The sequence below is a fragment of the Equus asinus genome, chromosome 5 (assembly GCF_041296235.1).
Source record: "Equus asinus isolate D_3611 breed Donkey chromosome 5, EquAss-T2T_v2, whole genome shotgun sequence".
NCBI lineage: Eukaryota > Metazoa > Chordata > Mammalia > Perissodactyla > Equidae > Equus > Equus asinus.
This window is the reverse complement of record NC_091794.1, coordinates 41,604,059-41,725,954: the sequence shown is the minus strand read 5'-3', so window position 1 is coordinate 41,725,954 and position 121,896 is coordinate 41,604,059. Positions and strand designations below refer to the sequence as shown.

Here is a 121,896-nt window from a genome sequence, read left to right as displayed (position 1 = left end):
TTAGCTCTTTCAAGTTTTCCATTTTTTCTTGGGCTAATTTTGGTCTTTGATTATTTCCCAGAAATTTTACACTTCGTCTAAGTTTTCAAATTTACTGACATTTATGATATTATATATCTGGAGTTATTTCTCCTTTGGTTTGTGTCTTCTCTTGTTTTTACATTTTTGAAAACAGTTGGGGGGCCGTCCCCATGGCCAAGTGGTTAAGTTCACATGCTCTGCTGCAGCAGCCCAGGGTTCGGATCCTGGGCGCGGACATGGCACTGCTCATCAGGCCACGTTGAGGCGGCATCCCATATGCCACAACTAGAAGGATCTGCAACTAAGATATACAACTATGTACCAGGGGGGATTTGGGGAGATAAAGCAGAAAAAAAAAAAAAAAAAAGATCGGCCACAGTTGTTAGCTCAGGTGCCAATCTTTAAAAAAAAAAAAACCAGTTGGTAGTGGTATGTCAAATTTATAAATTTTAGTTTTTGTTAATCTCTATTTAGTTTAGCCTTTACATTTTACTTTTTTTCTTCTTTCTTCTTTATGTTTACTCTGCTGGTTTTTGTCTATGAGTCTGTTCCATAAAAGAAAAGCTATGGATTAAATTATTTATTATATTAAAACTTTCATTTTTTTTTTTTTTTTTTGAGGAAGGTTAGCCCTGAGCTAACGTCTGCTGCCAATCCTCCTCTTTTTGCTGAGGAAGCCTGACCCTGAGCTAACATCCGTGCCCATCTTCCTCTACTTTATGTGTGGGGACACCTACCACAGCATGGCTAGCCAAGCAGTGCCATGTCCACACACATGATCCGACCCAGCACACCCCGGGCTGCCAAAGTGAAACATGGGCACTTAACCTCTGCGCCACTGGGCTGGCCCCAAAACTTCCGTTATTGTAATATAATTTATAACATGCAATGCCACTTTTACTTTAAAATACAATAATTATATTAAACATGTAATTAATTCTTATTTGCAGAGCTAATGAAGGGATACCATCATGATTTTCTTTTCTTTTCTTTTCTTTTTGAGGAAGATTAGCCCTGAGCTAACTACTGCCAATCCTCCTCTTTTTGCTGAGAAAGACTAGCCCTGAGCTAACATCCGTGCCCATCTTCCTCTACCTTATACATGGGATGCCTACCACAGCCTGGCTTTTTGCCAAGCAGTGCCACGTCCATAGCTGGCATCCGAACCGGCAAACCCCGGCCCCTGAGAAAGCAGAACATGTGAACTTAACTGCTGCGCCACTGGGCTGGCCCCTCTCTTCTTTTTTTGTGAGAAAGATTGGCCCTGAGCTAATATCTATTGCCAACCTTCCTCTTTTTGCTTGAGAAAAATTGTTGCTAAGCTAACATCTGTGCCAATATTCCCCTATTTTATGTGGGATGCTGCCATAGCATGGCTTTACGAGCAGTGCTAAGTCTGCACCCAGGATCCGAACCTGCAAATCCTGGGCCGCCAAAGTGGAGTGCGTGAACTTAACTACTATGCCACCGGGCCAGCCCTGATACCATCATGATTTTAAAAATTCAAAGAATATAAATAAAGAAAAATTCCCTTTGAGATTGCCTGTGTTCAAAACTGATTTGAGTGGTTAAGGGTTTCACATAGCTATTAAGTGGCATGGTCTAGATTTGAACCAAGGTCTTCAGATTTCAAGTTCCGTGCTTTTCCATTAAAAGATTTCTTCTTCAATATGTATTTGTTGGGCCCAGCCCCCTGGCCCAGTGGTTAAGTTTGTGTGCTCCGCTGAGGCAGCCCAGGGTTTCACTGGTTCGAATCCTGGGCATGGACATGGCACCGCCCATCAGGCCATGTTGAGGTGGTGTCCCATATGCCACAACTGGAAGGACCCACAACTAAGAATATACAGCTATATACTGGGGGGCTTTGGGGAGAAAAACGAAAAACATAAAATCTTAAAAAAAAAATATGGATTTGTTGAATGGACGTATGCGTGATCTCAAGGGTAGTAAATTCTTTCCCCCTCCACATGCTGGTCAATGGTTGAAATTCATCCTCAAAATTTCATTCCTTTTTGCTTAATGCCCTAACACCATTGTAAATTATAGTGCTTATCAGTTAGGATTGTTACTAGTCATGTATACGTTTTATTAAGAATTAAAAATATAAACTATTTATTACATTTTTCTCATTATAGAAATACATGCTTAATACAGAAAATGTGAAAATAGACATGTACAAAGGAAAAAAAATCACATGTAACATCACCATCCAGAAATAAAATATATGTATTACATATGATTTACAAAAATATCATATTTTTACATAGTGTGGCAATCTGGTGAGCATTTCTCTATGTCAAGTGTTTTTCTTTCTTTTTTTTTTTTTGAAGATTTTATTTTTTTCCTTTTTCTCCCCAAAGCCCCCGGGTACATAGTTGTATATTCTTCGTTGTGGGTCCTTCTAGCTGTGGCATGTGGGACGTTGCCTCAGCGTGGTTTGATGAGCAGTGCCATGTTCACGCCCAGGATTCGAACCAATGAAACACTGGGCTGCCTGCAGCGGAGCGCGCGAACTTAACCACTCGGCCACGGGGCAAGCCCCCAAGTGTTTTTCTAAAACACACTTTAATGACTACATCATATTCCATCCTGTACAGGTACCATAATTTATTTAACCCACCTCCTCCAGGGGAACACTAGGATTGTTTTTAATCAGTTTTTCTTAATCATAAACAGTATTTTGATTATTATACACTTATTTGTATTTTTGAATACATTTATAATATTTGATTATATATTTATAGCTAAGCGACTGTCTGCATCTTTGATTATTTTCCTAGGATCGCTGGGTCAAAAGGCCTTTACATTACAAATTTTGTATCATTTTGCCAAATAGCCTATAAAGGTGTGACAGTTCTATGTGTCAACTTGGGTAGGCTACAGTACCCAGTTATTCAATCAAACACTAATCTAAGTGTTGCTGGGAGAGTATTTGTGATTCACATCCATAATCAGTTGACTTTATGTAAAGAGGTTTCTTTGGGTAATCTGGGTAGGTTTGATCCTATCAGCTGAAAGGCTTTAAGAGCAGAACTGAGGTTTCCCTAAAAAGGAATCCTGCCTGTGGACTGCAATGTCAGTTCCTGCCATTGTGTCCTTGCTAATGGCTTGCCCTGCATATTTTGGATTTGCCTAGCTAGCCCTCACAATCACATAAGTCAATTTCTTGCAATAAATTTCTTACCTTCTGAACCCTGACTGATACCGAAACCCTACTGCTAGGCAAGTATGAGACTGCCCTTGGTCATTTGCCTCATAATGTGAAATTTTTTAGATAAATAGGTAAAGATCTATTTTTTCAATAGATCTTTATTGCAAAGCAAAGTTTGATGGGAGTACAATTCTAAGGATTCTTAGCAGAAAAGATTAGCATACCGTGTTTATGTGTGTGTGTTTGTTTACGGTGTGAGGAGAGAGGGTGGGGAGAGGAGATAAGGGATTAAAGAGCATAAGACATTGTGAAGTCAAATGGTTCCAGCTTATTTTGCAAATATGACTAGGGCTTTAGCATATTACTAATATTAAAAGCTATTTTGGGGGCTGGCCCAGTGGCACAAAGGTTAAGTTTGCACATTCTGCTTCTGCGCCCAGGCTTCACCGGTTTGGATCCCGGGTGTGGACCTATGCACTGCTTGACAAGCCATGCTGTGGCAGGCAGCCCATGTAAAACAGAGGAAGATGGGTACGAATGTTAGCTCAAGGCCAGTCTTCCTCAACAAAAAGAGGAGGGTTGGTGGCAGATGTTAGCTCAGGGCTAATCTTCCTAAAAGAAAAGCTATTTTTTTATGGAATGCCTCTAATTCCAGCAATGGACCGGGCTCTTTAATAAACATTGTGTGGAATCTCTGTACAGTCCAGTACCTGTACAGAGAAACCAAAGTGACCTTTTAAAACATAAATCAGATTATATCACTCCCCAAGCTTAAAACAGCAAGCCATTGATTGCACTTAGAATAAAAGCCACTTCCGATCTTGGCCTATATGGTTCTATACCTGCCTATCTCTCTAAAGTTATTTCCCCTATTGTCCTTTTCCCTCCCTACTTCCCAGACATACTGGCCTTTTTTCTTTTCATCCACCATACCCCTCTCCTTCCTATGGGCTGTTGGACTTCCTGTTCCCACTATTTTAGGCACTCTTCCTCCAGATATTCCAAGAATTGACTTCCTGGGAAAAGCAAGGAAATATCACCTTCTCAGAAAAGATCACCCTATGTGGCTCAGTCTTTTTCACTCTCCTTCAGATAGTCTATCCCATTGCCATTTTTTCTTCAGAGTAGTAAGCACTGTCTGAAATGATCTAATTTATTGCATTTTCTTGTTGATATTAATCTTTTCCAGTAGAAGAATATTTATTTATTTATCCAGCTCTTACTATATGCCCAGCACTATTCTAAGCACTTTACATGCTATAGACACATTTAATTTTCACAACAACCCATAAGGTAGGTATTATTAGTGCTCGAATTTTATAGATGAAGTACTTGAGAGTCAGGAAGCTTAAGTGGTTTCACTTGCAAAACTGCATCTCACTTGCCAGCTCTGGAAAGAAATCCACAGGACATTCTACCGAACCATGCAAAAACCAGCAGCAGCAGCAGCTCTCCAGCGATATTAGAAATGCACATTCTTAGGTCCAGTGAATCAATCTGCAGTTTAACAAGATTCCCAGGTGATTTCTAAGTACTAAGTTTGAGAAGCATTAGTCAAAGATACACCAATTTCCTGACTGTCACCTCTAAAGTAATTCGACAAACACTCAGAGCTGTACTGCAAGCCCAGGACGCCAATCACACAAGGACAGAGTTGCGGAGAGGTCAAAAGATTTTATTTTATTGCTCCTGGCCGGGCAAGCAGAAATCCCTCTTGCCTACAAGCCCAAACACCTCACCTCATCTCACCTCCCCCCACCTCCTTTTAGCTCTCTCTCACTAAACCAGCCAGTGGCAGCTAGCTATGCTTAGGCTGGGCAGAGCTTTAGAAACTTTGAAGAAAGATGGGAGACGAAGCAGAAGTTGGAGAATGAACAGAAAACCATTCTCCTCCTGTCATTCCCTGCCCACAACAAGCCTTGCCTTCTGCCCTTAAGAAAAATGGCGGTCGGCGTAGAGGCACTTCCGGCGACGGAGCCAAACAAACTCGGGGAGGGCAAGAGACCGGAAGTGACCGCCCTTTGCCACGCCTCCTGCCGCTTCCAGCCTCTTGGCCTCGCTTGGGAAGATGAGGCGGCCAGAGGGCTGTGGCTGACCTGCTGCTGCTGGGTGACAAGTGGGAACCGGGACAGGGTGAGTGCCCGCTGCCTTGGCCGCTGGCCAGTTCCCTTTGCTCGGTGTGACCTTCGCGCGGCCGGGGACAGGGGGCGGGGAGTCGTGCGCGGGACGTTCTGTGACGAGGCGCCGCCGCGGTCCTGCGCGAAGGAGCGAGCGAGCGAGCGAGGTTGGAGCGGGGCCGGGTCGGGCCCGCGGAGCAGGCGAGGCCGGACGGAGCCGACGGCGGGGGCGCCCTGTCCGGGGCGGCGCGCGCGGGGCGGCGGCGGGTCTGGCCCGAGCCCGGCGGGCGGGCGGGCGGGCGTGGAAGGCCTTGCCCCGAGGTAGGTGTCCACACTCTGCTGAACCGGGTCGTTGTCCTCTCCCTGCTTTTCCCACGCTGCTCCTTCGCTCGGTCATTTCCTGACCCTCTGGGCGGCTCAACCTTGATGGCCAGTCGGCTCCGTTGCACGCGCAGACACACCAGGATTCGACTGATGTGTGATCGTTTTTGTTTGCTGTCTTTTTCATGAGAAGCTGCCAGGAAAAAAAAATTTACTAATATTTTTTGAAGTTCTTCTTAGTTTGGCTGGAAACGTCAATGCTCCCTTTAAGCCTTGCCTCCTGATTTGTTGTAGAGAGCTGCTGTTTCTAAACGTCGGTATTGCGTTATGATCTTGGAATTTTATTTCCTCACCTTGCATATCCACCTCCACCCACCTAGAGCTCCAGGTTGAAAAACTTAATCACTTAGTTATTGTTTCTGAACTTGGCTGCTTCTCACTAACCCTGTTCTCTGATGTACTTAAGAGTCACGTGCGGTCACAATTTAGCCACTTAGTTTCGTCTTCACCAAAGTAGAAATTGCAACCAAGATTTTGGCCAATAGAGTTCACGGTGGTCTTAACTTGTCTGACTAAAGCGCTTGTCCCGGAAAAACAGTTATCTAAAAGTATTTTGTCAATTTGTTTAATTTATTTAATCGGGGAGTTCATCAGTGTTGCCAGAAGGTGTCATTAATTTGCATGTCTTTATCATCCTGTTTAATTTGTGCTTTTCTAACTTTTTATTTTCTGCCCCCAGTAGCATAATGGCGGAAACTGCTTCTCCACTGAAGCACTTTGTGCTGGCTAAGAAGGCAATTACTGCAATCTTTGACCAGTTACTGGAGTTTGTTACTGAGGGATCACATTTTGTTGAAGGTTAGTTCCTCTAAGTTTTAAAAATAATTACTGTTGAAAATACACAAAGGTGCATTACTCTTTCAACCTTAGTTACTGAACACATGCATAGGGCACTGTGCTATAAACTGTGAGTGATGCCCTAACAAACCCATTTCAGCCCTCCAAAGAAGGAAAATTAAATGGCATTAGTAACAACTAAGAAGTTAGTGCTTGTATGTGATATTCTAAGCACTTTATTAAATTAATGATTCATTTAATCGTCATATCAACACTGAAGCAGATTTTAATCACGCTCATTTTAAAGATGAAGAAATCAAGGCACAGATAAGTTAAGCCACTTGCCCAAGATCACACGGCTGGTAAACGCCAAGACTGAAAATGGGGCAGCCCACATTTAGCCATTATACTCATCTCCTTCCCACATCAGCAGTTAAGCCAAGATCTCAGACATATCTTATCTTCTCAAATGAGGCTGGAATGCAGTGAGAAAAGGGCAAAACACATTTTCTTAAAATGAGTGTAATTGTTCAAACAAAGGTGGTGAGGAATGTCTTACTAGGGAATACTGCTTTGGTCGTAATTGTTGAAATCTTTTCTGGTTCTTAAGTTTACAAGACCATCGAGGTTACAGTGAAAAGGGAGGGATTCTGTTAACTTCTCCAGTGACAATGAGGAAACATTTGGTAGATAGGCAGAATCAGACTTTTTCCCTCATCCCTCCTAACCCTCCCTCCCCGGATTTTGAGCTCCTTGAGGGTAGGAGTTATGCCTTGTTATTGTGTCCCTGTCACCAAACCTGAGATAATTCAAGTTTTGTTGTTTTTTTTTGGTGAGGAAGACTGGCCCTGAGCTAACATCTGTTTCCAATCTTCCTCTTTTGGCTTGAGGAAGATTGTCTGTGAGCTAACATCTGTGCCAGTCTTCCTCTGTTTTGTATGTAGGATGCCACCACTCCATGGCTTGATGAGTGGTGTGTAGGTCTGTGCCTGAGATCCAAACCGGCGAACCCCGGCCCACCGAAATGGAGCTTGAGAACTTAACCACTACACTACCAGGCCGGCCACTTTTCTTGTTGAATAAGAAAAAAAACTACTGATATAGAATCCTTTGGAAAGAATTTGAGCTGGCACAGTGACTTTTGAATAATATTTTATTCCAAAAATGTTAATAGGGGCCAGCCCTGATGGTCTAGTGGTTAAAGTTTGGGGCTCTCACCGCTTTGGTGGCCCAGGTTCATTTCCTGGTCGTGGAACCACACTACTCGTTTGTCAGTTGCCGTGCTGTGGTGGCAGCTCACATAGGAGAACTAGAAGGACTTATAGCTACGATATATAACGATGCCCTGGGGGGCTTTGGGAAGGGGGAAAAAATGAAGATTGGGAACAGATGTTAGCTCAGGGCGAATCCTTCCTTGGGGGAGAAAAAGTTGATAGGAAGTGAAAATGCAGTTAAAAGTAATATCTTCTGTGTGTTGAGCCTACTAGAGATTGAGCATTATGCCGGGAGCTGGTGAATGGCAGCTTTAGAATCTGTTTGATTTTACTGGCTCTAGAACCTCAAAAAATGTTGCAGAAAAGAGACAAAGCAAATAAATCAGGAAGAACATAGAAGAGCAAGAATAAAATGACAAACACAGGTGAATGTAGTGATAAAGAAGGTAGTCATACCTTTATTCACCAAATTGCACATATTTTATTAATGCACTGATGAGATATATAAAGCTTACGTTTAGTTGGGTGAGCCCTGAGTAAGCTGTGTTAATGTTTGTGTCTAATTAGGATCATTTAGATACCTAAGTGAATCTCCATATTTTCACCTTCAAAATGAGATGAGAAATATATAAATGTAAAAATGTAGATTCCTGAAATATAGACAAAACTGAAAAAAGGCTTTTCTACTTTTCGAACCCAGGCTTTTCCAGCTACCATATCCTTGGAGGAGGGACGAGGTTAGGGCTGGGCTGGGCAGTTACCCCCACACCTGACGGGAATGGGATACAATCCTCAATTCTCTTTTCATGTTAAATGAGCTGTTTTGCTCCATCCCTGTGGGAAGCAGACAAGAAGTAATAAGGTAGCAAAGTCTTCCCTAGCCTGGAGACCTCCTTGACCCGTAGCTTTAATCCTTAGGGGTACCCATTCAAACCTCACTTTTTTCTTAGCATGTGGATCCCCTTTCTCAGCCCAAGATTTGAAGATCCAGTCTGGATGGAACAATAATAGGTGGATATTAGATTCTAGTTTCTCTGTTCAGAAAAGCATATTCGTCTTAGATGGGTATTTTGTATTTTTGAGACCCAGATGAATAATAGATACCCTTTTGACTGGGTCCCTGTAACTTTTAGTAATTTTGAAATTCTTTTGTGCAGGATTCTTAGGACCCATTGCAACAAAGCGTTTACCTTTCATCAAATATTCAGATACTATGGGCATTTTTACTTTTCTTTTTTTTTTTTAAAGATTTTATTTTTTTCCTTTTTCTCCCCAAAGCCCTCTAGTACATAGTTGTATATTCTTTGTTGTGGGTCCTTCCAGTTGTGGCATGTGCAACGCTGCCTCAGCGTGGTTTGATGAGCAGTGCCATGTTCGCACCCAGGATTTGAACCAACGAAACACTGGGTCGCCTGCAGCGGAGAGCGCGAACCTAACCACTTGGCCACCGGGCCAGCCCCATTTTTACTTTTCAAATGGCATGTTAATATAAAAGAAAGCCAAAGTATATGTGTATCTTGGGTAGTCCATTGTATAATTAACTTAATACAGTGGATTGGTTCCAGGACCCCCTGTGAATACAAAAATTCACGGTGCTCAAGATCCTTATATAAAATGGTGTAGTATTTGTGTATATAACCCATGCACATCCTCCTGTCTGCCTTAGATCCTCTCTAGATCACTTATAATATCTAACACAATGTACATGCCATGTAAAGAGTTACTATACTGTACTGTTTAGGGATTAATGACAAAAAAAAGTCTGTGCGTGTACAGTACAGATGCAGCCACTGTAGGACTTTTGATCTGCAGTTGGTTGAATCTCGGATACTGAGGGCTATTTTTTTTTTTTTTAATATTTTATTTTTCCTATTTCTCCCCAAAGCCCCCTGGTACGTAGTTGTATATTTTTAGTTGTGGGTCCTTCTAGTTGTGGCATATGGGATGCCACCTCAACACGGCCTGACGAGCGGTGCCATGTCCACATCCAGGATCCGAACCGGCGAAACCCTGGGCCGCCGAAGGGGAGTACGCGAACTTAACCACTCGGCCTCAGGGACGGCCCCTGAGGGCTAACTATTCATTTATATCACTTCGTCTAATACCATTTCAATTTTGCAGGAACATTCAAGAATCCAGAACTTGATCGAATAGCTACTGAGGATGATCTGATAGAAATACAGGGGTATAAAAACAAGCTTTCTGTCATTGGTGAGGTGCTGTCTCGGAGACACATGAAAGTGGCATTTTTCGGCAGGTAATCTAATCCTTTATTATTCTCAAGGGTAGTTTCCAGAAATCAGTTTTTCTTGGTCATATCCTCAGCTTTGTTTCTGATGTTTCAGCAAGTGATATTCCTCCCACTTTTCTGACAACAGTTTCTGCCTGTGTTAAATGTTAAAGCTATTAATTAGCATGCATATGAACTTGTTCATTTTAGTTCCTGGTATAAAATGAAGCTTTATGAAGGTCAATCATATTTTTAAAAGATGCTCTTCTCTAAGAATTGGCTTCTTAGCCAGTAGTAAGAATAGAAGTACAGATAAATGATATGTATAACTTGTGACTTTTTAAAATTTCTGTTCATTATCGGATGTGTCTTCCAAAAGGATTCTTAGCCACATGGTTCCCAGAAGGAGAGTGGGAAGTGCTGTTTGTTAACTTGCCCGTCTGGAGTGATAGTGGTCTCTGCCACAGCTTAAACATTCCTTTAAGGATCATTTGTTAGCTACCTATGTACCATGCTCTCTGTGAGGCACTGGGGAGTCAAAGACGTGACTAGGCTCATACTTGGTTGCTCAAATATCATGTGCTCTGTATCAACAGAGGCATTTGTTTACTCACTAAACTAACCTCATGGACCTTCTAAGCTATTTCCCATCTTAGAGCTTTAGCACTTGCAATTTCCTCTCCCTAGAATTCTATCCCTTGTTCTGTGTCTGGCTCCTTCTCACTCTTCAGATCCATGCTAAGTGGTACTACCTCAGAAACCTTCTCTGGCCACTCTATCTAGAGTGTTCCTTTTCTGTTGTTCTCTGTTAAAGCACCCTGTTTGCGTCCTTTGGAACTTTCCCACGAAACTCTGTTGTTTTGTTTGTTTCTATTGCCTGCTTCTCCCACTTGACCATGTTCTCAGGGCCTTACACAGAGTCTAGTACGAGGTAGGTCCATAAAAGAGGCCCTACCTCAGATTAGGGTGGAGTAGGAGTGGGAGGGAGGAGGGCTCCTGGAGAGGCGATGACTCAATTGTCCTACTTGAGAAGGAGAAATAACTATTAGCTTTGGATGTGAAAAAGGTCCAGCCTGGATTTAAGGAGACGGACATCTCAACCCATCTTGGGATGGGAAGAGTGTCACAGAATTTGGAGCTGTGATTTCAAATTGCCACAAGAAGCAAGAAAGATAGAAAAGGCAAGGATAGCTTTATAGGAAAGATGAGATTTGTTTTCCTCTATTTTTCTGAAATGTATGTTGCTAATATTTGTGTGAGTCATGTTGTCGATTTTTTCATTAAAAGTGGAATATGATGATATTTTAACAAAATTTGAATTCTAAAAAAGTTGGTCCTAGACCCAGTGAAAGAAGAAAGTTTTTACTGTTTTGTTTTTCATGATTTTGTATATTCATTCTTCAGGACAAGCAGTGGGAAGAGCTCTGTTATCAATGCAATGTTGTGGGATAAAGTCCTCCCTAGTGGGATTGGCCACACAACCAATTGCTTCCTGAGTGTTGAAGGAACTGATGGAGATAGAGCCTATCTTATGACAGAAGGATCAGAAGAAAAAAAGAGCGTGAAGGTATGATATTTGCCCTTTAGCTGCATAATGTACCTGAAGTAATGTTCTTAACTTGTTCTTTCTTTTGTTTTTGTTTTTTGAGGAAGATTAGCCCTGAGCTAACTACTCCCAATCCTCCTCTTTTTGCTGAGGAAGACTGGCCCTGAGCTAACATCCATGCCCATCTTCCTCTACTTTATACGTGGGATGCCTGCCACAGCATGACTTTTGCCAAGCGGTACCATGTCTGCACCTGGGATCCGAACCGGTGAACCCCGGGCCTCGGAGAAGCAGAATTTGCGAACTTAACCACTGTAGCACCTGGCTGGCCCCTTAACTTGTTCTTTTGAAAAATTTTTTCATAAGATGTCTGCATTGCTGGAGATGGAAGAACCATTAATATTTCTATTCATAGCTTTCAGTGCCATCACTAATATTTTGAATTCTCTAAAATTCTTTTGCTTCAGAGCTAAATTACTAGAAGAATAAAACCTGTCCTTAACTTAAAACAGAAGTAAATTAGAGTTAAAAGTATTAATTTTTTTAAACAAGGTTCCCAGGAGAAAGAACATTATTGAACTGTGTTGTTGCTGTTTAATCTCAAATCTTGTCTTTTTTGTTTTAAAGATTGGCAGTTGAGCTAACAACTGTTGCCAATCTTTTTTTTTTATTTTCTTTGCTTTTTCTCCCCAAATCTCCCCAGTCCATAGTTATATATTTTAGCTGTGGGTCCTTCTACTTGTGGCATGTGGGATGCCACCTCAGCGTGGCCTGACAAGCAGTGCCGTGTCCGCACCCAGGGTCCAAACCAATGAAACCCTGGGCCGTCGAAGCCGAGCACATGAACTTAACCACTTGGCCACGGGGCTGGCCCCTCAGATCTTGTCTTTTTAAAGAAAACTTTGTTTAAAATATTGGGCTCTGGAAACTATTTTAAACTATTTGGTTTAGTTTGTGCAGTCTGCTTCGGCAGCTCAGGGTTTGCCAGTTCGGATCCCGGGTGCGGACCTGACACCAGTTGTCAAGCCATGCTGTGGTGGCATCCCACATAAAGTAGAGGACGACTGGCACCTGTTAGCTCAGGGCCAGTCTTCCTCACAAAAAAAGAAAACTTTGTTTAAAAAGGTGGGCCCTGGAATCAGTTTTTGACACCTCTGTGCCTTTAGTAAGTATATTCATGAATAAATGTTATAACTTTATCAGATAGGGGCCAATGGCAGTTCTCTACTTTTCATAAATTTCTTAAGGAATTCTGTGCCCTAGGTTACTTCAGCCAAAAAGAAAGAAAGAAAGAAAGAAATTAGGATGCAAGATGTTGACTCTGAAGTGAAAGCACTTGGTACAGGCACTGTTTCTCACTATGGTCGCTTTCTCTTAAGTCTTAAGAGCTCTCTCACAAATGCAAAAGTTCAGTGTTTGAAGATCCATGCCATTTTCGTTTTTGCTAAACTAGGTGAATTCATGGGTCTAACTCTTGTTCTGTGAGTTTGCTGTTTGATCCAGATCAGGTAACTCTATTTAATACCCTTCAGATTAGTTATGAGGAATAAATGAGATGATATTTATGAAAATATTTTTTATACTTGTAACCCATACAAAGGAATCACTTGCTTTATAATCAAGACTTTTTATCAAATCAGAATTCAAACTGCCTGTGGCTTTAGATCCTCAAAGTCAAGTGTGTGTGATATTTTTAATCATCTCATTTTTCCTGACCTGTGCTCTCAACTTGCAATCCTCTTCCTTCATGCTCTTTTACTCCTCTCTCCAAAATTTAAATTTGTTTTCCTCAAGTAATGACCTGCTTTAAGGTGTAAATAAATTGAGTCTCGTGCTGTAATGGTTTACTTAGTAAAAGAAAGGCGACAGTAATAACTAACACTTGATGGCACGCTTGCTGTGTACCACGCACGATTCTAAATCCTTGGAGTAACTCGAACCTCATCACAACTCTGTCAGATAGGTGCTCTTTTTATCTTAATTTTATAGGTGAGGCATCAGGATTTTAGTACAAGTTTAAAATTCTATCAAAAAGTTTATGAAAGCAAGCAAAAACACCCTACCTAACATTGTCACTATGGAGATTCACTTCAACCCTGATCAGTGCTACTGTGCCCATTTGAAAATAGATGTTTCCCTTTAAGATTTGATACAAATCACAAATGAACCATAGAGGAATGTGTACCAATGTGCTTTCCTTGGTTATTAGTTTTGTCTTAAAGCCCTTTGTATTTATTGTATAGTTAATTTAACACACGCGAAAGGTATTAAATTAATACATTAATAAATATATATGGAAGTCATCTTGAGAAACAGAAATACTTCAGTGAATTTAAATGGAAAGAGAAGGCATAGTTGTTGATTTCAAGCAGGCTTATGGGAATAAATAACTACCACTGAAAAAAATCCTTTATTAAAAGAGAATGTATTGAGCTTCTCTTGTATCACCTTGGTCTTATTCCTAAGGTGTTTTAAAATCTATTTTAGTAATGACATAGCTTCTGTTTTCCCCTCTTATTACTAAGCAATACACATTTGTTTTAGACAATTCAGAAAAGACAAATAGGCAAAATGAAAAGAAACTCCAAAATTCGCACCCTTCCCCAAACCAGTGGAAATCCTTTGGTATAGAGTTAAATTTGTCTTTCTCTGTATTTTTTAAACAAAATGGTTTTATATCATGTGTGCTATTTTCTGATTTTCTTTTTTTCTCTTAATATGTTTTAAATTTCTTTTCATACAAACCATATCAATTTCAGGGGTTGTGTAGGATTCCATTGCCAGAGTTCTGTTTGTTGAGCATTTAGAATGTTTCTGGCCTTGATTGTCTTTGCAGAATGGTATGAGTAAACTGTTTTAAGGATACCAATTTTTTTTTCTATTTGGTAATTTTTGTAAAACTCAGTTTCTCAAGATTGCTCAGATGGTTTTATTTCAAATTATTTAATGTTCTGCTTTTTGCACATTTTGCAAAAATAAATGTACCAAATCATAGTAGTTTTAATTTTTATTGAATTTTGTTATAAGTAGAGTTTTGTTTTTTCTTTCCCTCCCACTATAGACAGTTAATCAGCTGGCCCATGCCCTTCATATGGACAAAGACTTGAAAGCTGGCTGTCTTGTACATGTGTTTTGGCCAAAGGCAAAATGTGCCCTCTTGAGAGATGACCTGGTTTTAGTGGACAGGTAAAATTACCTATGAATTGTCATTTTCTCCTTGTAAATGTTTCATAGAATAATACTGCTTGCTTTAGCATGTAGTACATAGAAATTTAAAATGTACAGTCGCTGCTTTGTTCCCGGTTGCTAGATGGTTAAGGAACACATAAGGTATGGGCTTCTGTTTTTTAATGATTACATAAAAGTGCCAATTTATCAGTCTAGTTCTGTTACAAGAAATTTCAAGGATGGCTACTTTGATTCTTTCCTAAGACCGATGTTGTAGTTTGGGTAAGTGGCTGGGCCTCTAATTGTAGGTATCTAGATAACTCTAAGTAGATATTTTTTTAACTAGTAATGTGTTTCAAGTACAGTAGCCCCTGTTATCCAGGGGGATATGTTCAAGACCCCCAGTGGATGCATGAAACTGTGGATAGTACCAAACCCCATATATTTTGTGTTTTTTCCTATACATACCTGTGATAAAGTTTAATTTATAAATTAGGCACAGTAAGAGATTATGAACAATAACTAATAATTAAAATAACAATATACTATAATAAAGGTTACCATAGATCTCAGCAACCTCAGCGTGCGATGTTTTTTCTTTCCTTATTAAGTCAAGAGCTTTCACCTTTTCACTTAAGGGAATCACTTTATGGCTTGTCTTTGGCATATCCATATTGCCAGCATCACTACTCTTGTGCTTTGGAGCCATTGTTAAATAAAATAGGGGTGACTTGAACACAAGCACTGCGATACCTTGACAGTTGATCTGATAACCAAGACGGCTACTAAGTGACCTAACAAGTGGGTAGCATATACACTGTGGATACACTGGACAAAGGGATGATTCATGTCCAGGGCAGGACAGAGCGTGAGATTTCATCACATTACTCAGAACAGCACACAATTTAAAATTTATCAGTTGTTTATTTCTGAAATTTTTCGTTTATTATTTTTGGACTGCACTTGACCGTGGGTAACCAAAACCTGCAACCTCAGATAAGGGGGGACTACTGTACTCAGCAGAAGTAGTTCAAATGAGAGAAAAGATGCTTGTGAAATAGAAATAATTTGGTTTAAATATAATATTGCCTAATTAATTTTGTGTTATTTCATAGACAGACTATCCATGACCCTAACCTGTCATCTTGCCAACTTGTCGCAGGATACATAAAGCCAGTATATGGACAGTTGCACTATAATTTTTATAGTATAGATTGTATATTAAATTTATGTCTAGCAGAGGATGTTTTACTTTTTTTTATTTATGCTTATAAGCACTTAAACTTCCTTGAGCTGTTCTGGAGATAGCTACTTGCACTGTCGTTTTTCATTATGTATTAGCCAATTTTTTTTTTTCAGTATTTATTTTTCAGCCTTCCAAAGCATAGAGACTTAAAAGATTAAAATGTTGATCATGTTACTTGCTTTGTCGAAAATCACAAGGTTGTCTTTCGTAAATAAACTTTTTTTTAGCATTTAAGTTGTCAATTGGATAGACTTTGGGACTTCCTTGTCAGCAAAATAAACATATAGAAGTATCTAAAGCACAGATTCTTAACTTGCCACAACTTCTCTCTTATAGGTGAGAAAGTAATTTAAATCTCCTAGGCTTCATACTGATGACTGGTAGAAATCCTGTCCTTTAGGCTTTACATAACTCATAAAAGTTTAAAATGTTATCTTTCTATGTTCCAAATTTTCTTTTCAAAAAATATTATATAATACAATTCTTCTTTTATTCCTATTAGTCCGGGTACAGATGTCACTACAGAGCTGGATAGCTGGATTGATAAGTTTTGCTTAGATGCTGATGTCTTCGTTTTGGTTGCAAACTCTGAATCAACACTAATGAACACGGTAGGATTTAATCATACTATTATGTTTGAGTGGTAGGAAATGAGATGGTATCTGTTTTAATTCTGAAAAGTGATGGAAGTCCAAATTATGGATTGGGAAGACCCTCTAATATCAAGGGTGAACAAAGGAGTTGTGTTTGCATGGGACCAGAAGGGCTGAGTGTTGCCAGCGTTTCAGTAGCAGTCTAGCATTTGATGGCTCTAGCTTCTAGAGGATCTTTGAGTTGAAGGTGTGATATGTGTGTGTTGTTGACATTCACTGTGGTTATTTCCCAGTTTCGGAAGGAATGGGCTGTTAGGACATTGGCTTAAGCCTCTTGAATAAAATGTAACACCCTCACCCCACCCCCCATCTGGCAGGCAAGGCTTTTCATATTTTGAATTTTGTCAACTTTTTCCTTTTCCAGTTTACCTGTGTACACTCAAAGCTGCTGTCAGACTTACATTGCTTATGTGAATGTCTAGAGCCATACTCATCCCAAATAAACTTTCCAGAGTTTAGATAGCTGATATCCAAAACTAGAGTATAATTTTTAAAAATTGTCATCAAAAGTATGTAAATGGCCAAAGGTCATCATAACCTAGGTGTTACCAGCAAGACCTCTGTTTTGTTACTGTATCACTGTGCCACTGTGTTATTAGTTTGTGTGGCCCGATCTCTGTCACATAGACGAGCCTGATTTGACAGTGCTGACAGTTGTTTATAACCTGATGATATAAAAAATTAATGTTTAAAATCTGTGTTGGAGTAACCGCATTATTTGAACGTTGGATAAGCAAACTTTGATACACATTCTGACTTTGGTGCCTCTGTTTATGCTTTTCTTTGCCCCCAATTCTTCCCCCTCCCATCTTTTGTTTTCTGAAAAAGCCCTGTTATCACTACTTTCAAGCTCATCTTTATCACCACTTTCTTCAATATGGAATTTTTCCTAATTTCAACTAGATAGTCTCCTTCCTTTGAATAGTCATAGCTTTTATTTATAGAGTTTATGGCACATACCTTTCTCTCTTGTTTATTATGATGTGTTGTGCACGTGTCTTACATTGTTATTAATTTAGTTAGTCTAAATAGTAAAAAAGAATTGAGGTTGATTTTTGAAAATATCGACCATCGTGTACAGCAGTACCTTTTATGTCCTGCATATAGTAGAGAGAGATGAATATTTGTTAAATTGATTTGCAAAAAAGATTCATGGCAGGAGCAGGCAAATCTTCACTTTTGCCGTCTTATATTTTAATTTTCCTATCTTTGCAAAGTTTAATGCTCAGAGTGCTTTGGTCTCCTTTATCAATGAGTGTGAATCTCTGTTGTCTAAATGGTTCAAACTTTTAGATGAAAATAAAGCTTTAATTATATATGTAAATATAAGAGAGCTTTTAAAAGTGAACATACTATTGGGTATTTGATATTTTTCAGGAAAAACAGTTTTTTCACAAGGTAAATGAGCGACTTTCCAAGCCTAATATTTTCATTCTGAATAACCGTTGGGATGCCTCTGCCTCGGAGCCAGAATACATGGAAGATGTAAGTTATTTTTTTCCCTTAAGGTTTGAAATACAGTCATGTAGATAGTTATCAGAGAAAACAACATACCTTATAGAACATCGGAAGCAGTATTCTCTTACTTCAGAAAAGAATATAATTCTAGAAAACCTGAAGTGGCTATGTGATAGAGACCAGAATGTTAAGCTACTTTGAAGGCACGTGTGTTTTAAAAGTGCTATGTAATCATTTTACATCTTGAAACTTCATTTCTGTTTGTTTTGTTTTAATTTTTTATTGAAGTATAACATAACAAAAGTATACCAATCGTAAGTGTCCAGCTCAGTGAATTTTACAAACTTAACAGACTTGTGTCAGGATCCAGATGAAGAAGCAGAATATTCCTAGGACCCTAGAATCCACTCCTTCAAGCCTCTATCCTCTCTCCCAGGGGTAACCACTTATTATGACTTCTAACACACTGGATTAATTTTTACTGTTCACCTTTATGTAGCAGACTCATGTAGTATTTACTTTTCTAAAGTCGGGTTTTTTGCTCAGTGTTACATTTGTGATATGCATCCATAGTGTTGTGCACAGTTGAAGTGCATTCTCATTGCTGTATAGTTCATCCTGTGAATAACTGCAAGTGATTTATTCATTCTCCTAGTCATGAGCATTTGGGTAAATTTCCTGTGTTTAGCTATTGTGAATAATGCTGCTCTCATAGTCTTATGTATGTCTTTTTGGTGCATGTATGTATGTATTTCTGTTGAGTGTATACCAGTGGTTCTCAGTGTGAGGAATTGGCTGATTTTGACCCCCAAGGAATATTTGGCCATATCTGAAGACATTTTTGGTTGTCACAAGAAGGGGAGTGTGCTATTGGCCTCTGGTGGGTAGAGGCTAGGGATGCTGTTGAACATCCTATAGCACAGAACAGCCCCCTCAACCAAAGATTTATCTGACTCCGAATGTCAGTAATGCGGAGATGAGTGATCCATGGGTGTATATTTAGGAGTAGAGTTGCTGGACTGCAGGTTAAGAATATGCTGTTTTAGTAAACACAGCCCAAGAGTTTTGTTTTTGTTTTTTTGTGAGTTTTTTTTTTTTGAGGAAGATTAGCCCTGAGCTAACATCTGCTGCCAGTCCTCTTTTTGCTGAGGAAGACTGGCCCTGAGCTAACATCCATGCTCATCTTCCTCTGCTTTATATGTGGGACACCTGCCACAGCATAGCTTGACAAGCGGTGTGTAGGTCTGCACCCAGAATCCGAACTGGCGAACCCCAGGCTGCCAAAGCAGAATGTGTGAGCTTAACTGCTGCACCACTGGACCAACCCCCAAGAATTTTCTAAAGTGCTTATAAACCAGTTTATACTCCCACCAGCAGATTGAGACTTCCAGGTGATTTATACACTCGCCAACACTTGGTATTTGTTTTTCTTTTTCTTTTCATTTTAGTTATGCTGGTGATTTTAGAAACTTCTTGTTAAAAAGAATAGAGTATTTGGCATTTGGTCTCTAAATAATGTTTATTTAATTTGCTTGATACTGCTTTTTCTGATTTTAATAGCAGTATATGTTTATTGTAAAAAATTTAGAAAACATATAAAATTAAAATGTATACTATCCCATCACTATTCCCATGTTATATTATTTGCTTTCGTTCTTCCCCTCACCCCAAAACTGGAATTTTGCTTAATATGAAGCTATATATCCTACTATTATTAACTCTTCTTTTATAATCATACTTTCTTTTTTTTTTTTAAAGATTGGCACCTGAGCTAACAATTGTTGCCCATCTTCCTTTTTTTTTTTTTCTGCTTCTCCCCAAATCCCTGCAGTATATAGTTGCCTATCTTTTTAGTTGTGGGTCCTTCTGGTTGTGGCATGTGAGACACCGCCTCAACATAGCCTGACAAGCAGTGCCATGTCTGCGCCCAGGATCCGAACTGGTGAAACCCCAGGCCACTGCAGCGAAGCACGCAAACTTATCCACTCCCCCACGGGGCAGCCCCTATAATCATGCTCTTTCAAATTGGAATCTCATTTAATCATCAGAGAATTAGGAAATATCACCCACAGATTGTTCTTCCCTTTTCTTATTTAGCTTAATTTTATTAAGTCTTTAGATCTCTTATCATAGCCATAATGCTAAAGGCTAGTAGTAAATCCTAACTAACTTCTAACGCTTAGTCCTAATTTTAATACCCAAACGCTAATCTTAAACTTGACACTGCAGCTCTAATCCCTAGCTAGTGCATTCTCCCCAACTTTAATTCTCAGTGTTTTTGAGGAAGAAAAATATGCTATTTATGTTCTGATTTCAAAATAAAAATAGCTTCATTGTAGCAAATTTATTGTAGCACTTATTTTCTGATTTCAAAGTCATTCATAGTTTCATTGTAGAAAATTTGGAAAATAAAGCATAAGGAAGAAACAAAAATGCTACCCATTTTTGTGGGTATGCCTGCCGTCTATTTTAAAGATTTTTTTTCCTTTTTCTCCCCAAAGCCCCCTGGTACATAGTTGTATATTCTTCATTGTGTGTCCATCTAGTTGTGGCATGTGGGACGCTGCCTGAGCGTGGTTTGATGAGCAGTGTCATGTCCGCGCCCAGGATTCGAACCAACGAAACACTGGGCCGCCTGCAGCGGAGTGTGCGAACTTAACCGCTCGGCCATGGGGCCAGCCCCCTGCCATCTATTAATTTATGCAAATATATGTACACACACATGATTTTTTGTAGTGTAATCATGTACTTCCTTAATACAGAATTAGAAACCTTTCCCCATGCTAAGAAGTAATATTTGTCTACAGTATGTTTTATAATGGAATGGTCCATCAGAATTTTAAATTAAATGTTCAAAGGAAGAATCATTAAGAGATTTCCTATCAACAAATAACAAACTTCATTTATTAGAATTTTTGGATTTGCTAAGTATATGGGAACTATTACTATAATATCACTATAAGTGGAGTTTAGGCCTGTAACTGTCAGTTATAATTATATTTGTTTAATTATTAGAATTCTTTTAATACCCTATTTTTCTCTAGGTACGCAGACAGCACATGGAAAGATGCCTACATTTCTTAGTGGAGGAGCTCAAAGTTGTGGATCCTTTAGAAGCACAGAATCGTATCTTCTTTGTTTCTGCAAAGGAAGTTCTTAGTGCTAGAAAGCAGAGAGCACAGGGGATGCCAGAAGGTGGTATGTATTCATTATAGATTTCATTTGAAATACAAGTATAGGTTACAAAAATAGCATGGTAGAAATCTTATCTTGCTATATATACTGTGTTTTAAAATCTTCACCTAAATATTACAGGTGGGGCACTTGCTGAAGGATTTCAGGCAAGATTACAGGAATTTCAGAATTTTGAACAAATCTTTGAGGTAGGAATAATGTGAATGTATTGGCTAATAGAAAATCGTAATGTTGGTTGGAGAGTGATCATAGTCTTTTATTTTCACTGTTTATCTTTGTCAATATCCTTTGCTATTATTTAGCATAGTTACTGACACAGGTGAAACAAAGAAAGTTTGAAGAAAGGAATGAAGTTCCTGCAGAATGGATGATCTGTAAGAATTGAGAATTAAAGATTATAATTTTTTCCTTACTCTTTTTCCTTATATATTTGTATGTAAATGAGAAACTGTTTTCTGATATTACTTGTGCAATGAGTGAAATTCTCTGTATTCAATAATTTGGGGCAAGATTAAACCAATATAATTGCCATTGGAATGGATTATATAGCAAAGTGAAGATCATCTTTTTTCTTTTGTACCATACTGTTTATAGAGAGATTTAGAGCATACTTAATGCCATTTGACAGAAGTTTATTACGTTTCTAAACTCTTGTCACATATTAATTCTCCACATTGTATGCCAAAAGTCCTTAACAAACTAATGAATACAAAAATAATTAAATACAGGTCCTGTACTTGGTAAACTGGCAGGAACTACTGAGGCACGTGAGTAGCTAGTGTGTGTGCAGCCTTGGGGAGAGCAGATACTTTCTTAGGTTTCGATGTAGTTCTTTTATTCAGAGACATTAAAATTCATCCTACATTTGACTGAAAAGTTCTTGAGATGTTAATCTTCTAAATGCTTATGTAACCCTATTTAATCCTAGCTCTGCTTAGATTGGTATCCACTGCTCACCCACGAATCAACACAAAGATTTCAGAACTGAAAAAACTTCCGTTTGTAATTATTTTTCCTTATAAGTAATAACTGCCTTAATAGTAAGGACATGAGCATTAAATGTACTTGGCAGAATTTTTTAAATTAAACATTTACTCACTATCCTCTATCTTTAATTTGGTACAAGGGAGAGAAACTATTAGGTCGATGAAGACAAAGTGTTTAAGAAAGAGAACCCCAATACCAGCTGTCTTGGTAAGATCTCTGTTTAGAGCCCCCTGGGATATCAGCAGATGCCTTCTCAAGCTAAGCCACAGGATACATGAAGTCCCAGTTACTCAAAGACCATTGTTTGTTTTCTTTCCCTTTTGCTTTCATGAGAGATTTAGTGCTCTTCTCACTCACTCTTACCAGTATTTCATTCATGGAGAAACTACTGGGGAGAGGATCTATTGTTCTGTTTCCCTTGTCTGTCTTTCTTTATTGACCTTTTCTTTCTTTTTAGTGTGTGTGTATGTGTGTGGATATTTGTCATTGATTTCCCCTACCAAATCACATACTGATCTGTTACACATTTATGCCTCTTTCATATTGAGTACTGGTACAGATTTTGCTTTCCCAGAGTATCTCCTTGAAGAGGTAGGAATGAGAAGAATACAAGATGTCCTGTGGTGCATGGTTCCCACACCTGGCTGATCTTGAGAATCACATGAGGCGCTTTGGAGAACTGCAGACTCCTGATCTAGCCCAGAGCCTGATCCAGTGGGGCTGGGGTGGATCTAGGAATCCGTATATATTCAAAACTCCCCTGTAGTGATTGATTGCACTAATCAGGCAGACTTAGGAACTATTCTTTTGAATGTTTTTTCAGAAGAAAGTTGGCAGTTCACTTTTTTATTGCAAAAGTTCGTTTGGGAATCTGAAAAATATGTTTGGAAAAAAGCTGTTTACGAGTAACAGCTTTTACGTACCGTTGTGGAGAATGTCAGGCTTTAGAATTTGAAATTTTTGTTTAATTAAAACTATGTTAGATCTAAAATGAGAATCAACTAGAAATTATTTCAGTTTACCTAAAGAAATAATCAGATGGGCAAAAAATTTTGTCTAGATGGCCAAAGCATTTTTTGGTGATTACGTTGACAACTCTTCTCAACTTTTTTCCAAAGCTGAAATTTGTTACTTCTTTAAATCAATTTTGGTAATTTATGATTTCCCTTAAATTGATTCATTTCTGAGAATTTATAATTTGGTAGGGTAAAATTGTTTTTTTAAATCTCCTGTATCCTTTCTCACTCATACGTGTATACATATACACATATATGTATTTACATGTATAAATTAAATATATATGTATGTGTATTTAACCTTAGTTGGATTTGCCAGTGATTTAATTGCTTTGCTTTATCCTCCAAAGACCCAGCCCCAGCCCTTGGTTAATCAATCAGTGATAAATAGTATTTTTTATTTTTTAAAATCTATGTTAATCTTTAAACATAGATTTCTTTTGCTTTATACTTTAAGTGAAATTGTTTTTTTGGTTTTTGTTCCTTAGGAAAGAATTTAGGGCTATGAATTTGTCTGTGGATTTAGCTTTGGACATGTTCCATGCGTTTCGGTATCCAGTTTAGTTTTCATTATTTATTAGTTTTTAATTATAGTTTTTGGCATTTCCTGTTGAATACAGGAGTTGTTAAAATTCAGATGTTTTGATTCTTTTCATCCAAATTTTGGTTATTAATTTCTTGATTTCTTTACAATGTGATGACAAGAATGTGGCCTTTATACACATTTTCTCTTTGCTTTTAGAATCAACTTTTTTTTGTAGTCTTGTAAGATGATTTTGTGAAAAGAAAAACTGTACCAAGTTCATCATTTTTATCAAACAGTCTGATATTTGCCATGGACTTCTTGAGATTCATTTGGTTCCAAAGGAGCTAAGTATTAGGAACATTTAGAGTACCAGGTTAAATAAGGCTTAGAAATTAAATCAGGGAAAATCAAGAAAATCAATGTTAATTCTATTAATATGTTTTCTTACTGTTTTTTAACCCATATTTGCACAGGTATTTATTCTGAAGGCAATTTAGAGATCTAAATTTAGTATAGTTTTGGTTTATAATGGGAAAGAGTTATAAGATAACTCTGCTAAAATGTCAGTGGATTTGTTGTAAAAGACATTCCTGGGACAACTGGTGAAATTTGAAAATGGACTACTGCGTGTTAGGTTAATAGTATTGTCCCCGTGATAAATGTTCTGAATACAATAATAGTTTCGTAGTTGGCTAAGAAAGTATCCCTGTTCTTAAGAGACACATGTTAATATATTTAGTAATAAGGTCATGGTGGCTGCAGTGAATTGTCAGATTGTTCAACAGGAAAATATATATATATATGTATGAAAATGTATGTGTTTCTCTCTATATAGACATATCTATGTATTTCTCTCTCTATCCGTATGGAGAGAGAGAAGGAAAGATAAACACATGAGGCTGAATGTTAACATTTGGTACATTTACTTGAAAGGTATACTGTATATTGGTGTTGTTACACTTTCCTGTCAGTTTAAAATATTTCAAAATAAGTTGGGTGTGGTGAATAACATGTTATTGGGTGTTTGAGGTCGCTTATATCAAGGGGACTTGACAAGTTTGTTTTATGTTTCAGTTACACATAAATATTAATACAATATTTACAAACATGTAACTATGATTAATTACCAGCCAGCTTCTTTAGCTAGTATTAGAAAATCAGAACACTCTCTTAATTGAGATGTAATTATTGTTTTGGTTCTAAATCTTTAATAGATTTTAAAACAGCCTACAGGATACTCTGACAAGACGGAATTTAAATTGGTTTGGTTTGGTGTAGTATTTTAAACTTCTTGGAAAGTTAGAGTTCTTGATAAAATAAGTGTGGGAACTGCTGCATGCTATATGTGTTCCTGTGGAGATTTGTAAGCATATTAGTCTATTAAGGGCGCTGAGAAATAATTCAGTAGAGAAACTTTGTTAGCATTTCCCATACTTATTTCAGAATAGAGTATTTCTTTTGCAGCTTGACTCTGAATATATTTCTGATCATTGGGAACATCAGTGTGGTGTACTTCTTAATTAGAATAAGATTGCCTTTTTCCTTTATACTTATTCACTTGTGTAGTTTTGAATCAAGGAGTGACTGTTATATTGCCTACTAACTTTTGGAGATCTTTTCTTTTCTGTCTAGTCTAGCTCTAATACTGTGCTGTCGTCTATAAATTTTGGGTCTTCATTGCTGATATCTAGATCTGCTTCATCGAGGAACATAGAATTTCTTTTAAGCTTTTTTTTCTTTTAGAAATATTTTTTTGCCTTTATTATGGTTTTTTTGTGGAGGTTAATTTGCCAATTTATGAGATACAGTTATTTAAAGTAAAATCAAAGCTTTGTTTTGGTCATTAGAAAATAAGCAGTTTATACCTTAAATGTTTAACTTAATATTGCATAGTTATTGGTGGTGGGTTTTGCTTTGGCATGTGCAGAACAGGAATATTGTAGCTTCCTACCACTGATCTGTTTAGGATTAGTGATACTGAATGATGTATAAATGAGCTGAGCCATGAGGAAAAGTCAGGCTATGCAGTGAAAAAATGGGCTCTGAGTTAAGGCTTTATAAACTGTTAACTAATGAATTACCTCATGTGCCCTATAGCTAAAGAAATGAGTCTGTTTTGTTTTGTATACCTCAAACAAAATACAGAAGAGGGCAGCTACAATAGCAAAGAGATTTTAAAAGTCTTTTCTGTCTTAGTGAAGTGAATAATCATTTTAGAGATGTAAAAGCTAAGCGTAAGTTATAAATAGTACATTGAATGAATGTAACATACTAATGATTTCAAGATAAACAGTACTAGAGTATTAAATGAATACCTTTTAAAGCCTGAAAGCTATTTATTTTGATGAAGGATAGTAATTACTTTAGAAAGTAATTACCACAATTTGTACTAGTTATGTAGATAAAGAAGTTCAAGAAGATGAATTCATGGAAATATTGGATAGTTGGGGCATAGTCCTAATTTTTAAAAGTTTATCATAGAAAATAAACAAGGCCTCCTACAAAACATCTATTTTGTTATTGATGTCGTGCTAGCATTTCTTGATTATTCAAAGACTGATAGCATTTCTCTGTAAATACTTGTAATTTTCAAATGTTATTGTCAGTATAGAATTTGATTTTCTATGAAATAAAAAAGGCCACTTTTAACTTAATTTTGCAAACATTCAATGATGAGTCACAGCAAATATTTTAAATAACAAGTAGCATGTACATATTGAAATCGAAACAAAAATTTCACAAAATAAACATAGTAATTCTGATGTGTTTCTTCTATTTTAAAAAAACACTGAATATGAAACACTAATTGATTTGTACAACTATTAGTGCGTTAGGAGCTGCAGTGGCTTGAAGGTGAAACAAATGAGACGGGGCATCATTCAGACCTGTATGCACACACTGTAGACCAGTGACAATAACAGGATTATCTTTGGAATAGCTGTAGATATTTTTCTGTAAATGATTTAAAATATCGCTTAGGTTGTTAAAGAGTAGTTTTCAAATTGTTCAAGTTTTAATCTGTAGAAATCCTTTTTAATAACCTTATGTGAATCATATCATTCAACTAATTTTTTTTAATAAGGTAGAATTCAAATTTATAACTCAAGAACTTCATTAGGTTATCGCAAGTATGAGAGAAATCAAGATAGATGGATTAGAAGTAGATTACAGGCGATCCAAATAAAATTTGTAATTCTAATGAGGAAACCTTTTTTAACTTTGAAAGTAGTACCCTGTTTATTTTTAAAAGTATTATAGTCAGAAGACCATTGCACATTACTGTGTAAAATTACACAGATATGAACTTGCTGTTAAAGCCCTTTTTACTTTTGAATCCTTGTAATTTTTTTTAACCTTTGTAATTTTAAGTTGTGTTTATCATGCACTTATTTTCTATCCTAATTTCTGTTTTGGTTAAATTAGAAACAGCAAGTTTTTGTGTTTAAATTCCTGAAAATGTTGTGATGGAATTACAGTAATGTGTTATGGCTTGGGCCCCTCGCAGGAGTGTATCTCGCAGTCAGCAGTGAAAACAAAGTTTGAACAGCACACTATCAGAGCTAAACAGATACTAGATACTGTGAAAAACATAATGGATTCAATAAACGTGGCAGCAGCAGACAAAAGGTATGAATTCATTCTACTGCAAAATAAAAATTTTAATTTTTTTGTGTGTCAATAGGAATTCTTTAGACAAAGGTTTCAAATTGTTATAAATACTTTCCACACTAAAATCAACCTTGTGGGTTTAGCTGATGCCTACTTAGATGGTTTTAAATGTATATTTGAAACTAAATATTCTGCAACCTTTGAACACATCATTTACATTCCCTGGATCTCAGTATTCTCATGTGAGAGTTGTGATTTTAAAATGTTTACTGGCTTTATAATATCTTTAAAGTGGTGGAAGAACCGTTTCTTCAGAATTTTTTGAAGAGGTCCAAAACAGGTGACCCTCTTCTTTACGTTCACCTGTGACCCATCTTTCACGTATTCGTACACTGATACCTTGAAATCACTCTTTTATGCCAGTGATGGTTTTTTATTGGATGGTAAACAAATGAAGGGATATTACCTGCCAGCCAGAAAGTCAGTTTGGTAAGCACTACCCTATATGTCATATTGTACTGCGTGATTTTATCCCATTTGTTACCTTATAAAGATGAAAATGAATACACGGAAGTGCCAGCACTAAAGGGCAGTTCACACAAACTTGGTACACTTGAAACAAAGATCAAGATGTTAGATGTGACAAACGTAATGATGTTAAGCCTCAACTGAACCTTTAGTGGGCTTAAGCCAATCAAAGGAAAGGTATAAATCCTCAAAGATTAAGTCCAAGATGACATAACATTGGGAATTTTAAATGTATTTGATCTTGCTGGGGACAAAACTCTACTCATATCTTGTCTAAGTCTCTTGCTTGATTTTGACACTTTTGCAGGATGCATTATATACAGAATTTAGAGAATTTCCAGCATGTAAAATATAAGGGTGAGAACCCAGAGTCTGATCTCAAGCCCTGTACAATGTTTATATGTAATGAGATTGTGTTGCCGTTTATATCCCTTCCAGCTCAATTGCTTTATTATAGTAGCCAAAGTGAGTTTTTGGTCCACTGGCTTGACTTTAATATTATTAAATTAGAAAAATACAGGAGGGGCCGGCCCCATGGTCTAGTAATTAAGTTCACTGTGCTCTGCTTTGGCAGCTCAGGTTCATAGGTTTGGATCCTGGACATGGACCTACACCACTTGTCAGCCATGTCGTGGCAGCAACCCACATATAAAGTAGAGGAAGACTGGCAACAGATGTTAGCTCAGGGCTAACCTTCCTCAGCAAAAATAAATAAATAAATAGGACATTGAACTAGACATGGCGCAAAGAAGATGTGATTTGAGGATGGTTTCTATAATCATAATGTCTTGGGAACTTTTTTAGCTAAAGGTGATCTTAAAAGGATCTCAGGTTTTTGTTTTCCTGTATCATCGAGGGGTTGACAGATTTTCTGTAAAGGCCAGATAATAAAATATTCTAGGCTTTGTGGGCCGTAGTATCTCTTGCAACTACTCAATTCTGTAATTGTAGAGCAAAAGCTGCCCTGTGGACAGTAGGTACATGGATGGGCACAGCTATATTCCAAGAAAACTTTAATAACAAAAACAGACAGCTGGCTGGGTTTGCCTTGCAGGATGTCATTTGCTGACCATTTATTAAATAAAGTCAGTATTGAGTTCCATTTTGACTGTTCATATCTGTGAAATATTTGGAGATTTAGAATCTTTATTAACCCTCTGTGGGATTCAGGTGCCACATGGGCAGAGAGACACAGTAGTTTATATCCGATCATCTATAAAATATTTTATCAGTGAAATATTATTTGAATCCTTTTAGATGTTGAAATAGGAGGTTTTTTTATTCTGTCATGCTAACAGATGGTTTAATACATAAGTGAGTGCCCTTGCGTAATTGTTTTGGGACTTCAGTATACTCTGAATATTAATTACTTTTCATGCTGTAATAGGGTTTATTCAATGGAGGAGAGGGAAGACCAAATTGATAGACTGGACTTTATCCAAAACCAGATGAATCTTTTAACACTAGATGTGAAGAAAAAAATCAGGGAGGTTACGGAGGAGGTGGCAAACAAGGTGGGTGATGGTAACTGTGTGGTTAAAATATCTGGAAATGGAAATGTTTTTGATAATGCTAAAATGTTATCCCTGTTACCTTAAAGGAATATTTTGTTAAATTTTTCTCAGTTTGATTTCTTGAGTAGTTGGTAGTCTTGTTTAATTTTTTAAACTCTGATTTTTTTCCTATCTTCAGGTTTCGTGTGCAATGACAGATGAAATTTGTCGACTGTCTGTTTTGGTTGATGAATTTTGTTCTGAGTTTCATCCTACTCCAAGTGTATTGAAAGTATATAAAAATGTAAGTTAAAAGTTACTCAGTTTCCTCTTCTTATTCTATACTCTTATTTAGTGGTGTAGACATTTTACTGTCTTCGTGGCAGTCAGTACACAAACTGTTGTATCGCCTGTGCACTCTTGTAATAAATATAAACTACGTTGTCTATAGACTACATAGAAAACTTATCCTCTTAGAATAAGATCATTTTAGCATTTACTACTTATTAAAAGTTTTTATAAAATCTGCATATGCTCTAGAGAAAGAATAATGTCGACACTTACCATTGTTAACAGGAGTTAAATAAGCACATAGAAGATGGTATGGGAAGAAATTTGGCTGATCGTTGCACCAATGAAGTCAACGCTTCAATGTTTCAATCCCAGCAAGAAATTATTGGTAATATTTACGTTCACAAGTTCATGTGTAGTTTTTCTTTCTTTTGTTGGTAAAGGATTTTTTTCCTTTAGGTATTTTATAAAATGTAAAACATTACTTACTATCATTTCTTGAAATAAATGTCTTAATTTTGTTCTTTCTAGAAAACTTGAAGCCGTTACTTCCAGCCGGTATACAGAATAAACTACATACACTGATTCCTTGCAAGAAATTTGATCTCAGCTATGACCTGAATTGCCACAAGTTATGTTCAGACTTTCAGGAGGATATTGTATTTCGTTTTTCCCTGGGCTGGGCTTCCCTTGTCCATCGTTTCCTGGGCCCTACGAATGCTCAGAGGGTGCTTCTGGGGTTGTCAGAGCCTATCTTTCAAGTAAGTCTTCTGTTTTTGATGTTTGTTTGTTTTGGAGTAGGCCTGTTATTAGGTGGTTATTGCTGTACCACACAGGTATGTATTTTTGATTCTACCGATTGAGATTCTCCTTTTTTGTTTTCCTTATGTGATTTTCTCTAACAGAACTAGCTGTGTCAAATTTGCATATTTGTGAGCTAATATCTATCACATAGAGCCATTTCTGAATTAGGTATACTATGCATAATGGAAAACCAATCCCAATGTTTTCATACATTACTGTTGTAGGTTGTTCTACACTAATTTTTGAAACTCTGCTTTTTATTTTTTTATCTTAAAAATGTTTTGTTTTCAGACTTCAAATAAAAATAAATGCAAGCATTTAAAAAAACTTTTTTGAATTTATAAGGTCAGTGAATTTTTCAGAAGATTTATGGAGTTGTAAAACCATCACCACAATTCAGTTTTAGAACGTTTTTATCACCTCAAAAAATACCCTTGTGTTCTTTGCATTTATCTTCATTCCCACCTCCAGCCCTACTGCTAGTCAGCTTTCTGTAGCTATCGTTTTGCCCTTTCTGGACATTTCCTATAAATGGAATCATACAAAATTTGGCCTTTTGTGTCTGGCTTATTTCACTTAGCATAATGTTTTCAAGGTTCATCATTATGGTACGTGAATATTGTAGCATATATCAGTACTCCATTCCTTTTTTTGGCTGAATAATACTCTGTTATAGAGATCACACATTTTATCCATTAATCAGTTGATGGATGTTGTTTATACTTTTTGGCTATTACAAATAATGATGCTGTGAACACTCATGTACTGTTTTTATGTGGACATCTGTTTTCATTTCTCTTGAGAATATACCTAGGAGTGAAATTGCTGGGCCATATGGTAACTCCATGTTTAACTTTCTGAGGAACTGCCAAACTATTTTCCAAAGTGGCCGTGCAATTTTACATTCCCATCAGCAGTGTGTCTGGTTCTGTTTCTCAGCATTCTCTTCAAGACTTGTTATTGTCTGTCTGTTTTTTATTCTGGTGGGTATGAAGTGGTATCTCATTATAGTTTTGATTGGTGTTTGCCTTGTGATTAATGATTTTGAACATCTTTCATGTTTTTATTAGCCATTTGTGTATGTTCTTTTGTGAAATTTCTATTCAGATCATTTGCCCATTTTTTAATTGTGTTATTTGGCTTATTGACTTGTAGGAGTTCTTTATGTATTCTAGATATAAGTCCTTTATCAGATATGTTTTCTAGTCTCTGGCTTGTCTTTTAATTTTCCTATGGTGTATTTTGAAGTGTAAAGGTTTTAATTTTGGTGTCCCTTTTTTAAGGATTGCGTTTTTGGTGTTAGAATTTTTTAAAATTGTTTTAATTCCTCTTGAGAGTGGAGGGCCTACTGTTATACATAGGCTCATTGTTTATTATGAAAATTCATTATTCTTCATGATGTCATTGGTCCATGTCATAGAAAATAATTTTCAAACCATTTTAATTTTCTTCATGTATTTATGGTAAACTCATTAATTGGAGTCATTCCTTTAATAGAGATAGTACTGTAATTTTAAAAGAAATACAGTAGACTTTTGTAAGTGTAACTCTTCCATTTGCAGTGGTTTAATTGTACTAATCTTTTTTTCCCAACCTTATCAGCTCCCCAGATCTTTAGCTTCTACTCCCACTGCTCCTACCAATCCAGCAACACCAGATAATGCCTCACAGGAAGAACTCATGGTTACCTTGATAACGGGATTAGCTTCTCTTACATCTAGAACTTCAGTGGGCATCATTGTTCTTGGAGGAGTGGTAAGAAACTGCTTTTTAATTTCCAAGATCTGTAAAATGACATGAAAAGATACAGGTTAATGAATTAAGAAGAGTTTCACAAGTCTAATCTTATACTTTTTAAAATATTTATTTTTAAAGTGAAATATAATTGACATGTGACATTGTATTAGTTTTAGGTATGCAACGTGATGATATATATACATATTGCAAATGATTACCACAATATAAATTTTTAAAAAATACATCTTTAGGAAAGAAACACCACCAACTAGCTTGTTCCTAAAGCAATATTTCCAGACTACTTTTCATCACAGCACACAAAGAAGCAGTATTTGTATGTTGGAATAACAAGGATGATCCAGGTCTCTCAGCTAGCCGCCTCTGAATACCAAAGGGATCTGCCTTAAAGTATGAAAGATTATTTTTTAGTAATAGTTGTTATATGTTAAAGAAAAATTTCATTAACAGCATAGTTTACTTGTTTTGGTTTTTGAAACCTCTGACCTAAAAACATTAACATTCCTTTTTGAGATACATTGAATCAACTTACCAAATGTCTGGCAGGTTATAAAAGTTCTTGCCTGATGTTTATGTGTTGCTCCTTTTTCAGCTTGATTGATTTCCGGTAACTTCAGATTTTCTCATAGAGAAGGAATATACATTTTTAAAAAATGGATCTGACTCAAAGATCTGTAGGGAGCTGATGAGTTTCCTAAAATGCGTTTTAGTACAATCTCCCTAGTGGTGTTTTTCTTGTGAATTTATCTTACAGATTTGGAAAACTGTAGGCTGGAAACTCATATCTGTTTCATTAAGTATGTATGGAGCTTTGTATCTTTATGAAAGGCTGACCTGGACCACCCGTGCTAAGGAGAGAGCCTTTAAACAGCAGTTTGTGAACTATGCCACTGAGAAACTGCAGATGATTGTCAGCTTCACAAGCGCAAACTGCAGCCATCAAGTACAGCAGTAAGTTGAAAGACTTGTCTTGTTTTGTCTTTTTTTAAAAAAGCTTTATTGAACTGTGACATACATGCAGAAAATGCACAAATAAGAATACAGCTCAGGGTCGCCCAGGTAGCCTAGTGGTTAAGTTTGGTTGCTCAGTTTTGGCAGACGGGGTTCAGTTCCTGGGCTTGGACCTACACCACTTGTCTGTCAGTGGCCATGCTATGGTGGTGGCTCACATACAAAAAGGAAGATTGACAGCAGATGTTAGCTCCAGGTGCATCCTCCTCAGCAAAAGAAAGAAAAAAAAATATAGTTCAAAGAATTATCACAATGTGAACACATTTTGTAATTACCACCAATGTGAAAAAATAGAATGATACCAACAAGGTGGGGGGTCAAAATGCACGATGGTGAGTAATTTATTTTTACTGACACAACCCAAATTTATAAGTTCAAAGGCATAACTTTTTCGAACTTGAGAATTTTATTACTATAATAAATACCTAGGTCAGCTGAGTTTTCTTTTTTTATGTATCTTAAATATTTGTTTCATTGATTTAGTAAAAGTATGTAGAATTCCAGTTAAGTTGTTGCATGATATTTTGTATTTGGATGCTACTGAGAGCTGAATTAAAAAGTTCTCGGAGCTAATGATGATTGTAATTTGATAGAAGAAATAATGTACAAAATTATGCATGTACATTATGTGAGGCTCTAGAATCTTAAGTCATGAAGGATAGTGAATCAATAAAGGTTTCCTGGAGGAGGGGTAGCCTAATGATATTTGAACGTGCAGAGGAGGAAGATCTAAGCAGAGAAAATAGCCCAAACCAAAGGCAAGAGGGCAGGGAAAAAAGGAACGTGTTCAGAAACATAAGGAGAAAATTTCAGTGTGGCAGATGTGGTTGTAAGGGGGGTACATTCAAGTATAAACCTAACACTAGGACAGGAGTTTGGATAATTAGGAATCCTGGGAGTGACTGACGTTAACATTTAGCTCTAGAACAAATAACTTTGCAGTGGTGTGGTGGTATAGAATGGTTCCGACTAAGGAGTCAAGAATTACAGGGAGATTAAACTGTTTCAGACACAGATCAAAGTCTGTACTAACGTAGTTAGAGCAGTAGAGAATGGAAATAATGAGGGCACAGCTTTGAGGCCACTGAATTAGTTCATTCGCTCATTCATTTATTTACCACATACTTACTGAGCTTCTATTTAATAGAATAGTTTTAATTTATTTATATTAGGGAAGATCTCTTCTTTAATGATGATACCTGGACCTCCAAAAGAATCAGCTGAGGTTCACATATGTAAAAACAAAGTTAATGAAGCTTTCCATTCATTTGATCATTAAACATTTATTAATTGCCAACTATGTCAGAGGATATGAGAAATAAAAACTTAAAAGATAACTTGATCTCTTTCATAGAGGACTTTACACTTTAATGGAGGCAACCTCAAATAATTACTCCATTATAATAATACTAGGTAAATATTAATTTAACAAGATATTAACAATGAAAGATGCTTCATTTGTCTAATACTGGTGTTTGGTGGGATGGGGAGAGAATGGAGAAGAAAAAGACCATGGGAAGGATGAAAATATACAGAATAGTTGCAGAGAAAAACAAGTCAGTCAGTTAATCATATTCCAAGGTACTACACATAAACATAATGTTTGCCAAAGCTAATGTATTAAGAAGCACACAAGTTAAATACAACACTTTGGTTCTAGAAACCTGGTTATTTTTGCCTAAGTCACAGAAGTTTATAAAATTTTCTTTTTTGTCCTCAGTATTTTCTTATTTTTTATGCTCCTGAAGAAATATAGCCATCTTTTGCTTTTGCATAGCTTGTTCATATTCACGACCATATAGCAGATGTGATGGTGCCTACTGCACATTGTCTTGAGGCCTGACGAAATTAAGCTTACAAGTGCCATACCCTCCCTCATACCATTCTTAGCAGTGTTCTTTGCTACTTGTGTTTTAGGTGTTTTTTAAACGTGTGATTTCCTTTTCATGTAAGCTTTAAATTAATGCTTATTTGTTTTAAAAGGCATTCATGACTGCTGATAAAATTGGTTTTTATTTTAAGGGAAATGGCGACCACTTTTGCTCGCCTGTGCCAACAAGTTGATGTTACACAAAGACATCTGGAAGAAGAAATTGCTAGATTATCCAAAGAAATAGATCAATTGGAGAAAATACAACACAATGCAAAGCTCCTGAGGTATTTGAATGTTTTTTCTCAATAATATGAACATTTGTTTGTCTCATTACCAAAATATAATTATGTAAAACCACTAGTGAATTTGTATTAAAACTTTTAGCTTTCTGCTTGGCTTAGATTATAATTTACCATATATAATTCCATATATTTTGCAATTTCAATGAAAGCTAATTTCAAAAAGAAAAAACAAATCTGAATTAAAAGGAATTTTTTTTATTTAAACTTACAACTCTCTGTTAAGCTATATTAGGCCTTTTTCAGAGCAGAAGTTCTGTAATTAAAAGTACGAGTTTTTCGTTCTGTATATTCAAGACCCATAATTTCTATTCTCATTGGAGACTATTGAGTATGGTTAAATTTGAAGCTACAAAAGTAAACAAGATATCCTAATATAATGTGGAATTCTGGTTTAATATGATTTGTCATGGATTCTTTGGGGTCTAAATAAATTTTGCTTTGGGGGACAAGACCAAATGAGTGTCATCATGAGGTCTATACTTGGCAGTTCTTAACTTTCAGCTTTATTAACCATTATCTTCCTCACTTACAAGTCTGGGAAAATCCTTAAGCATTATTTAATCTCTGCTGTTACTTACCAGGGCATATGCTACATGCGATTGCCCATATAAGAGCAGCTTGCAATGCCTGCAAATTAGAGAGGCTGTTCTTGTGACCTGATTTTTGGGTCAGATATTTAAAACACCTGTGGCAGTGTCTATCCATGGTGTCTTAATCTGATCAGCAGTCACATTCTCATTGCACCTCAGTTTCAGAATCTGGAAAAGACGACTGCTTGTTACTTAGACCCCAACCTCACACACACAAACTCACCCAAGTGAATTTCACGTATTCCACTGCTCCTATTTTAAATTAGATTATTCCAAATACAACCTTTCAAATTTGGTGAAACTATATCCAGTAGAATTTTTTTTTTTATTACTTAGGTAGGTTTTTAAATAGTGTTTCATCTTGTTACAGTAAAACATAAATGATGAAATAGATTATTGGTATTTATGTAGCTTTCTGATTTTGGCAGGACTGACTTGAATAAGTATAGATATTTTTGATGATCTAATCTTTAGAAACAGGAAAATTTACAATAACAAATACCATAGTATTTGGAATCTCCATTGTTACGAGACTAGGCTCAGCCATTCAAGTAGAATTTAACTTACCTAATGCATCAGGAGAGTGGCCTAAAGAAATGAACAGTGGAACAGTGGAGTTCATATGTACATGTAACTTACATGACCTTGACCATGTGCACTCAGCAACAAAAAACAAGGCCAAGAGAAAAACAAGGGAATCTCATTCAAGTGTATGTGTGCCCCCGGGCATAGCATGAGAACGGAGACACAAATCTGTGTTCTGTCAGTTTTAGTTCTGGTTTTCCTCTCTTATGGGCATTAGGCTGCATCAAGTACAATTCTAGTATTTAAAAAATGTATTTTTGGTATACCAGGATCCTTTGACATCTGCCGGCTACTTTATGTATACATAAAACTACTTGTTCTGTACTTTCTGCTTAACTTAACGGGAATTCAAGGACAGTTACGACTGCACATAACTTAGGGTGTGACTCCCGTTTAAGTCCTGGACACTGGATTCTGCGGCCACTGCAAAGCTATAGTTCGACATAGAATACTCTGAAAGGGTTGACAACAGTTTAATCTGAGTTCAGATAAATGTAGCAGCAGCTGGCTAGTGATTCTTTTTCTCTCTAATGCATTTTTTTCCTCATTGACCTTTATGATAATTAGATTGGTGTTTTATTCATTTTTTTAAATTAGAAATAAAGCTGTTCAACTTGAAAATGAGCTGGAGGATTTTACTAAGCAGTTTCTACATTCAAGCAGTGAAGACGACTCTTAACAGTAGAGATTACTTTGGTGATCATCGTAGGAGAAAACGGAACTTGGAAGATTGGGACAGTTGTTATTTTTATGAAATGACTTTAAATATGAATTATACTAACTGCACCTAAATAGCAAATCCTTGTGTAGATTCTGGTAATGATCTATCTCAGGTGTTTGCATTTCTGAAGAGTGTTATGATGTCTCTGTAGTTTTAATTTTGGGTAAAGAAAAGGCTAAATTGTTTGATGTGTTAAAATGATGAATTAGTTAAAAGAAACAGAACCAACTATGTGACCCCTGAGGGGTGGGGCCTTGCTCTTAATTAGGGCTCTCTTTGTTTTTGATTCTGAAAAACTCTGCTTCCTGGCATCCAGGAGTTGGAGAATGCTTCTTTCATCTTCTTTCTCAAAACTAATTTTTGATGCCTCCTCTAATGAGAATAGTTACTTTTTTGTTTTATAAATTGCATTGCTCTAACCACGAAGAAGGAGTGTGAAATGTTCTTGAGTATATTATTTATGCAAGTTACAATCACTTCTGCCATCCTGGCGGGTATGTAAACCACTAATAATTATGCTGTTTTTACTCCCTCTTTTATTCCCATTAAAACTGATGTAAACAGTATAAAGGTTTGTTATTATAGTTTCTTATAAAAGTACCTGGGTCTAGTTTCCTGATCTGTTTCTAAAGAAACATTTTCAGCGTCAACTATGATTACACTACGGAAAGCTTTCTATCTCAGTTTTAGGAATAAAGTTTGAAGTGATAAAAATAGCCAAAGATATGGGAGGTCTGAATTTTGGGTGGTTACAGTCATGTACAAACGCTGTTCCTCAGAAGATATTTGCCAAGGATACTGCTGGATTGTCCCCTGAGCTGGCTTTTACTTTAATTGTATGTATTTGCCCGGGCATGGTTAAAAATTATTACTGTATTTTTTACCTTAATGAAATGTTTATGGGTTCAAGTATTGTGTCTGTTTATGTGTTAAAAATGAATTGAAACTTATATGGAAACCTAAAAAAATGACTTTCTAGGGCTTTGCTACACAAATGCAGTCTCGAGGACCACCAAATCAGCATCACCTAGATGCTTGTTAGAAATGCACGCTCCCAGAAGACACAGTGCATTTGGCCAAGTATAGTTTATGCTGCTTGTCCCTGGGAGGGAGAACTTTCAGGCTCTCTTCTTTTTAATACTCAATACTTCCTTTTCTGTGCCTTTAAGGCTCCTGGATGCTATTCAGTCTTTTCATAGCAGGTGCAACACTATTTTTCATGATATTTTAAGGAGAAAATAACATCTAGGCCATAGAAGCCTTTTAAAAATACATTTTTATGCAAATAGGATATTAGGATGCAGTATTCAAATCCAAATAATTATTAGTTTATAGCTTTTGTTGTTGCTTTATAACCAAAAGATGGTACAAACCACCACCAAGTGGGATTACCAACTGCACCATGAAAAACTGATGTCTGAGATGGGGTACTGCTAATTTAGTTACAAGTTCAAGGCCTTAATCTTTATTTTATTTATCTATTTTGTTGAGGAAGATTGGCCCTGAGCTAATGTATGTTGCCCATCTTCCTCTATTTTCTATGTGGGATGCTGCCACAATATGGCTAGATGAGCGCTGTGTAGGTCTGCACCTGGGATCCAAACCCGCAAACCCTGGGCCACCGAAGTGGAGTGTGCGAACTTAACCATTATGCTACCAGGCTGACCCCAAGGCCTTAATCTTTAGATGAAAGTCCTTGAACTTTTGAAATAGCAAAGTGGTGGTATATCACCTCATTAGTGTAGTACAGCGGTTTTCAAAGTTTGGTCCCTGGATCAACAGTATCACTTGTGAACTTGTAAGAAATGCATATTCTTGGGTCTCACCCCAGACCTACTAAATCGAATACTAGGTTTGGGGACCAGCAATGTACGTTTTAACAAGCCCTCCATGTGATCCTGATGCATGCGAAAGTTTGGAAACTACTGGAATAGTGGTTCTGCTGTAATAAGTTTATAGTAAATTTTCCATCGCTAGTTGGAATGCAGCTCCCCTGATCAAGTTAAAAAATGTATAAATGTTGGAATGGAACACTAAAATAATGAAACCCAACATTTATGCCACCATGGCGAAACCCATGAATTATGCAGAAATTATGTAATTTACAGCTATGTAGTTCAAATGTTTGCAGAATTATTTATAAACTTTGTATAACCTTAAACTTTTTAAAAAACATTTTTATAAGTATGCAAGCTCCAAGGTGAAAATAAAACTTGTTTGCCTGATAGTTGGTAACTGTAGCATTTATACTGGCATTTAGTGAGTTTTAATTTTTCATTCTTAATAATTTTTATGGTAGGCATATATGCTCTCTTGGGTGGACGGGCTCATCTCGATTGCATTAACTTGTTTAGTGCACCTGGCTCAGTACTGAAAGTTTCCTCATTCGTCCCCCTCCAAGGTTGTGGTGATGAAATGAAAGTGGTAAAAACTTTTTATCAATACTATCAATCAATCAATTATTTAAAAATTACACAAAAGGAAACAATTATCCTAAGGGAGCTCCAGGGAAAGAATGACTTAAGTTTGCTTTTTAAGGAAGATCTGTGGCCTTTAACACTAAGCCAACACTTATAGTACCAAAAGATAGGTCAGTAGCGCTCCACTGTATTCCTTGCTTCTGGCAGCAGCCCATTCACTTTTTCATGAAGACAATAATTACCAATGTTTAGATAAAGGAATCAGGGCTGAGCATGACATATTGGGCTTGGAGTTTCGTTCTGGAACTTAATTTCAAAATAAATCCTAAAAACTGACTTAAAACATGCTACATGAAATCTGGTTAAAAGCACTTTATTGATTACAATATCAATTCACAGCAACATTATTTCACAGAGCTACTGTACAAATAAAGGAATGAATCACTGTGCAAGAGAGATCCAAGAATACTTTTACATCATGGTACAAGTCCATAGTTGGTTTGGCTTAAAGCTTTTATAAGAGCTTTAATCTGGTACATTCACCCTTCCCCTAGTCACGCTACTGACATGCAGAGTCAAGTGGCCACAAGTGTATAGAAACCATTCTAGGTGAAGAAAAGCATTTTAATCAACTTTAAAAAACCACTTAGATATGGATGCCTTTGGGTAAGAATATGCAAATACAAGTGTTCAGATGCTTCTTTGAAAAGAGAGAACAATAGGATAGAGCACCATTGTGTAAAAGACAGAAAGGCTTAAAATATCTACCAATATATCAATGAAGTTCTATTAATTAAAACATAAATACTGTATGATGTAAGATTTTGTCGGGCACATTTAACACCAGTTGAAACACATAACCAGTTTTCTCATGATGCTGCATTATCATAACTTTCATAGGATCAGTAATTGGATTTAAGAAAAAAGGCTTTTAGGAAATTTTATCAACATGCAAGCAAATTTGCTAAATACAAGGTGTACCATCAATCTGATTAATGAATTACTTTTTAAAACAATGCTAGCTTAGACATTCAACTATAGACCATTTTAATGAGTACCTATTGTAACCAATATTTTTAATTATAGCACTGAATTTAAGGCAACTTAAAATGAACAATGGGAGAAAAACTAGTAAGTATGAAGTGGGCTTCACATTCTACTTAATCTAATTTAAAAATACCAGTTGTATTCATTGTGCTACCATTTCTCACAAGAAAGATGGTCTAACTTGTGGATGTTTAAAAAATTCTAACAAGAGCTACGAAATAGTTTTAAATTTTGCTTTCCACAAAGGCAAAAAGGAAAACAGAAGTTGAAATAGTAAATTTAAAAAAAAAAATTTAAGCCCGACTCATACCCTAAAGAGCGCAGAAAGAATATCTTCATTATTAAAATGATGATAGGCTCATTTGGGAGATTGTTTAATGAGTTTCCATAAGTTTAAACACGTCAACGAACAAGCCACAAGTATTCGACTGTGTTATAATTTAAAATGTGAGACATTCACCAGTAATCAAAGCATAAATTTCCCTGAACTTTTTCACTTTGAAAAGCTTAGTTTTTTAACAACAGGAAAAATTTCATTTTGTCACCTAGAGAAGTCAAGATTCCTTTTCACTTTTAATAGGTTAACTTTAAAATTGCTCAACACATTCCAGAAGCAGCTACCTCCATTATGTTTAAGGGGCTAGTTTACTGTCATGCAGTATTCATCAGTTCAGCTGAGTCTAAACTAAAATAAGGACAGCTGCCTCCTGGGCTCTCCTGCAGCTGCAATAGTAAGCCCGAGGCTTTGCCCTGTGAAGATGGAACTCAGCATGGTGTATGTAGCCATGGAATCACAACTATGGAAATCTGAACTAGGGAGGGACCTTAGATATGTAATGTAAATCTCTAATCGTATAGCTGCCCACAATGAGGCCTGTCCAGCAAAGTGGCGATGCCCCTGCCAACAGCAAGAAGTGCCTTCTTGAGCAGGTTTTGGGATGATTTGCTGAACCACATGGCAATCACTATCACTTTGTTTTAGGAAGGAATATGCCTTTAAAATATTCTTGCCAGATCTCAAAAAACTCTTTATGAAGCGATTAAAGAGTCTACAAATAAACCTGCCAAGGCACGTTATGTTTAAATATTACGTATAAGGTAAAAAAAAAGGCAGCAGATAATTCCAATATTCTTGATGATGAAAATTCCTTAAAACTACATCTGGCCATATTTTTTAAGTCTTGAAAAACTAAGATTCAAAGTATACAGTGCTTCCACAAATTATATACTCCTCTTAGTGATTTCAGGAAGTCTTATGCACAGCAAAATTAGACAATTAGCTGAACTCAAACTGCAAGTAAACAAATATATTTAGCAACTGGAACCCATATCACCAGAAAGCATAGGTTTAACTAGTATGTAATGTGGTAATGAGGTCACCATTTGGTCACATGTATAATTAACCACAATAAGTGGTTAGTTTTCACTTGCCTGGTACATTTTATTTATGGGAGTTGATTTTAAACTATTGACAAAAACTTTGATAACATTTAAATTGTTTTTATCAACATGTTTAAGACTAGAATTCTTGTCTGTGTGCCTCTCTAAAGTATCTTGTTACTAGAATAACTTTCAGAGTACAGGAGAGATAGGTAGAAGGTTACTTTGCACATGGCTGAAGTGCTTTCTTGAACAGGATTTTGGAATGAATTGCTGAACTACATGGCAAACCCTCAGCTCCCCCCTTTTTTTGGAAATCAGTGTGTTTCTTTAAAATATTCTCACCTTATCTCAAAGAGCTGCTCTTTATGAAGTGATATAAATAGTCCACAAACGTTAATATCAAAAATCCACAGAAATATGAGAATAATGTGTATATAAATATACATTCATGCCTGCCGTCTACAACAGTCTTTTTTTGGTCCTATACCTTAATCTCCCTTTATCCATTGTATTCTCTATTTTTAATATCAACTGATCTTAACCAAAACTGATACTGACTTCATTATAGTTAGTTGATGCACTTATTAGCACATCCACAATATAAAAGTGAACATTTACAAGTAAAATTTGGGAGCATTTAGGTTAGGGTTACAGGTGATCAAAAGTTAAGAGAGACCTATCTCAACGGTAACAGACACAGTTTACTATACAAACACAATCCATTTCTCTATTCACCATCAAACAAGACTAACAACCTTCTATTAATCATTTAGATTTATTTGTAGGAGAAAATCCAAGAGGAAAGCATCTTTGTTTAAATTCCTTTAGTAATAGACACATTATTATACCCTCTGACAAGCAGAAGACTTGCTTACTACTTTCCTCTGACTCCTTTAAGAACGGCTCTTGGAATTTTTCTTTTGGGTTTCAAATGGGATCACTTGGATCTAGGCATTCTTTGAAGCAAAACCACTTAGAAACCAAAATTTTGTGCTAAGGGAAGAAATATTACAGAAAAGCAAAAATCGTGAATGTTTCCTTTTTTAAATTTTGAAGGCACAGATAGTTGACATCAATTTCGATTTCATATTATGTGAACATAAATTCATAAAGCCACCCTGTTACAACTGTAACTAATCGGGTCTAGTGACTGGTTAGATTTTACACTCGCTTCATAAACAATGCCGTCATACGTTTCCTATCTAGATGCAATACTGACGGAGAACACTGGGAAAAATTGTCTAGATGCAAGGACAATCCAAATGTTCTCAATCTCTGAAATAACCAGGGCACTCTACAACCTCAGTTCTAGAATATGAAATCAATAGGAAATTCCAACTATTTAGAGGATTACTCAAAGTGTCATTTGATCATAATCAGCTTTCTAAATGTGGAGAACGATTTATATGCGATTACTGCTATCTACCTATTATTAATGTAATAAGAGTTCTTACATATGTCTAAAATTTCAGAGTGAAATCTTTATTCCCTGGCCTTCAGATTATCTCCCCCCTCAAAGGACTGAAAAATGGCATATTTAAATTGATAGGATGGCAAAGGATGTACCAGAAACTAATGATGGTCAAAAGGACTCCCCCGAGGTACCTAGGGCTCTCAGCATTCTTAAACATTAAGCAACCAGGATCTCTTTTTGATTAAAAAGGAAGGTCAGAATTCAAGGAGACTTTCTTCAGACATAAGCACACACGCATATGGTATCACTTCCATCCATTACTGTGCTTGGTTCAAAAACTCAAAAATGTGACATTTCTTATGTACACGAAGTTAAAAATGTAGTTCTTAAAAAATGCAAACAATCAAACATAGGCTGCTATAACGTGTATATTCTGTTCTACACACAAAAAATAAAGAATTAGACAGTACAAGCAAAAATTCATCACGTTTAAATCAGCTCGACTCCTCAAATTAATACACCAGTCCTTTTGATCTCAGCAAGCACCTCTGCCTTGTTTTTTCCACCTTTTTTTTGTTTTGTAGCTTACCGAAAGCTGCTTTTTGTATATAATAATCTCAATAGAAAAATCTTCACCTGCAAATATAAGGTAGAATTTTTTTCACAGCTATAGGCTGTAGCACTGATTTCTCCAGATGCCAACGGAGAACAGAAAATTCGTGTGCATTGTTAATTCCAGATTCTAAGAAAACTGTCCCAGGAGCCTGTGGCCACAGCCATGCCATCATCAGTTACACCCAAGCAGCTGACACGGTTGTCATGACCAGCAAGGACACCTGAAAAGCAAAAGTTCAGTAAAAAGTTAGCAGTGGGTAAGTTTTAGAATTAAACGTGTACGCATAAAAGATCTAGAAGCGGGGCCGGCCCAGTGGTGTAGCAGTTAAGTTCATGCGCTCCACTTTGGGGGCCCAGGGTTCGCAAGTTCAGATCCCGGGCACGGACCTGCACACCGCTCACCAAGCCACGCTGTGGCAGCATCCCACTTAGAACACAGAAGAAGACTGGCACAGATGTTAGCTCAGTGACAATCCTCCTCACCAAAAAAAAAGATCTAGAAGAGTAGCTGACAGGTTCGACTGAGTGCCAGGGACAAGCTGGACACATTATGTAAAAGACAATTCTTCATATTACATGAATTTCTGACGTGCATCAAACTGTGTTTTTCATTTTTGAAACATGATTTTGCAATTATGCTTTCTTATATCTAGGAAAATAGATGTAGACTTTCATTCTACATCTCTATAGTTCATGATGCTCCAAACTTTGTCACTGAGCTATGCCATTTTCAACAAAAACAAATTTTAAATGAAGTTCAATGAAGTAGCCTTTTACCACAAGAACAAAAAAAAACAGTAAGAATGAAGTCACCTTATATCACCACTTCCAAAAAATACCAACATAATTTACTTTCTTCTGTTAACCACCAAACACTGGAATATTTTGGTTATAACTTTCTGAAACCATCAAACTCATCTAGATTTTTGTTTCTTTTGTATATTAAACTCATTTGATATTCTGATCACCACACAGGATTGAATACTCCCAAACATTTGAGAGGAAAATGAGAAATGTAAAGATTTAAAAGAAAAATTAGAATATGTCAAATTCTCGGGGCTGGCCCTGTGGCCGAGTGGTTAAGTTCGCGCGCTCCGCTGCAGGCAGCCCAGTGTTTCGTTGGTTCGAATCCTGGGCGCGGACATGGCACTGCTCATCAAACCACGCTGAGGCAGTGTCCCACATGCCACAACTAGAAGAACCCACAACGAAGAATATACAACTATGTACCGGGGGGGCTTTGGGGAGAAAAAGGAAAAAAATAAAATCTTTAAAAGCAGAAAAAAGAGTATGTCAAATTCTCAATAGGAATTTCTTCTTTAATATACTGTGTTTGAGTTTGCATTATCTCCCTATATAATTAAGTGTATCATTTTCCCCTGATCTCAGGAACAAAAGTCATCTTGTCTAACTCTTCATATTCTCCATAGTACCTCCAAGTAGGGCAACGTTTGGCAGTGGGCAAATTTACCAGTATGGTTCAAATAACAAAAAAGGAACCTTGTGGTTAAATACTGCAAGTTACACTGGAAAGGAGAATCAATGAGCGATTCATGAGTCAGGATTCAGTTTTAAGGGGAAAGCATCCAATTGAGCCAACTTGAAACCAAACAGTTGTAAGCAAAGCAAAACTAAAACTCACCCCTATGTTAAAAAATATGGAAAACAGACATATTTTTATTTTGTTATGGAACTAATTGATTCCATCCAGGTACCTTTTTAATCCCTTAAAAAAGTAATTGGCTTTGGACGACAAAATACCTCCGAAAATCTACTTGCAAAATGCAAAACTGTGAACTTGACTGCAGTCTCTTAAGAGAGGTTGTAGAAGATTATTCCTGGGAATGTTGATACTGCCTCTCCTCCCTCAAAAACTTTAACAACTGTAAAGGAGCTTAAAGGGTAAGGACATAAACCCTCAAGGATGGTGAAGACATGAGAGCAGATAATGGCAATGAAATTTTGTAAGCTGGACGGTGGTAACAAGAAACAAAATTACACTGCAGAACCTCCGAAAGGGTCAGAGACTAGTGGATACAGAGATACAGGTATCTCTGGAACCAGGTAGGGGCAAAGATGGGGTAAACAGAGACTGCAGTCAAAAGTGGTCAGGAACAGCCAGACTCCCCAGGTGGCCTCCTCCACTCAGCAGAGGCAGGTGACTGATGGTCCTGCACCAGGGCAGAAGACGAGAGACTTACTTGCTAGAGAGAGTAAATGAGGGTCTCTTAACTAGAAGAAAATAGGCAGAGTTGAGATTGGTGAAATGCGCTGAAAATGGAGAATACAGAAAGTTTACTTGCTGTTTTCCCCCTCAGCTTTCCTCCTGAAATCAGCCCCCAAACTAGCAGCCAGCTTATACATTCCAGGTAGAAAAGTCGAAAATCCATCTCTGAGAACACAGCTAGCCTGAGGGGAAAAAATGCTGTAAGGTATATCAGAGGTCCCCAGATGAAAGCCTGACCAGATCATCCTTCAGCAAGGCCTTCAGTCAACACGCCTCACCATGTGCAGAGGGCTTTCAAACAGTCTTACTGCCTCACTCTTAAGTAAGAATAAGAAGCTAAGAATCACCAGACTTTTAAGGAAATTTTTTTTTTTTTTGAGGAAGATTAGCCCTGAGCTAACTGCTGCCAATGCTCCTCTTTTTGCTGAGGAAGACTGGCCCTGAGCTAACGTCCGTGCCCATCTTCCTCTACTTTATATGTGGGACGCCTACCACAGCATGGCTTGCCAAGCGGTGCCATGTCTGCACCCGGGATCCAAACCAGGGAACCCCAGGCGGCCTAAGCAGAATGTGTGAACTTAACTGCTGTGCCACTGGGCCGGCCCCCAGAAATATTTTAAAAATAAGGACAGGGGACTAAAAAAATAAATAAGGGGAAAAAAGCAACCTGGAAAACACAAAGATTATGCTTGAAGAAGAAGACTTCAGGGGCTGGCCCAGTGGCACAGTGGTTGGGTTCGTGCACTCCACTTCGGTGGCCTGGGGTTCGCCGGTTCAGATCCTGGGTGTGGACCTATGCACCACTCAAGTCATGCTGTGGAGGCATCCCACATATACAAACTAGAACAACATACAACTAGGATATACAACTATTTACTGGGGCTTAGAGGAGGGGGAAAAAAAAACGAGGAAGATTGGCACCAGATGTTAGTTCAGGGCCAATCTTCCTCACCAAAAGAAGTATACCTTAAAAAAAATAAACTTAAAAAAACTTTAAAAAAAGAAAACTTCAAAAAAAGGCTTTCATTAATAACCTCAGACAAACAAAAGATTTTATTCATGAAACGAGTGCCTTAAAAACTTCCCAGTACTACAGGGTGTAAGTTTCCAGATTGAAAAGATGCACTGAATGTCCAGCACAATGGATGGAAATGGATCCACTCCAAGACATCAAAACTGGCAAAAAGACTGAAGATTAACTAGAAGTACATCAAAATTAAGCATATAAACTGAAAAATTAATTTAACCCTAGAGAATATACAAAAAAGCTCCACAGCAAAAGAAGCCAGAGTATATATACCTCATTGCTCAGCAGTAAATATTGTTTAAAAAGTCATAATTATGAAAACACTGACTGATGTTCTAAAAAAAAACTTACTACATGGGAAAAAGTGAAAAATGGGAAGGATGTGGCCGTGGTGGGAGGAAGGATGTAAAAGCGAAACCCTCAACAGATATATTCACTGTTCATCTTTATATCGAAACCTACCAAACAAGAAAATATTATAGAACTAGACATTACTCGTCAGAAAACAGAACTGTAAGTATGGTTGATGGGCTGTAACTCTTCTCAAAGGGCAACAATGACCATGAATGAGAACTGCTAGGGTGCCCTTCCCCACAGCTCCAGGGTGGCCAGGCAGCCTCGAGAACAACTGACGGGAACCTCTGCATGTTTCTGGAGAAAATCAAAGCCCACTGGGGACATGTTTACTAACCTGCACGATCTCCTTTTAGCGTGTCCCATACGTTACAATTAAAGTCGTCATAACCAGCTAACAGGAGGCGCCCACTTTTTGAGAAGGCTACGGAAGTGATTCCACAGATGATGTTGTCATGGGAATACAGTAACAACTCTTGGTCTGCACGAAGGTCGAAGAGCCGGCAAGTGGCATCATCAGAGCCGGTGGCAAAGGCATAGCCATTTGGGAAAAACTAGAAAGAAAAGCAACAAACATTTATTCCATGGAAGTACACAAAAATCAGGTGAGGCAGAATGATAACAAACTCTGGGGTAAGACAAATCCAGATTCAAATTCCAACTTGGCTTCTTACCAGGCGAGTGATATTGGGCACTCAAGATTCTTAAACACTTTGGGCCTTAGTTTCAGTTTTAGAGTGTCGGTGAGGATTGAATGAAATAACAGGCAAAGTACACAGCGAGCCCATTGTTCAGCACACAGCAAGTATTCAATAAATGTTGGCTCTGGTCCTCCATATGTCTTATTTAAACACTTAAACCAAGGGCCGGCCCGTGGCTGAGTGGTTACGGTTACGCATTCTGCTTCGGCGGCCCAGGGTCTCACCGATTCGGATCCTCGGCATGGACATGGCACTGCTCATCAGGCCACACTGAGGCAGCGTCCCACATGCCACAACCAGAGGCACTCAGAGCTAGAATATACAACTATGTACTGGGGGGCTTTGGGGAGAAGGAGAAAAAAAAAATTAAAAGAAGATTGGTAACAGTTGTTGTTAGCTCAGGTGCCCATCTTTAAAAAAAACTTTAAATATTGCTACTTATAGAATTTTATATATGTGTACTCTGAAAGAAATGTTCGAAAATCCCATTAGGAAAAATAAATAGGAAAAATTTTATAAAAGAACACAAATCATTCCAGTCAGGCGAGGTTATGAAGTTAAGCTAGTGCAAAGAAAATCATGAATCATATTAGTTTGTGTATCCCTTCTCTCAGACGCTGGCACTGCTCAACACTGACTTCTTACAAAGAAGAAATCACTTTTTTCCAATATATCTACTGGCCATCTGTCTATTACCTCTGTGAACAACGATTCACGACCTCTGCTTATCCTTTACTGTGCTGTTAGTACTTATTGACTTGTAGAAATAAAATGAAGAATATAAATTTGTTTGGTTTATTTGTTGTAACTATTATTTTATAGTTTATCATTTGCCTTCTAATACTGTTTACTCTTTAAAAAATAAAGCAATTTTTAATTTTTATGTAAATTTATCTTTCCCTTTGAGATTTCCTTTATTGTTTTTATGAATAAAGTCCTTCCCCAAGATATTAACTGATGTTTAGTTATATTTTCTTCTAGTTTATTTTTTACTAATTTCATTTTTCACACCTTAATTTTTACCCATCTGGAATTTATTTGATATATAGCATTCCGTGTAAAGATCTAACTTAATTTTCTCAATAGTTAAGCAATTGTCCCAGCTGTTAATTAAATAATCATTTTCCTACCGATTTTGTTGCAACATCTGTAATTTACTAAGCTCATATAGACACGAAAATGTTAGTTTCAGTTTTTTGTCCTTGGTTGTACCTATATCATGCTTTTTTTTTTTTAAAGATTGGAACCTGAGCTAACATCTGTTGCCAATCTTCCTTTTTTTTTTTTTCCTTCTTCTTCTCCCCAAAGCCCCCCAGTACACAGGTGTGTACTCTAGTTGTAGACCCTTCTGGTTGTGGCATGTGGGACGCCGCCTCAGCATGGCTTGATGAGCAGTGCCAGGTCCGCGCCCAGGATCTGAACTGGTGAAACCCCAGGCCATCGAAGCGGAGCACGCGTACTTAACCACTTGGCCATGGCGCAGCCCCTCACGCCTTTTTTTTTTTTTTAATCATTCTAACTTGCTATTCAATTTTATTATCTGGCATGGCAAAACACTCTTGTTATTCTGCTTCAAACCTGTCTGTCCTCTTTTTCCCACTTGAATTTCAGACATCTGATTGAGTCTCCTCTATATTCCTCTGACTCATCTCAAAAAAACCCCGAAAAATCGACTTGGTGCTTTGATTAAAATTTGTAGTAAAACTAAAAATTAGTTTGAGGGATAAATGATTGGTTTACAATATGCAGTCTTTCCATTTGAGAACATGGAATTAAAAAAAAATGTTTACCAATAAAGTTTTATGATTGTCTTCATAAAGATAGATTCTGCACGTTTCTTCCTAAATATTCCTTGCCTAGTTTATAATTTTTGTTGCTACTCTCAGTAGGATTTTCTTCCTTTCTATTTTCTACCAGGATATTATTGGCATAGGAAAGTTATTGATTTTAAAATAATTTTCGGTAATTCAGAAAATACACTGAACTCTTTTTTGGGATATCTAAATAACTAAACATGTAAATAATGATTTTTTTTCTACTTTCTAATGCATCTCTTATTTCACTTTTGGGTCCAACTATACGGGCTGGAAGTTTCAGAACAATTGAAATAGTGGTGATGGTATTACTGTCTTGTTACTTAATATAATGAGAATGCCAAGTGTGTTTCATGGTGACGAAGTCCCTTTCTCAGGGGGATGGTGGACGAGGGCAGTAAGAATAGGTTAACAGGTTCTTGGAAATGCAAGTACTTTACTTTAATGCTTTCAGGAGAGTTAAAGCCTGGTCCCAGTGGAGACAGTTTCCCCCCATCAAACAAGAAGAACTGCTCTTCCTTCTTTTCAAATTCCCCAAAAGGCAAAAGGAGCCTCTAGCCATAATTTTTTCTGTCTACCAAGCATCCAATCAAACATTAGTCATCCAGGCTACAGTGAAGTTTACAACACTTGGTAAAGTCAAGGCTTCACCAAACCCTTACTGCCTACTTATAGGCTCGTGGTTTTGACCACTTCCTTCCCTTCTATCATCCAGCAATTTACTCTCCATTGTTCCCCGGCAGGAAGTCCAGCACTATCATTTGCACACATTCTATCAGCATGTGTGGATTAAACCTGTTCCCTACTACAGACAGGACGGAGAAGCCTCGGGTACGGTACAGGTCACCCCGTGCAAAACACCCAATTCAGAAGATCACCCCTTTGGGCTCAGAGTGTGTGGGGCATGTGAGCACTCTACATCCACGAGACAGGATGACCATACATCCCATTTTGTCCAGGACAGTCCCCATTTATGACTTTCCCCATCATGAAATCATTAACAACACTCTTTCACATGCATAAGGTTCCCGGTTGGGATGATTCCATATTATATGCTCACTTTACCAGTACGATGAACTGGTTTTCACTGCCTGGGAGCTTAAGACGGCCCTCAGAACTGGGGGGGAATGTATATTTAGAATGTATCTGATGCATTTAATATATATTCAAAGAAAAATCGTGTGTTTGTGTGGGATGCTGGTTGTTCATTTAAGTTTTTTTTTTAATGATAGAGAAGAGTTTTCTAGTACTGATTTATCAAGTTGTCTTTTTTTTTTTAAAGAAATAGGTGTTTCCCTTTTAAGATACCTTTTTAGCATCTGAAATACTGACAAACTGATGTGGTAAATTTCATTAATAAATCTAACATTAAATCACTCTTGCACTGCTAGAACTCATTTTCACTTGATAATGATGTGTTTTTACTTTGACACATTGTTGAATTTGATTTGCTATAATTTATCCTAAGATACTTTAATCTAGTTCTAAGGGATACCTTTTCTTGTGTTTTGGTATAAGGATTATGCTGGTTTGTTTGATACAATAAACTGAAAAACTCTTAGTCTTTTTCTGTGTTCAGGAAGTTTCAATAGCACAGAAGTTTTCTGTGCCTTCAAAGTCTGAAACACTTGCCGATGAAACTATGTGAGCATGGAAGTTTTTTTGAAACTATTTTTTTATTAATTTTTTTCAATTATTATCAAGCTATTCAGGCTTTCACTTACTGAGTTAATTTTGGAAATTTGTGACTTAGAATTAACTACCATAAGTTATACATTGTATTTTCTTACGATTTTTTAAAATCATGTTTTATCTGTAACATAACTGTTAGTCTTCTTAATTTGGTAAATCTGTGATTTTTATCCTTTTTTTTCCAGGTTAAGTTTACCAGAGAGTTAGGGAACCATGTCTTAGAGTATTTGAATTTTTCTATTTTCTAATAGTTTTCTATTATAAAATTTTCTAGATATTTTTTCATTCAACAAATATTTATTGAGCACCCACTGTGTGTCATGCACTCTTCTAGATGCTAGTGATACACCAGGGTAAACAAAACTGGCAAAAATCCTCGTCTCTGTGGAGCTTATATTCTTATAAAGCAGACAACAAGCATGACAAATAAATAAATAAGTATGTTACATCATGATAAAGCAGGGAAAGGAGGTGGGGGTGACACGTCAGGATGTCCAGGGAAGGCTTTACTGAGAAGCCAATATTTACTGAAGAGGTGAAGGAGGGGCAGCAATGAGCTGTGCGTGACCTCGTGACCTCGGCTACTGGGAAAGAGAGGGCTTGAGAGGGAGGGGGCGGCAGGGTGACAGCCCCTGAGGAGGACATGTGCCAGGGACAGCTAGGAGGCCAGCGTGGCCACACAGAGTGAGTGGAGGCAAGCTCACAGGGGAGAGGGAGTCAGGATGAGTAACAGGGCAATCACAGGTCCACGGTCCCCTGTTGGCTTTTATGAGCCCCTTAGGACAGCTGTTTTTCAGAATTTAGAAAGGTAATATATTGTGTATTAAGTCAAACTCCGCTGGGGCTGGGGTAGCACCCTGTAATCAAACACAATAATATTTCTTCAGTGAAACAAAGAGTCATACTAAGTGGGATAAAGAAAGACTGTAATAGGCCTCTTGTTCCCAGTAGTTCTGCCACAAAATAAGTCTGCACTAAATTTAGGGGAATAAATGATTTTCAGAACTTTGTGGATTTCAGAATTGCAGCTAAAGGATTGTGGACGGACTCCAGGCGAGATCATGGGGACCCTGCTGGCTCGAGGAGAGGCTTCAGCTTTACTCTGTATTTCTGCTTTTCTAATTACCATCTCCTTCCTCTCAAAGTGCGTATTGTTCTTATTTTGATGTTCTGAGCTATGTCTCAGATTTATTTATTATTTCTTTAGTGGCCTACTATGTCATCAGTCTTTACAAATGTTTAAGGACATGTGTATGGTGCAAAGTGCAATATGTCTTATTCAGTCAACATTATTAAATGACATTATTCAAATCCTCAGTATCTCATTTCTTGTCTACTTAAGATATCAGTATCTCACAGTTGTGTTTTAAAGTCTCTACAATGGTGTTTTGGGTTCATTTCTCCTTGCATTGCTAAATAGATTGTACCTCTTATTAATATAAAAATTTTCTCATCTTCCTATAGTTTTTGTTTCAATTTTGCTTTGTCTAATAGAAATATAGTACTGTTACTACAGATTTCCTTTAGTTTATGGTTTGCATGCTCTTTCATTTTTACTTTTAGCCTTCCTGGGCCATTTTGTTTTAGGTGTGTTTCTTGTAAACAACATATAGTTCAATTTATTCTCTATCTTTTAATAGTGGCTACCATTTGCATTATTATATATTGCTTTAAGTGACTGTACTTGGTCTTAATCTCCTATCCTGTGTTATATTTACTCTAATTTTTTTCACGCATCATTAAATATGACCTCTGATACTTAAAATTCCCAGGTCACAATATTTCTCCCTTAATACTCAGCAGATATTATTCAGAAGCCTCCAGCATTGTTTATCATGGAAAAGTGTGAGGGCAGCCGATTTTTTTATCTTTTGTATCGAGGTAATCTACTTTTTCACCTTGAATATTTCTAGAAATTTTTGTCCTTATCTTTTGATATTTTAAACTCAAGAGGCTATGTCTGTATTGGTCTTTTAAAATTACATTTAAGTACTTGATAAGCCCCTAAAATCTTCAAATAGGTTTCTTTCTTGAGCTAAGATAATTTTATTTTTTAAAATTGCTTCTTGGCTATACTTCTGTTTTCAGCCAAAATGGAGTAACAGTGATCACGTTTACCCTCATGCTAAAAAACTGAAAATAAAATGGACAAAATATATGAAACATAGTTCTAAAGACATTGGGTATTGGTCAACAAAGGAGAGTGGTCCCCAAGAGACAAGAAACAAATGAGGTAAGCCCTACAACTGCCCCATCTTACTACCTGGAGAAAGTTTACAGGTCATGGTGCAGGAAGAAGAACCCAGAGGAAGCCCATTGACATCCCTCAGTTGAGGAGACAGAGCTGGGAATCCAAGGAGCCCAAGGCAGCTGGAGTTTACAGGCCAGAGCACCAGCGAGGACAATCCCTGACAGAGAGAAAACTGAGGAGATATGATGAGGGGCCCCTCAAGTGTTCAGCTGAGTACTGATCAGCACAGGGGTGGTAGGAAACTACTCAAGCAGGGAGAGAAACACCCAAAAGGGCTAAAGGAAACAAACTTTGATGCTACACAGGGCCAAGAATAATGCCTGTTCCCACCAGCAAGAGGGAAAACCTCATAATTCATTGGGAAGAGAGATCGTAAGGGTTTTTCTTTACCAGTGGGGCAAACTTAGGCATGCACAAAGTGGTGGTCCCACCTTACAAAACTTAAATGCAATACCTGAAAGGACCAAACTGTTTCTAAGTAACTTAACAATTGCCCCAGAACAAAGCCAAGTAATATTTATAAGAATACAAAATTATCTGGCACCCAAGAAGGTAAAATTCGCAATGTCTGGAATCTAATGAAAATCAGACATGCAAGAAAGAAAATATGACCCATAATCAGGAAGAAAATCAATCAGTTGAAACAAACCCAGCAAATGTCACAGACAATAGAATTAATAGACAAGGACATAGCAATGTCTGAGATAAATAGTATACCGTATGAGTTTAATGGCAGATTAGACACTGCAGTAGAAAAGAGTAGTGAGCTTGAAGACATAGCAATAGAATCTATCTAAATGAAATACAGAGAGAAAAGACTGAAAAATACAGTGAACAGAGCATTAGTGAGCTACAGGAACACTTCAAGCGGCTTAATGTGTACTTGGAGTCCCCAAAGGAGAGAAGAGGAGATAAAAAAATATTTGAACGATAATGACTGAAAAATTTCCCAATGATGAAAACTAAAACCCACAGATGCAAACACAAATATGAAGAAAACCATACAAAGATACATCATAATCAAGTTGCTTAAAAACAGTAGTAAAGAGAAAATATTAAAAGCAGCCAGAGGAAAACAAAGGTCACACTGTGTGGAGAGACCAAATATAAGGATGACAGCACGTTCCTCCTCATCAGTAACAACAGGAACGGAAGACAGTGGAGTAACATCTTTACGGTATCAAAAGAAAAAGAAAAAAACTCAACCAGTGAAAACATCTTTCAAATATGGAGGCAAAATAAAAATTTTTTAGACATACAAAAGCTGAAGGACTTTATCTTTAGCAGACCTGTACTATGAGAAATGTTAAAGGAAGCCCTTCAAGCAGAAGGATATCTGAATCTATGCACAAAAGAATGAGGAACACAGAAAATGGTAACTATGTGAACATAAATTTTTTTTATTTAAATATCTGTAAAAGATAATCAACTATTGAAAGCAAAAATAATATCAATGTATTGTGGGGTTTAAAACGTATAAAAGTAAAATGCATGAGGCCAGCCCTGTGGCCTGGTGGTTAAGTTCAGTGCACTCCACTTCAGTGGCCTGGGTTTGTGGGTTCAGATCCCAGGTGACGACCTACACCACTTGTCAGCCATGCTGTGGTGGTGACCCACATATAAAATAGAGGAAGACTGGCATAGATGTTAGCTCAGGGCTAATCTTTCTCAAGCAAAAAAAGAGGAAGATTGGCAATAGATGTCAGCTTGGGGCTAATCTTCCTCAGCAAAAAAAAAAAAAAAAAAAAAAAAAGTAAAATGTATGACAAAAGTGGCACAAAGGCTGAGAGGGGAGAAATAGAAGTAAACAGCTTAAAGGTTCTTATCCATATGTAAAGTGGTATAATATCACTTGAAAGTAGACTGCCACAAACTAAGGATGTATATTACAAACTCTACAGCAACCACTAAAAGTTATTGCTAATAAGCAAGAAATGAAATAAAAGGGATTCATAATTTAAAAAAAAATTAACTCAAAAGAAGGCAGAAAACAGGAAAAGAGAGCAAAGAATAGATGGGAAAAATAAAAAAGAGCAAGATGGTGGATGTAAATCTAATCTTGTCAACACAATAATCACATAAAATGCAATTGGTGTAAACAGTAAAAGGCAGAAATCAGACTGAAAGAAAGCAAGGCCCCACTGCCACCTATAAGAAAGTCACTTTGAAGATAAAGACACAAACGGGAAAAGAAAAGCAAGGAACAGGATTTGCCCATGCTAACACAAATTGAAAGAAAGCTGGGGTAGTTCTATTAATATCAGAAAGAGATTTCAGAGCAAATAATATTACCAGGGATAAAAAAAAATAAATTTCATAATGATAAAGGAACCAAGTCATCGAGAGGTCATAACAATTCTAAAGGTTTATGCTTTGAAATACATGAAGCAAAAACTAATAGACTGCAAGAAAAAATGAACAAATACACAATTAGAGACACCAACACCCCTCTCTCAATAATGAATAGAAAGAACAGACAAAAATCAGTAAGGATACAGAAGACCCGAATAACACAATCAACGAAATCGTCCTAACTGAATGTATAACAACTCTCCACCCAACCACAGCAGAATACAGACTCTTCTCAAATGCATATGGAACACTGACCAAGACAGACCGTATTCTGGACCATAAAACAAGTCTCAAGAAATTTAGAAGGATTCAAATCATATAAATCCTACAAAGTATAATCTTTGACCATAATGAAATTAACTTAAAATTTAAGAAAAATAAAGATATCTAGAAAATCTCCAAATATTTGGAAACTATAACATACTTCTAAATAGCTCATGGGTTAAAGAGACCAAAAGGAAAATTACAAAGAATTTTGAACTAAATGAAAATGAAAACACAACACACAAAAATTTGTGGAAGGTAGCTAAAAGCAGTGCTTAGGAGGAAATTTATAACTTTTAGTTCCAATATTAGAAAAGAAAAAAGTTTCAAATCAATGGTGTCAGCTTCTACGTTAAGAAACTAGAAATAGGAAAGGAAATGAAACTCAAGCAGCAGAGAATAATAAAGATCAGAGTGAAAATCAATGGAACAGAAAACAGAAAAAATAGAGAAAATCATTGGAACCAAAAGATGGTTCTTTGAGAAGATAAATAAAAGTGATTAACCTCTAGCCAAATCTATTAGTTTGCTAGGGCTCCCGTGATAAAGGACCACAAATTGAGTGACTCAAACAACAAAAACGTATTGTTTCACAGTTCTGGAGGCTAGAAGTCTGCGATCGTGGTGTCTGCAGGCTGGGAGGGAAGGGTCTGTGAGGCCCCTCTCCTTGGCTTGTAGATGAAGATTGTTTCCCTGTGTCTCTTCACATTGTTTTCTCTCTATGCTTGTCTGTCTCTAAATTTCCCCTTTTTCGAAGGACTCCAATCACATTGGATTAAGGGCCCCCAATCCAGTATGATTCAATGAACCACATCTGCAACAGCCCGGTTTTCAAATGAGGTCACATTCTGACGTACTGGGGTTAGGATTTCAGTTTGGAGGCATACCATTCAACCCACAACACTAGACTAATCAGGAAAAAACTAAGAGCCAAATTACCAACATTATGAATGAGATATCCTACAGAAACCAAAAGAATAAGAAAGGAATATTATGAACAACTTTAAGCCAACAAATTTGACAAAACAGATGATATAGATCAATTCCTTGAAAGACACAACTTACCCAGAGCTCAGGCAAGAAGAAATGGATAATCTAAATAGGTCTGTATTTAACAAGACATTGAGTTTGTAGTTAAATCTCTTCTCACAAAGAAAACTCCTTGTTCAGAGAGCTTTCACAGGCAAATTCAACCCAACATTTATGGAAGAAACAATATCAATTCTACACAAACTGTTCCAGAAAACTAAGGAGGAGAGAACGCTTCCCAATTCCTCCTATGAGGCCAGCACAATCTGATAACAAAATAAAAAAAAAAAAAATTTCAAAAAATGAAAAAGAGAACAGTAATTTTTAGGAACATGGATGTAAGCCTTCTTAACAAAATTTCAGCAAATCAAACCCACTAATATATAAAAAGGATTACGCATCATAACCAAGTGAGGTTTGTCCCAGAAATGCAGGGCTGGGTTAAGATTTGAAAATCAATCAATGTAAATTCACCATTGATCAGACAGAAAAAGAAAAACCATATGATCGTCTCAACAGTTCAAGAGAAAGCATTTGATAAACGTTGACATTCACTCCTGATAAAATCTTAGCAAATTAGGACTAGAAGAGGATATCGTCAACCTGACGAAGCTGGTAGGATGAGAGATGGAGAGGACTGGGTTTGCCTGCTCTAAAATTCTAATATTCTAACCAGCTTGGCCTAATAGGGTATGGGGGGTGACAAATGTCCTCTACAAAATCACATAAAAATGGCTTTCAATATGTGCATGATAAATAAAAACCAATTTTCTCCCACAAAACATCTTCCTGCAAAATTAGAGTGTTTTATGCACATAGTGTTTAGCAATTACAGAACTTTTGGAAATGTTAGACATATCCATACAGCCAGGCATCTGCTCTACATAGGACAATTCCCTAAGTCAAGCAGTATCCCATCTCCTCTTAACATCCCTCCCCTCAATTCTGACCACTTGATAGTCATCATTTTGATTGTCATTCAAAATGCCTTTTTAGCTTTACCCTAATTTATAAACACATATGACTGGTTCATCCTCCTGTACACTGAGTACTTATTATCTGGCTTAATCCATTTGTGGTTACCTGTTTGGGGTTTTTTAAAAACATGAAATAGCTTATAAATAATTTATATCATTTCCTGAGCATCCAATATGCAGTTTCCTTTAGTCTCCACACCATTCTTTGCTGTAGGTAGTATTACCCCTATTTTAAAACCGAGGAAGCTGAGGCTCACAGAAGTTAAGGAGCCGCCTGGTCTCAGCCGGTTCTCAGCAGAACTAAGATTCGATACCAGGTTTGGCTGAATTCAAAAGCTACACTCTCTACATTCAACAGTTGCCTTTGTCTTCCTGACTGTTTTCTCTTTGGGTTGTTCCCTGTGACCCCAGAGACACGGGACCTTGTTCTCCTCTGAACCACTGTTGTGGACACGCATGACCTGTCTGCCTGCTCAAGGTGATCCATCCCTCTAAAGTTGGAAATAAAACTTATAGTTCACCTGCAAATAAAGACCTTGGCCAACGGATTAAAACTTTTCCATTTTTTTAAATCAACCCTTATTATATGGGGATTCAACATTATAAGAGCACATTATTTATAAGAATCCTTGAAGGCAATTTGTTGTTAAAATCATGCTGTGGCGTTCAAAACTTTACACGCACAATAAGTTTTCCTTAGAAATGCTATTCACTTACACTGACAGCATTAATATCCGACACGTGTCCAGTGAAAGACTGTCTACACATTCCATCTCGAATATCCCATAACTTGGAAGAGGCGTCACAAGCACCAGAAACAAAAGTCCTCATGTCGGGACTCAGGGAAAGACTCATCACATCTCCAGAATGCCCAGTGAACATGGTGGTCTGCTGGGCAGTTTCGATGTCCCATAAAGCACTATAATCAAAAATACATAAAAATCATTAATGACTAGTATCTCTTCTTACGTTAGTTCCTACACCCACCCTCATCCCCAAAATTAGTGTTCTTCTGGGGTAAACTTACCAAGTTGTATCTCCTGAACTTGTAACAATTTGGCTGTCATCTAAAAAACGGCAGCAGGACAAGTAGCCTACAGCACAGAGAGTGACAAATTTTAGGTTCTCATTGACTGAATAACTCAATTATCACATGAAACATATATTTCATATATATATATATATATACACACTATAAATATATATAATACATATTTTTAAAATATAATACCTGGACAAGTGTGTTAGTAAACTCTATAGTTCTACTTTTAATTACTTCAAACTCTATGCTGTCTACAGCTAAATTTTATGAATAATAAACTCTCCCTTAGGTATCTACTAGGTCAATGATACCGTGTTGGGCACTCAAAGTTACAAAGGAGTAAGACGCAGTCTCTTCCATCTACTACAATTACCTGAGAGAGACACTCCTTTATGCACGTATCTATAATCTAGGGCAGAAGGGGGCAAGTACCTTGGAGAAATACTTTAAAAGTACTGTGAGAAATCAGAAGAACAAATTCAGTGAAGGCTTCATGAAAAAGGTGGCATCTGACTATGGTTGGAAATATGGAAATGGAAGGAAAATGCCATTATAGAGATTTTTGTAAAAGGCACGGTCAAATAGTAACTGCCAAGGATTCCAAGAGGCAGAGAGGCAGAAACCTGAAAATAAATTCCTAATTAACACCGCTAACCAAATATTATCCTAGTGACCCACGGTGCACACACTGGCAAAGAGAGCAGTGCACTATCACACAGGGAAAATACTTCATAAAGGCATCTTAATACATACTTTCAATTACATAGTATAGCAGATGCCAAAATCCCATAATCGTTACATGGTTACAGAGTATATAGAAAATTCTATTTGCTTTCTTTTTGTATTTTTCATTACCATTTGAATTTTTTGCAATAAATTTGTCATCTTTGCAAAAATAATATTTTCTAAACAAAAACAGAATTATAGTCATTATTTATATAATTATAAAAAGTTAATGTTTCCCTGATTCATAGTCATTTCTACTCTCACTTGGTTAACACTCATCCATTTGCCAGCTGAGTACAATTCATCACTCGTTCTCCTTGATCAGCTCATTCTTCAGAAGTCAGGTTTGGTGGGAAAGGATAGTATTTAGTGAGGCTCACCTGTGTGACCTGGTAACTCTCGGCTCACTCTCACATTTCCCTCTCTGGTTTTTAAGTTATATATGGAGCAGATGTTGTCCAGCCCTCCGCAAGCAACGTAATTGCCAGAGGGAGCATAGGCGCAGGTCATCACCCAGGAGGATCGCAAAGGAATAGCATGCATCTGCAAACAAATACAATGCACAAAACTATTACTAAGGAAAGGTTACAAAAACAGTCACTAAGTTTTCAAATCTATTTACAATGAAGCAAATATTACTAAAAAGCAAATGCATCTAAGAAAACAAGCCAAATAAAATAAAGAATGTAATGGTTTGAGAAAGTGAACAATGAAAAAAAATACTAATGCACACTAAAATGTCTATTATTTTTTCTGTATTATTATCAAATCATTTGGATTTAAAGTGCTCTCTTCAGAAATTATTCTTTTAAGAGAAGCAAGGACACAGGACGTTTCAATGCTGATATAGCCATTCGAAATATTAAGTGGAAAATGTTAAAGATAAAGAATTTAGGGGCTGGCCTGGTGGCACAGCAGTTAAGTTCACGTGCTCTGCTTTGGCAGCCCGGGGTTCGCTGGTTCAGATCCCAGGGGCAGACCTATGGACTACTTGTCAAGCCATGCTGTGGCAGGTATCCCACATATAAAATAGAGGAAGATGGGAGTGGATGTTAGCTCAGGGCCAATCTTCCTCAGCAAAAAGAGGAGGATTGGTGGTATATGTTAGCTCAGGGCTAATCTTCCTCAAAAAAAAAAAGAATTTAGTAAAATTCTGTTTTTGTAGTAGCACTCAAAAGAGGAATTTCCTCCAACATAACACTGAACAATACAAGTACTAGAGTCAATTAAATCAGTTTCTCCATGGAGAGAGAGCACCTCCTTCTACTAACAGGGCACATACTCTGAGTTCAAATTCAAACAATGGTAACAGTTTGCACTGATCTACTCACACCACTGTCAGGTGCCTTGTTACCCCACAGTGATCATCTGCAGGTCAGGTGGCAAAACTTAAGGTGTATGTGAATAGCGAGGCTAAAAGGTCCCTGGAGAGAATCAACACACTGCGTGATGACTACTGTGCTCTCACTTAATCTAAAATGCTACTTCTAAAATGCAAATTTTTTTTTGTTTTAGGAAAATATAGTGGAAAGACACACGCTTAATGCCAATTAATACAGACCAACTGTGATATTACAAATCTGTCTCAGCTAGCTTTAAAATCTCAACCAGGCTTAAGTTATTGCTCACTTCATAAACTAACAGAGCTGAGGGAAAGAATTGGACAGCAAACCAAATAAAAGGTTATTGAAGAGAATGATTAAGAAATTCTACCTTATTTGTTGTATAGCTATCCCAAATAATTAATTTTCCATCTTGGGAAGCACTGACTAGTAGCCTGGAGGAACAAACACAAAAGTAATTTGACACTTGGAGAAAAAAAGTAGTACAAATTAGTTATGCATTCATTAACGTACAACAGTTCAGAAAGAAAAAGAAAATCTAATTAAAAACTTGATACCAGAAAATACTCTCCCAACTTTAAAAAAATTTATTCTGCATGCCAAAAATTTTCAACATAACATACAATTTAACAAAATTTCAGCATTTCACTAAAAATGTCTCTGGTTATGATTCAACTTTTTCATGGTGACAACATTCTAGTTCTTATTCAAGATTCTGGCAGATATTGGCTGACTGGTTTAGTATTCACTGACTTAAATTTAATGACAATAGAGTACATATAAGCCTAACAACTATATTTTATTCAACCTAAAAATATCAATTGAGAGCTGTGAATGCAAGGCAGTGTTACGTGTACAATGCAGGATGTACTGCCTGCCCTTGAGGCCTTGGCCATCTGGTCGAGTTACTTACACATATTTTTAATAAATCAAGTAAGCGAAACTGTCAGAGGAGTGGTATAAAATAAATGCCATAGGAAAGTAAGAGGGACAGACAAGTAACAGTTGAGTTAATCCAGCAGTCTTGTAAAAGAGAACACAGCTTGAAAAACGGAATTTTTGAGAGCTAAAGATAGAGAAGTCTGTATTCTACGAGGATAAGTATGTTCAATGACAAAATGTGGAAAAAACAGTGGGTGTTTCAGGCATTGTGAATTCTCCAGTCGTAGAGAGTTTGTGAGAAATGGGAAAAACAGTTGAGAAAAGTACACTGGGCTTAAAACGCAGAAAGCTTTGTTTACCAGGCTAAATATGAACTCTGGACTAAGTAGTTATCAGTCACAGAATCTTTTGTTTTGGAATTTTATTTTTCACTATGGTATAAAATTCAAAAGATACAAAAGGATATACAGCAAAAAACCCCACCTTCCTGCCCCATCACCCAGCCACCCAGCAGGCTCCCCTATGGGTGAGTAACATTATCAGGTCCTTATGTAGCAAGGGCTGTTTTTATGAAAGTGAAGATCTAACAGTAGGGTATAGGATGGAACCTAAAGTAAATTCTTTAAAAATTACTTGGTATCATCAGCACTGAGTTGAGAAGAACGTTCAGTAAGGAGCTGATAATCAGAACGGGTAGGAAGACGGCATGAGAAAGGTCCTTTGCTGCCACTTTTGTTCTTCTAGGAAGATTAACAGTCTTGAGAAAATTTTAAGGAAAGTAAGAACCACTAACATTGTTTCTAGTGATTGTAGTTTGAATTAAAAGTTTGCTGTATCAATGGGCAGATTATTTCTTATCTTAAGATAAAAATTCTTTTCCTTTAAGAAAAAGAATAAAACATTTGCCTTAGCTCGACGTCAGTTGTCAATTATATAATTTTATTTATCCCCTCCTAACAGGCACGTGTTCTGTATTACAGTACTCAATTGTCCCATTTACATTGAGATGTGCCAGGCATTACCAAAAAGTAGGAACATTTTTAGTTTCTCCTGGAAGCAGAGAATAAATGTGCAACTTCTATTAAAAAATAATTTCGGGGCGGCCCCATAGCCACGTGGTTAAGTTCGCACGCTCCGCTTTGGCAGCCCAGGGTTCGGATCCTGGGTGTGGATATCGCACTACTCACTAGGCCACGCTAAGGCAGAGTCCCACATGCCACAACTTGATGGACCCACAACTAAAATATACAACTACGTACTGGGGGGATTTGGGGAGAAAAAAAAACAGGAAAAAAAAGAAATAATTTCTTAGTTGGGATTGTTCCTAATAAGATTAACCAAATCAAAGGAACAAGTCAATCACTATGACAGCAGGCTGACCCGCTATTGCCAGATACTCTGGGAGAAGCACCAGACGGTACCGTACCCTATGAACAAAGTAAATCGTGATGACCAACCATGCAACTGCAAGCCACATGGCAGCCGTGTGTGTGTGTGTGTGTGTGTGTGTGTCTGTGTGTGTGTACTCATGCCTACACACACTTAATAATGTTGGGTTAGGGGAATAAAAGATGTATTCAATGAAAATGTCTTTGTTTTATGTAATTCCATCCTTTGTGAATTTAGATCACAATTATAGCACCATCCAGTATCTTGTACACAGCAATATTTAACAAATACTCGCTTATTAACTGAAATTTCAAGGTTAATATCCAATTAAACTGTTTTTGGCAATTAAAAAAAAGCATAATACCCCACTGCAAAGAAAAAAAATTCTAAACAGTTTTCCTGGATCACTTTGATAAAGGGTATTTTTGAGAAGTAAATTTATTTCCCATATTAAAGGTTTTTAAACTTTTAAAGGGGCAATGGATATTTTTAGTGAAAGCAAAGTGTTCAAATTGAATACATTTTCTGCAAACACTTCATAAATACAGTTTGTTTTTACAAAGAGAAAACACAAATGATGATTCTTAATGAAAATAATTCTGCTGATAGTTTGAAAATGGCAGGTACAAACCTTGAATCATATCCCCAGTGCATAGCGTAGATTTTGGCTAGGTGACCCCTCAGCGTACGTCTCGTTCGCATTTGTATTCGACCCACGGAATCCATATTTGATGTGATCTTTAGAAAGCGACAGGAATGTTACTCTTTACCTCGTGCATAGCTCAGAAAATAATGTAAGTTAGCAACAATAGGCACAAAAGCAGGTGTGAAACAAATTTATAATGACTGAAAGTAATATAAATAATTCCACAGAGTTATTATAGGATCAATATATTGTTCAAGAAAAAGTATGATTAATTTTAAATGATCCTATTTGGATCCCTTCCAGTGAGAATATCTTCTGTAGACCAGGAACTAAAAAGAACAGACATACCCCTCAACTTTAGTAAAAACCTAGCCACAAATGAAAATCTAATAGTAGATGATGAAAGGGTAAAACATTTGTAATTTTAACTGTGTTATAAGAAAGCCAGTTTTATATTTGTACAGCACACATTTCCTTAATAGAAATGACTAATATTAAACTAATGAAACCTTCATAAGAGTTTACATCAGAAAAATAAAAGCTTAATCAGGACATATCAAAAAGAATCAGAAGCTACCCAAAAAGAAACATATACTATATGAATCTACATATTTTTACAGTGTTTATTTTTCCAGACTTCTATCTTAACAAGTATGCTTTAAAAAGCAGTTGTAGAGCATCAAATTACAAAGTGTTTTTAAATAGAGGCCTTTTTTCAATTGAATACTAATAAAAAGAATCTGAATCAGTTTCAAGCTGTTTCACATGAATTACTAAAATGAATTAAAGAAAAAAGAAATTTACCTGAATAAGCGTTGCATCATTACATGCTTTCCTGGCATCCTGAAGTAAAGAAAGATGATTATAATACAATTAGACATGGAAACCTCTAGATATGATCAAATACAATATTTGTATTGAAAATGTAGATTTGCAAATATACTTTTCACTGTACCACATACTCATTTATTTTGTGTGTGTGAAGATTGGCCCTAAGCTAACATCTGTTGCCAATCTTCCTCCTTTTGCTTGAGGAAGATTGTCTCTGAGCTAACATCTGTGCCAATCTTCCTTTATTTTATGTGGGATGCCACCACAGTGTGGTTTGAGCAGTAGCAGGTCCCCACCCAGGATTCAAACCTGTGAACCTCAGGCCACTGAAGCAGAGTGTGCGAACTTAACCACAACGCGACTAGGCCAGCCCCCAACAAACTCTTTTATTTTAAAAAATTTGTGAGATAAAATTCCCATAACATAAAATTAACCATTTTAATCATTTTAATGTGCATAATTCAGTGATTAGCATATTCACAATGTTGTGCAATCATCACCACTATCTAATTCTAGAACATTTGCAACACCCCCCAAAAAGAAACCCCATACCTTCCAAATGCCTCTTCTTCTGTTCCCTGGCAATCACTAATTTACTTTCTATTTCTATGAATTTGCCTATTCTGGACATTTCATATAAACAGGATCATAAAATATATGACCTTTGTGTCTGGCTTCTTTCACTTAGCATAATGTTTTCGAGGTTCATCCATGTTGTGACATGTACCAGTATTTCATCTCTTTTTATGGCCAATATTTCATTGAACGGATATACCCCATTTTGTTTACTCATTCATCAACTGATGGACATTTATTTCCACATTTTGGCCTTTATGAATCATGATGCTGTGAATATTCACGTACAAGTTTTTGTGTACACGTTTTCAATTCTCTGGGGTATATACCTAGGAGTGGAATTGGTAGGTGATGTAGTAACTCTATGTTTAACTTTTTAAAAAGCTGTCAAATTGTTTTTCACAGAAGCTGCACCATTTTACATTCCCACCAGCAATGTATGAGCTTTCTAATTTCTCCACATCCTCACCAACACTGCTATTTTCATTTTTTTGTTTTTAATTATTATAGCCATCTTAGTGGGTGAAAAGAGGTATCTCACAGTGGTTTTGATCTGCATTGCCCTAGTGATTAGTGATGCTGAACTTTTCATGTACTTTTTGGCCATTTGTATATCTTCTTCAGAGAAATGTTTATTCAAATCCTTCTCCAATTTTTAAATTGGATTCTTTTTCTCATTGTTGAGTTGTACAAGTTTTTTAAATTATATTTTGGATACTATACCCTTAACAGATGCATGATTTGCAAATATTTTCTCTCATTCTGCAGATTACCTTTCCATTTTCTTTATGGCATCATTTGACACGTAAGTTTTTAATTTTGATGAAATCCAATTCTTTTTTTCTTTTGTTGCTTCTGTTTTAGTGTCATATTTAACTGCTGCCTAATCCAAGGTCACAAAGATTAACAACTATGTTTACTTCTACGAATTTTATACTTGAAGCTGCCCCATTTTGAGTTAATTTTTGTATATGGTGTGAGGTAGGAGTCCAAACTTATTCTTCTGCATGTGGATATCCAGTTGTTCCAGCACCATTTGTTGAACAGACTGTTCTTTTTCTATTGAGTGGTCTTGCTACCCTTGTTGAAAATCAGGTGACCACAGATATACAGCTTTATTTATGAACTCTCAATTCTATTCCATTATACGAATATACCTTTGGTTTATCATTTAAAGTTCTTTTTAAAAAATTGTATCCCCTGAGTAAAAATGAACTAGGTTGATGTAATAAGCCCATAGTATTCAGTTATATTTGTTACTAAGCTTCAGAAGAAAGCAAGAGTTCTGAGTTCCCTTCTGTTTGTTCTGGCATCCAGAAGTTGAGGGGAAAAGAACATTTTCAGTATACTTCAGTCATCTCAGAAACATTTAAAAAACGCATAACACTCCTTCAAATGCTTTGCAAATACACTGTATACAGATGCTATTATAAATAAAATATTTTTGATCCAATATGAGAAAAAGATATGCTATCTCAGGAAAATAAAGTTTTATCTAACAGGTAACAATTTATACTGAGTGGCATCCATATTTTTATATTGACAGCAAATTCCCCTCATGAAAGCAGGCGTTTATGCCTAAGCATTATAGAGTAACCTTTCAAAGAGACCTCAAATTTTTATACAAACTGACTATCAAAAGGAAGCTAGTGAAACAGAAATCAATATAACAAAATAATTAAAGGTAAGCAGAGAACATATTTAATAAGCAACAAAATGTTTAAAACCAAGTTAACAAATTTAGAGGACTCATACATATGGGAAAATCAGAATAGCAAAGAATTCTTCCTACTAGACTTAAAATAGCTTTTTGTCCCCTCAAAGGTTAGGGTGGTCTCCTCTTCAGCTTTGTTTTCTCCCTACTGCACTTAGCATACTCCTGTGCAAAGAGGAGGCACACAATATTTGTCGGACAAATGTCACAAATGGACAACCTGTTCCGGTCAGCCAGGGAGAAATCCGTGCCTCTGCCTGCAGCAAAGACTGGATGGAATACAGGATCTTTTTGGCTGCCCTTTCAACCTATTTATAAACAGAATATTTTTGTGTAAGGGTGTTCATAAGTAGTTGCACAAACATATGATTTGATCCTCTCATTCTTAGTCAAATTGTGGGTTTAGAAACCTCATTTGGCAAGGAATAATTTAGCCCAGTTTCCTACAATGAAAAGAATCTCCAGAAATGACAGTGATGGCCTGAGCTGTGTTCCAAAAATGGTGGCGTTGAAGACTAAATTCTAAAAAAAGATTCTCCGATTTTAAGCTTTATGAAAATGAAATACCATTGTTTAGGTCATCTTTCTTGATTCAGTCATTTGATAAAACATCTGATGAACACTACGTGTCGGGCACTATTCTAGGCACCATGGATATAGCAGTGGACCAGCAAAAAATTCCTGCCCTCATAGGGCTTACTTTAATATTAATAATATAATTTTTAAATACAAGTGGAAATTAATGAACTATTGTGCAAATCAGTAGTAAAAATTAAAACATGTTGGAATATAAGAATTCCACAAATATCTTAGCAGCAGTTACTGACAAATTTACAACATGCAATGATTCTATTCACATTGAGAACTTCTTACTCTTATGAATACTGTTATCTATTATAAAACTGAAGATAAATGAATTAGTCCCAATTAAAGGCTGAATTCCATATTGTCCACCATAAGAAATACAAGATCTGATAGTAACATCTTTGTGAAAAAGAAAAATGACATTTCTCAGTCCAAATCCAACAAGTAACAATTACAAAAAATCTATGTTTTCGCTATTTCTGTTTTTTGAATTCAAAATAAACCATATATTGCACCAAATAGCACCTATTTCTATTATGTCACATGTTTATACCACAGTTAGGTAAATATATCGCTAGATTATGTTTCTGGAAATGAGAGGGAAGGAAAGGAAAGAAGTAGGGAGGGTCTTTAAATATAGCATGACATGATTACACTGAGAAAAAAAAATCCATGGTATTTTACACGCATGTGGTAACTTGAAACCATGGGAGATGATTCAGTGAGCACCTGGGCCCATGACATCGTGCTTGGGATGCTGGTGAGATATGAAGATGATTAAGACATAGAATTTTCCATCCAAGTACAAGAACAGAGGCAAATGTGCACAGGCTGTGGTCACCCTGTAACAAAAGTCCAAAGTCTGTATGAGTAAGGAACTGCCACTTACTGGGTTGGGCTAATTCTTTTACACCTCATTTCAGTTAATCCTCTCCACAAATCTATATAGTAGACACTGGTATTCTCACTTTAGAGCAAAGATATTGAGCATCAAAAAAATTTAAAAACTTGCCCATGGCCACAAAACAATTAAAAGGTGGAGTCCATGCACCTTCCACCATGCCACTCTGCCTTCCAATAAAAGAAAGAGAATAAATCCAAGCGGAGGACTCTGGTGAGGCTTTTCAGAGGACTGGGTCTCAGTGAACAGGAGTCCCAGGAACAAAATTGGAACAGAGGCAGTCTAACTCCAGGCAAGGGAAACAATCTGAAAAAAGGCAATGAAGTAGGAAAGAGCAACGAACGTTCAGGGAATGGCAACCAGACTCAGACTCACAGGCTGCAGAGCAGGATGTCAGCAAACACAGCTGGGAGGCGGTTGCCGCAGTGGTGCTAGAGCACAGGCTCTACCCACAAAATATGCCTAGTCTGACTCCTGGGTCTACCACTTAGTACTTATGTTAGCTTGGCAAGTTATTACTCTCACTGAGGCTCAGGTTCCTGAACTATAAAATAAGTAACACCATCTACTTCACAGGGTTGCAATGAGGATTAAATGAGATGGGCATGTGACCGTGTGCTTGGCCAACCATTCCAGACAAGGACACTGCAAAGAAAGAAAATTACAGGGCAATATCCCTGATGAACATAGATGGAAAAAATCCTCAATAAAATGTCAGCAAGCCAAATTCAACAACACATTAAAAGGATCATATATCCTGATCAAGTAGGATTTATTCCACGGAATGCAAGGATGGTTGAACATTTGCAAATCAATCAAGATGACACACCACATTAATAAAATGAAAGACAGAGGCCGGCCCTGTGGCTGAGTGATTAAGTTCACGTGCTCTGCTTTGTTGCCCAGGGTTTTGCTGGTTCAGATCCTGGGCACAAACCTAGCACCACTCATCTAGCCATGCTGAGGCAGCGTCCCACAAAGCAGAACTAGAAGGACCTACAACTAGAATATACAACTACGTACTGGGGGGCTTTGGGGAGAAGAAGAAGAAAAAAACAGATTGGTGACAGATGTTAGCTCAGGGCCAATCTTTTTAAAAAAATGAAGATAAAAATCATATGATCATCTTGACATATGCAGAAAAAGGAGCTGACAAAATTCAACATCCATTTATGATAAAAACTCTCAACAAAGTGGGTATATGAGGAACGTACCTCATCATAATAAAGGCCACACGTTACAAGCCCACAGCTAACATCACACTCAATGGTGAAAAGTTGAAAGCTTTTCCTCCAAGATCAAGAACAAGACAAGGATGCCCACTCTCACCATTTTGATTCAACATAGTATTGGAAGCCCTAGCCAGAGCAATTAGGCAAGAAAAATAAATAAAAGACATCTAGGGGCCGGCCTGGTGGCACAGCGGTTAAGTTTGCACATTCCATTTTGGCAGCCTGGGGTTCACTGGTTCGGATCCTGGGTGCAGACATGGCACTGCTTGGCAAGCCAAGCGTCCCACATATAAAGTAGAGGAAGATTGGCATGGATGTTAGCTCAGAGCCAGTCTTCCTCAGCAAAAAGAGGAGGATTGGCAGCAGATGTTAGCTCAGGGCTAATCTTCCTCAAAAAATAAATAAACAAAAGGCATCTAAATTAGAAAGGAAGGAGTAAAACTATCACTATTTGCAGATGACATGATATTATATATATAGAAAACCCTAAAGACTCCACCAAAAAACTGTTAGAACTAATAAATGAATTCAGTAAAGTTCCAGGATACAAAATCAACATATAGAAATCTGTTGTGTTTCTATACACTAAGAAAGAACTATGAGAAAGAGAAATTAAGAAAAGAATCCCATTTACAATCCCATCAAAAAGAATAAAACACCTAGGAAAAAATTTAACCAAGTAGGTGAAAGACCTGTATGCTGAAAACTATACGACATTGATGAAAGAAATTGAAGATGACACAAATAAATGGAAAGATATTCCATGTTCATGGTTTGGAAGACTTACTATTGTCTAAATATCCATACTGCTCAAAGCAATCTACAGATTCAATGCAACCGCTATCAAAATCCCAATGGCATTTTTCACAGAAATAGAGAAATCCTAAAATTTCTAAGGAATCACAAAAGACCCTAAATAGTCAAGGCAACCTTGAGAGAAGAAGAAAGCTGGAGGCATCATGCTCTCTGATTTCAAACTATATTACAAAGCTATAGTATTCAAAACAGTATGGCATTGGCATAAAAACAGACACATAGATCAATGGAACAGAACAGAGAGCCAAGAAATAAACCTATGCACATATGGTCAATTAACCTACAACAAAGAAGCCAAGAATACACAATGGGGAAAGGACAGTATCTTCAACTAACAGTGTTGGGAAAACTGGACAGCCACAAGCAAAAGAATGAAACTGGACCACTATCTTAACACCATACACAAAAAATTAACTCAAAATGGATTAGGGACTTGAATATAAGACCTGAAACCATAAAATTCCTGCAAGAAAATATAGGTGGTAAGCTCCTTGATATTGGTCTTGGTGATGGTATTTTGGATTTGACACCAAAAGCAAAGACAAGAAAAGCAAAAATAAATAAGTGGGAACTACAGCAAACTAAAAAGCTTCTGTACAGCAAAGGAAAACATCAACAAAATGAGAAGGCAACCTGCTGAATGGGACAGAATATTTGCAAATCACATATTTGATAAAGGGTTAATGTCAAAAATATATAAAGAACTCATACAACTCAAAAGCAGAAAAACAAACAATTCAATTAAAAAACGGGCAGAGGATCCGAATAGACATTTTTCCAAACACACAGAGATAGACAACAGGTACATGAAAAGATGCTCAACATCACTAATCATCAGAGAAATGCAAATCAAAACCACACTGAGATATCACCTCACCCCTGTTAGAATGGCTGTTATCAAAAAGAAGAGAGATAAGTGTTGGGAGGATATGGAGAAAGAGAACCCTTGTGCACTGTTGGGAGGAATGAAATTGGTGTAGCCACTATGGAGAACATTACAGAGCTTCCTCAAAAAATTAAAAATAGAACTACTATGTGATCTAGCAATTCCACTTCTGGATATTTATGTGAAAAAAACAAAAATGCTAACTTGAAAAGACATCAGCACCCTCATATTCATGGAGCATTATTTACAATAGTCAAGATATGGAAATAATCTAAGTGCCCATTAACAGATGAATGAACAAAGAAAATGTGGTATACACATATATATACATTGAAATATTATTCAGCTGTAAGTAAGAATGAAATCTTGCCATTTTGCAAAAACATGGATGGACCTTGAGGACATTGTGCTAAGTGAAATAAGTCAGACAGAGAAAGCCAAATACCATATGATCTCACTTATGTGTGGAATCTACAAAGAAACACCAAGCTCACAGATATACAGAACAAATCAAACAAAGAAAAATGAAATGGGCATGTGACCACGTGCTTGGCCAATCAGTCAGTCCTGCTCAGCATCTGGAACAAGTGACACAAAGTAGAGATGGTGGAGAAGCCATTCTGGTGGTGGCAGTGACCTCTAACTCAGAGATTAGCTATGAAGCCTTCTCCGATGATCCCAGGCAAAATAAATCCTTCCTTTGTTTTGACAGCTTTGTTCAGACACCTAAGGTATCAACTGACAGTTCTTATTCACATCTAAATCATTAACTTCCTTGAATTTCTGGCCATAAGACTGGTTATGATTTCAATCCGCCCAGAATCAACATTTTTCTGGGGAATTTTCTTCACCTCGTTTTTCCTGCTCCTCTCCTCTCTTTTCTTGCAATATCCTTGTGTAGATCCTATGCTTGTTCCTTTTTTCTCATTCTTCACTTTTAAATTAGATGAGTTCTTCCGAAAAAGCTACTGCAAGAGGTTCATACTGGGGAGGGCCAGAGCAGTGTTCCAAGTTATTAGGGATTCTCCCTGCTTCGTGCTGAAGTTCTTCATTTATATAAGTTGTTTTAGTCCTTACTTTTCCCTGCGAAATGAAGCAGGCAGTGCCAGGCACACGAAACTCAGTCTCCTTCCTTCAAGCTGCTCACCAAGAGGCTTCCTAAAAGATGCTATGTCTATATCCTTTCATTTGCATCTCTGCCTTCCTTGGGATGTTCTTCAATCCAAGGAAGCATCGTTTTCACTGTTCCAAAGAAAGCATTCTTGCTGTTGTCCCTGAGGGAGTGTGACCTACTCTGTTTGAGACTTAAAGCTGCAGAAACCCTCTCTCAAGCCTTCCCACACCCTGCTGCATCGCTCCAGTTGACAGCTCTTCCCCACCCTACAATGGTTTGACGTTCTAAGTGTCTTTCACCTTTGTTAAAGACGGAGCTTGTACTTATTTCTTATGCTCTTTACTGTTTTGAGCTGATTTCCAAGAGTAAAAGATGACAGATGTCGTCATTATGCCACTAATAATTTTTAATGTTTTTATACGGTCTAATGTTTTCAACATTAATATTTTTCTAGGATATCACAAAGTGATACTATCTGCCTCATCATATTGCACCAAAAATCAAACTACGATCCAGGTGTGTGAATAAGAAGAGAATTATGTTTGTCTTTTAGCAGGGATTACATATATTAACTTCTTAGGGACACAGAGGGCATTAGTCCACATAGGTATTTATTAGCAATGATTTTTGGAGAGTTCTTTAGAGGCATGATAAAAACAAACTGACCCATTTCTAACCTTATAAATTATTTAGTATATGTAGACTGACAAACTAGTGAACAAATTTTGTTCATTGCTAGTACTACATAAAAGTGTTCAAATTTCAAAATGAAAAAGTTTGCTCTCACCTGGATCTGATTCCGCAGTTGTTCGGCTTCCTGCCTCAACTGTTCCAGTTCACTCATCTTTTAAATTTGTTTATCGCAGAAGTTAACAAATGAAAGCAACTATTAAAAAATAGAGAGAGAGAGAGAAAGATTCAGTTCTCCATTTATATATTAATCATTAATCTACTTTAAAAATACTGACATACAACTTCTTTCTGGTCCTTCTGAAACTCAAATGAAATAGTCAATTATTACTAGAACTTAAAATTTCTTAGTAAATATAGATCTAGATTATTTGCTGAAGGATTTTATGGAGGAATATGATCAGAGGATGGAAGAGAAATCTCGAGTTGTCGTATTCAAGACTAAACTATAGAGAATTAGTACTAGAATGGGGTCCGGTGAGAAATACAACAGTTCAGAGGGCACCAATAGACATCCCCACTTAGATGTCTAATAGGCACCTCAAACAATACTTCAAAATTGAGCTCCAGCCCAGCCCCAGGTCTTCCTCATCTCAGTAAATGGCAATTCCATTCTTCCAATTGTTTAAGCCAAAAACCTAGTCATCCTTAACTTCTCCATTTCTTTCACACCCTACATCCAATCCATCAGCAAAGCATGTCAGTTATTCCTTCAAAAAAAGATCCAGGATTTGACCAACTCTGATTACATCTACTTTGACTCCCTTGGTCCAAGCCACCGTCATCTCTCACCTAGTCTCCTTTCTACTGCCCTTGACCACTCTCCAGTCTATTCTAAATAGAGGAGCTAGTGATCCTTTTAAAACACAAGTTGCTCTTCTGCTTTAAATCCTACAATGGTTTTCCAGCCCACTCAGAGGAAAGCCGAACTCTTTATCTTGACCTAAAGGGCCCTACACAATCTCTTATACAACCCACTCCCCACCCACCCCCGCGACCTCCTCATCCATCACTCTCTCTCACTCTCTCTGCTCCAACCACTCAAAAGCTTTCTTAATGTTCCTTGAACACAGTAAGTAGACTCCAGCCTCAGTGTTGTAGGGGAGGAAGACAAATCCTCTACCCTCTGGGTCCTTCTGGCTGGGCTACGAATTAAATTCACATGAGACAGAATAACAGGAGAAAATCAAACAAAGCTTTATAACATGTATACATGGGAGACACTCAGGAAACCTGAGCAACTTGCCAAAATGGCAGAGGTTCTCATCTTAAATATCATCTTCAGCTAAAGACAAAGGAGGATGTTGGGGGTGGGTAGAGTCAGTTATGAGAGATTACCAGAAAAGTACAGTAAACAAGAGTCAGGTTATTATGCAGATTTAAGTCCTTGCCTTCCACACTGATAAGACTTTCTAGAGATAAGGTCATCCCCCCTTCTTCCTGGTACAGAGAGGGAGACACCTTTATAGATGGAGATTTCCCTTACAAATGTGAATGTCTCTTACAAAGGGTAACTTCTACTTTTCAGAGCTTCTCCCAAGTCTGCAGTTTTTAAAAGTAACCAGTACAAAATAATCCTCATGCCAAAGAGACACATTTTGGGGTGGCCAATTCTGATCCCCTACCCACCCCCGGCCCCATGTCTTTACATTTGCTCTTTCCTCTTCCTGAAACACTCTTACCCTTGATATTTTTATTGCTTGTTCCCTTACTTCTGCTCAAAAGGTACCTCCTCAGAGGCACCTTTGCTGATAGCACATATGCACCCACCTAGGCCCCTTACCCTGTGTCTCTGTCAGGTCCCTATCAGACTCAACACTATCTAGCGTGTATTTGCTTATTTGTTGTCTGTTTCCTCCTAGTAGCGTGTAAGCTCCTTAAGGCAGGGATGTTGTTTGCTTTATTCTTTGCTATATCCCTACCTAGCACCTAAGATACTTTTCTTCTCCAGTAAATAAACTAACCTGAAATAGCTTAAGAAATAAAGGAAAATTTGTTCTAAGGATTTAGGATGGATCACAGAACCAAAAGGCAGGAATATTACCACCTCAGGAAGAGACCAGAGGCTGAAAACTGGTAGGATTCTTTCTCTACCTGTCCTGTTCTTCTCTTCATATCTTTGTTTTTCCTCTTTCTACAGAACAATGTTCTCTGCTTCTCTAAGCACAAGACTCAGTTTATTTCTCCTCAGGTCACGATTAGAGCTCAAGATGACTATCTCAACTCCAAATTCCCAGAAGAGAGAATTTGTTTCTGGAATCTATCCTTCATTCACTTCAACTATAGTACAAATATGTTTATTCTTTCAGGATTAACTTAAAATTTATTTTGTCAAGTTAAAAAATAAATCCATTGAGGGGCCAGTCCCATGGCTGAGTGCTTAAAATTGTGCATGCTCCGTTTCAGCAGCTTGGGGTTTGCGGGTTCAGATCCCGGGTGTGGATCTACTCCACTCATCAGCCATGCTGTGGAGGCATCCCACATACAAAGTAGAGGAAGACTGGCATGGATGTTTGCCCTTGCTGGACCATACCCAAGATATCCTTGCCCCCAAATCCTAGAAACTCTGATTGATTTTGATGCCTCTTCATTTTCAGGGTTCTAAAAAATCCTAGGCAAGCAGGAACTGGTCTAAGACTTTCCTATTGAGCTGTTAATGTACTAAACGGCAGCATCAAGGGGCCCTAAAGGGCCTCAGAAATTTTAAGGCATTCAAAACCACCTCTTGCCTCCCCTCTTTTGTCTTTCCACCCCCAAAGCCACCCACATACAAGTGACCCACTAAAGAAGAGCTTTCTAGCAAGAGTTCCTCAGGAGAGACTATGATCTATAGCAAATGAAGGAGAGTTTCCAGCCCGGTTTCCCAAAAGGATGGAGGTACTATGAGTAAAAATGGCAAACAAAGAAAAAGCAGTTCCCTCATTACCACCACTCTGTGGATGGGGAACTTTTGGGAGAAGCCATGGGCCCTGAGTGTCCCTGCACATTTTTGCTGAGTGTGCCTAGAATACAAGGCCCTAGTCACTTTTACCTGAGCCATTTTTCAGGGCTGTATTTGGAGTAAGCAACCTTGACGGATAAGACAATGTCTCCCCTCCAAGACAAAGAGCAGAATGGCTTCCACTTACTATAAAAATGCTAAGTTCCCCAAGCTCAGTGTTTCTGGGCTGTGACACAAACTCAGTGCATGTGCAGCATCCATCCAGACCCACCTGAATCACCCCCATGGGAAGTGAGGAGCATGAGGAATCAACACAAACTAACATAAGGCCATGCTACTTGCTGGCTGTGCTGGAAGTAATAAGGTACTTGGTCTCTGACCAAGGAGACTCATGTTTTCTGCCAGCATCCATGAAACGGTAACAGACTAATTCATTGGCTTGTAAGTAGGTAAAATCCTAGACTCTTCACAGTCATTGACAAGGAAAAGGTTCATAAGATGAGGAGCCCATTGTGGAATATACTGAGTTTGTGGCACTTTCTTTTTTTTAATTGAGATAATATTGTATAAGTTATCATGTAAGTTAAGTTTGTACAATGTATTGATTTGACATATTTATATATTGCAATATGATTACCACTGAGGGAGGAGTCAGCTAACACCTCAAACACATCACACAATTACCATTTCTTTTTTGTGGAGAGAGCATTTAAGATCCAGTCTCTTCACAACTCTGAAGTATATAATACAGCGTGGTTGACTATAATCACTATTCTGTGCATTAGATGTCCAGAACTTGAATAAGTTGCAAGTTGTACTTCCCTTCTTATACAGATTAGATTCCAGGTCCAGCACTTCATCAACAATTTTGCCAGCACCCTAGTTTCTCTACCCTTCTATTTTGTCACATGTGACAGACAAAAATCACAACCTTGGATGAAGCCAACTACCTATTTTCTTTCGGCCAGCACTCAAGCAACCAAACATTGATAGAAAAAGTCAAACAACAGGGTGTATTAGTGAAGCCGGTACCTGAGGGTTACTGTAAATATTCAGTAAGTACCTGCTCACCCTTCAACCTTTTCCCAACAGAGATACACATGAAAAGAAGTTAGTCTTGTTAATTTGTTGTTTTCTTGTTTAACCTGAGGAGTGACTCAAGGGTCACAAGGATTTATGAGCTTGTTTTGCACAAGTAAAAGAATGCCTTCAAAGAAGTTAGATCACCAGACAAGCAAATTCCAGCTGCAGTTGATGCCCAGAAGTCTAACGGCCCAAGGGCTTACCTGGCGTGAAAGAAACACAATTTCCCCTTTGTTTCTCCAAAATTCCTCCCCCTAAGCCCATTAGCTCTATAAAACCCCCTGCTTCCTTCTTTTGTGAAGGCAGATTTGAGAGAACCTATCCTCTGCCTTCTCGTTTTGGCCAATTTGAATAAACCTTTCTCCATCTCCAAGCACCTAAGATGTCTCCATGATTGGCTTACTGCACATGGGCACATGAATTTGAGATTAAAAGGTTTGGTATCATTAGTTCTACTAGAAATTCATACCACCAATTTCAACTAGGCCCTCAAAACCAGCTGGCAACCCTATATGTAGCTTTTTAGTCATCACTTCCATTCTTACTATGAACTATTTCAATTCCTTTGAACTCTTTTCAACCTTTTGACCTTTTCACAATCCCTCTCGCAGCAGATGACCTTGCCTTCTGTATCACAGAGAAAGTAGAAGTCATCAGACATGAACTCTTTCAATTTTCCAGGACTAGAAATACAAAACTATACAAACATAACTGACTCATCATCTTATCCTCTTCCCGTCTATTATAATAGAGAGCTAACTTTTCTATCATTTGGGCCAATTCCTCTACCTAAGACTTAAATCCTATCTATCTCCACCTTTTCAGTAATCTTACATTTCTGATTATCCCTTTTCTTCTAGTATATTCAATCTCTCTCTTTTTTTCCTCCATCATTTTAGTCTTTTTATTAAGAAAAATTTCAAACACAGAGAAAGGTATAGAAATTAGTATAATGGACAGTCATAATAATACCCACCATGTAGGTTTACAAATTGTTAATATTGTTGCTATATTTCCTTCATCTTTTTTTGTTTTTGCTGAAGTATTTTATAGTCTATTACAGACATGAAGACATTTTACTCCTAAATACTTCAGTATACATTTCCAAAATATTAGGATATTTTTCTACTAAACCATGATACCATTAACAAACCTACCAAAATTAACAATATTATTTAGTAGCTAATACCCAGTCCACCTTCAAATGTCCCCCAGTAATCCACCAATGTCTTTTTACACATGTGATTTGTTCAAATCAGAATCCGATTAAAGACTACATAATGCATTTGGTTATCTCTCTTAAGTCTCTCCATCCAGAAGTATCCACACCTCCTGCTTTTTTCCTCCCCTAGGATACTGATTTACTGAAGAAACTGAGCCACTTGTCCTATAGAACATCAGACAGTCTGTTTACTTCATTATGGTATTAACTCGTCTCTCTAACCTCTATACTGCCTATAAACTGGAAGGAAGTTACAGCTATAGGTTAGATGATATTCACATCCAATACATTTGGCAAAGATACTTCTAGGTAACACTGTGGACTTTGTATTATAGTTCATCAGTATGAACTTAATAATTGTTTATGCTGCTATTAGTGAATCTGAGGTGGGTAAGTGTATTCAGGTGTTAACTGCTTAGTCTATTGTGAAATTATAATTCCTCACTCTCATCCAGCCAACAACAACCTGTGGGGAACCTTACACTTTCAATTGGATCCTTTCCATCAGAGGTTAAACATGCCAAAGTCTTGCCCTGTAAAAAACAAAAAAGACAAAACTCCTTGACTCCGTATTTCACCATCACTTACAGTCTTTTTCTATCTTTCATTAAGAACTTTCAAAGAGAGCTGCCTACACACGACCCCATTTCCTCACACCGAATTCTGTATGGTCAAGCCTCGTTCACGTCCAGCTGACTTCAGCTAAGTTAAAGCAGGCCTGCTGGAAAAGGAGGGGGCAGTTATAAGGCAAGGGGCTGTCTGAGAAATGCTGCTCAGCAACAAAATCGGAACACTTGTGATGCTCGAGCCAAATGAAAGGTAGCAAAATACACCACCTCAAAAAAACGCCTCTTTGGCATAAGGATTATTTTGAGAAAGCAGACACAGGAGAAACTCTGAAAATGAGAAGAGAAGTTACCCCTTTGAAATGGAAATTTACATTTATAGAGGAAATCTCCATTTGTAAGGGTGTCTCCCTCTCAGTATGAGGAAGAGAAGGTTGACTCTAAATCCCAAGAGCATCTTATCAGTGAACAAGCACGACTTAAATCTCCATGACAAGTATTACCCTTGTTTCCCTTGCTTATTCCTAGTAACTGTCCCTAACTGGATCCCCCCTCACCGTCTCCCACCCCCACCCCACACAGACCTTTCTTCTGTCTTCAGCTGAAGATGATATTTAAGCAGGTGGCTTGGGCTACCTCAGGGAGTTACTAATTTTTCCCCGAGCCCATCTCCCATCTCTACCTGAGGTACACATGTTAATAAACTTGTTTGTTTTTCTCTTGTTCACCTTTAATTACACGGGGTCTCAGCTGAGAACTCGGAAGGGTAGAGAGAAAATTATTTTTCCTCCCCTACACAGAAAACAGTAGACTTTCTTTGGATGTCTGAAAAGAAATGTCAAAGCTGCCTTTTCTGCATTTCATATCTGCTGCTAAAAAGAGGAACTAACTCTTCACTCTTTAAAGAAAACTTCTTAATTTCGTCGCTATGGAGAGAGAATATTTTGATTACACAGACTTTCTGTTGATCTTTTCTTCTCGCCCGACAACTGTTGGATTCCTTAAAATACCAATAAAGAGTGCATCTAGCATAGAATAGGTTGCAAACGACTTCCAGACAAGTCTAGAGGCTGACTAGGGTAAAATGAGAGAACAAGATAACCCCAGGTGAAACCTAATAGGATAAATCCTAATAAATCATGTTTTGAAGGTGAGGATCTCAAGAAGTGGCCAATCTGTGTATTGACATGGTCTGTGGGTATATAACATGGCTATAAAAGTTTTGAATTCTTGAGAAAGATATTGTCACAGGAGGTATAATTTAGTAAGGACAAGAGCTTTTCACATATTGAGGGGAAACTATTCAGGTTCAAAACTGATTCATCTTGAACTAAAAAGCTGACTTATGGCCTACCAAACATACATTGTACATCTGCTTAACCACTAAAGAATGCACTCTCTTAAGATAAGAATGCATACCTCCCTTCCTACACCCTATTGGTAACCCCCTACTGGTCCCTTTCCTGACATTACCGTCATGTTGCCCTGCTAATTTGCAACTGAATACCTCATTGAAATTTTGATGAAAATGTATCCCGGGTGTGTTTAATGTATGTTCTTTGTTCTAAAAAGATATAAGACTGTAGTGAACACCATGCTTCTCCAGAACACTTTCTAAGGCCTTCTCAGGTCATAATCCTCACGCGGGCTCAAGTATACTCACCTTATTTGTCTTAACTATACAATGGTTATTGGTTATTTTGCGTCAACATTTCTTGGCATAGTTGCAGCAGGATTTTAGGGAAACCCACTGGACACCATCTGGAATCTACCTTGAACCAGCATTCAGTACCAGGAGGGGCCCAGTGAGCCCACCAGGATCACTGCATTCTTTAGGGGACCATGGTGAGTTCTCCTGAAACCCGGACCTCCTTATTTTAAGTCAACAGTCCAGAGTTTATATGTGCTGTTTCAAACCTTAAGACTAGGTGTCTTAAGGGGGTACCAGTACATACCCTAGGTAAGAGGAACCTAGCGGGTGCACTCCTAGGAAAGAAAAACCTAGGGGGAACTTCCTAGGTCAGGGGAGCCTAGAGGGAACTTTGGGGTGAACTGGGCAGGCTGATCTTTTTTCCTTTTTTTTTTTTTAAAGATTGGCACCTGAGCTAACAACTGTTGCCAATCTTCTTTTTCCCCCCTGATTTTTCTCCCCAAATCCCCCCAGTACATAGTAGCATATTTTTTAATTATGGGTCCTTGTAGTTGTGGCATGTGGGCCGCCACCTCAGCATGGCCTGATGAGTGGTGCCATGTCCATGCCCAGGATTCAAACTGGTGAAACCCTGGGCTGCCAAAGCGGAATCTGCGAACTTAACCACTTGGCCATGGGGCTGGCCCCCAGGCTGACCTTTTTAATTTGGCTTTAAATTGGAAAGAACTGTGTTTATAAAGCCTGAACAAACTGCTTCATAGAGAAATGAGAGACTGAATGTGTTCAGCTCCGAAGAAAAGGGACATTGCTCCTCCCGGCCAAAAGGTGTTCTCAGGTAACTGAGAACCTTAGCAGGAGTGTTGGAGGATCAAATGCCTCCACTGTCATTCACATTAATTAATTAAAGGCTTGTTTGGGGAAGCCCACGTGAGGGTTTGTCATCCAAGCTCCAACCCCCATGGCAGTTTTAGGCTGCCATTGGGAGACAGTGAGGCATACAAGAATGTTTACAACCTCTCTTTAGGGAGTAACCCTCACAAGCAGCACACTTCTGACCCACTACGCTGTCCTTAGGAATTGTTCAGACTTTATAGCAAAACGAAATTACAAGAAAAGTGGGAAATCAAGATTCTAAAAGCCAGCCAGTCCCAAAATGGGCAGCCTCACCTCCAAACTCCAGCTGGCTTCATGCTGTGACTTGCAAGTGCTTAACGAAATAAGGATAGTTGTAATTGGCTGGCAAGATAACCCGGGATAATTTGAAATTACAGTGGCCACTGTGGGGCTCCTTTTTAAGAGCCAAGTAACAGAAATTTTTAAAGAATTGTGCTTGCCAACTTCCAGCACAATTGCTCAAACTAAAGGTTCTGGAAGCTGTAAATATTTACAAAGAACAGCAAAAAATATCTTACTAAGCTTGTTTCATGTCCTGAGGGCTTGGCTTAATAAACATCAGGTTAGAGATCCTGAAATATAGTCAGACATAATGCGGTCACACCCTATTTTGCAGTCAGAGATAGTTTCAGACAGGAATGTGGGTTGCACTCCATTCAGAGCTAAGGGTCCCACCAAGCTGCTGCCAGCCTCAGGGGGATGACATTGGCCATTAGAGGGAATGTTCCAATTAGATAAGATCATTTAAAAAGCACACTTAAAAAGCAAAAACTTCAACATTCCAAAATAATCTTACTGAAAGTTTTGTTGCAAAAAGCTAATCGAAAATTAAGTTATTAATAGTACTGAAAGGAATATATTAGGCCATGACTTTACAGACACCCCCTTAATCTACTCTCCAAGGTAATGAGACTCTGAGAGATGTTCTGGGAAACTGCTACCCTAAAGATTACTGGAACTGTTCAATACCTCCAGGTAGTTACTGTTTGGCCTGGCTGAAACCGACAAGGTATTTGAAAGGATTTAGCAAGTTAGCATCAGAAATTTGGCCAAACTGGGAGCTGACACTCAGAGCGTGATAGGCATCTTCTTTCCAGGTTTTCTTCCCTATGTTAAAATAAACCTAAGCACCCAAAGGGAAAAAAGCAAATTAGGGTGAAGCAGTTGGACAGGGAGAACAACTGTCCTCAACTTACAAACCCTTGTAAGACTGGAAACGCACTTCAGATTCCACCCAGTTCCTTTACATCAAAAAGGATTACAGCCTCGCCTCTCTGGTAACTGTTTTCTAGCTCATCACCAACTCCTAAAACTGAAGAAAAAGAAAAGGGGGAAAAAGGCCAGAAAAACTGCCACAAGAGCACTCTCGCCCAAAATCTAGCTTCTGTGTCTTCTCCATATTAGTAAAAAAACAAATAAATAAAAAGGCTTGAAGCAAAATTTGGATTCATAGCTAGGGAGCCTCATATTACTGTACCTGATTCATGGCAGTAATTTTAAAATAACTGTGGAGTCTCTATATGTATGTGTGTCTACATGTATGCTATATGTGTGTGATATTTTTACCTCTGGATGGTATAATTTCTAAAGAGCTCTATTCTATTGACTTAAAGTAAGTGCTTACAAAAAATTTTTCTAAACGCAATGAATCCAAATGTCTTTCCAAGTTAACACGACATGAAATAATCTTTGGTAAATAAAAGCTTGTCTAAGTTTGTTGGTTTGATTAAAATAGACATGTCCTTAAAATTATCAGCATTGGATGTGATGCAGACATGCAGCTTTTATTCTAAGTTTATTGGTCAAATAAGCTGATGTTATCTCTATTACAAAACTGGTTAACAAAAATAATAACTTAAAACAATGGCTAATTTCTTTCTAATGTCTCATGAAGTTTTTAGGCAATCTAAATAATTACTGGAAGCAAGCAAACTAAACAGATAAGAAACAGACAAAAGTGCTGGGTGAACTTCTAACAATAATTATGTGTTATGGTGTATGTGCTTAAACTGAGTTCCAAATCTCTTTGGCAACTTGAAACTTTGAAGTTTTGCTAGGTTAATTTAATTCATTAAATATCTAGATTGTCCCTAAATAAGATAGAATATTAGACATTAATTACTAAATATAAGTTTGTCTACTTTTGGCTTCTTATTACAGAAAAACTAAAGTGTTTTGAGTCTATTGGTAAACATGTCTTGGACTTTATTGAAAGGTTGTACTATGAAGTAGCATGTTTCTACAAATTATAAAAGGTATTTATAACTTGCCAAGCCACAGAATGCTAATGTAAAAGACAGTTCATAATTGCTTGCTTTTTGTTTTCACTAAGGTATGTAAGGGTTAAAATTCTAATTATATATGTAATTAAAGCTACTAAAAATTAATAAGGAAAACATCTTTGTATTCAAGGAAAGTAAAATGTATGCTTTCAGTAAAGAAGGTAAAAAGAATGGAAATATTTTTGTTTGTTTTGTTAAGAAAAATAAATTTGGGGGCTGGCCCCGTGGCCGAGTGGTTAAGTTCGCGCGCTCCGCTGCAGGAGGCCCAGTGTTTCGTGGGTTCGAATCCTGGGCGCGGACATGGCACTGCTCGTCAGACCACGCTGAGGCAGCGTCCCACATGCCACAACTAGAGGAACCCACAACGAAGAATACACAACTATGTACCGGGGGGCTTTGGGGAGAAAAAGGAAAAAATAAAATCTTACAAAAAAAAAAAAAAAGAAAAATAAATTTGTCCTAAAGTACTAGAAGGGAAGAAAGCAAGCACAGGACAAATTCTGAATGTAAAAAAGAAAGTGACAGAGGGTTGATGGAAGTAAAACCCTGAGGAGTTTTGTACATGGCCAAGTTGGCTAAGATTGAAAGGAATCTAATTAAGTAAATGACTTTTAATGTAAAAAGTAAGCTGGTACAAGAACTAGAATTTGGCTTTCTCTCTTAAAGGGGATAATTTTCTTAAACTCTCAGTCTGCTCTTGATAAAGAGGTTATAAAAGGTTTTTCTCTATCTTTGAGTAAGTCTACCTAAAGGACAGAAAATCTCTTTTGTTAAAACAATCTCCTATGTTCAAACAGACTGAGGTCTCTTTGTTAAGGTCTTTTTGACTGTTTCAATGTTCTGTTTGCCCTTGACTGTTTTGCTGTCACTTTGTTTGAATGGATAACTAAGCATTGCTTTAGAGAGACAAGATTAACAGACACTTGATCTTGTCTGACCAAGTGTTTGAAAACCTTTTGATATTTTTGACAAGCTCCTCAAAATTCATACCCTAAATGAAGTCTTTATTTTGACCTCTTCTTTGAGAATTTTCAGGAGGCCCCCGGGACTTCTCAAAGAAATCTGTTCTCTCTTCCTAAAAGGGAGGATACTAATTAGGCTTGTTTGGTAGGCAAAATTGCATGGGAAGCATTGTCAAGCAAATGATGATAAACCTCCTCAGGTTATATTATGTAGGTAAATATTATTCACTATTTTAACCCTGCTACCTTGCTTCCAACATCACAAGGGGAAAAGACCAGGACTGCATTCTATTCTAATTGGTTTACTGATGAGTCTTACCTAAACGATAATCAAGGACATTATCAAGCTGGATATGCTGTCCAGCCTCAAGAATGCCTGCTACTTTCTATTAACTCTCCTAACCCAGCAAAAGGTTTCCCTCTATAGACTCAAGAAATTGCCATGGAAGAAAAGAAACAAAGGTGGCAACAAAAGGGGGAAAATGATACTTTTGGAAACTTTCTCCCACAGTGGCTCATAAAGCTTATACTCATGGTGCTATATGCCCAAAATATAATCTAGGGAGACTATTTCATGAATGACTAGGTCACTTTCCCCCTCTGTAGGAACCCTTTGAGGTATGGCAATTGAACTCTGTCCAAATCCCACCATCTCAAGGATAAATATATCTTGTAATGATCTGTATGTTTTCACATTGGGTTGACGCCTTTCCTTCAGAAGAGCAATGGCTTTAGGTAAATTATTATTGAAAAGGATAATTCCTGTTTGAGGAATTCCTACCAAGTTCCTACACAGTAACTGGGGAACTCATTGCACCAGACAAACAATTAAATCTATTTGCAACATTTGGCTAATAACATAGCATTCCCACTGCATTGGTGGAAAGAACTAACGGCACCATCAAAACTCAACTGGCAAAGTTTTCAGAAGAATTTACTCTCTCATGGCCAAAATCTCTTCCACTAGTGCTCCTTAATCTTAGATCTACACCCTTTTGGTAAACATCAGCTGTCTCCTTTTGAAATAATAGGATGGCCTATGCAATTAGATGAGGAAATATATGAACCAACTTCACTTAAGGGAGCTATTACATTGTTGTCAGGGTCTCATTGAGATGCTTAAAAGAAATGAAAGCTTGTTAGCTGATTCTTTTCACAGAGAGCTCCCAGAACTTAAGGATCATGGACTGTAACCTGGAGAATTTATTTATTGGAAGAGGCATCAAATAAAAGACTCTTTGTAGCCCTGTTGGAAAGGACCATACCAGGTACTTTTAACCAATTCATGTGCTACAGAATCAAAAGGCATAGATTCACAGATTCACACTTCTTGTTTAAAAAAGCCCTCTCCACTTGAGTTGGTTTCAGTTCCTATTCCTGATATCCAATTCCCAACTGACCAAGAAAACTATCTCCAAACCAGGATGAGAAGAAGACAGCGTCTGTTCCAGACAGCTGTCCCAAGATTCTGGACCAGGCCTGTATTCCCAACCTTGTATCTCCTCATGTAAACCTTTGTTATGCTTAAACTGTACACCTATTTCATAATTGTTCCATTCAAGGTTTCAAAATGCTATCATACTTAAAGAAAGTGACTGATTTGGAATAGACTGGTCATGAAGGCCAGGCATTTATCAGGTGGCTCCTAATGGCACTCAATGATTATGTGGAACAAATCTCTGGCCTTGGCTACTGCCTAGATGACTAAAATATTGCACCCTGAGTTTCCCTTGGATGCAGGGAAGGATTCACACTGAGCTAACAATCAGGAATAGCCTTATTAGATAGTGAAATGTCTTTAATAAGAAAGGCTGTCCTTCAAAATAGAATGGCCTTAGATATTCTTACAGCATCCCAAGGTGGTACATACATGTATTATTCAAACTGAATGCTGTGCTTTTATACCTGGTGAGTCCTCCAATGTATCAACTCTAATAAAGCACATGAAAAAAGCAGGTGAATGCCTTAAGCGATCCTATACCTGGTCTTGATTTGTTTAGTTGGTTCCCTTGTGGTATTGGCTTCCATTTGCAACCTGGATTGCAATTCCTATTTCTATCACTCCTTGGAATTCTTGCATTAGTCATAATGTTCAAACTAATTTACTGTTTTCTCAGTGTTGTAAGATGGCATGCAAACTAAGTTAATGATTGCTCATCAACTTGAGAAGGTTGATCGATCCTTCAACTCTGGACAAATACCCTTTTCCTATTAAGGCTAAGCCTAAGAATTCATTTTTAAGCTAATCATCTCAAGTATTGGATTACCTGTTCTATAGCTGTTATAAACAATGTAACTACAGGAAGTCATGTAAAAGCACATGTGCAACATTTGAAACACTTCCCCTGTTAATATATACTTCTATGCTTGTCCACTATATCTGACTATTTCCCCCCCAGCGTGGATAACTGGGCAAATCAAGGAAATAAAAGTCTAGCACAGAAGGACATGATGGACCCAGGGCAGAAAGCAACCACCTTGGCACCGAGGGACAATATTTTGATCAGCAATGCTTTCTATCGAAAGATTATTGATCAAAAGGGGAAATTACAAGAGATTTTCACAGATTGAGGTATATGGGGTAAGTATTCAGATTCAAAACTGATTTGGTTTGGACTAAAAAGGGTGACTTGTGGCCTATCACACATACACTGTACATCTGCTTAACCTTTAAAGAAGGTACTCTTGGAGCTGGTCCTACGGCCCAGTGGTTAAGTTCACGCACTCTGCTTTGGCGGCCCAGGGTTTTGACAGTTCAGATCCTGGGCGCGGACATGGCACCACTCATCAAGCCATGCTGAGGTGGCGTCCCACATGCCACAACTAGAAGGACCTACAAGGAGAATATACAACTAGGTACTGGCAGGCTTTGGGAAGAAGAAGAAGAAGAAGAAAAAAGAATGCACTCTTAAGATAAGAATGCAGACTTCCCCTCCTATGCCCGACTGGTAATACCCAGATTAGTCAGTTTCCTGACATCACAATCATGTTGACTGCTAATTTGCAACCGAATACCTACGTATCCTGGGTGCGTTTAATGTATGTTCTTTGTTCTAAAAAGATATGACTGTACTGAAAACCATGCTTCTCTGGAATGCTTTCTAAGGCCTTCCTGGGTTATAATCCTCCCTCTGGCTCAAGTAAACTCACCTTATTTCTCTTATCTGTAGGACAGTTATTGTTTATTTTGCATCAACAGTAAGTAGCTCCCTCAAACTATACACCTAAAAGCAAGTTCAAATTCAGAAGTGAAGTCCTCTAGGGGCACTTATTCTGACTGGCAGAAAACAAGTCACCTAACTACTTGTCCTCCTGCAGTTCCTTGACGTCTATGCTCAATAAAGCACAGAAATCAGGGAAGTGGCAAAATGTTATACAACTTTGTGAGTTCAGCATGAGGAAAAGAAAAATATGGAAAATACAGCAGAAGAAAGAAAACCAGTAAGATGAATAGTCACCCACGACTGAAGAGATCCTCCACTGGGTATAGCCAGGCAGAGTAACTGGAGTATCAATTAACTCAGTCTTCTTTATTGAAAGTTTAAAATAATCAAGATCCAAACCTGAGAAGTGAGGAAACCAAAAAATATTCTCTCACTGCTCAGACTTTCTCTGAATTAATGACCCCAAAGCAAGTGATTATAGACATAAATAAAAGTTTTCCATCTACACTGGTTATATGCATAATAGGAAATTGAGTGGGGCTTCTAAGGACTCAGATCTGGTGAATGGCCCCAAACCTGAAGACAAAGAGGCATCAAGCAAGCTACCTTTTTAAAAAGCTTCCAACATATGGGAGCAGATTCATCCCCAAGGCTTACTAAACAGCCCAGTGGTGTGCTGGACACCGCACACACACTCACACAGCTGTGGATGAGTTTTACAATTATCCCTATATACAAGAAGACTGAGGAGAGGAGAGAAGGCCAGCTCCAACAGCTAGCCTCTTCAGATGTGTAAGTACAGTGTGTTCATGATGAGAAGAGAGTCTCTCCTCTATCCCAAAGAGAGAGAAAGAAAAAAAGAAAAAACAAAAATCAAGCCACAAATTGGGAAAAGATAGCTGCAGGCTAAAATTCAACTAAAGCATCTAGAATTTAAAAGCAATTCCTCCAAACTAATAATAAAAAAGACTGATGATCTCATAGAAACACATTCAAAGATATGAACTGCCAAATCACAACAGGAAAAACTGTAGAGGCCAACATACAAATGAGAAGATACTCAACCTCAGTAATCAGGGAAATGCAAATAAAATGATTGCAGGGAGCCAGCCGAGCGGCATACTGGTTAAGTTCATGAGCTCTGCTTTGGTGGCCCGGGGTTTGTGGCTTTGGATCCTGGGCGTGGACCTATACACTGCTCATCAAGCCATGGGGTCCCACATCCAAAATAGAGGAAGATTGGCACATATGTTAGCTCAGCAACAAGCTTCCTCAAATAAAAAGAGGAGAATTGGCAACAGATGTTAGCTCAGGGCCAATCTTACTCACTATTAGATTGACAAAAGTTTTTTATATCAACCAGGAGTTGGCAAGGTTGTGGGAAAACAGTAACTCATGTTCTGGTGGGACAACTCATTGGGAAGCAACCTGGCAATGCCTAACACAGGTGATGATATGTATCTCTTTCAATCTAATTATTTAATTCCACCCCTGGGTACATAAGCCCTAAAAGCATACGCCTATGAGCTGGGGTCATACAGCACTACTTGTAATAACAATAAATGAGAACACAAATGCCCACCAACAGGAGAACGGATAATTGTACTGTTTTCACAGAATTATTATGCAGCAGAGGACATACATGTATAGACAACATAGATGAATCTGAATAATGATGTTGAGAGAAAAACCAAGTCCCAGAAGACACATACCAGCGTAATAACTCTTTTTAGAAAACACAAAAGCAACTAAAGCTAAATAATATATTGTTTAGGAATTCATACATACGCAATAAAACTTTTTTGAAGCAAGGGAATGATGAAACAGTACAAGGGAGGAACACACAAGCAGTTGCCAGTAATTGTTAATTTTCAAATTCCTGAGTTGGGTACTTGCTCTATAGGTATTTATATATTATCAACAAGCAACCAAATATAAATATATAAAAGTGAGTCCACATATATGGATCCAAGATAAATATTTTTATAATTAATTCAACCCTTACCTCTGTTAATTAATTAAACCAGGAGGCCATTAGACTGAGGTGGTTCTAATACCTTAGCAATACCTACGTAAGCAAACCAAAACCTAAGCCTGTAAATGCCTCAAGGTTAAGAAATCAAAACATAAGGACAACTAGTCACAGCCAACTAGGTTTTCCAAATAAGGCAACCAGGTAAGCTACAGCCAATCAAATGATTTCCTTGATTTGCTTCTTCCTCTCCTCTATAAAACCCTGCTCCTACCTCCCGTGGTGGACCACTCCTCACCACTTCTGGTTTGGCACTGCCTAATCCAAGTCTACTTTTGCTCAAAAAAAGCCACATTTTTAATATGCCTCAGTTATCTTTTAACATACCTAAACTCCACTGGGAACCATAAAATAAGTGGAATGGGATGAACTCAAAATAAGACAAAAAGAAACCAAAGTTTAGACAGGTTAAATAACTTGTCTAAGATTAGAGGCAGGGTTGAGAACTGAACCCAAGCACATACGACTCTAGAACCAGGCTCTCAACCACTTGTCATACTGCCTCTTTTCAAAGGGCATCTCACCAGACCTCTCTGCTGAATCTGACTGCTGATCCTCCCTTCTTGCTCAAACTTTACTCCCATGGCTTTCACAACCCCACACTTTCTAGATCCTCCTTGGACTTCGCTGACTATTCTTTCTCTGTATTTTTGTGGGTTCTTCCCACACCCTCTCCCATTCGTTTCTTAAATATTTATGTTTCCAAGGGTCTATCTTCAGACAGCTTGTTAAGAAACTTCCCTCCTTGGAGGAAGGAAAGACATGGAGGAATACAAGATATGTATGAGCCATCCCTACCTTCCTTTACAAAATAAAAACCATCGGACAGATACAGTGTAATAGGCAAGGAGTCTGACCAATGGTGATTTTCACTCAGCATCAAATTGGAGCTGTTTACCACAATTAATCTGAAGTGATATTGAAACTGCTGACTACCAATTTTAAATTAATAATTTAACAAATTAGTTTGATATAAGCACAGTGCTCTTTCAATTATAACTTCTTGAGTAAGATTTTTTCAACATGAAAATTTGATTCATTTAATACATTTCAAATAACTCTATCATATAGTGAAAGCATTGTAAGTGGAGCAGAAAGGAGTGTATCAGTTATCTTTTAAAAGTTCAGCTGTACCAGTTACAAATATCAAAAAATACCAGGGAGCCATTGTATCCAAGCCAATTACTAAATAAAATGGAAAAAAAAAATACAGTTGCATAATTCAAATGGCCTTCTCCCTCTACGTCTTAAAATGTCCACAGAATTTTTACTAAAGCAAGGCATTATGTAGCCTGTACAATTATACTACTGTGTTAGTGAACAGCTATTTTAATCTATATGAGACAAGGAAATACAAGTATTTCTTAGCAACCAACAATTTTTATACTGATCGTGAGAGCTCAAATAAGGCATGAAAGGATTTTAAATTGTACTTAATAAATTTAAGCATAAACTACTTTTTCTTACTAAAAGTCTATTCATCAAAAAGTTAATTTCAAGTTTGTTATTACTATAATCCATTCTCTAATGCTCTACTTGTTTCTTTGCATTCTTCATTTATGATTCCTGTACTTTGTAAAATTAAAAAAAAAGCTCTAAACTCATATTGAGTTAGGTAAGTTATTTCAAGTTTTTATGATCACTCTTACCAGGGAATTTAAAAACACACTTGCCCACCCACCGCTAGTATTCCGTACACAGATATTCCCATGTGGCCCTCTTTCTCAAGGTAGCCAAAAACCTAGAGCCACGTGGGGCGAACGAATAAGAGAAAAAAAACCCAGAAGTTAGAGATACTGAAACTGTAGCACAGGCATTAAGTTTTGTTTTTCCTATTTTGAAACCAAATTTCTCATTACATTGAACATTTTTAAGTGCCCCAAAAGTAAAACGATTCAGCCTCTTGTGAACTGAAGGCAGTCTGCTTTGTATGTTCCAGCAAATAAATAAGGTGCTGCTCTCCAGTCTGTGTCCCTTCACCTGACTGGTATGTTCTGACACAGTTCATTCTTCCACCAAACATCTACTCAATCTCTATTATGCACCAAGAACTGGGGCTACACATGAATAAGACATAGCCCCAGCTCTCCGAGAGTTTAAAGTCTAGGAAGGAAAACAGACATTTAAGTGCATACTCACATAAATCTACAATCCATAACCCTAAGCCCCAGGGCCAGATGCGTTTCAGATTTTGAAAGTTTTCAGATTTTAAAGAAGTGTGTTCATCACGTATCACATGACTGCCCCACTGGGCCCTGGGGCAGCACCACACATAATCAAGGAGGAGTATTTCTGCAGCAAAATGCAAGCATATTCAAACCAGGCAGGGAAAACAAAGGCTAGCAACAGTTTCATGTCAGTTCGGGTCAGGTTGCGGCACCAAATGAGTTCAAATCACATAAGGTTCTGATTAAATGGCTGATGGAAAAAACTGCAGTTTTCAAAGAATTTTCCATCTCCAACTTGTGGATAAGAGATTGTTGACCTGTAATACATAAGAGGAGGATAACCCGGCACAAAGGCAGGATGACCCTTGAACTCAAACGATACTAAGTAGGAGCTGGCCAACCAGGGGATGACATTTATCGGGCACTTCCTATGTGGCAGGACTGTTCAAAACTCATCATAGTGACTCACCTAACAACCTCGATTCAACCTTAGAAGGTGGGTGCTAATATCGTCCTCATTCTACAGATGAGGAAACCACATGTCACGGAGGGTGTGGACCTTACCCAAGCTCACACAACCTAATAGACATGGAATACGACTATACTTACTGTGCAATCCCAGAAACTGTTTAACTTCCCTGAGTCTCAATTCCCTCCTCAGTACAGTGGAGATAATAATATCTACCCCATGGGATTGTTTGGGGGAGTAAATAAAACACATTTGCAAAATGTCCTTGGAACCTTAAGTCAGAGCTAATTTGGCCCAGCAAGGGAAATATATGAAGAAGCTATAACCATAAAGACTATTTAGGCCAATGTTTGTATCTATTGATAGATCAAAAGATATACTACAATACTACTTTAAAGAAAAAAGGAAAATAAAATTATTACCAGAAAGAATTCTTTTCACGGCCTCAGCATCCGAGTTGTGCTGCAATGTAACCACTTCTTTCTCTTCTTAACTCCTTAAGAAGCACTGAGGCCTCCTCCCTGACTCTCGAGGCTGTGTTCTTCCATTTGCTGGGAGAGGACAGAAACTATTCCTACCCCAAAGGCACTCTTTCACATAGACCAGGACTCTCTAAGGACAGGGGAGGAGCTGCGGGGGGGGGGGGGGGGGGGGGATTCAAAGGGGAGACAGGATAGGAGGGAAAACATCCAATCATTTGAAGGGCTTTCTCAAACTATACCCACCTCCTGAAGATTTCAATACCTGAGCCACCGCAACAGCGCCTTGCCCGTCCCCACTCCAATGCCTTGCCTCCCAGATGGAGGCACGATGATTAATGTTCTATCCTTCAGGCGGGCAAGGGAAGAAACATGGTTGATAACCACTAATTTAACCAAATAGCCTAATCAGTGGTTCTCAAAGGGTGGGGACCAGCAGCCTGAGCATCACTTAGGAACTTGTTAGCAATGCAAATTTTTAGGCCCTTTCCCAAGCTTAAAGAGTTAAGAAATCTGAGGGTGGAGCCCAGAAGTCTGTGTGTAACAAGCACTCCAGGTGATTCAGATGCCTCCTAGAGTTTCAGAACCACAGGTCTAAGCTCTTATTTATAAGGAAACAAGCCTAAAAACCACTTGATTGGAGGAAAGTTCAGGAATGTGTGATCACGCATTAAGTTCCTAAAAAAACTAAATGGCCTTTATGTTATCTTCCTGGTCAAACAAAACACCTAAATACTTTTAAAAAAATACTTTAAAAAAGGATATTAGACAGAATAGATATAGAAAAAATCATTCCCACTCAGCAGTTTTAAAGTAGAGCTAAATTATTTCCCATATCTGAATAGTGAAATTTTTTTGAAGGACGGCTTCAGAATGGGGAAAGAAGCAATAGAGAAAAAAAAGAAGTTCTCATATGACTTTCCTATTTCTCAATGCTCACAACTTAAAATGTTTTTACAAAGAAATCATTAACAATTCCTTGACGTATTTCAGGTGTTATCTTCCCTTTCCTCAAGGGAAACAATGCATCTGGCAAAATCTTGATTTTTTCTGGCAGCCATTACCTCCTTTAAAATAGTCTACTTGTATTTGTCTTGCTTTACCCTTTAAGAAATACAAGAATGAAATAAACACGAGGGTTGGAAAGGACAGCTTAAGAACCAGGCTATCTTCTATCCTGAAATACCCAGGGCACCTGAAAAGAGAGAGACTTGAAAAAAATTTTAATTTAAGGCTTAAATGCATTAATCTCTGTTAAAGCAGCAAAGCAGATGAGAAAATACCTACTAAGAAGATACTGTTTCACATATTTTTGGAATTAACTAAAAAAGGAACTTGAATTCTGAAATGCCAAAAGTGATTTATATATATTTATTTATATTGATAAATGTATATATTTTAAAGAACTTGTGATTAAGTTTTCTTAAGGTACAACATGGTCAGGCCACATAAAGTCATAAATCAATCAACAAGAAAAAAATTTCTTTATCCAGGTATCAAAAACAGATCCATCTGGGGTAAATACTTTCGATAACAATTAGGGGTTTTGTCATTGAACAGGATATGTCGTCGTTGCAGAAATCTAAAGAGAGATGGTAAATTCCATGACCCAATAAAATGTCATGCATAGAAATAAAAAATGAATACAAATTTACGGAATTAAAAGCAAATGCGTTTCGTTCTATACATTTTTACATTTGTGTGTTATAAATTAAATGTGTGTGACATATGCAATGTTTTAGACTATTTGCCATTTATAAAAGCTGAGTGTTTAATCATAAATTCTTTAACTTTAATTTTTAAATTAAAATTTTTTTTTTTTTTTGGTGAGGAAGATTGGCCCTGAGCTAACATCTATGCCAATCTTCCTTTACTTTTTGTATGTGGGACGCTGCCTCAGCATGGCTTGATGAGCAGTGTGTAGGTCCATGCCCAGGATCCGAACGCGCGAACCCCAGGCTGCCAAAGCAGAGCATGCAAACTCAATTGCTATGCCACTGGGCTGGCCCTGAAAAAGTTTTTAAATTATCCTTTACATCAAGGAAAGATATAAGAAGGGGAAGAAGTCTTTGAGGCAAGGCTAACAAAATCTAAAATTACAGTAATATCAGGTACGCCATGAAAACCTGATGCAGAGTGCATGTTTTAAATACAGAGTGGACAGAGCTGGCCCCAGGGCCGAGTGGTTAAGTTCTCATGCTCCGCTTCGGTGGCCCAGGGTTTCATCGGTTCAAATCCTGGGCGCGGACACAGCACCACTCATCAGGCCATGCTGAGGCAGCATCCCATATGCCACAACTGGAAGGACCCACAACTAAAGATACACAACTATGTACCAGGGGGCTCTGGGAGAAAAAGGAAAAATAAAATCTTTTAAAAATAAATAAATAAATATAGAGTGGAAATGTCCTTTCTATTCTTTTAGGGTATCCTTTTAAATTCCTACATACACATACAGAGAGAGACAACAGGAGCTTTAAATGAATAGGTTTAGCTTTTTTCCAGGTGACATTTCAGAAAAGCTTTCAAAAAGATTCTTCTTCCTGCATTATTCCTATTGTTTCCATCCATAGTCCTAAAGCACATAAGAAATGAGCACTATCCTGACCGACTGTCGCTCCAAATCATGTGATTCATCCTTCCACTCAACAAACATGTGCTTAATACCCTGTACTAGGCACAGAAACCGACCCCCTCCCCATCAGGAAAGCTCATCTTCTCACGAGAAAGATAAGTAATAATAATTATATCAGGATGTAAGTGCTACAACAGAGCACATATTTAAAGTATCACATCACCAAAACTAAATGGTTCATGAGAAAGTGGCTGAACTCAACACACCAAGGATTTCGCTTCAACTTGATGCAATACATTTTGAAACCATTGCTGTGGATCCACTGAAACCATTTTTAGAATGCTTATATTTTTAGCCACACTACCTCTTAAAGTAACAAGTTCTAGAAACTCACTGTCAGCTATGGAAAACAGCAGGGTATTTCCTCTTAGTCCTAAAACTACCTTCTCTAAGTTGAGATGCCTCTAGTTTTAATATTTCTAAGAGTCTGTGAACCAAACTCTAGGAAAATAAATTATGATCATGTAAATTACAAGTCATAACCTTGTCAGCCTGTCTCTTCTCACATGACCCCACTCAAGCATTATAACCACTTGGATTTCTTGATGGGACCACGTGTGGTCTGTTTCTGTATTATGTCACACAGTCTTATATCTCTTCAAAGGCACATAATTTTCTTTTGTTTTACCAAAAACAATCCCTTAAATTTACCACACTTGGTTATGTATGACTCTTGGCTATACCAAAAAAATTTTTAAATGAATCCCACCCCGAAAAGATGAAAATATGGCAACTGGGGATATCAGAATTTCATCCAAAAATGGTTGATGATGCCTAACAGGCGTGATGATGCAGCTTATTTGCTGACTTGGCTTGACAGGACAAAATGTGACTTGTGTAATCAACATATTCATGGAAAGGTAGCTACAATTCCATGTGCTCATAGCTTTAATAAAGGTAAAATAGCTCAAAGGTACCAATAATAAGTAGAAACAGAGTATACAGCACTCAGTGTATTTGTCCCTGTGCAGACTTCATTCTTTCTAACATAAAGCCACAATGCCTAGGCGCAAGATAAAACCCTGGAGGTTTTACTAATTAAAAAGCAAGTGTACATAAGTGATTTTGGTCTGAGATGTACAGATGAACCAGTGCTACTTCAGGATCACACTTTATTTACCAAAATATCATGCGACTGCTGCCATTTAGACCAGTTAATTAACAACCCAGACTAACGATCTGGGACTTCCCTCCATCCCCAACTCCTACCCCAGCACTAATGTTCTCAAAATCCACTCATCCAAGGGGGCTTACCTCCACCAGGTGGCTTGAACAGTGACTCATTATTAGTTACATTTAGTCACATTTTGTTTTATTCTACTGCTCTGATTTTCCTATGGTTGCTTTCACCCTGCAGCGCTATCACATATCCCAATACTGATCTTCAGCAGCCCTAAGGAAACACACAGTACTCCTGAAGCTTCACCATCCCTTCACAATGTGTCTCACCACCACCTCTAAAAACTATAGTCACTGAAGGATCAGTCAGCACATGACCATGGGTGAAATTCACATATCAACATATATTTCTCCCCTTCTTTATATCTTAAAGCAAGGTGCAGTTTTTGTGTGTTGTAAATTTTTTTTCCCCTCCAAAGCTTCCCTAGTGGCACATTAATAATTAATAAACATAATGAAATCCCTTGTTGATAAAGTTTTATTCCCATAAAGGTTAACAGATAACAATGAAAATTAGTATCTAAGTTTGAAAAAATTTTAAATACCAACTGCTTTTGCTTTTTACACCATATGACAAGGAGATCACCTTTTTCAAAAAGTTCATCCCTCCCACCAGCTTCCAGAGAGCCCATTTAATAAGTAATGCACATAATGACGATCCCTTGGCGAATTTCAATTTCTTTAAGTAATTAGCTGTCTACCATTTTTCCTCTTAAATACATAACTTAATTTACAGAAGTGTAGAAAGTAAAAAACGTTTTAAAATTATTTCCTTACAAAAACTATAAGCCTTGTCACTATAAGTCTTGTTAACCATCCTAAACACAATGTATAATCTACGTCACAGGCCAGTTAGACAACAAAGCCGCCTTCAGCTTAAGCTGCATTACTGGGTTTTTCATTTCACATTAACAAAATACTTAAAAAGCCCAGTTTCCGTATTTTAAACAATTCTTGGGTAAAAGTGTTTAGGTGGGGAACTGAAAAAAATGAAGGGGAAAAAAACTTAGTCAAACCATTGCTAAACGAAACTATAAAAAATTCCTATGCAAGAGACCGGAGATTACTAGCTCTTTGAGCACAGGGACCACTGTCTTCATCTTTGTCTGTCCCAAAGCACTGTTCTCACTTTATGGTACAGATTCGATCAATTTCTCTAAAGGGAAAAATGTATCACAAGTTAGGTGATGAAGAAGAAACACTAAGGCTTCTAAAAACATGATATTTCTGAAGAGGTAAGAATGAATGTTTAATAAGTCATTACCCAATCGTTTATATAACAAAAAATTACAAATATAAACCAACAGGAGAGCAAAACGCACATCCATACAATGAAATATTATGTAGCTATTAAGAAGAGAACTTTAGAGCGCTAAGTACTTGCAAAGACGCCAACGCCAATGATATCCCCTGAAATGCTCTCTCTCGCCAACACCAACGATATCCCCTGAAATGCTCTCTCTTGGGGTTCCAACTGTAAGACAGGCATTTCAGAAAGTCTGCTCTTACCCAGCAAGGTATATACTGTTTCCTTGGTAATAACGGCACAGGAACCAACCCTGTTAAAGCTAAAACTGGGGAAAAAATTTTAAGCTGTATACTGCCTTAACTATTAAATAGGGACATTAAAGAAACTTAGGGGGCCAGCCCCGTGGCCAAGGGGTAAGTTCATGCGCTCTGCTTCAGCAACCCAGGGTTTCGCCAGTCCGGATCCTGGGTGTGGACATGGCACCGCTCATCAGGCCATGCTGAGGCGGCGTCCCACATAGCACAACCAGAGGCACTCACAACTAGAACATACAACTATGTACTCAGGGGCTTTGGGAAGGAGAAGAAGAAGAAAAAAAAAGAAGAAGATTGGCAACAGACGTTAGCTCAGGTGCCAATCTTATAAAAAGAAAAAACTTTAAATTTATACTATTTTCACAAGTCAGTAGTACATGAGTGTTGAAATCATTTAACATGATTTCTACTTCAAAACAGATTAAATAAGATATAGTTCTCAGCAATTCTGGAAGAAAAGGCTCTATCCATAATGCATACTGGAAAAAATGGCATTGAGCACACATGCTGTGAACTTGCATCTTTTGTTCACAACTACCGCACCAAAGGAAATTCCTTGATAACCGTACCATCCACAGGACATTAGGGGGAAGGCTGTAGGGAAGCAGAATAATTAAGAGTGCAGCCTCTAGGACCCACCTGTCGGGGTGTGAATACTGGCTTCTCCACTGGCATACGGTAACTGACACACGGAAAAGTCAACAAAGGTTAACTGAAATTAGGACTACAGTTGAGAAGAGGATGTCTTTAAACTAAAGATGGAAAAATCCTAGAAACGTTTTAAAAGAAAGAAGTATATTTAAGCAGGAATTAAGTTAAGTAATCAAAACATTTTGGAGTTAAATAGTTTTATTTTTTCATCCTAAGCCAGATATCTCTTTAAATCTAACTACTGCCCTTTTTCTTTTCATTCTTTCCAATCTTATCATGGTTAATTTAGAGGCTTACCTAAAATTAAATTTTTCACATCCTTGTAATTTCAAAGTTAATGATGCAGTTTGTGACCAAGGTTCTTCCATTTTTGTTTCTTCCAACTTCCTCTCCTGCTTATTAGCAGCACCTCCACCAGAGGGCACACAACGGAGAGACGCAGTTGTGAAACACGAAGTTGACAAATTGTTAGCTTCCAGAGAAGCCTTAGCAGTGTCATCAAAAAACTCTAAAGGGCACTAATGTTAGAGGATTCTTGGAGACAGTCTTCTCCATTTGAAATAGCATTAGATAAAATACAGCAAAAAAGTTGGCAAGTATTAATTCATGCATTTATTCATTCAGTCAATAAATATCTAGGTTCCAACCACATGCCAGGCACATTCCGGGCTCCAGGGATTCAGCAGTAAACAAAACAAGCAAAACTTCCCGTTGTCATGGAGCTTTATTCCATATCTGTCTATGAGACAGATAATAAAGCACATCAATAAATAATTTCAAGTACAGATAAGTACTATGCAGGGAAAAAAAACTGCAAGAAGCTAGAGGGTGGCAAGGAAGGCTATTTTTAAATAAAGTAAAGACCTCAATGAAATGGGTGAATGAGCCATGCCTTAAATGGGGGAAGAGCATTCCAGGCAGAAGAAACAGTAAATGCAGACCCTGAAGCAGAAACGAACCTGGCAGGCTGAATCAACAACAAAGAGGAGGGTGAGGCTGGAGGGCAGCGAGCAACGCAGAAGAGATGAGGGAGGGGGCAGGAGCCCAACCATGTGATCACGCGGGCCTCTTGACCACAGTAAAAACTCCAAATTTTATCTAATAGTAATGGGTACTGATGACTGAGAGATATAATCTAATTTGATTTACATCTTTGAAAGATCATGCTGGCTGCTGGGGGACACAGAAGGGAAGCTGAAAGACGAATTCTTACTGCAGTAGTCGGTCTAGGAAAGATGGTAGTTTGACACAAGGGTAGTGGCAGTGGAGGTAATAAGAAATAGCCAAATTTGGAAGAATTTTTAAGTTAGAGCCCATAATACTTGCCAATGGAGAAACAGATGTAGGATGAGCTAAACAGCGGAATTAAAGATAACTCTTAGGATTTTTAGCCCAAGCAAGTGGATGGATGGTGGTACCATTTACTGAGATGGAGAAGAATAAGAAACGACAGCCAGCGAGGCGGGATGAAAACAGAAAGAGTCAGTGTCCTGGAAGCCAAGGGAAAAAATGCTTAAATAAGGAGTTATTTATCCCCTGTGTCAAATGTGGCCAAGAGATCTAATTCGGCAAGACTGACATCCCTAGTGACCTTGAGAAGAATGGTTTCATGGCACTGGAAGGATAAAGCGGGTCTTTCTCTGGAGTAGGTTCAGAAGAAGACGGGAGATGAGGAGTTGAGGAGTAGAAACAGCCTTCATGGAAGCTTTCACGGGTTTTTTTTTTTTTGATACAAACTAGCCTTATTATTTTTTGAAGTTTTATTTTTAAATTTCATTTTTTAAAATTTCAAAGTTAAAGTTGAAAAAACTAGGATAGTGAACACTCTTATACCTTCCCCTAGATTCACCATTGTTATCATTTACCACATCTGCTTTATCCCTGTCTCCATATATATGTAACAACTACTACTGCTTACCCATATGACAGTAAACTGAGGCTATGTTGACCCTTTACTCCTCAATAATTCACTGTGTATCTTCCAAGAACAAGGACATTCTCTTATATAACCACAGTACAAGTACCAAATTTAGGAAGCCTAACATCGATATGACACTATTATTTAATATTCAGTACATATTCACATTTTGCCAGTGTCCCAGTAATGTTCTTAGGGCAACTGGATTCTCCACTCTAAGATCCAATCCAGTATTATGCACTGCATTTCACTGTCAGGTGTCTTGAACTTCCTTTAATCTGGAACAGGTCATTTGTCTTTCTTTGTCTTTCATAACATTAACATATTGGAAGAGTACAAGCCAGTTACTTTGCAGGGCAACTCTCAGTTAAGGTCCCTCAATTGTTTCCTCACGATTAGATGTCGGTCATATATTTTAGAAATACCACAAGAACGTAATGATGTCCCTGGCTCAAGCACATCAAAAGGAACACTTTTATCCCACTTATTGGTGACATTAACTTTGATCACTTGGTTGATGTGAAGTTACTGTTTCCCCTCAGTCATTCATCTCTAAAGAGATCATTGGAAACCACATTAATGTTCTTTCCCCAAACTTTCTCTATTAGTAACGCCTGCCTGAATCAATATTACCATAATGCTTGCAAACCGGTGACTTTTCTAACTCTACTGTTCCTTCTACATTTTTTATCGGCGGGCTACTCGGAAGAGCTTTGTCCTTTTCCTTAGTTTATTTATTTATTATACACTTGTGGATTCTTATTTTATTCAATGGGGTATAATCCATTACTATCATTACTCATTTTGATGCTCACATTTTCCCACATTTGGCCATTCAAGCTATCTCCTATGATGGCCTTCTGACATGCCGCCATCATTTTCTTGAACACTTTTTTACTTTGCGTTCTAGGCTCTTCTTATACTTTCCTGCCTCAGCTCTGGAACCAGCCATTTAGATCTGGGCACTAGGTGTGCTCACTGCGACAAAGGTGTCATTGCTTCAGGGACCTTTCATCAGACAGAGGTAGGAAATTTATGTACGAATGTAGGAATGTGTGTATATTTTAATCACAAATTCACATGGAGAACTCTAATTCCAACCCAACACCAGAGAGTTCTTCATTGCCTTCTTCCATATTTTTACTTCCCTTCTCCCACAGTGAAAACCCAGGCTCCCACAACATCAATGAATTTACTCAGTTGCTCAATCCTACACTACACGCAATACAGTTTCAGAATTGCTACATATCTACCACTATAAATAATAGCCTACTACACAGGGTTCCAGATTTTTGGGGGTTTTTTGGCAGTCCTTTTTATCTTTAAATTAAAGGTATATAGCCAAAGTCTTGTGTTAAAAACTGACTTGGATTTACTTTTTTTTTCTTCTGAGAGTTTATGTTACTCATTGAAATACAGTTGGTTCATTTGTTGCCGTCTGTATTAAATTTGGAAGGGTTTTTTCTCCCAAGCTTCTTAATTTTATCTTTGAACATGTAAAACATTAACGAGTTTTCAAAACTCAAAACGATGCAAAAAGATAGAATCAGAGCAGTGCCCTTCCCCTCCACCACCCCTTGCACTCATTCCTACCCACTCCCTGTAGGTAACTAACTCGTTTCTGGTTCCCTCTCCTGTATTTATTTTTGTTCTATCAAAAAATTATGCTTTCTCAACGTGGAGCAGAGAAATGGGGCAGAAGCCTGGATCATGAAAGAATTTTATTTTACGATGGGGGACATAACAGAATGTCTGTATAATAATGTAAATGATTCTGTAGAAACTGAAACTGAAGACGTAGGTGGGGTAGGATGATTGCAGGGGAAATATCTATCAAAATATCTTCTGGTTTAATTTGGGGGATACCAAAGGGTTCCCATATTCCCACATATGATTGCCATCCTGTTTGTAACCTTCCAAATTAGTTGTATCTATGGTTCTAGGGAACCCACATTAAAATGGGGTTAATATTTTGGAAGGATAATTGAGCTATCACTACCTGTTGATGTCAACAGGAGAAATTCTGCCCCAGCAAGAGGGAGGTTTTGAACTTTGAGCTAGACATTTAACCAGGAATAGACAGGTGAGAGGAGAATGGCTGCTCCGAGGATCTGTTTAATAACACGGACAGATAGCAACGATCATGCTGGAAAAACAAACACACATCTCCCATACATCTTGGAAAAATTTAAAATATGCTAATGAGTAACTGAGTGTCATTCCCCATGCCCTGGCACTGAGGCAATGTGGCACAGAAAAAAGAACGTGAATTTTAGAGACAGACAGGTCTGGCCTTGAATCCCAGCTGAGTTACTTAACAGCTACGTGACCATGGGCAAGTTACTTAACATCTCAGAGGCACAGTTTCCTTACCTGTAGTACTGGAGAGCGTCTCCTATGCCGAGTTGATGTGAGATATAAATAGAATAATGTATGGCATCACCCCTGGCCCAGAACAGATGTTTAATAAATAGTTCCTATAATAAATGCAGATTAAACTAGTCAGCAAGGTAAAGAAACTAAAAACACAGTCAGTGCACTTCAGTAACATGCCTGAAAGAAATTACACCACCTCAGGAAGTATTTGGTAAGGGCAGAAAAATGTCCAACACTTAGTTCCAATTCTCAGTTTTCAAAATGTCCCAGAGTCTATTTTTACAGTGTAAAATATGTGCTGACATACTAAAGTGCCAATGACTTAAAAGAAACAATTCTGGGGAGATGTTGATCAAATGGTGCAAACTTCCAATTATAAGATGAAGAAGTTCTGGGGATCTAAGGCACAGCCTGGGGACAATGGTTAACAATACTGTCTCGTGTACTTGAAAGTTGCTAAGAGAGTAGATCTTAAATGTCCTCACCACACACACAAAAGAGGTAATTATGTGAGGTGATGGATGTGTTAACTAACCTTATTGTGATAATCATTTTGCAACATATACGTATAGCAAATCATCACGTCGTACACCTTAAACTTACACAATGTTATATGTCAATTATATCTCAATAAAGCTGGAAAAATAACAAAAGAAGAATTCTACAAGTTAACCAAAACCAAGGACTCAGAATAACCTCCTAAATAATGCTCATGGCTCAGAAAAAGATGAACCTACATGTATCACAAGCCCTATTAACCAATTTTATAATTTTACAAATCTATATATACGAGTTAAGGCGTTCAATAAAACGGTATTTTAAAAGTTTCTATTTCAGTTTCAAATTCTTCTACAAACAAAATGCAACATGGAAAATCTTAAAACGATCCTTAACCAAACACTGAAATATACAATAAACATTCAAAGCCTAGGATCAGTAATAACCCAAAAGCCCCTCACTGAAGAGTCTTCAAATGTGCAACGACAAAGAGACTCAAAGCACACAATTTTACCAATACAGACCGCCGTTTTCCTCGCCAGCTAGAAATGACTTCCCTTTCATCTTAAATAAGCAGTGTGTGCTCTATCCCTGTTCTAGAAGATGTCCTTAAAGGTCACAATCTCAGTTTGCAACACTAAGATGGACTGATAATAAGGCGTCCTAATCAACAAATTCTGAAACGTTTTAAAAAAAACCTCCCGGTAGGGTGCTAATCCACACGAGCTATTTTGCCAGTGGCCGAGAGGGAGAAAGATGCATCCACATCTTTTACTAAAAGAGAAAGGGAAGGAGCAGAAGAAGAGGGAAGAGAAAGATGCAAAATAAGAAAACACTGCTTCTATAAACAAATGACAGTCTGTTTTTAAACTTTGGGAAATTCATTCCTCCTTTACCGAATAGCGATAAACATCAAAGTACAAGGCAATCACTTGTGTTTTGAAGCAGAAGAATGTGGAGAGAGAAGGAAAACATGTTATCATGTACTGAACTCACAAATATTCAAAATCCATTAATCGCTCCCCCCCCCCCAAAATGCTGGGCATCATATCATTTCCAAAATAAATTGAACACGAAACCAAAAGACTCATTTTGAGCACTCAGAGGAGAACTTTTATGCGCTTTCCCAGCGCTCTCCACCCAATAACCCTCTGGGCAGTCCCGAATAACCGCTACTTTCGGGCTAAACAGAAGCTGGCGCTCCGAGACCCCTAGAGGAGCCTCGGGGCGTGGAAGGAACCTGGGGGTCCGGAGGCCAGGGACACGGACCGCCCCCTCGCTTCCCAGAGCCAGCGATCCGAGCGGCCCAGGAAGTGCCGGAGGCGGCAGCCGAGCGGCGGTCCCCGCGCGGGAGCAGAGCGCGACCGAGGCGCACCCGCCCCGTCCCTCCTGGGCAGGATCCGCCGCCCGGAGTCCGCCGTCCCCGAGTCAGGAGGGACCCAGCCGGCCCCGCGCCGCCAGCCGGGCCAGGTTCCGCCAGGGCGGCCCCGCGGGTCCTCACGCTCCCTGCGGGAAGCCCGGATCTCCTGCGGGGCGCCCCGACGAGCCGCAGCCCGCGCGATCGGCGCCTACCTGGAGGGAGCTCGGGCCCGCGTCGCCCGCGCGCTGCCTGGGTCCGCCGGGCGCCCCGCAGCCCCTCGCGCTCGCAGCCGGCGTGCACAGCGCAGCGCACCGCCGAGCCCAGCGCCGCCGAGAGCAGCCGGCCACACCCAGCCCGCGACGCCCGGCAGCCAACTCGCGGCGCGCCGAAGCCGGGGCGGGGACGTGGCTCGAGGCGCGAGGCGCGAGGCACGAGGCGCGCGGGCCCGGCGGGGACGCGCCACGGGCGCGCGCAGCCCCCGGAGCGCGCGCGGCCCGGGCGCGGGGCGAAGGCGGCGGGGACCAGCGCGCCGCTTCTGCTTCCTATTTTCTCTCTCATTTCCTGCTAGAAGGAGAAGAAAAACATGAATTCCCGGACAGTTTCGTTTTCTGGTTAGTGTGGCGCCTGGACGCCGCAGCACCCTTCTGAGTAGCGCCCAAGTGATGTGGCCAGTCTCCCTCCTGGCCCCGCACAGGCCTCAGGGTGCTCGTGGGCAGGAGCGGGGGCTGAGTTAGAAGACCCCAAGGTCCCGTTTAGGTGTAACATTCTGGAATCCTAAATGTAAGAAAGTAAACTGAAGCCCAGAGTCATACAAAATTGCACCCTAATCCCAGCTCTACCATCGCTAGTTGCGTGGCCGTGGACCGTCTCAATTTCGTCTTCGGCAAAATAGAGATCGTGATACCTGCCTCCTAAAGGTGCTAAAATATTAAATGAGATAATGTTTGCACAGAGCCTGCCTCCAAATAAATGATCAATACTTGGAAGTTATTGTTACTATTGTCACGGAGGAAACCAGGCCTTCCAGATAACCCCGTCAAGTCGCTCGTCTCTGCATGAGTTAAACATCACACGCCTCTCAACTGACTTTTTTCACATTTCTCTGGGTATTTTATGTTTAAAATGTCATAAAATGAATGCATCTACCCAGTTTGCTTCCTCTGAAGTCAGGCCCGCCCGGGAGCAGTTTTCCTCTCCCCACCCCCATCTTTCTTCTGCGTTAATTCCAGTTTGACAGACTGTTGCTATAGCATTCCTTCTCTGACGTCAAACAATTTAAAGAAACAGCCCTGGGTAACGAAAACTGCAAGGGAGTTCTTTGTGGAGTTTCTGTGCTGGAGAAAGGTTTGAACAATATCTTAAGAGAACTTGAACACCTCCGCAGCCTTCCATGCCTTCTTCAGCTGATTCCCACTGTCCCCTGGAATAAATTTCTTAGTACCTTAAAAGAGATGATGTCATGATAAGCACATCTTGATTGCGACTGTGGAGAATATGTGACCGTTTGGTATAAAAGCCAGACCATGACAAAAATAGAAACAATCGTGGTCTTAGGATGATGAAATTATAGGTGGTTTTTTTTCCCCCGAATTTTCATTTTCCCTAATGTGGGGTGCTTTTTACCAATAAGAAGAAAGAGGAGAAATGCCAAATCTTCTACATATCAAAGTGTCAGAAAAGTTGATTGGGACCTGAGGGGTTTGCATTTGTAACTGTTTATAGGTTTGAATGATTAAATCCTGAGCTTTATCACTGTCATTTTCAGGAGGAGGCAAAGGGAAATTATTGTTTAAGGAACTCCTGTTATGTGCCAGGCTCTCTGCTCTCATATTGCACTTAATTCTAATGACATTTCAATGTACATTTTATCCCCATTTTACAGATAAGGAAACAGGCTCAGTGAGACTAAGTCATTTATGTCGAGTCACACAGGGAAGGGCAGATCCTTACATGGAACCTGGATTGGATTGACTCGAAAGTCCCCTTTCTTTAGATTCTTTTCTGTCTTGTTCTTGTGCGCCGGTGCTTAACAGACATTATAGGCCTTTGAAGGGTGGTTGGGTTAAGATTATTAGTTGAAAAACAAGTTGCTGGTTTTTAGGAAAACCCAATGGAAAGTACTGAGATATTCTATTCCAGAAAAGATCAGGGGAAATATAGATCAACAGCTCTTAAGCACAAAAATCTGAAAAGAAGTCAGAAGTTTACTGACCTTTGTTTGAAGATTTGAGAATAAATTACACAAAATGATGACTTCTACCTTCCTGAAAATTTGATGTAGACAGAGAAATTACTAGAAGAATAAAGCCCAAGTACAAAAAAGGAAAGTTTAATTGTTATCCAAACCAGTCCAATTCCAAGAAGATTATATTTCTGTTTTGCCACATCTGCTGCATATTTTTCTGAAAAGAACACTTACTTGTTAAAGGACAAGCCTGTATTGCAAATCTGAAAGTGAAGCTGATGAAAAGAATTTCATTACCAGGAATAACTTCCTGAGAGCACAGGAATGCATCTAAGTGATCCAGCAATTAGTAATTTTTCAAATGATAATGTAATCCATGTAGAAAGAAAAAGAAAGAGAAAGAGAAAGAGATAGGTAGAAAAAGGGACGTGTTATTAATATTTTTGAAGCCTACTGATTTGTGTAGACAACTGTAGTGATGTATCCAGCTTCTAGTGATTAAACCCAATGTTCTTGTGTTTGGGTGCCACTGGCCAACATTTGGATTTCTAACTCATTAGGCCCGTGTTCTCATCCCTATTCTGTTAAAAGAGGATGGTGGGGTCCCTGCCAGAGAAGCCTGAAGACAAAATCCCTGCCTGTTTCATTTTCTATTCTTCTAGTCTTCAACAGAATACCTTGCACGTACTAGGTACTCAGTGAACAAAGGAATGAATGAAGCACTTCTTAGCAAGCTACCCTAAAATCCACAATGCTATAGGTTTGTAACCTCTGCTTTTAAATCATACCCTGGAAATCGTCTTTTCTTTTCTGAGCCTACTTTGCTCTCAGGCAATGCCAAGTGCATTATGAAGAGCAGAACCATCAAAGTGTACAATGTTCCAGTACTGCCCTGTTGTGTGTGTTGTATGCATTCCAGTTCTGTTGTATTCAGGACGAGGCCAAATTATTTATACACAATATACTTTATAGAACTAAAGTAACAGGGTTTTTTCCAACTACAACAAAATAAGTTTAAAAATATTAAATGGAAATTGTCTAGTAGGATCAGCAGCAGAGTTCCTCAAGGATGTGGGAAGCGATTCCTTAGTAGATTCTGGAGGAAGTAAGTTGATGTGTTGGTTCAGATGTCCTTGATCCCAGGCAGGCATGTCTAAAGCCTTTCCTCCTGCTTAGGCACACTGTATTTCCGTATCAAATCCTTTTACAGCCTGTATTTTGAGCCGGTCTTTGCTGTATTCTTCTGACACTCCTGATACAAATCAGGTATAGCTCTTGCATGTTCTACTTAGGTTCTCTGATGGCATTTTGGGTCTATCGTCTACATGCTCATCAGTCACCTTAGGAGAGCGCTATACATGACTCATAATGTCTGTCACAGGCATGGAGGGGGAAGAAGAAACACCCAGGCATATATTTGCTGCTCTACATCCTATGGTTTAGATCTCTGGAATCTGTTATTGAGAAGGGACAGGCAAAGTAGAAAGAATACTAAACTGCACTTCAGAAGACCTGATTTAGAGGTTTGGCTCTGGTACTAAATATTTGTGTGATCTTGAGCAGGTCACAACCCACCTGCATTCTGTCTTATTCAAAATCCAGTCAGCTGTCCGTATCCACGCTTCCGCATCTGTGGATTCAACCGACTGCCAATCGAAAGGCTTAAGATGCTTGCGTCTGTACTGAACATGTATAGATTTTTTTCTTGTCATTATTTCGTAAACAGTAGAATATAAAAACTATTTATATAACATTTGTATTGTATTAGGTATTGTAAGTAATCTAGAGATGATTTAAAGTATACTAGAGGATGTGCGTAGATTATATACAAATACTGTGCCATTTTATATAAAGAACTTGAGCGTCCACTGATTTTGGTGTTCTGGGGGTCCTGAAACCAATCTACTGTGGAAAGGGAGGGATGACTGTATAAATTGAGAGTGCTGGATACTAACAGGATTGGCAAATAGCACTGATGCCCTCACTCATTACGATGCCCAATGTATAATTTCACTAATCAGTCATGAACTCTTTCCCTGTAAGCTTCATCCCATCCCAAGAATTCTTCTTCTAAATACCACACACCAGGAAGGCACTCTGATCTGTTGGTGTTGGAAAGGGAGTAAAAATATTATGTGAGCTGTTCATTGCTATGTAACAAGCCACTCCAAAACTTAGTGGAATAGAACAACAGCAATCATTTATTTTGCTTATGAATAGCCAACGTAGGCAGGACCTGGCTGACACACTCTGCTCTGCTCTAGGCAGTGTCGGCTGGTTTGACTCTGCTTTCAAGATGGCTAGTTCATATGGCTGGCAAGTTGGTGCTGGCTGTTGGTTAGCAGATCGCCAGGGCTGTGGACAGAGACTTCCATTCCTCTTCACGTTGGCCTTTCCATGGGCTGCTTAGAATTCCTCACGCTAATGGGCTGGGTTCCAAGAGCAAATGTTCCAAGGGAACAAGGAGGAAGTGCATAGCATTTTTATGACTTAGCCTCAGGAAGCACATACTGTAGCTTCCACCGTACTCTCTTGATCTAGGCAGTCACACGTTAAAGTGATCGGGACATGGGTCTCTTGATGGAGGAGTAGGAAGTTTCTAGAAGAGCATGTAGGCTGACACATATTGTTGCAGCCATTTTTGGAAATACAATCTGCCACGAGCATATTTGCCAATCCTAGATTAATCTGAGTCTAACAGTCTAAGATTCTGTTTTCCTATTCTTTCCTCCCGTTTAGCATTGACTTTGTTTATTTATGGTAGTAGGCTGTGTCAGATAGATATTTCAAACAATGGAAACTATCTTGCTTTCCTTGCTAGTTTGTTTTTTTGGCTTTGCTTTCTTATTTAAATTTTTAAAATTATCGTATTGTGGAATTGACGTTTTTGTTTGGTGTATACTTCTATGATTTTAAACACGTACAGATTCACATGACCACCACTACAATCAGGATGCAGAACAGTTTTATCACCCCAGAAAAATTCCTTATGCTATCCCTTTATGATTATTTTTATTCTTGCCTCACCTCCCTCCCCAACCCCTAACAATCACTGATCTGTCCTCTATCTCTATAGTTTTTTCTTCTCGAGAATATTATATAAATGGAATCATACTATATGAAACCTTTTGAGACTGGCTGCTATCACTCAGCATAATGCCTTGTTCCTTCTTATTGCTGAGTAGTATTCCATGGTACAGAGGTAGCGCAGGTTGTTTATCCATTCACCCATGTAAGGACATTTGGGATGTTTTCCAGTTTGGGGCAATTATGAATAGAGTTTCTATAAACACTCATGTACAGGTTTTTATGTTAACATATATTTTCATTTCTCTAAGGTAGATAACCATGAGTAGGATTGTTGGGTTATACAGTTAGTGTATATTTACCCTTATGAGAAACTTCCAAATCATTTTCCAGAGTGGCTGGTCTGGTTTTCACTCTCAGCAACAATGTATGGGAGTTCCAGTTGCTCTGGGTCCTTTCCAGCACTTGATATTGTCAATATTTTTTTTTAATTTTAGTCATTCAAATAGGTGTGTAGTGGTATCTTATAATGGCGGTTTATTTTTGCATCTTCTTCAGCATCTTACATGCATGTTATCTCCTGCCATTCTCTGCTCTGATCCATTCCGTGTATTTCTGTCAAATTAATTTTCTTGAAGCAAAGCACTGATCAGATCCCTTTTTGGCTCAAAGAATCTACAATGGTTTCCAGTTATTTACTGCCTTGCCCTGGCATGCAGGCCTTACATAATCTGGCTCCAACCTACCTTTCTAGGTCCATCTTTTACTACTTTATTCTTCACTCCACCTAGTCCTTTTGCTCTTTGAGAGTAAGTTACTTGCCATTTCGTCTTTGTTGGTGCTCTTTCCAAAACTGGCTCTCTCTTTCCTTCTGTATCTCTCAAGAACCGAGAACTTAAGGGAACTGTCCTTGACCCACTGTGCCTGGAATACCAGCATGTGATACCATGCAATCTATCCCAGACACTCTTCCCCGACTCTTACAGCACCCTCCTGGGCAGGTCAGCAAAACCAGGACTGGGCAGGTATCCAGCTGGGGAAGGAGTCTCCTGTGCTTATGGAGACCAACAAGTTTCCAAATGACTCTATTGGACTCCTTCCCCTTGGAGAGGGGAGGGGAGCTAAGGTAGGGGACTAGACTCTGTTCATGAACACTGCATTCTCCTCGGGGGACGTTGCCTTCCCCAAACCCACTCCCCCTTTAAACAGTGCCTGAACACTAGAAGGCAAAGAGTGATTATATAGTAATGATATTATCTTATGCCTGTCTTAGCATTTCTCTCAGAGATTTTTGAAACATTTTTGAGATTTGGGTTTTTAATGATATGGTAATTTTTCAAATGACTTTCCAATAAAGCATGAAGAGTTCTGATAGCTGTCAACAATATGTCACTTCCCTTCAGCAATGAAAGCTGAGAAAGAATAATTTAATAACATTAATAATTTCATGATGGAAACAATTACTTTGGTCTGAAACCAAGCCACCTAGCCTGGACTTCAGACTCTCCTGACGAGGTTAAGAAAAGATGAAAAGGAGATGTGTAAATCAGATCAACTATTACTCTAAATATTTTTATTTGGTGGAAGAAACCCCATCTCAGTATCAGTAAGAATAAACATTAATGAACTTGTTCTTTAAAACAAACCTCTAAGATTAAGGAGATGATTTTGAAAGTCTCTGTTTGCTCCAAGGAATATTTAAGAGAAAAAGGAGTTATGAGTTCGGACTTCCTTAGCCATCTTCTCTAAGTGGACCAGGATATCCAAATTATGTTTGCAAAAGCCCATATAAATTCTAAGAAAGTCAATTGAAATTGTTCATGATACCAAATTCAGTTCGGGTCAAGTGTATAATGTATTCAAGTTGCATTCTACACAGCTTCCCTGTTGTATAATTATGCCCATAATTACAGTGTCTAGAGCAGAATATATTATTTTGTATGATCTAAAGGTTTACAATTGCATGACTATTTCATGCCAAAATCTTGCTCCTGGGAGACTCCTGTCTTATTATATCCATAGTCTCAGCACAGCACCTGCACATAGTAGGGAGACATCACTGTTGAATGAATGAATGAATGAATGCAGAGCTCTAAGAAGACATCGCTGGAGCTTCATTCCTTTCTAAGCATTTAATGAGTTCTCGGACAGAAAGGTATCTTCACAGCTATTTAGGAAAGAATAGAACCAGGCTAACGAAATGCTTGATTCAACATTAATGCTTCTGGGAGTGGAGTCTTCTGGCTGGCGAGGTGGTCAAGGTGGGGTGGAAGAAGGACACAAGTTCTAAGGCTTGGAGCAGTTTTGACACTTTTCCTTCATTCTGAGGTAATATCTGAGCACTGAGCTACCTTCACAGCCTTCTTTCCCTTTCGTTGTCATTTTAGTTCTTAATGTGATGTGGGGAGAGGCAGGGGTCTGCTCGAACACTTTGCCGTCCAAATGACAGCAGCTCATAAGGGCTTCTGCAGCAATTCTGTCTCCTCAGGGACCATGGATGGGAGAAAACAACTGGGCAGAAGCTAGCTTCCGTTCTCAGAGTGAGTGCTGACTGCGCTAATGGGTGTGATATCGTCACCTGTTTGTAAGTGCTCTGTGGGAAAGCCCAGCCCCTGGCATTTGAATCAGACTATTAGCAGGGTAACAATAGTTTAAACAAGAACTGCTTTTCCCTTCTTTATAGTGCCTTTAGGGGAAAAAAATCAACAATGAGGACTAAATATCTGAAAATAAATGTCTCAAATGCTATAGGAGTAAGGCAGAGTTAAATTTTACCTAATAGAAACAATCTTCTTTGAAACAGTTATCCTGATTCTGTATTTTCCCTTCAATATCTTGTAGGCTTATATGCATTTATTGAGTGTTTAGGAGCCAGCACTTGACGTTATTTACCTCATTTACTATCTGTAACAGTCTTATAAAGGGATGTTATTATTCCCATTGTGCCAAGGAGGAGATTTAGGCTCAGAGAGAGTAGAATCTTGCCTAAGGTCCTGAGGCAGTGCCAGGGGGTGGGCATGAGAGGTTCAGGCCCCCATCCTTTTACCCCTCCCTAACCCCATCTCCACCCGCCCTCCCTGCTACCCCAGAAATTATACAACCTAAGCAAAAGATTATGCAAATATTATGCAAATGTAGCTTTGAAACATGCCCCTCCTGCAGCAAGACACTAGCCCCTCAGACTCTCCTATATGGAATCAAACATTTAATAAATGCTGGGGCTGACATACGGAGCCAGAACTTTCCGACTTGAAGCCCGGGTGGGTTCCTGTCCCCGCTCTTAGGAGCCTACCCTGCAGCAGTAACACAACTGCTTTCACTTAGGTTTCATTTTGAATGTTGTATTTCCTTCTAAATAACCCAGGGCAAAACCTCCAGTTAATGAATGCCTCAGAAGTGTTTCTATCTCTTCAGTTGTATCATGTAAATAAAAATCAGGCCTGTGGAGAATTTAACCACTCCACCCTCATCCTGCTTTCCCCAGCTCTTTCCCAAATCCCGAGACTTCACAAATTCTTTCAACCTGGCAACAGCAACTTCTTGGCTACTCCTTTTTGGCCCTTCCCTTATCAGGATTAGCTTCTTACTGCTCTTCCTGTTTTGCTTTAACTGAAATGAATTTGAGCTCTTATCCCTTCTGTCAGATGGATTTCCTAGTTTAAAAGCTTTGAATCAGAATGACATTAATCCCACTTTTTCTGCAATGTGGTATCATTACTCATTACAGATATTTGTACTGCTCCATCTTACTTTCTGAGAATTTCATGGACTTTCTCATTGCAAATGAGTCAGTGTTGTGGAATTTGCATCTTCTTGAGTAACAAGTAGGTGGCCTCATTTTTAAAATCTCATTTTTTCAAAGAAAATTCTAGTCCAATTTATCGATTTTTTAAAAATCTGATTGGGTTACAATCAAACCCAGAATTCAATTAATGAACATTTACATTATTAGCATTGCTCAAAGATATGTATATTTTCTGTGGGGATTGACCCTGAGGCAGTAAGACAAATCTCTGCAAGAAGGTTCCTCTTCAGTGACAGTGAGTCAGATTTGTATTAACTTAGAAATGAATTTAAGGAGAAAAGAAAACTTTGTCATCTAATGAGTAACTGTTTCATCTTGGTTTAGTTGATAAAGCAGCAGCTCTAAAAATAAAACTTACTGTAGATTTGTTCTTTTTTCTTTTATTTAAAAATCCAAACTCTTAACTTTGCCTTTTTGCATACCTAAATAATATGTGATTTTTAAAAATGACTTTCAAGTATTAGTATTTGGAAGGAATTGCTTAGGTTTGGGGGTGGTGTACTAATTGTTTGGGCCCACATATGAGCTGAAATATAAATTTCAAGGATGTTTAATTATCCCCAATTTAATTCTTTTCCATGAAATCAAACCTAGTTTTTTTTTTCCACATTGACGATTGCCTAATAAACCTATCCTAGACCAACTGAAAACATAACAACTTTCCAGATCAACCTACAATTACTGTGGTATTTTGTACATTTCAATGACATTTATTAAATTTTGCCTTTTATTGAAGTTATTTTTGTAGTTGTGTGAACAGTGATTGTGTGATAAGAGTCTTAAAGATATAAACCAAGTCTGAACTATCTTTGTATCTCTCATGGCACCAAATAGAGCTTTCTGACTTTCCCTTCCCCAACCCCTCTGACATGATACTGTCAAATTCATTTTTCTAAAGTTCAGCTCTTGCTTAAGTAACTTCTTGGATAAGAATCTACAACGATTTCTAGTTGTTTACTCAACTATATGCTCCTGCCTCACCTGGCAGGTGTAGCCTTCCATTATCTAGCCCTAACCTGTCCTTTCCAACTTTATCTCTATGGTATTTTCCATCGAAACTTGGCTCTTCCTACTTCTGAGAAGAGGTCCTGGGATTTCCCATTTTTCTTGTGTTATTCTCACGAACCAGGGTGCCTCATCCAGAGACCCATCCACAAAGCCACTTCTGATCCTCCCAGCTGAACACACCTCTCCTTGTTTCTGATCTTTGTAGCACTTCTTTATACTACTCTTACGCACTTACGTCACTACTACCCACTTTGGCTCAAAGTATAATAATCTGTGTGCTTGTTCTATTCCCCAGATTTAAGAGTAAGCGTCACATGCTTGAAAGAACATGAACTGTGAGGTTGGAAAAATCTAAGTTCATATAGTACCTCTGTCACTTGTGAGCTGTGTGACTTTGGACAAGTAACCTACCTTTCTGAGGTCTTTTTTTTTTTAATCTGTAGCAAAGTCGTTGATTCACTTCCCCTCTCTCTCATGCTTTGAGGTATCACAAAATCTCTGTAAGTAGAAAGAAGATTCTATCTCATCAACCCATTTGTAAATACCCCCCAAAATGATAAAGATGGAAGGGAGTAAACAAACGCTAATGAATGAAAAGAAATAGAAAGCTTGTATTGACAGTCTAAGAAGGTTTGAAAAAAGATAATGAGTTAAAGATGTTTAGCTGAAAAAAGAAAGACCAGAAGAATAGATTTTTAGAATTTCTTGAAGAAGTTTTATCAGTGGTCTGTACATTCACTGAGTCAGGGAACAGTATCTGTAGTCACTCAAAGCAGTGAAGCCCCTGGGAATCAAAAAGAAGTCAAACTTACTTCTCTCTGAATCCGTTCCTCCTCTCTATGTCTTTCAGAAAGGACATTGAAAAGAAAAAGTGCCACACTGCATATGTTGGGAGATTAGCTATTTTGTCTCCTAACACAAAAGAAATTTATCGCATTTTTCAAGGACAATTTCCTGAAATAAATTTGTCATTGCTTCTGCAGGAGAGGAGAAGAATTAATGTGCACATTAGTAATTAGAGTGAAAATAAAAACTCTAGACATTTGTCAAGTGTTTATCATGAGCCTGTTAAGTAATTGGTACCTAAACTGTTATCTTTCTTAATGGTCAAATAACTTTGCTACCCAAAGAGTGGGCCGTGGAGCTTGTTACAAATCCAGAATCAGCCCCTGCCCCTCGACCCACAGAATCGAATCTATACTTTAAAAAGATTCCCAGGAAACCATGAATAAAATGAAAAGGCAACCTACTGAGTGGAAGAAGATATTTGCAAATCATATATCTGATCAGATGTTAGTATCCAAAATGTATGGGGAAATCATACAACTCAATAGCAAAAAAACAAACAATCCAATTAAAAAGTGGGCAGAAGATCTGAATGAACATTTTTCCAAAGAAGACACACAGATGGCCAACAGGTACATGAAAAGATGCTCAACCTCTCTAGTCATGAGGGAAATGCAAATCAAAACTACAAGGAGATATCACCTCATACCTGTTGGCATGTCTGTTATCAAAAAGACAAGCAATAAGAAGCGTTGGCAAGGATGTGGAGAAAAGGGAACCCTTGTGCACCATTGGTGGGAAGGTAAATTGGTGCAGCTGCTATGGAAAACAGTATGGAGGTTCCTCAAAAAATCAGAAATAGAACTACCATATGACCCAGCAATTCCACTTCTGGGTATTTATCTGAAGAAAACAAAAACACTGACTCGAAAAGATATGCACTCCCACCTTCATTGCAGCATTATTTGCAATAGCCAAGAAATGGAAACAACTTAAGTGTCCCTTGACAGATGAATGGATATAGATGAGGTGGTCTGTATGTATATATATATATATATATGTACACACACACACACAATGGAATATTATTCAGCCATAAAAAAGAATGAAATCTGGCCATTTTTGACAACATGGAAGACCTCAAGAATGCTTATGCGTAGTGAAATAAGTCAGACAGAGAAAGACAAATACTGTATGATCTTACTTATATGTGGAGTCAAAAAAACCAAAAAATGAAGCTGATAGATACAGAGAACAGATTGGTGGTGGCCAGAGGCAGGGTAGGGGGTGGGCAAAATGGGTGAAGGGAGTCAAAAAGTACAACCTTCCAGTTATAAAATAAATAAGTCATGGGGATGTAATGTAAGAATAGGTCTTAAAATGTCTCATCACAAGAAAAAAATCCTGTAACTATGTATAGTGACAGATTTTGACTTGACTTATTCTGGTGATCATTTCGCAATATACACAAATATCAAATCATTGTATTGTACATTTCAAACCAATGTAATGCTGTATGTCAATTATACCTCAATTAAAAAAAAAATCCCAGGTAATTCCTAAGTACTTTAAACTTTGAGATGCACTGATGAATAAAGTCCTTTCGAGGAGGATTCCAAGATCCTTAACACTAGGAAGTCACTTTGTCCTCTCTTTTTCCACCTCAGGCTTAGTCATTTGGTGTTCTTTAGTGTCCTGTAACGATTTGGACTAATATGGGTTTGAAAAATGCAAAAACATGCTAATGTTAGTATGGTTGCAAGAAGGTTCTGAAAGTGATAGCAACGTTTCCACCTTCACTATACTCAAGCCACGGAATGGCAGCCTGTAATTAGAAACTCTTTTCTGGTCACCTCTAGCTGAACTTTGGGGTGAATTAGTATTAGTCTCATATAAAACAGCTGTGGGTTAGACGAAGTCAAGTGGACAGACCGTTGTTGGCATAATTTCAAATTCGTGTGGATATTTGCTGGCGTACCCTTTCTATAGGACAATTTGGCTATTTGTGTTAAGAACACTAAAACTCTAACCCAGTGATACTACTTCTAAGAATTTATCTAAAATACATAATCAAAGATGCACACGAAGATTAATGAATGAAAATTTTGTATGTGCCATTACTTTTATTAGTGAAAAATTATAAATAGCTTAGATATTCAACACAATAATGGAATGATTAACTAGATTATGATGTAGCCACATAATGGAATAATACGCAGCCAATAAAATTTTATTTTTGATTTGGGAAAAGCTCGCAATATGCTAGATGAAAAGCTAAACTCATCAAATAAAAATGGAATATGATTCAAATTATATAAAAATATTTACACAGAGAAAAAAATGAAAAGAAATAGATCAAAATATCAACAGTATTTATCGCTCAGTTTTAAATTGTGGGAGATTTTAATTAATTTATTTATGGTTTTCAATATTTACCAAATTTTTTATAATGAACACAGTATTAGTTCTATCATTAGGAAAAAAATTTACATAGGAACAAAATGCATAGCTAGTACTTCTTGATTACTACTTCTGATTTCAAGTCTTGAGTTGGAAAAGGAAGTGTATTTTTGATGGAACAATGTGGATATCACTTTTTTCTACTTGCTTCCACTGATTTGGAAGGAGGGACTGTCCATGGACAAGTATCCTCTTTGAAAATGACAAAGGTCTGACTACAGACATCCTTTCTTTCATTCTTCTGCTAAATTCAAGAATATAACAGTAATTCTTCCCAAGGTTAAAAGTTCATTTCCTATACTGGAGGAACTTAATAAAAAACTTTTTATTTTGGAATAATTATAGATTCATAGGAAGTTGCAAAGATAATACAGAAGTCCGTTGGGCCTTTCACTCAGTTTCCTCTTGAAGCAACTTTTTAACATGAATTGTCTGATGGATTTCATTTCTTTATTCTCATAGTTTGATATTAGTGTTGAGCACTAGTGTCGTCAGTTCTCAAGTCCAGTACAGTCCCTCCGGTTTCTCTATTTTGAAAACAGGGAAATAACTTTTTTCCTAACTTCCCATGGTTAACCCTGAGTCATAGATGTTTGAAAAGAAATCTCAGCCTGTTATATTGTATAATTTCCCCTGCTGTATGGATGTGTAAACGTAACTGCTTAGTTGTAGTTTCGGTTCAAGAGTGCGTTTGCACTGTGCTTCTCCTTTTGTATGGAATCACCGGGTACTACTGGCAATTACTCTGCTCAGCTTAATTGACACGAGGGGTGAAGAAAAAGACAGTGGAAAATATATTCTTGATTGATATAAACGTCCCTGTCGTTTTGAATATGTTGAGGCTTCAATATAAAACATTGAGGATTGAAAAAAATAATACTCTATTAAATGACATCTGCTTAATGGTGAGATTAAAACAAAACAAAACAAAGCAAAACAAAAAGACGAAACCTGACGACTTCTCTTGCTAGTGGTAAAAGTACCGCAACACAGAGGAGGCAGGAGTCAATGGTTGAGTGTGGCATTCTGGGGTATCATTGCCCGGATTTAAGTCGTGGCTCTGCTACGTATGAGCTGTGTGGCCCTGGGCAACTTCCTCTTCCCCTATTTCTTTATCTGTCTGGCCCATTGTAGGCATTCAAGAAGTAGTGGCTGTCATCCCTGTTGTAGACATTATAGTCATTCACATCCTTTGAGATTCCCAACCACTTTACTTACATTATTCAAGAAATCTTTTTTTTTTTTTTTAAGAGTTTGAGAAGGATTGGTATTAATTCTTCTCTAAATGTTTGATAAAATTCACCATGAAGCCATCTGGTCCTGGACTTTCAGTTGGTTGGGAAATTTATATTACTGATTCAATCTCCTTACTAGTAATCAACCTGTTGAGATTTTCTATTTCATCATGATTCAGTCTTGATAGATTGTATGTTTCTAGGAATCAAAAAACATTGAAAACCAGTATAAAATTGCATATGCACTATGATAATATTGATTTACAAGACAAAAGGTACACTTCAATTTTAGCCTCTCACAAGTGATTCTATACAATCTCTTGTGTTCACTTATTTTTAACACACGTCTCCAGTGCCCAATTAACCAAATTTCATGTCTATGTTTGTCTTTGTCTCCCATAACCATTCAGACATCTTAACATTTTCATGCTCACTGAATGTAGAAGTTGAAGAATTATTTGGGAGAAAATCAAATGAGATTATTGATCATCGGTCCACCACTTTTCAGGCCAGGCCAGGGATAATTTGGCTTTGTCCATCCAATGGAAGGAGTGCCTAAATTGAAAAAAAAATAATCCCTGTCATTTTGCCAAGCTAATGGAGGAGCATTTTCCTAATCCACATAAAGGCATCCTATGAGTTAATTAATTAGTTCAATTAAAAGTAGAAGGAACATTTAAGTGCAAAATGTATAATAGCACATATTGGGAAAAAATAGCTACAAACTCTTCTTAAATAGCAAACGTCAGGATTATTATAGTTTTCAGATGTTCTTAAGTGTGCCACCATCCCTTAGAAATATTGCAAATTCTCAGGTCATAGAATTACAGAATTTTAGAAACAGGAAATACTGAGGATCGTGCAGCCCAATCTTTCATTTTACAAAGGCAGAACAAGTGCCCCCAGTGGAAGTGACTTGCTTAAAGGCATTAGATACATCTGGAAGCGGAACCCAGGTGTTCCGACCCCCTGTAATAACAGCAGTAACAATTTTAAGGTGCATAGCTCTGAACGCCTTTTCATATGCTGTTTCTCTTTAACTCTCACTGTCTTTATTTTTCCTTCTCTTCATCGTAAACCAGCCTCTGTCATTCCCAAGGTCCTGGCTT

The 121,896-nt window shown here is 38.0% G+C and overlaps 2 protein-coding genes across 9 annotated transcripts; one reads left to right on the top strand and one right to left on the bottom strand.

Annotated features, from left to right (window-relative positions):
• The first annotated feature begins 5,172 nt into the window (after nt 1–5,172).
• On the top strand, nt 5,173–39,475 carry MFN1 (mitofusin 1). Of its 4 annotated transcripts, none has more exons than XM_014838353.3 (18): nt 5,173–5,305; nt 6,350–6,468; nt 9,783–9,918; nt 11,296–11,458; nt 14,499–14,623; nt 16,354–16,462; nt 17,882–17,989; nt 21,007–21,160; nt 21,278–21,345; nt 27,192–27,313; nt 29,211–29,337; nt 29,516–29,620; nt 29,893–29,995; nt 30,139–30,368; nt 32,014–32,166; nt 32,921–33,117; nt 35,200–35,334; nt 37,125–39,475. In XM_014838353.3, the coding sequence occupies exons 2-18, from the start codon at nt 6,357–6,359 to the stop codon at nt 37,204–37,206; spliced, it is 2,229 nt and encodes a 742-aa protein (XP_014693839.2). In that variant the 5' UTR covers nt 5,173–5,305; nt 6,350–6,356; the 3' UTR covers nt 37,207–39,475. The 4 variants fall into 4 exon arrangements, with proteins under 4 accessions (XP_014693839.2, XP_014693840.2, XP_014693841.2 ...); XM_014838354.3 differs by having other exon boundaries at nt 5,179–5,305; nt 6,353–6,468; XM_014838355.3 differs by lacking the exon at nt 5,173–5,305 and adding an exon at nt 5,417–5,610.
• Nucleotides 39,476–40,025: 550 nt separating this feature from the next.
• Nucleotides 40,026–106,754, bottom strand: GNB4 (G protein subunit beta 4). Of its 5 annotated transcripts, XM_070509381.1 has the most exons (12): nt 106,494–106,632; nt 104,421–104,524; nt 79,917–79,967; nt 74,286–74,384; nt 65,648–65,686; nt 64,829–64,935; nt 62,297–62,360; nt 60,964–61,126; nt 59,843–59,909; nt 59,533–59,734; nt 48,073–48,289; nt 40,026–44,348 (listed from the first exon to the last, which is right to left on the bottom strand). In XM_070509381.1, exons 4-12 carry the CDS (start codon nt 74,340–74,342, stop codon nt 44,242–44,244), a joined length of 1,023 nt encoding a protein of 340 aa, XP_070365482.1. In that variant the 5' UTR covers nt 74,343–74,384; nt 79,917–79,967; nt 104,421–104,524; nt 106,494–106,632; the 3' UTR covers nt 40,026–44,241. The 5 variants fall into 5 exon arrangements, with proteins under 5 accessions (XP_070365482.1, XP_044627052.1, XP_070365483.1 ...); XM_044771117.2 differs by lacking the exon at nt 79,917–79,967 and having other exon boundaries at nt 106,494–106,750; XM_070509382.1 differs by lacking the exon at nt 104,421–104,524 and having other exon boundaries at nt 106,494–106,665.
• Between the last annotated feature and the right edge of the window lie 15,142 nt (nt 106,755–121,896).

Coding starts and splice junctions, on each gene's coding strand:
- MFN1 (XM_014838353.3), top strand. CDS start 6,357: ATGGCGGAAACTGCTTCTCCACTGAAGCACTTTGTGCTGGCTAAGAAG. Junction 29,338..29,515: donor CGGAGGAGGTGGCAAACAAG/GTGGGTGATGGT, acceptor TCCTATCTTCAG/GTTTCGTGTGCAATGACAGA. Junction 29,996..30,138: donor ATCCCAGCAAGAAATTATTG/GTAATATTTACG, acceptor TGTTCTTTCTAG/AAAACTTGAAGCCGTTACTT.
- GNB4 (XM_044771121.2), bottom strand. CDS start 74,342: ATGAGTGAACTGGAACAGTTGAGGCAGGAAGCCGAACAACTGCGGAAT. Junction 65,687..74,285: donor AACTGCGGAATCAGATCCAG/GTGAGAGCAAAC, acceptor TCTTTACTTCAG/GATGCCAGGAAAGCATGTAA. Junction 48,290..59,532: donor CGGATATTAATGCTGTCAGT/GTAAGTGAATAG, acceptor TTTTCTTTCTAG/TTTTTCCCAAATGGCTATGC.